General features: G+C 38.6%; 1 protein-coding gene and 1 long non-coding RNA gene across 9 annotated transcripts; both read right to left on the bottom strand.

Moving 5' to 3' along the window:
* Positions 1 to 610: 610 nt before the first annotated feature.
* Positions 611 to 48,470, bottom strand: RESF1 (retroelement silencing factor 1). Of its 6 annotated transcripts, XR_006219870.1 has the most exons (7): positions 48,366 to 48,470; positions 46,975 to 47,070; positions 45,120 to 45,310; positions 27,420 to 32,487; positions 10,812 to 10,972; positions 2,344 to 2,454; positions 611 to 696 (listed from the first exon to the last, which is right to left on the bottom strand). XR_006219870.1 is itself a non-coding variant. In XM_042992069.1 (6 exons), exons 4-6 carry the CDS (start codon positions 32,428 to 32,430, stop codon positions 23,321 to 23,323), a joined length of 5,262 nt encoding a protein of 1,753 aa, XP_042848003.1. In that variant the 5' UTR covers positions 32,431 to 32,487; positions 45,120 to 45,310; positions 46,975 to 47,070; positions 48,366 to 48,470; the 3' UTR covers positions 22,764 to 23,320. The 6 variants fall into 6 exon arrangements, 5 of the variants coding, with proteins under 5 accessions (XP_042848006.1, XP_042848003.1, XP_042848004.1 ...); XM_042992069.1 differs by lacking the exons at positions 611 to 696; positions 2,344 to 2,454; positions 10,812 to 10,972 and adding exons at positions 22,764 to 23,487; positions 25,963 to 26,046; XM_042992070.1 differs by lacking the exons at positions 611 to 696; positions 2,344 to 2,454; positions 10,812 to 10,972; positions 48,366 to 48,470 and adding exons at positions 22,764 to 23,487; positions 25,963 to 26,046; positions 47,542 to 47,627.
* A 23,076-nt stretch (positions 48,471 to 71,546) lies between these two features.
* On the bottom strand, positions 71,547 to 119,033 carry LOC122240325. 3 transcript variants are annotated; one of them, XR_006219872.1, is made up of 4 exons: positions 118,831 to 119,033; positions 101,297 to 101,426; positions 82,869 to 83,015; positions 71,547 to 71,686 (listed from the first exon to the last, which is right to left on the bottom strand). It is a non-coding gene; the product is annotated as an uncharacterized LOC122240325 (long non-coding RNA). The 3 variants fall into 3 exon arrangements; XR_006219871.1 differs by having other exon boundaries at positions 71,547 to 71,639; XR_006219873.1 differs by lacking the exon at positions 71,547 to 71,686 and adding an exon at positions 78,932 to 79,154.
* Positions 119,034 to 119,780: the final 747 nt, after the last annotated feature.

The following is a 119,780-nucleotide window of genomic DNA, read 5'->3' as shown; positions in this document are numbered from 1 at the left end:
TCTGAATATGTGGGAACTCTGACCATCTAGAGGAGTTCCAGCAAAAGAGGTCAAGCTGGAAAGTAAATTATAAGAAAGGTTTCCATGAATGTCCACACCTCTTGATCTGGGAGTTTGTATTGAGGCCAGGAAACATTATATTAAAAGATGAGACATTTTTCCTTAAAACTTGGGGGTCAAATGTGTTCCCATTTTTAAGAATACAGCCCAAGGGCAGGTCCAAAGAATACACATACAGAATCTGAAATAGAGGGGGTGTGCTCATAGTGGGAAAGTCTGGCTGCTGGTTTCCAAAGGGGTGGCCCACCAAAGGGAACAGAGCTCCAACTTGTGGTCACGATTTCAGTCAGGGCATCCCACTGATCTGAAAAAGGACCAGACCTTATACAGGACAACTGACTCTACTAGGGTGTCCCAAGGAGAGGGTCAGAGCAAAGGGCAATTTTAATCCTTGCTGGGGCATCCCCTGCAACACAGAAAGCTGAACACCAGGTGGCCAAATTGGGTTGGAGAAAGGATGGGGAGGACTTACCATTCAGACACGTCAGAATGTGTTTTGCCTATAGATCAAGATGGCAGTTGGATCTCCAGGAAGGAAGGAAATGTGGGGGGCGTGGTGAAAGAAACACAGCAGTTGAGAGTCAGCCAGTGTCATGAAAGTGTCCCAACTGGGTCCGTAGAGTGTGCAGACTCACCCTAGACAATTTACAGATGGAGTGTCAGAGGAGGGGAAAGCAGTCCTTTGCCCTCACACGCCTGGGCAGTCTGACCTGTTGCCTCAGACTTTGGACCACATGAGGGAGATGACCCGGCCAGAACTTCAGAAGTCTGAGGAATACTAGGGTTACACTGTGGAAATGCCAAAGAAAGAAAGGAGAGGGAGGGAAGAATCCCTCTGAAGGGCAAAGAGGGAAATCCCTCACCCTTCTAGGAAAGAATGGTCTGGTGGGTTCCCCCTGGATCTTCGGATCCTTACTGAGGGGTAACCTCACTGGAGTTTGTCAGTTCCCCAAAGAGTACTAGAGTCGGTTCACTGAGGGAAAGTCCCAAGATATTCCTGGAGAATCTGGGGACAGTCCCAGGCTAACAAAGGGTCCCAATACGGGCCACCAAATGTGGGGCGCTCTGATTGGGTGGGGGCTGGCAGCACAGGTAGTGAAAGAATTCATCCAAGACAGAATGAAAGAGACACAAGTTTATTGAATACACTGCAAGAAAGTAGCGGGCAGGACAGCAAAGGAGAGATTGTCTGCCACAAGGCAGTGGCGAGGGTCCATAGTTAAAGAGCTGAGTAAGGGAGTATGGGGACATATGGAATCTTCCCTTTTTTGGTAATCTTAGGAACTGTGACTGGTTGTAAGCAGTCCATTGGTCATTTAGGGCCTGTGGCCATTTCAAGGTGGGTCACTTAATAAGCCTGTTTGTATTCAGCTTGGTGGTCACCATGGGCCCTTTGCCTTGCTCACCTCTCCTTTGTTCAAGCCTGTTGCCTACCAGTGGCCCTCACAGATAGACCTAGAGGGTATAGAGCTAAATGAAATAATTCATGTGGGACCCAAGGAATTTAACAAAAATCCCCTACCCCTGGACAAGCAGAGCAAGACTAACTCCATTTTGTGCTACACCCACCATCTCATATATAACCCCCACATGACCTACTTGTTGCTCAAGACACTCCCCCACCCTAGTTAAGCCACTGAGCACACCCTTACTGGAGACCGGCTCATATAGGAATACGGAACCACTAACCACCAAAGAATGTAAACCCCGCCTTTTGCCCGCCAAACTTGCGCGCCAATTCTGACCAGAGTGATAGGCTAGTTCAAACAGTTACTATAGGGTAAATTGTAATTCAATTGGCCACCTGTGTGTGGACTAACATGACTATGCAACTTTCTGTGTGTGTTACAATCTCATTGGCCACCGGCCCCTATAAAACTGCTACGCCTTTTAACGTAGGGGTCCAAGTCCCTGCTCTGCTGTGTCGGGTATACTTGGGCCCAAGCTCAAGCTTGCAAATAAACCCTAGTGCGTTTGCATCAGTATCGGCTCCTTGGTGGTCTCTTGGATTTGAAATCGGGGGCATTACAATTCAGAGAAAGACAAAGGCTGTATGATTTCATTCATATGTGGAATTTAAGAAGCAAATGAACAAAGACAAAAAAGAGACAAACAAAAAAATATACTCTTAAACACAGAGAACACACTTGTGGTTGCCAGAGCAGTGGTGGGTGGAAGGATGAACCTAACAGATAAAGAGGATTAAGCACAACAGATAAATAAACTGTGAATAACATTTTAAACAGCTTTATTGAAGTATAATTCACATATCATCCAATTTACCCTTTTAAAGTGTGCAATTCAGGGGTGCCGGGCCGGTTCAGTCAGTAGTAGAGCATGGGATTTGTAATCTCAGGGTCGTGAGTTCACAACCCACGTCAGATGTGGAGCCTACTTTAAAAAAAAAATTAAATTAAATTAAAAAGTAAAGTGTGCAATTCAATGGTTTTAGTGTATTCAATTATGCTCCCATCATCACAATCAATTTTAGAACATTTTCATCACCTCAAATAGAAACAACATAGTCTTTACCTATGACGCCCCCCTCCCCTGCCCCAATCCCTCCACACTTTATGGAGTACTTTGTGACTGGCTTCTTTCATTTAGCATAATCTTTTCAAGGTTCTTTCAGGTTATATAAGCACTTCATTACTTTTTACTGATGAATAACATTCCATAGTACAAATTTACCACAAGTTGTTTGTTTTGCTTTGTCTATTCACTAAATGAAGAACATTTGCGTTGTTCCTCCTGTTCTATTTAGCATATGAAAGCCTAGTCCTCTGAGATTACCTTTCAATTCCCAAGCAGTTTTTGAGCACAGGTATTTTTATCATTTTTATCACAGCTCCAAATTACTTCTTGGTTGGCTCATGAATGCAATCCTTGCTGAAATATATTCTGAAAACCCATAATAAAATTAAAGGATTTTGTTTTGTTTTAAAATCAGTTTATAAGACTTTTCAGAAATGTTTCTGGCAATATAGTTGCTCTTTTATTTTCTTTTGTAAAATTATATGAATAAAATATTTTTTAACATCAAGAGTAAACTGACTCACAAACACGGGGAAAAGAAATCAAAAGCCATATTCGGATGAAAAGGAACTTTTTTCCAGGAGACATAAAAATGCAGCTTATGGAATTAGAACATTCTTGCCTCTCTTTTGAATCCTTCCTCAGTATAAAATTGCTGAAGAATGGGGCATCCAACTTTAGCTCAGGTTCATGATCTCGTAGTTCATGAGTTCCAGCCCCATGTCCTGCTCTGTGCTGACAGCTGGGAGCCTGGAGCCCGCTTTGGATTCTGTCTTCCTCTCCCTGCCCATCTGCCACTTGCGTTCTGTTTCTTTCTCAAATATAAACGTTAAAAAAAAGAAGAAGAAGAAGAAGTAGAAGAGTAAAAAGAAGAAGAGTAAAAAAGAGTAGAAGAGTAAAAAAGAGAAGAGTAAAAAAAAGAAGTAAAGAGTAAAAAGCTAATCAAGTTAGGAGGCATCTATCTTTACTCATGACTCGAAAATACAAAGCAGCAGTGTAGGACAGTGTTCATCTTGATGCCCGTGTTCATGTTCTGTTGCTGCCATTTGCCATCCATGTGTTTTCAGGACAAATTACACACCCCCTCGTTATCTCAAGAGTCCTCATCTGTAACTAAGGATTATAAGACAAGTTTTCTGTGGGAATCTTACTGCGCAGTGGAATGTTTCACAAAATATGGGTATAAATATGAGGGGAAAAAAAAGAAATCACACTGCGCGACAGTATCTTTCAATTTTCTTCAACTTCATGCAATTAACTCAAGAAGAGTCTTGGTTTGAGCCAGTAGGGCTCTTCCTTAACACCCGTCTAAAACATTTGCAAGACAGAGAGAGCAGGTAGTTACCTAACTAAAATTTTAAAATGTTGTTGGCTTTAGCATTTAGTAATTTGAGTATTTATTAATGCCACCCTCCTGAAGGCCCTTAACCCTGAAATTTGCTCCACTGTCTAGACTTCATGCCAGGCTCAAGGACAAGGAGTCACTTACATTTTCTTATCTTCTGCCTCTTTAAACAAATGGAATTGTCCTTGGCCCCAGGGTAAACAAAATCAAGCTATAAAGTGAGTACAGCTCACTAATAAAAGATTCCCAGTGATTTGGTAGAAAACTGAAAGAAGGGAATAGGGAAAGGACAGGGAATGTAAAAGCCACATATTTTTCATTTTCTGTAAGTGTGAAATCATCCAAAATGGGGCAACCGTTTGGTTGAGTGTTTACAATGTCCTCTCCATTGCCGCCACTGGGGAAGCAGAACAAGGTAAGACTCACACTGTGAACTGTAACAGCTCAAACTCTTGGTTTTGTGGCTCAGGTTATTTATTCTTTCTTGTTTTCTCCCTGGCTGTCCCCTGTGGGTCCTCCACCTTCCAGAATTCCCAGTGAAGTACCTTCTCCTTAGGGTCTTACTTCTAGGACAGTAAATGTGCTTCTCTTGACTGGCAGGAGCATTGCTAACGGGGAGCACCCCAGGCAAAATGTTGTTTTATATGTTCCAGTTTTACTTTAAATTTTTGTGTTGGTTTGCATTGTGTGCCAACATTCACTCCTGCTTGTTTTCATTTTATATTTATTTACCTTCAGAAGAGAAAACTTAAACTTTTTTTTCCAAATCTTTTGATCTGATTCATATGCTAGAATGATGCCCCCACCAATGGTCTGTGATCCCAGATTTAGTAGGAGTCAAAGAATACACTAGGATTTAGAATCAGAGAGCAGTGATTTCATCCTGACCTTCCAACTAGCTGATAGTCAGGTTGTGACTATCTGAGAGAGACAATGTCGGCCCTGAAATACAGAATTCAGAGATGCAGTTTTTGCCTTGAAACAAAATACTAGCCTGAACCTGTGCAAAGAAAAATCATAGGAAAGCATTTTTCATCCAACTAGCATTTATTGAATACCTACTATAATGCCTGGCACTGTTCTACATAGCATACAATCATGGTCAAAAGTACAGACTCTAGAATCAGACTTAATCAGTTCAAATCTCAGTTCTGCCACTTACTAGTCGTGTGACCTTGGACTATGTACTTTACTAATCTGTGCTTCCATTTCTCCATCTATAAAAGGAGAATAGTGAGAAGTACCTACCCCAGAACATTATTATGAGGACAAAATGAGTTCATATTTTTAAAGCACTCATGGTAGTGCATTTTAAAGCACTCATTTCCTAGCATATAGAAAATGGTATATAAGTTTTTGTTAAAGAAATAAAAATAGGCACCAAGAAACAAGGCAAAGCCCTGTTTGCAGAGATTTAAATTCTAGCAGGGAGAGAAACAATAAGCTAATAAACATATCATATAACAAAACACTGTGATAGACACTAGGAGGAAAAATGAATGAGCCCCAAGGATGAGGGTGTACTTTGGATAGTGTGGCCTAGGAAAGTGTCTCTGAAAAGTGACTGTAATAGTCAGGGTTTTCCAGAGAAACAGAAGCAGGATGGATGGATGGATGGATGGATGGATGGATGGATGGATAGGAAGAGAGAGAGAATGAGAGAGAGATTTATTATACGGTATTAATTAGCTCATATGATTGTGGAGGCCGAGAAGTCCCAAGATCTGATGTGTACAATCTGGAGATGCACAAAAGCTAATCGTACAGCTCTATAGCCTGACAGCCAACACATGATGGTAGATTCCAGTCCAAGTCTGAAGACCTGAGAACTAAGGAGCAGCAGAGGCAGGAGATCAATGTCCCGGCTCATGAAGTCAGGCAGAAAGCTAATTCAACTTTCCTTCTACTTTTTGTTTTAATAAGGCCCTTCACAGATTAGATAATACTCACCTACACTGAGAAGGGCAAACCACTTTACTCAGTTCTCCAATTCAAATGCTAATCTCTCCTGGAAACACCCTCACAGACATACCCAAAAATAGTTTAATCAGATATCTGAGCATCCCATGATCTAATCAAACTGACATAAATTTTAACTATCACAGTGACATCTGAGTGCCTATACAAAGAGGGTCGGGGAATGTACCATGTAGCTATCTGAGGAGATATTTTTCCAGGCAGAAAGAACAGTAAGTACAAAGGCCCTGGGGTAGAGTATTTCTAACATTCAAGGAGCTACAAAAAAGCCACTGAGACTGGAGTGAAGTAAACTTATAAGGATGTTCACTGAGCCCAAAACTGCATCTTAGAGCTCTGGAAGTAGCCCTACACACAAGCTATTTGAAATAACCCAAGAATTGATCATTGTCACCTATAGATAGTGGGATTTGAGGTCATTTTAAATTTCTTTTGAATTTTCCCAATTTGCCTCTATAGACTTACTCTCTTTAGAATCAGGGAATAAAAAAAAAAAACTTTAAAACTTATGGAGTTAAATCTGTCGTTTTGGTTTTGTTTTTTTTTTTTAATAGTTGAAGAAACTGAAGGAAGAGAACTTATATCTCCAGATGCTGCAGAAACTTAAATCTTGGTTGTTTTATTCCTACTTCTGGGAGTCTTGGCACCAGCATGCTCAAACTGATAAGCCTCCCTTACTTCATGAAGGTTCTAACTGGTGAAGTACTGGACTCTTACCATGAGCAGGCAGCCAGGAACTAGAGGACATTGGTTAGGGGAGCAAGTCACCAAAAGTGATAACCCAAGAAAACAGGAAGCCACTCAATCTTCTCACCCAGCGGGACTTCCAGACTTTGATCTTGTATGTAAGGTCCACAAAAGTGGAACTCCTTCAAGTCATTCTACCTAATATAGTCATAGCTAAGTTGTAACTGTAATTTGCCTAAAATTTAGCAAAAAAAAAAAAACTTAGCAAAAAAAAAAAATTATTTTACTTAGCATACTTTCCTATATTGAAAGAATAATTATGTAGAAAAGTGAGTTTTAAAAATTGATTCATCAGGGCGCCTGGGTGGCACAGTTAGTTGAGCATTCAACTCTTTTTTTTTTTTTAATATTGTATTTATTTTTGAGAGAGAAGACACCAGTGGGGGAGGGGCAGAGGGGGTAGGGGGGGATAGAGGATCTGAAGTGGGCTCCTCGCTGACAGCAGAGAACCCGATGCGGGGCTTGAACCCACAAACCATGAGATCATGACCTGAGCTGAAGTCGGATGCTCAACCAACTGAGCCACCCAGGCACCCAAGCATTCAACTCTTGATTTCAGCTCGGGTCATGATCTCATGGTCATGAGATCAAGCTCTGAGAGTTTATTGTTTCTCTCCCATGCCCAGTGTGGAGCCTGCTTAAGATTCTCTCTCCCTCTCTTCTTTCTGCCCCTCTCTTGCTTGCGCTCTCTCTCTAAAAAACATAGAAATAAAAATTGATTCATCTGTTCCACAAGCATCTATGGAGGGACTCCTAGGAGAAAGGCACTGTGCTGTACAGTAAACAAAGTGTCTCAGAGAACTTAGAGCCCAGTGGGAGACACAACATGGAATAAGCATGCAAATGGTTATATCCTTACAGCTGAGGTTTGCGCTAGGAAGGAAAAGGTGGAGTGCAAAGAAGACTATGACTAAGACTATCCCATCTAGACTGGGATGCCTTGGGATGCATCCCAGGAAGTGCTATTTAAGTTGACATCTAAAAGATGAGACCTAGAGGAGCAGAAAGAAATGTTGAAGACAAGGGGAATGTTCCAGGAAATAGAACTGCAAATGTGATGGCCTTGAATGTCAGAGGAATTGGGGGTGTTCAAAGAAAGGAGGGAACCTTGGGTGTTGGGAAACAGTGAGAGAGATGGGGAGTGTTGAGACCTGAAAATTGACACTACAGCAAGAGCCAATGCAGTGCCTTTCACTTGGATGAAGAACATTGAAATTACCTTCGGAGCAATGCCAAGTCAATGAAGACCTTATGCAGAGGGCTGATAATATTTTTACTCTAATATTTTATCTAAAGATATCACTCTGTGGCACCTGAGTGGCTCCGTTGGTTAAGCACCCAACTTTGGCTCAGGTCATGATCTCGAGGTTTGTTAGTTTGAGCCCCACATCAACCTATCTGATGTCAGCGTGGAGCCCACTTTGGATCCTCTGTCCCCCTCTTTCTCTGCCCCTCCCCTGTTCACTTATTCTTTCTCCCTCAAAAATAAATCAATATTGGGGTGCCTGGGTGGCTCAGTTGGTTAAACGTCTGACTTTGGCTCAGATCATGATCTCTAGTTTGTGAGTTCGAGCCCCACATTGGGCTCCGTGCTGACAGCTTGGAAACTGAAGCCTGCTTTGGATTCTGTCTGTCTGTCTGTCTGTCTCTCTCTCTTCCCTTCCCCCACTCACATACTCTCTCTCTCAAAAATAAACATTAAAAAAATATTTTAAAACACCACTCTGAAGATTCAAAGTGTAACAAACACAACCACATTTTATTTCCCATAAATTACCACATTAAGCTAAAGGAACTAGATATACTGTAGATGCAAAATCAGAGGTAACTGTGTAGCTTCTGTACTTAGAAGATACAAGTCTTAATATTGATTAAAAATATTTACGCTGTATTGACAGCCTACTAATAATTATGTGGGAAAATAAAAATCTGATTTTAACAACGTCCACAGATCTTTATTATTTTGGTTGGCTCAAAACAAGTATTGTCATTTTAATCTGGTTTAAATAAGTGAGCAGTTAGGGGTACCTAGCTGGCTTGGTAGAGTATGAGACTCCTGATCTCGGGGTTGTGAGTTCAAGCCCCATGTTGAGTGTAGAGATTATAAATAAATAAACTTAAAAAAAAATAGGTAAGTGAACTAAGAAAAAAATGAAAGTAAGATATGAAACTAAGATTAGATCATAGAGTCTGTTTGACAAGAGAATTTTGTTTACCTACAAATTGTAAAAAATGCCCAGTCATTGTCATTTTTGTCAAATTTTGTCAACTTTGCATAAGACCACCAGAGAAAACTACTCAAAGTTGAGAGTTGAGTTTATTAAATTTACTGCAGGAGAGGACAGTGCCACCTTGACTCAATTGTGACTGGGAAGGAGGGGAGGAGGGTGGATTAAGGAAGGGTTAAGGATTAAGGCTTTGAAGGTCTAGACTTTAGTGGTTTAAAGAAGATCCTTCTAGACAGAGACCTGGTTGGAACTGGCAAAGTTTATGACAGCAAAGTGAGGATTTAAAGTAATTTTCGATAAGTAAACTGTTGTCAGAGAAGCAAGCTTTTTTCCAGGTGAGCAAGCTGTTATCTTAATAGCAAATGTTCCTACAGATGATCTTCCCAGATACACTGACTGGCAAGCACATCCTAAAGCAAATAGTGAAGTTATGTAGTCTTTATTTTCCTGGGCAAGATTATCCTGGAACAAAGAATTAAAGCAAATAGCCTCAATTTCCACTTTTCCTTTAAAGAATTCTCCTTTTAAAATCCACTAATGCAAGAGATCAATGAGCTATAGTTCAGAAAAATAATTGCTTAGTTGGTGGAGAATGCAACTTTTGATCTCAGAGTTGTGAGTTTAAGCCCCGTGAGCATAGAGCTTACTTAAAAAAAAAAACAAAAAACAGATAAAAGTGAAAGGCCATACAATGGAATATCATTTAGCCATAAAAAGGAATAAAGTACTGATACATTCTACATGAATGAACCTTTAAAACATCATACCAAATGAAAGGAGCTAGCTACAAAGGCCACATATTATATATCATTTCATTCATAAGAAATATGCAGGATAGGCAAACCCAGAGGCAGAAAGTAGATGAGTGATTACCTAGGGCTCGGAGGAAGGGAAATGGAGGGACACCACTAAGGGTACAGGCTTTCTTTTAAGGATAATGACAATGTTCTGGAATCAGATAGTGGTGATGGTTGCACAACTTTGTGAATATATTTTAAAGAAAATCACTTCATGGTGTCGTACCTGGGTGCCTCAGTCAGTTGAATGTCAGTTGAGTGACTCTTGTGGGATCGAGTCCCATGTTGGACTCTGCACTGGGCATGAAGCCTGCTTGGGATTCTCTCTCTCTCTCCCTCTGACCCTTTCCCCTGCTTGTTCTCTCTCTCTCTCTCTCAAAAATATAATTAATTAATTGTACACTATGTAAATGTGCATTACACCTCAATTTTTATTTACTTACATTTAAATATTTATTTATGTTTGAGAGAGAGAGCACAAGTAGGTGAGAGACAGAGACAGAAGGGAACAGAGGATCTGAAGCAGGCTCCATGCTGACAGCAGAGAGCCCAATGCAGGGCTCGAAAGTGAGATCATGACCTGAGCAGAAGTTGGATACTTAACAAACTGAGGCACCCAGGTGCCCCACATCTCAATTTTTAAAAGACAAGGAAAAGACTGAATAGGACCATCCCTGACCTCCACCCCTTGGTTCCTGGGCTCATATATTTAGCTACGAGGGAAAGGTATAGTTGCTGTCTACTGATTTAAGTCAATTATTCATCCTGTAAAACAGCATCTCAATCCTGTAAGGTAATTTTCTTTCCGCTAATGTAGTAACTGGATTTTTAGCAGGCCAATCTACCATTTTGTCAAGCCAGATGCTTTTGGGTTGTTGGAGCTTGTGATAATGTTGGTGTATCCTGAGTGTAATTCCATTCTATTATGTCCTTCCATATAAACAAGTTCCTTGGTCTGAAGTGATTTGTATGGAACATAAATGGCAATGAGTATGGTCTTCTGTTTAGTGCTGGTGGAGCGCTTGGGGCAGGAAAAGATTAATTCATTTCTGAAATATGTTTCTATGCCCAGGAGAACAAACTGCTGCTCCTTCCATGATGCAAAGTGTCCAATGTACTCACCTGCCTCCAAGTAGCTCATCAGTTCCTTGGAGAATGGCGTGCTCTGTCTGGAACTCAGCATGGCTTTGACTCACAGCACACGGGTACCCAGCAGAGGCAGAAGTGAGGGGAGGTCCACGCAGAGCCTACTTCCCTGCTGCCATCTCACTTTATAGATAGGCCTAGTAAGCAAACACCAGGGTGGCTGGTGAAAGAGGTTGACTGACACCCACAGTACTGGATATACTGTTTCTGACCAGCAAGTCAACCCATTAGCCCCTGTCCATGAATCAATGTTAATTCATACATCAGGATACCTATCCATCAAAGTCCAAAGTTGATAACCAGATGCAATGGCTCGTCAGTCACTCTCATACTTGCTTAATAGGTTTATCAAACCAGATAGGGAATTCTGTTCTGATAGTTATTTATTGTTGTTTTTGTTGCCTGTTTAGACTAGTCAGTTTGTAGATGCTATAAAGGTAAATGAACCAGTACTTTATCTCTGCTTCACTTTAATCACATCCAAGAATCTGCTCATATAAAGGCCGTGGGGTATTTCAGTATAAGTAACTCAAAAGTCATTTAAAAGAACTACTCTCATCTGTTCCTGGTGGCAGGCTATAACAAGGTTGGCTTTATCACTGTCATTTAGTATCATTTCTAAGTAGGGCTATAAAATAGTTCTGGCTGGAGTCAGCATACTAAACAAACCCAGTTCATAAACCAGGACCCTACTTTCTTTCTTTTCATTCACTCCTCATGCAGCCATATGTGTGGACTGAGGTATGACAGAACACTGAGGTGACTTGCTTATATATTCTAATTATGCCTTAAGAGCTGCTTGGGGCGCCTGAGGGGCTCAGTCGGTTGGGTGTCCGACTTCGGCTCAGGTCATGATCTCATGGTTTGTGAGTTCGAGCCCCACATCGGGCTCTGTGCTGACAGCTCAGAGCCTGGAGCCTGCTTCGGATTCTGTCTCCTCCTCTCTCTGCGTCTCCCAAACTTGTGCTCTCTCTCTGTCTCTCAAAAATAAATAAATGTAAAAAAGCATTAAAAAAAAAAAAAAGAGCTGCTTGGACTGGCCATGTATATACTGTTTCCTGTAACAATGAAATGCTGCTGCACCAACCCAATTATATAGTTTTGTGAATCAGAGAATACCCCATTCAAGATGGACAGTTCAGCATAGTCAATTTATGTCCTAAGAACAGGGCCTGGTAGCAATCTAGGAACTCTTTTTCCAAATGGAGAATACTTGTCAACAAAAGAGGGCATGATGCTAGGGGTTTTTGCTAGAATTCCCCTTTAAAATAAAGGCGGGGGGGGGGGCGGTTTGGAGAGGATTCATACAGCACCAAAACTCCCTGTACCATTGGACTCCCTGGGCCATTAGGCCAGAGGGGAAGATGGCTTGCACCATAGCCTGAGCATGGTATAGAGCCTTCTCTTGCTTGTGGCCTCATATAAAGGTGGAGTTGTGTGAATTACTTTATAAATTACTTAGGGCAACACATCCATTTACGGTGTATGTTACCCACGACCCCAAAGAGGTTCATCAAACACTGTGCCTCTTTGTGGTGAGTGGTACAACTTGTGCGCCAGACTATAGTCAGACCCCCAAAATCTCACTAATGTGGCAGTCCTTGAATTTTTTTACATTTATTTCCCATCCTCTGGCATGTGTGTGTTTTATTAAGTCTTACAGAATGCTTACTTTTTTTCCTATTTGTCAGGTCTATCTCGTTAGCATAATATCATCAAAGAAATGGACCAAAGTTCTACAGGATATCAAGATGACAAATCTTACTCTATAAAAGAAAGGAAATTGTTCAAAGGCAGATGTCTAAGCTACACGTAGATATACTCATTGTTATATGTCCATGTCCTAGAGGTAGAAAGAATTATCGTCAGGAGGCAAGAGGGCAACTAGGTGCTGAATCAGCCCACAGGGGAACTCAGATAAGGCCTCAGACAGGCTCTACCAGGGTGCCACTGATAACTCCCACAAGCCTATGGGGATCCCAGTGACAGAGATACATCTGTGGAAATCTTCCACCCACCCTGTAACACTGTATTATCCAAGAAGAAACATGTGGTCAAATAGTCACATGTAGCTATTTAACTTTAAATTCATTAAAATTAAGTAAAATTAAAAATTCAGTTCCTCAATAGACACAGGTGGCCAGCAGCTGCAGTTAGACCATGTAGATACAGAACTATTGGCCAGTGCTGCTATACAAAGCCAGAGTAGGGGTAGCTGGTGATATTTCCCTGACTAACCAATAAACAAGGTTCCTAAAAGCCTATAGAACCAAATAGGGCAATCCCTACACAGATTCTGCTAGTCATTTAGTATTGGTTTGGACCTGTCTGGACTATGCCAGTTTGTAGCTGCTACACAGGTGAATGAACAGTCCCTCTCTATCTGCTTCAAATTTAATCATATCCAAGAATTTGCTCATGAAAGGAAAGTCTGTGGGATATTGAAGTATACTAATTCAAAGGCTATTTAAAGAGTTATTCTCTGGGAAAAGACAGTCTCTTCAATAAATGATGCTAGGGAAACTGGAAGCTACCTACAAAAGAATGAAACTGGGCCACTCTCTTATACCACACACATAAATAAACTCAAAATTGATAAAAGATCCAAATGTGAAATCTGACACCATAAAACATCTGGAAGAAAACCATAGGCAGTAATCTGACACTGGCCTTAGCAACATTTTTCTAGATATGTCTCCTCAGGCAAGTGAAATGAAAGCAAAAATAAACTATTGGGACTACACCAAAATACAATGCTTTTGCATAGCAAAGGAAACCATCAACAAAACTAAAGGGCAACCTATTGAATGGGAGATGACACTTGTAAATGATATACCCAATAAGGGATTAATATCCAAAATATATAAAGAACTTATGCAACTCAACACACACACACACACACACACACACACACACACACACACACACACACACACATACACATTAGATTAAAAAATGGACAGAGGACCTGAATAGACGTTTTTCCAAAGAAGTCACACAGATGGCCAAGAGACACATGAAAAGATGCTTAACATCACTCATCATCACGGAAATGTAAATGAAAACCTTCAGAGGATACCACCTCACATTTGTTAGAATGGCTAAAATAAAAAACACAAGAAACAACTAGTGTTGGTGAGGACATAGAAAAAAGGGAACCCTTGTGTACTATTGTCAGAAATGCAAATTGGTATAGCCACTGTGGAAGACAATATGGAGGTTCCTAAAAAATTAAAAATAGGGGCACCTGGGTGGCTCAGTTGGTTGAGTGTCTGACTCTTGATTTTGGTTTAGGTCATGCTCCCAGGGTTGTGGGATCAAGCCTCATGGAAGGCTCGGTGTTGGGCATGGAGCCTAAGATTCTCTCTCTGTCTCTTTGTCTCTCTCTCTCTCCCTCTGCCCCCTTTCCTCCACTTGTGCACTCTAAGAAATAAACAAATTTAAAAATAAATAAATAAATAAATAAAAATAGAATTACCATATGATCCATTTCCATTATTATTTACCCAAAGAAAAAGTAAAAAAGATATATGTGTTCCTATGGTTATTGCAGCATTATTTACAATAATCAAAATATGGAAGCAGCAGTGTCCATCAATAAATGAATAAAGATGTCATACACACACACACACACACACACACACACACACACAGAGCCCAATATTACTCAGCCATAAAAAAGAATAAGATCTTGCCATTTGTGACATGTATGGACCTAGAAGGTGAAATAAATGAAATAAAATGAAATAAGAAAAATAAAGACAAATACTGTATTATTTCACTTATATGTGGAATCTAAAAACCAAAACAAAGGAACAAACAGACTCATAAATATAGAGAACTAATGGTTGCCAGAGGGGCAGTGGTTGGGGGGAATGGGTGAAGGGGAGTGGGAGGTACAGGCTTTCCAGTCATGGGATGAATAAGTCATGGGGATAAAAGGTACAGCATAGGGAATATAGTCAGTGGTATTTATAATAGAGTTGTATGGTGATACACTTACAACCATACACAAGATGGGAGCTACACTTTTGATTGTAACGTAATGTATGCACTTGTCAAATCACTATGTTGTACACCTGAAACTAATTTAACATTGTGTGTCAACTATACTTCAACTAAAAAATAGATAAAAATAAGAGTTATTCTCATCTGTTTCTAGTGGCATGATATACACAATAAGGTTGGCTGCAATAAGAATTCATTTTTTATTAGTCATTGACATAACACAAGTGTCTTTTAACATATTTTTCCTAATAACCACACTTTTAAACAGTTTCTGACAGATAATTTAGTTATTCAACAAGTGCTTCACATAAGTGATACATGCTGGATTCTTGTATTTTGGGTAGAGTTCCAGGTTCTTATTAATTTGCTCCTTATTAATTAACGTATCAGTTCTTTCACCTGTCCATAGAGGAAGTATAGCAGGAGAGTGAAGAGCCCATGGATGAAGTCAGAGAGCTGGGTTTGAGACTGTCACTCACTTTTGAACATTTAAGCCCAAATGTTCACTCATCAATAGTCATTCATTTATTCATAAAATAAATATCTTAAAAATAAGCCAGGAATTGGGTATACAATGGTGGAAAAAAACCAGTTTTCTGTTTAACACTGAGAATAATGATACCTGTGTCTCAAGGTTGTATGTGTATTGAGATAATATATGCTAAGTGTCAAGGAATAAGCTGGCATAGCAATTGGTAAATTCTAAAAAAATAAGTACCTCTTATGTACCTAGAGATACTTGAACACCTTTTATGTGCTAACATGTCCTGACTGTCCCATTCAGTGGTGACAGGCTACACATGACTATTGAGAATCTGAAATGCTAATCTGATTAGGATGTACTATAAATATGAAATAAACACTAAAATTCAAAATCTCAATATCAAAAGAAAAGAAATATCTCAGTAATTTTCATATTACATGTTGATAATATAGTTTAAATATATTGGTTAGATGAAACACATTATTAAAATTAATTTTACCAATTTTTTTACCCTTAAAAATTTTTACTTATTTTGAGACAGAAAGAGAGAGAACAGGGGAGGGGCAGAGAGAGAGAGGAGGAGAGAGCATCCCAAGCAGGCTCCATACTGTCAATGCAGTGACGTTTTTTTACACTTTTTAATTGGACTACTAGAAAACTTAAAATTACATATGTGGCCCATATTTCATTGCTATTGCACAGCATTGTGCTAGACAATAGGCAATGTGAATATAAATAAAATTAAGCCAGAGTCCCTGCATTCAAGCTCCTAATCTGTCTAGGGATTGAGATTAATTGTAATATAACATGATAAGCATTCCTACAGCAACATAAAAATTCAGCAAGCTGGTTTTATATAAAGAAACAATAGGGAACAGTGGCATGGGCAGCAGGATAGAAAGAGGTCTTCCCCTCACAGAAAAACTGACCTTAGGGAAAGGCATTTGAGGAGGTTCTTCATAGCCCCATGGGTTATTTGACTAATGCTGGGAGTTTCCACAGCCACCTGGATGCTGTTGGGATTCAGACACAGTGGCTATATCTGAAGTGCACAGTGTGGGGACAGACCAGCCTAACTGCAATGATCACATGGGACTGGATCACTCAAAGGGATGATGTGACTCCAGGGGATATGCTTATATAAGGCTTTAGTAAAATTAAAGGATACAGTACAGGAAGGAAAGCACAGGCAGATAGAGATCGCAGGCTTCAGGGCATAGCTCCCAGGGCCCTTGGTTAATCACACCGAACATACTTTGTCTTTGCAGTATGAACTACCAAGATAGGAGCAAGATATTATAATCTCAGGGATGCTGAGGCATGAGTTTACTGAGGGGTTTTATACTATATACCAGGGAGTTAAAACCAGGTTAGGTAACCATTTAACTATATGCATCATCGTCTATTCTTATTTTGGCCAAGAAGCCAGACTTCCATTCCAGGCTTCCCTGGAATAAACACAGAGCTACCTAAATCTAACAGAAAGGTCATGCTTCCATTCCCATACAACAAAAGAATTTAGGGCTTAATGTAGTAAAGACTGTGGTAGGGAGCCTCTAGGATGGTCCCTAGTGACCTCTAAACCCCTTTTCCTTGAATGTGGGCTGGAAATTTGTGACTCACTTCTAAAAAATGAATATAACAAAACAACAGGATGTCATTTCTGAAATTAAGTAACAAAAAGACCGTGACTTTCCTCTTGCCTGCTCTTTCTCACACTCATGTTCTATTGCTTTGAGGAAAGTCAGCTGCCATGTTGTAGGTTGCCTTATCGAGAAACCAGCATGGCAAAGAATTGAAGGAAGCTGCAGGCCAATGCTGGCAAGGAACAGAAGCACTCAGTCTAAAAGCCTGAAACACCTGAACCCTGACAACAATCACATGCATGAGTTTGGAAGTGGATCCTTCCTCAGTCAAGCCTTCAGATGAAACTACAGTCCCAACCAACAACCATGATTCAGCCTGTGAGAGACCTGAAGGAGGCACTCAGCCCAGCACACCCAGATCTCTGAAACTTATGAACTGTGACATAATGTTTTAAGCCTTACATAGTGTCAGTACCTGATGGAGGAATCTAACAATGAGTTTCAGTCTGCAAAAGGATAAACACATGATAGTATGTTCCAAATCTATGAAGTTGGTATATAGTACTAAATCACAAATGAAGGGAAGAGTAAGGGAAGTTAAGGTCACACTGACACAAGGTGAAGCGGGGGGGGGGGGGGGGGGGGGGAGCACAAGGCCTCTAGTAATTATAAGTGCAAAGCCAAACAGAGGTGGAAACTGAAGGGCCGTCTGTGGGAGTAGTATATTGGGATTACATAGCAGACATATTCAAGCAAATTAATCCAGCACTTCTAATAATGGAGAAAGGGCAAATGTTCGTAACTATCATGTAATGAAACGTTCCTTGGTAAGGAATGTATTGTAATCACCGACTTTGGTGTTTTGGACCAAATTAGAAGTTCTTTGATGACTACATTAATTCTTAGGTGCTCCTTTATTACTTTAAAGCTGTTTGACCTTATTTCTCTGTAACTCAGTTTTCTTATATGTATAACAAGGACAATATAACTTCCTGGTTTACTATGCATACTAAATAATCATTCATGACAGGCAGTGAGTAAAGGTCTAAAGGGCATACTTGAGTATGAGCACAAAACTTAACTATCCACACATTTTGTTTCCTACAAGATTCTTTGAAGCATCCAAAAGGAACGGAGTTAATTCTCCCCATGCATAGGAAGTTAATATTTTGCTCAGCCCATTCAGTCATGAGTAAGTATACGTTTTACATTTGATATGAGGTCTTAAAAATAATTAAAAGTGTTTGGGGTCCAGAAAATAATAACAACGTAGGAGCCACATTTTGGATATGCAATCAAAGCAATCAGAGCAGGCAAATTCCCAATGACCAATGGAATTTAACACATCTAAAATGTTCCCAAAGTGACAGGAACAGTTCTGATCATCAAATCCCCACAATTACAACAGCCTAGACTCTCAAACATTATCAACATGTAGTTACAGAGAGATCAGATAATAGAAGACAGGAAGGAAGTGACTGAAAAGGACTTAGAAAAGAAAATGCTCAATTTCCTTTCCTGCTCCTTCCAACTCTTTCAATTCAGGTCAATGGTCTGTTTCTTGCTATTAAAAACAACATTTATCTCATAGACAAATCCATTCTACTTAGGCAAAGCAAAAGTTGGGAGAAACTACAAAGATTTCAAATTAAACCTCAATTTGTTTTATGAAATTTATCCTGAAATATCAGCTATGAAAATAATCATGTCTGTGAAAATGGTGTTCAGAGTACAAGTCCATTCCTTTCTAAAAGTTATGCTGAGTTGACTCAACCACTAAGAGGTGTGGGTTAATTTATTCAAGACTGTTGCCTTGCAGGCTGGCCTCCAAGTAAAAGCTCTATGGAAACTGGACACAGGCTTAACGTAATCAATTCCTGGTCAGCCTAAAGACTTCAACTCCCTAGTTACACAGGCAAGGCAGGCCTCTCTACCTACTCAGTGGCACAATCTAGAAAAAACATTACTCCCTCTTGTTCTCCCTTACCCAATCTACCATCAAGTTCCACTGGCTCTTCCTTTGGAACATAGGTTCAAACTGTCTAGTGCATTTTATATTCTAGTGCTCAATACAGACACATATGGCTAATGGCTACCATTTTGAACAATTAAGCTCATTGATTACCTTCTGGTTACCTGTATCTACAGCAGGTTTACTAGGATTACTAGGTTTACTAGGACTATCGAAATGCTATCAGCTTGTATCACTTAACCTTCCTCAGCAAAGCTTTCTTCAAGGTGTATTCACACCCTTTTCAGGGCACCTTCCCAATCTTGATGTAAAATAATCTGACATTCAGTCTCAAGCTTTGCTTTCTTGACTATTTCAGAAGCCTTTCGAGTCCTGATGGCTGTTTGATGTGATAAGTCTTCATTTAACTATAGTTTCGCTGCAGTCCTGATTCATACTCCATAATCTCTGCTCTGTAGTCTAAACTTGATATAGGAGAGTTTTGAACACTTCTGGGTTCTATTTTTAACCATCTAGAGTTGGAAGAAAATGAACCTTGAATGCACTCCTTTAAACCTGGAAATAGTAACAAACCAACATTATTTATGCTTCTACTGTAATAACAACATATTATTTGTGCTCTTTTCTCTGGACCTTTATCTTGAAAAGAAACTCAGATAAAAATTAATTGGGAAGACTAGTAGTTTTGGCCACTTCCATCTAGATAAAGGCAAGAGAAGGTACTAACCTGGCTGTGGTAAGGTAATATAAGGCATTCCAAAGTAAGAAAATTTCTGTAATTGTATTTCATCTTTTGTTAACATTTATGCCCCTCATAAATATCAACTGACATTTGGACACTTGCTTTTTCTCATCTTCCAGATTGGAAATTCCTTAGAAAAACTTGTTTTACTCCTCTTTGCAGCTTCTGTTGTAGTACCATACTTTCCACAGAGCTTCATACATTATAGGTATTTAACACTTGCAAATTTCCATTTCCAGGAACTAAGGTATATGTAACATGCTGCCCAATGTTACCAGTCAGATGGATTTTTTGTTTTTTCCTTTAAAATCAGTTTTATTAATGCTTTCTTTCTTTAGTCATTCTTTAGATGAATATCTGATTTCTTTGACCTTTCACTCTTGCATCTCACTTCTATTTTCAGTTCCCTTCTTCCTGAAGAAATTTCATGGTCTTTCTTTCATTGAGGGTTTGTCTTTTGCTGTATCATGCATAAAGAATATTTTAGACACACTGCTCAGAGCTTCAAACACCTAAGACTGAATTTATCTTTTTACTAATTTTAGTGGTTTATGCAGGCTACTCTCTCCTGTCCTTTGAAAATTCATTGTCATAGAATGTTCATTGGTACCTATAATAAGGTTCTAGCCTTAACATTGTAAAAGGCACTCCTAATATGAAAAGTATTAAAGAATAACAAAAGCAGCCATTCAACATTGTTACATGCAACCTTATATACAACCCTGTTTTACACTATACTAGTTTTTTGAAATATTTGAAAGTTAGTGTTGACTTTTGGGAATGATGCAAGTCTGAATACATTCAGGGTGCCTGGGGGTCTCAGTGGTTAAGCGTCCTACTTTTGGTTTCGGCTCAGGTCATGATCTAAGGTTCATGGGTTCGAGCAGCACATCAGGCTCTGTGCTGACAGCATGGAACCTGCTTGGGGTTCTGTCTCCCTCTCTCTCTGCCCCTACCCCACTCATGCTCAAAAAAAATAAAAAATGTAAAAAAAGACTAACCATATCCATCTGTGCTTGCTCCTTAATCACCACTGTAATCACTGATTTTTTAAACCATCTTAAAAAACTGAGGAATTGAGATATGTCAATATTTATTCCATGAAAAATTCAAACATTTAACAAGTGTTTTTGTTTAAAAGTAAACCTATTACATGGTTACATAAATAGCATTTTTATGGAAAATATATATCCAAACAAAATTATGAAAAGTCTGGCCTTGTTTTACATTTCTGCCAATCTCTTTAATGTCTGACTTGATAGAAGACCCTTGAATTTCCTACCTACTTGTGCATTCAGCTTGTTGTTGAGCCATGCCATGGTTTAAGTGTATTAGGAAATCCCATCTCACACACATAGATGGCTTATGTGCACAAGAGCTTTCTTCCAGCTTTTTCAGATAATCGCATTATATTCTTCTTGGACACTGCACCAAAAGCTGACAGTGTTCCCTAAAGGTTAGTTGCAACATGGAAGCTTGACATGATAGGTATCTTTTTGCATTCTTCTATCGAAATCCATTTGGTCTACCTGGCATTTTCAATAATCTCTTATCAACATGCATCGGTCATCAGAAAACATTGGTTCACTAAGTTATGCAGATCTTCCAAATATTGACATACATCAAAAATTACATTCAGGGGTGCCTGGCTGGATGAGTCAGTTCAGCATATGACTCTTGATCTCAGGGTTGAGTTCAAGCCCCCCTTTGGGCATGGAGCCTACTGTAACCATTTTTTTTAAATGATCAAACTCATTTTCACTGAGCTGACCAGAGGTCTATTAGTAAGATGCTATGAAACTCCGTCTGATAGAAGTTTTCCAAAATCTGAATTTTTTTAGAAAGCTCATTTTATCATTGGTAATAAATATTTTTTCATGGAAATGTGAGGAGGGCAGTTTTCAGAAAAATGTCAATGATTCCTTCAAGTAAAAATGACATCCTAAGGTTGAGTTAGTTCCCAAGTCAAAATGTTACATTTTTCCTCAATGACCAATGTATCATTATTGCTTATAATCTCTGCTTCAGATTGTTCTGAAATGCAGTTTCTGTACTTGCTATTTCACCACTTAGAATATTTAAAAGACGTGTACTCAAGGGTTGAGATTTAATTATATTAGCAATTTTCACTACTTTTTCAAAGACATTAAGACTTAAAAAAAAATATGGTGCCAGCAGTTTTCCCAACCACTGCTTTTCTAACTGAATCTTATCATTGACATGAAACCATCAAATAGTCAAAATGAGCACAGCTGCTTAGTATTTTATGAAAAGCCCAGTCTTCTGTAGTCTTCAGAACATAGTTTTTAAACTTGTAATAAAATACACATAAAAGTTACTATCTTAAGGACTTTTTTTTTTAGTAAAAAAGATTTTTTTTAATGTTTATCTTTCAGAGAGACAGAGATAGAGTATGAGTGAGTTAGGGGCAGAGAGAGAGGGAGACACAGAATCTGAAGCAGGCTCCAGGCTGTCAGCACAGAGCCCAATGTGGGGCTCGACCTCACAAGCTGTGAGAACATGACCTGAGCTGAAGTCAGATGCTCAATCAACTGAGCCACCCAAGTGCCCCTCTTAAGGATTTTTAAGTGTGCAGTTCAGTGATGTTAAGGATATTCACAATAGCAAAACTGAAACTATACTCCCCTTAAACTCCCCATTTCTCCCTACTCCCAGAAATGTGGTTAAGTATGAACCATATATATATATATATATATATATATATATATATATATATATATAAAATTTGTTATTTTATGTATTATATATAATTTATACATAATATATAATTTATTATATTTTCATAAAATCTCAGTGCCATATATATTATATATAACATATATAATATATACAATTTATAAATATATATAAATATAATATATATGGCATTGAGATTTTATGAAACTAACCAACACATTTCTAGGAGTCATAAAGTAAAACCCAGAAACATTATTTTGCCTTCTTTCTTCCAATTTCCTGACCCCAGTAAAATGTTTGCTCTTCTTCTGAATGCAACCTAAAAATATTTACTTCTGACAGCTTAATTTAACATTTCTCCTTTTAAAAACACCCTTCTAAAATGTGTCCTGTTGTGAGGGTAGAAAACGAAACACAATCCATTATGACTTCACATATATATTTTTAAAAAATAAATGTTTATTTCAAGTATGAAAAGTAATGTTTAAACATTATCCAAAAATTATGTTCAGCTTAACAAGTACAAAACAAGACTTCTGACAAAGTTTACAATTAGGTATAAAATACTTAAGAATATACTTTGACGTTCACAGTGAGCATTTTTGAAAAATAAGTTTTGCTAATAAGCTTTAGAAATAAAAATATATTTACAGTCCCAGCTAAAATAAACAAGTCCTTAACTGAGAACAACAGTCCTCCCTCAGGATCGATAGTTAGCATTTCAAAATAAACAATGGTAAACTTTGTTCAGTAATGTCAAAATTCAATACCTTATGGTTTTGCTGACAAATACCATCTATCTCTTATGTCTGGTACCCACAAGCAAGGTTCTCAAGCCACTTAATTGATTTCATAGATGTATAAAACTTATGTAGTATCCAAACTCTCTTGACATTTTTTACAATTCTGAGCATTTTCAGCAAAATATTCTAAAAAGAAACTGGCAGAAACTTCCTGGTGCCCATTACAGAACCATCAAAAAAATTAGCCTTGAAATTATTTTAAAGGACTACTACCAAGGCTTCTGCTTCTCTTTTCCATATACATCTTTTTGTAGGTTTGAAACATTGCTTTTGAATCTTTTGCTGGATTTTGTAGTGTTTCAAATCCATCTGCACTGAAGCTTCTCTTGGAGAGTCTTGCATTAGCCAAAACATTATCATCTAAGGAAACAGAAATTTTGTTTACTTTATTATTCAGTGTTTGTGACCAATATACAATCAATTAAAATGGAGAGGGTAACCCTGCACTCTTCTCTGGGATAAAATTAGGACAAGGAGTTGGACAAACTATGGCTTTTTACCTACAGAATTATAAATTACACACACAGGACATCTTGCCTCTTTTGGGGACTCTCTTCTACTCTCATCCCATCTTCACATCCCACAGCTATCCTGTTCTATCATTTGCACACTATTATAAATGTGACCTTTTTAACAGCTATCTAAACTAGCAATATAAAGAGCACAAACCAGCCAGTTTCAACCAGTGAATGGAAAAGTTCTTGTATTCTAAGACATGTCTATAGTTTTCTGTTGTCAGACCATTTCAGCGTTATATTAGCCTATCTTTTTGATGGGTCCAGCTTTTCCTACCTCCTGCATTTCTAGATGTGGCTGTACTTCTCAGTAGCCAATTCCCCTAGTCTAGAATAGAATTCCCTTGGTTTTCATTCCTGCTATAGCCATTCCTTTCTGCATAATAGTCTTGTTTTACTTTTTTTTTTTTTTTTTTTTTTGCCTAGGAACTCACGCATTCTATCCTCTTAGTTTCAAATTCTTGTACATCCTCATTAGCTTTCTTCTATGACACTGATATCTGAGATGGGTTCCTAAGTCATTTTTCACTGGATTCTGTTACTCCCTCTTCTCTGTACCTTACCTTGACTTGATAGTTTCACAACTTGCTCCATCTACACTCAAACCTTTGCTACCAAATGTAGATGTATAATTATCTAAACTGTTTCTTTGATCTGTTTGGGAGTTTGCAGCATTTGTTTTTTGTCTCATTTCCTGCTGGTTCATGTTCTCCACCTCTTCATCTTGGTATTTGTTCTTTCACGCTTTTCCTTCATCTCCAGACCTTTTTTTTTTTTTGGATTGTAAGTATTATTTGCTTTTATTTTTTAATTGAAGTATAGCTGACCTACAATATTACGTGAGTTTCGGGTACAACATAGTGATTCATCTCACACTTCGCATCTTGGCTATTCCTTACCCTGCTGCAGATCTCCTTGAGCTTGTGCCCCAGTCTGTGTTTTTTTTATCACGATTCTCAGCACTGATGTTTACTCAACTTCAGTTTATTGCTCATCTTATTCGTGGCTGTCTTTATGTCTCTCATTTAGCTCATGCTTATATCTGGTCAATTTGCGCAGGCATCTATGAGTATTTTCAGATTCAGATTTCAATTATGTCTCTTACCTTCTCTATGGAGTAACATCTCTCCTATTTCCAAGGACCTTTCTTATCCAATCTCAATGCCCATTTCCATTTTTCTCACTTTTGAATTCCTGTGTTCCAACTTTAAAAGTATGCTTTCCACTCTTACGACTTTTAAAATTCATTTTGCCCTGTTTCAGCTGTTTTCTTGTTCTGACGAAGAGTGCAGTTCTTCTTTAAGACTTTAAATCAATTTAGTTTTTTCCTATGTGTACCTTTACTGTGCAGGACTCGATTTCTGCAAGCCTGCTTACGTATATTTGTTTTAAACTCTCTTTTCCACTTCATCACTTCCTCTCTTTTAAGAAATGTGCTTCTTTATTTTTCATGGTGAAATTCTGCTTCTACCCATTTTCAATGAGTTCTAAACACTTGTCTTTTCATAGTCAATTAACCAAAACTAAGATAAAATTCCTGAACCCTAGCTTCTAGTTCTCAATGCAAAACCCTAAAAACAAAGTGCATTCATTCCACTAAGTAAGATACTGAAAGCTCTGGTTTTTCTGGTTGGCACTCAGCCTAAATCCCTCCCATACAAAGAGAAATAAATTTTAACTAGGAGACTCAGTCTCTTATCAAAATAACTCAAATTCCACACTGAATTAACTTTGAAAAGAGGGGACAAAGTTCAAGTCCCTATTTGGTTATTAGTCATGGAATTTCTAATGACCTTACCTCCCACTGATAAAATGGGGACATGCTCATCTACCTGGTTTTGAGAATTAAATGAATTAAACTTGCTAATCACCCCACCTAGGAGCTAGCAAACAGGGTATGGCTAACCGTCTAGCCCAATGTGGTAAATAAAGTTTAACTGAAGTATAGCCTATACTCAAGTATAGCCTATACTCATTCATTTATTATTCTACTGCCATTTTCTCACTATAGTCTCGGAGTTGAGTATTCAGGAAACCTTACGATCTGCAAAACCTAGTATTTAATGCATAATCCTGTACAGAAAAGTTACCTAACTCATCAAGAGGAGAAATATTTTCTTGTTAACAGGAAACAGACCACTGCTCCCCTCTCCACAGTATGACAGAAAATATCAGAAATTATCTTCCTACCATACACTGAATCATTCAAAAAATATGGATAAAAATCAAACTTCACAATAGTTTCATAACTATAATCCAGTTTCTGTGTGACCAAGTGCCCAATACGTAGAGTAAAAATTTAAATACATGAGGATTTTACCTATTTTTTGGTTGGCTTCTGGCATCCTTTTCTCCTCAGTTACACCTCTTAACCAGTCTTCTTTTGTACTTTTTATTCCTGAAACTAAATATTCATTTTCAGATCTCTAGAAATTGCTATTCATCTTTTAGTACTTTAATGAAGGAAAGTCATATAAACATAAAATAAATCTTAGAAGGCATTAAATATATTCACATATACTGCAAGTCTAAAAGAAGCCTCAAAAATCCTTCCATTTCAAGTGTCTGATTATCTTATAAATGAAAAATGGGTTGCATTTAAAGTTTATCTTCACTATGGAATTGTTTCTCCCACTTAGGCTGAACACCAACAAATTCCAAGGTATTTAAGGGTACATGAGACAAAGAAAGTCCCTCCCATTGCCCCCACCTACTTCCAATGTTCTTGTTACACCCATGCCTCAGATACATTTATATGGCCAAGTGAAATCACCAATACTTTACAACATAAATTTTATAGTCTATTTTTACCATACATCCCTATATCCTTCCAAGAAAATGTACCTTATATTTACATTGTAACTTTCTGTGCCCAGATACCATCTGAAGAACACAGGAGAAAAGAAGATTGCCATTCAAATCCTTTACTTTTCCAATCTGAATTTCTCAACACAATGTTTTATAAGTAATATTCACAACACTTAAATGTTTCCTGACTACCAAATAATTAGTCCTCTATTTTCTCCTTCCCTCCTGGCACTACACTGAGAATTCTATCATTCAGCCAAATGACAGTCATGCTTCCTTCTGGCCTTGGTAACTTAACACTGGACAAGACTGCTTCCGTTGCCCTCCCATTTCAAGAGCAGACTACAGGACAGTGCTTTAACTTTCGTGATAACACAGTTAACAACTACTTCAAAGATAATAATAAATCAAACCATTTCCATATGTATAAAAAGTTTTCACAAATATGTAATGATTATTTCCTCATATTTAGACCAAAGCTTCAAATTCACAGAGCTTTGAAATCACAAGTACAAATGAGAATCAACAAAAGACTGAGGGGCGCCTGGGTGGCTCAGTCGGTTAAGCGGCCGACTTCGGCTCAGGTCATGATTTCACGGTCCGTGAGTTCGAGCCCCACGTCGGGCTCTGTGCCGACAGCTCAGAGCCTGGAGCCTGTTTCAGATTCTCTGTCTCCCTCTCTCTGACCCTCCCCTGTTCATGCTCTGTCTCAAAAATAAATAAACATTAAAAAATTTTTTTTTAAAAGATTGAAATAATGTATAACTAACACTCTTCTAACTTAGCACAAAAACATTTTTCATAATATCGGCTTCTTGGTGCAAAACGAAATCTTTGTATTTGGCAAACCTTACAATTCCATACACCTGTCATCAAGTACAAATTGAGTACAATTTACAGTAAGGGGAAGATAAAGTTAAAACCATGCCCTACAATGTTGTAGACATCATCAAAAAAATCATACCAGACCTTGCACAGGTGCTTGCTCCTTGCTAGGACAAGGCTGCAGATCCTTCCGGTTGTCATCAGAATTTGTATTCTTAATCAGTCCATCTGGACATAATTTAAACTCCAGCATGTTTGGTCTTTCTGTGGCATCTTTCACAGGTAAGAAGCTCTGAGGTTTATTTTCTGGTCTCCTCTCTTTAATAAGCTTCATGGGCGAACTGTCTAATTTTGTGAGACAAATGCTCTCACGTTCTGTGCATTTAAATGCAACTCTGTTCAGATATAGTTTCCTTTGATCCTTTGATTGGGGAGACATTTGGCCGAGTTCAACTTCATTGTCTGTACTGTTCAAATTTTTGTCTAATCTGGTTTTATCAATCCACATTTTATCAAGTTGCTTTCCACCAACTATCCCTTTAACATTCCTTGAAATACACATTTTAGATTCCTCAGAATGGTGAAATTTGAGGTTTTTAGCATGGCTTAAAGAAGTATTTAATGATTCTTTAGAAGCCTGTACACTATTGTGTCTCTCATTTGATTTCCCACAACTCCCTGCTTGCATGGAAAGTTTACTGGACTTCATGTACTGAGAATCACACGTTACATTTCTCACATGGCTTTTCTTTGATGTGTTGCTACCCATCGCTTCTTTGTGCTTCTGCCTTTGTAAATACTCCTTAGGTGTCAGAACTCTACTCATTTTGGATGAAACATCCTTGGAGCCTGAGGACTTAGCATTTGATACTGTCTTTTCTTTAACTCTGGCTCTTTCATTTGCGAGTGACAAAAAATTACACAACTTAAATGTACCATCTCCCATATTTTTATTATGCTCTCGTTTATCATATTTCTTCCTCTTTATCTTTGAATCAAGTATGCCCCCATCATCTAACTTCCTTTTTTCCAAAACTTTTTGTCTCAAGCCACCTGCTTTCAATTTTATTTTCTCTGGGGATACTGACTGTACCAAAGAACCATTCTTCATACACAGATCTTTATTTTTATTTGTCAAAAAACCCACCTTTGGTTTTAGTGGACGTAAGTTTTGTGCCATGAGCTTCTGGTGCAGGCTCTCTTGAGAAAATTTTGTCATTTTATTACTGCTATGAAAAGTTATCTCATGAAACTTCAGTTTTCCTTTCCTTTTGTGACTTTGCAAGGAATCTAGTTTTTTATCACCTTTAGATAAAAACTGACCTGATAATTCTTGTTCTGTCCTCAGTGATTTGTGATGTTTTGTTTTGGGCTTATTTATACTTTTGCTTTCTTCTATTTCAGGAAGATGATTTTTTGTATCTGGACAAGTCAAAGGAATCTCCGGATTGTTATTTAGAGGACTATTACATTCAACAGGGGCATTTCTATCAGTTTTCTCTCCTTGTTTACAACTGTTGATCTTCAAAGGAGAACATTTATCTTCCCCTTCTTTCTCTGAAGCTGACTTCTTGATGGAATTGCACGGGCACTGGGGTACTCCTTCATAAACCATAGATAGCCATCCCAGTGCACAGCAACGGACATCATCTTTCTCTGAATCCATTACAGAATCATGACTCTTTTCATCTGTATCTGTTTGTGGGTCACACTGGCCCCCTTCTTTGTTTACAGGTTCTTCTTTCTGATGTTCTCCCAACTTGTCTACCTCACAGAGTTGATCTTCATGTTCAGGAAATAATTCTTTCATTTGCTCTGAGTTTAATATTGTAATTTGTATTTGGTCTGTTGAGTCTTTGGAGTCACAACCAGTTTTATCACAAGTTTGACCTTTTGGGATTTGGTTTGTTATTTGTTGGGCCACAGAACCTTCATGTGTGTTCACAGCTTCAATGCCATAGGGAAATTCTTTTAAAAGTTCTGACAGCTGATCATGTAGGTATAAGATGGATGCCTTATCATATAGAATCTCATTTCTTGTAGGATCTTGGGCAGTGTAATTGCAAACTGCATCAGCTTCCTGAGGGCAACTGCCCTGTTGGATAGCTGCCGATGAACACATATCATTAGCCATGCTTTCTTTTTTAGTGATATGTTCCAAATCACTTTCCTCTAAAATTCCACTATTAGCTTTAACATGCTTCAAAGATGATTCTGGAGGTTGAGGTGATTCTGCCTGGTCAGTTATTTTATGTGAAGCATCTGTGCACTTTAAAAAATCATCACTTTGTAAACCAAAGTCTTTATTTTCAGTGACATTGTCTGTATGTTCTTTTTGTTGTCCACTACTAATCACCTGTTGCTTAGGGAGAGAAGATTTCTGTGGCTCAACTCTTTTCAAAGGCGGCAAGTTGAATATCTCCGCTATTTGGGAATTATAAGACATATCACCTTCAACAAGAGAACAAATATTCTCAATATGTAACATATCACCGCTAGCAATATCACTTTTCCTTGGCTTGTATGAAGCTTGCTGTTCACTCACAGTATAATGGGTATCTGGTTCTGATTTGATATGCTTTCCTTGATTGCCATGAGGTGTGTCTGCTGCATTAGCTGACTCATTTTGCTCTTCCTTCTGAATTGGTAAGAACATCTTGGTGTCTGTCGTAGCACCTGCTACTGGTTCATCAACATTAGCTTTCAAAGCAGCAGTAATACTTGTATTTTCTGCCAACTGATTCTGTAAGCTACAAACACTGCCTTCTTTAATAACTGGATACATTGTTTCAGATAAAGCTTCAGGTGTTATTCCTTTGACAGACAAGGTTTTGACATCTGAAAGAATTAGTGGTGACACTACAGCAACCTGAAGTTCTGTTCCTTTTGTGTTGGTTGTGCCTGAAGACTCCGAATTCTGTACTACCATTGACAAAGTTGTTTCTTGTGAGCTGTTTAACACCTTATTCTGAGAATTTCCCACAACTGAAAATGGACTCTTATCACAGGTTTCCACAGGCTTGGAAACTCCAACTGCTGTTCTATTTTTTCTTGACTCATTACACGGTTTTTCTTCGGTAGGTTCTGAAGGTTGCTTTTTCCACAGAGAAAGACATGTTGCTAGCAATTCCATGGAAAAGTGACTGTCACTTTTAGAAGGCATTCCACTTGTTGAGGATTTATGCTCAAGGCAAAAAGAGTTATCTAAAATCTTGGCATTTGTGTTACAAGTACTTGGAGCTTCCACTGTTTTCAAATTTAGCTGGTTACCAGTGATTTGGGTACTTGGATTAACTTCATAACTATGTGGTTTAGAACCCTGAATAGTTTCACAAGCATTTTTAAACAACTTCTCCTGAGGTTTATCTCTACACGTAAGTAAACTGAGAATTAGCGTATTTTTATTTGGATATTTTGAAACATATTCCTCAAAGGACGCAGACTGAGGAACGTAAGTTGTTTCAGAATTTGTCGGCACATTTAGTTCAACATTGACATTTCCTGATGAAATCTGGGTGTTATTTAAGGTTGCCTGGGTAATCTCAACAGTCGATGCCTTTAAAGAAGTCCTAACTTTCAAATCTTGTAACTGGTCTGGCATTGGAAACTTTTCTGAACAGACAGAATTTAGTAAAACAGAATTCACTTGGTTAAAATCTCCACAATTGGGGTCCTGAATGTTGGAATTCATTGTACTGTATGCTCTATTTGTTTCTTTTGCAGATTCCATTACTGTTGGTGGTTTATTCTCTGGAGTCACTAGGGTTACCTGTGGTCCAGACCGGATTTGGGCAGTTTGTTTCAGAGACAATCCAGAATTTGGAGCTAATTCACTATAAGAGGTATCCGTTGTTTTAATACAACCTGCTGCCATCAAAAGATTTTTATTAATCTTGATTTTCCTTGCAAGTTCCGAAAACTTCTTTTTTATTTCTACTAATGTTTTAATATCCCTCACTAACTTTTCTTTTGTGACACTTGTGTCCAATACTTGATTTGAAGTTAGATCACAAGAGTCTGTTCTCCTCTCTTGATTATTTTGAGCAAGAGTCTGAACACCATCCACAGAAGATCTAACAGGTTCATTAAAAGGCTGAATGACACTGCTATTTACTTTCAAGTTACAGGAATTTCCAACTGTGCTGACATTTTCATTAAGGTTTTGCCAATGCTGTTGAAAACTTCTAGAAAAGTCTTTCCTCATTTCAGGTAAGTGCATTTCTTGACTCTGAGGAACTTCCAAAGAAGCCTGTTTAATAACATGCTGAGTACTTTGCAAAGGCTGGCTTGCGTATCTACAGTCATAAGGAGGAGGAGGCCTTTTGTCAGTTTGAGGAACTGCATATCGATAGGAATGTACAGTTGCAGTCTGCTTTGACTGTAAAGTCTGTGGAGGATCTGGAGGGTAACTATTTTTAATTTGCAATGATGCAGATGGCATAGGGTTTTGTTTCTGAAGGGAAGGATCTTGCAAAGAGCTTCGTGATGTGTAACTATATTGCTTTGGAAGAGGTCTGTAATCTGGATAAGTCAGTCCACTGGATGTATACTGTTGCGCCCAGTCAACCTGTCGTTCTGATACAGATGGGTTAAGTCTTGGGGTCCACTGATAAGTTACAGGAACTCTTGGAGAATTGGAGGGGATCATTTGTAGTTGCACAGAACAGGTATCTGAAGTTACAAATTGATTCTGTAGTGCATGTACATTAGGTGTATTAGTTCCAAAACTAGTTTGATGAGATACAGTTGCCCCTGTATGAGAATGCACAGAATTCTTCATTGGTGAGTTCAACCATACATTTTGGGTAACGCCTGAAGACATCTGCAAATTGTGATTTAGTTGTTTGGATCCTTTAACATTTGCATATGTTATTCTTTCTACTGACGTTTGTGAGGCCACAACTGTCCCGGTATGTATATCAGAAATAGGGATTTGCTGAGGAGCTATATAATTTCTCATGTTTAGCAGTGGCTGTGAAACTGGATTTGAATTTCCAAGAAACATACATGCTTCTTGGTTACTTCCAGGATAGCTTAAAGAACTTTGAGATGTTGTGTTAAATGTATTTATTAAAGCCTGCTCCAAAAAAGATGACGGCTTTTTAGAATAATGTGGTGGTAAGGTGACATTCTCTGGTTTTGCATTCCAATTCATTGTTGATTTGATGTAGTAGCAGAGTGTTAAAAGTCAGTTGTTTTGAATGTCAGGAATCTGTAGGAAATAAAGATCTTTCATTAAAAATTTGTTTTGTCTGCATAAAACTTCAAGAAAATTAGTTTACCTTAACACCAATGCTATGGTCTATTAGAATTCCAGAAACCTCTGACCAGTCAAAACTTCATCTTTAATTTGGGGAAGAGATACAAAGAAAAGAGCAAAGAAGGATGTAACAATAAATATGGCAAGCACCAATAAAATCTCTGGGGTGTTTTATAGGAATTCTACACAATATAGTATTTTGCTTGCTCCATTTAAGTGGCAATTACTTTGATCTTACCAGGCTCTTTATTCTAAGTAACCCATGTTCATTGAAACAAAACAAACAAAAAACTTCAAACACATGGCAAATAGTCCTTATTGTCTATCCCCATTGTCTAATTCCCCAGAGGTATCTATTGTTACCTCCTCTTACAGAAAATTTTATAGGTAAAAAACAAATACATAAAGGAAACCTCATCTTTTTGCCTCATTTTCATTACTATACCTAGGATACCTTATTATTTCACTACAAATATATTATCCTCATTGCCTGCAGAACATACACTTTCTGAGTATATATTACCATTTAACCAGTCCTTTATTGGCAGACAAAGTTTTTGCACTTGTAAACTATCCTAAGGATTCTTATATTTATACTTTACATTTTTGGCTAAATGTTTCTGGAAATTCCTAGAAGTGAAATCAATGTGTCAAAGAACATTAAAATTATCTTCACAAACAATGACAAACTGCCCTCCAAAAAGGTTAAAATAACTTACACTCTCACCCACAGCTACTGGCAAATCTAAAAATGGTCAATTCTACAACCATAGTAAATGAGGAAAGACCAATTAAAATAAAATAAAACCAACTTCACTTAAACATATTAATACTACACCCTAAATGCAGAATATACATTCTTCCCAAGTGCACATGGAATTTTTACCAACATGACCATCTAGCTGAGCCATAAGCACATCTCAATTTTCAAAGTATTCAATTATTCAGATTAATTTACGGCGGAATCAATCTAGAAATTATAGAAAACAAAGTAAATAGAAAATTGCCAAATAATTGAGAAATAAAGAATACACTTTACACTTACAGACAGAGAGAGAGAGAGCGCGCGCAGGCTCTCTGGTGCCTCTTTCCTCTACTTATGACATCAGTCCTATTGGATTAGAGCCCCACCCTTATGACCTTATTTAACCTTAATTACCTATAAAGGTCTCACCTCCAAATACAGTTACATTAGGCGTTAGGGCTTCAACATACAAATGGGAGAAGAGAAGACACACAATTCAGTCCATAACATGTTCCTATCCCCATGTTCACGTAACACATAACACTAATTTAGAGCATAAATAAATATGTTAAAGAGACTGGGAGGGGTGCCTAGTTGGCTCTGTCGGTAGAGCTTGTGACTCTTAATCTCAGGTAGTTTGAGCCCCACCCTGGGCATAGAGATTACTTAAAAACATTCATTCACTCATGCATTCATTCATAAATAAATGAATGAATAAATAACCAAGAAACAATCTTTGTATTTATCACAAGACTAATAAGTTAACCCAAGGAAAGAAATGATGACAGACTGAAATAAAATGAATAAAAATGTAGAAATTCAGCTAGTCACAAGTTGATTCTTTCAAAAGAATAAAAATCATTAAGCCTCTGACAATACCGATCATGAAACTTTAAAAGCACAATATTGGGAATAGAGGCTACCACTAGACCCTATAGACACTAAAATAAGTATTTATTCCAATACATTTCAAATTCAGGAGTAATAGACAAATTCTTTGAAAAATACATATAACCAGGACTAACACAGTAAGAATACCCTATCTCTTTAAAGAACTTACATTGATAATTAAGTATCTTTTCACAAAGAAAATGCCAGGCCTATATGGCTTTGCTGGAGTATTCCAACAATCATTCATGAAAGAAAACAATCCCCATACAGCTTCTTTAAAAGGATAAAGAGAGAACACTTCAGAGCTCATTCACTGAGGCTGTCCTCCAAATGCTGAAAAGAAGGAAAATTAATAATTTCTTTCAGAAATGTAAGTGAAAAAATCCTAAACAAAATGTCAGCAAACCAAATGGGGTGACCTATGGAAAGGATAACCCATCATGATCAAACTGGCTTTACTTCAAAAATAAAAAGTTTGTCATTTGAAAATTAACCAAAGTAATCACAGGACAATAATTTATTTATCTAACAGAGAAAGCAAGCAAGCACAAGCAGGGGAGGGGTAGAGAGGGAGAGAGAGAATCCCAAGCAGGCTCCACAATGTCAATGCAGAGCCCAACACGGGATTTGAACTCACAAACCATGAGATCATGGCCTGAGCCAAAATCAAGAGTAGGACATTCAACTAAATGAGTCACTCAGGTGCCCCAGATGATAAATTTTCAACAGATACAAAAGCTCTTGATAAAATTCAATATCCATTTATTAGAAGAACAATCATATCAAACCAACAATAGAAATTTCCTTAATTTTGATAAATATCAGCTTCAAACATTTATATTGACAATAAAATGAAAACGCCACTATTACCCCTTCTTTTCGCCATGGTACTAGAGATCTGGAAAGCATAAGAATTGGGAAGGAAAACATAAACTGACTGTTCACAGAGTTTATGTAGACAGTCTAAATCAGGGGCACCTGGGTGGCTCAGTTGATTAAACGTCCGACTTCACTCAGGTCATGCTCTCATGGTTCGAGAGTTCAAGCCCTGTGTAAGGCTCTGTGCTGACAGCTCAGAGCCTGAAGCCTGTTTAGGATGCTGTCTCTCTGCCTCTCTGTGCCCCTCCCCTGCTCAGGATGTCTGTCTGTCTGTCTGTCTGTCTGTCTCTCTCTCTCTCTCAAAAATAAATATTTAAAAAAAAATTTTAAATCCAAAACAATCTACAGATCTTTTACATCTATCAAGTCTTGGGTCATAGTGTTTTCACTAAAAAGAAAAACAAGATTGAAGAAGGTATGTATGCTTTTGAATTAAAAACGAATCCCCAAAAGAGAGAGATCTGTATATTCCTTACATGCCTTCTCTCAGGAAAGCTCCTTAATAATACAACTGACTAGGGATACCTGGCTGGCTCAGTTGCTAAAGCATGCAACTCCTGGTCTTAGGGCTGTGAGTTCAAATCCCATGTTAAGAGAAGTTTACTTAAAAAAGAAAAAAAATAAATAAAGGCCGAAGCATAATACAAACTAGCTTTTCTACTAGAGTTAATGATGCCTAATAAATTCCCCTTACTTCTTGTATGTACTTGGGGGTGGGATGCTGTTATGAACTAAACTGTATTATTCCCCCTACCAATTTCAAATGTTGAGGTCCTAATCCCCAGTGTGACTATATTTGAAAACAGGCCTTTAAGGGAGGTAATTAAGTCTAAATGAGGTGAGAAGGATAGGACCACAATCCAACAGGACAACAATGCACACAGTGCATATGCACACGGTGGGGGGGAGAGAGACCATGTGACATCACATAGGAGGAGGCTGACCACAAGCCAAGAAAGGAGAGGCCTCAGGAGAAACCATAACCCTGATCTTGGACTTCCAGCCTCTAAAACTGTGAGAAATAGGGCACCTGGGTGGCTCTGTAATTAAACATCTGACTTCAGCTCAGGTCATGATCCCACTGTTAGTGAGTTCAAGCCCCACATTGGGCTCTACGCTGACAGTGCAGAGCCTGCTTGGGATTCTCTCTCTCCCTCCCTCTCTCTCTCTCTGCCCCCATCCCCTGCTCGCTCACTTTCAAAACATAAACTTAAAAAAAGAAAAATTTTCAACCCAGCAACTTTATTTGTAGTTTACCCTTATTACAGAAATTTCAAAGTAAAAAAATAACCTAAAAATCACAGCTTGTGGAAGAATAGTAATATTAGTATCTATTTTAAACATAATCACACACACCCATGAACAGAACTCTACGAAAACGGACTGGTAACATTATGATCTGCCTACTACAGGTCAGATGAAATTATAAGAAATAGAACAGGACAAACAGAGCCACATCAAGAACTGTTTTATATACAAGGGTGACTGTTAATTTGTCAAAGAAACTGGAACATTATTAAAATGAAAGATAATGCTATTAATAGACAAGATGATAGGCATAAAAAAAGACTGTCTCAGAGCAGCCCAAAAGATGCAAACCTAGACAATGTCCAGCAGGCTTCAATAAATGTTTGTTAAATGAATAAACATAATCTGTAAGTACTGAACACCAAGTTAAAAAGAAGTCCCTATTTAAACTTCCAGATGGGAAAAAGTCCCCACTTCTCCTTTCAGATTCGTGTCAGCCATAAACATCACATGATTTCAATACTTCAAAAATATAGAACTTCTTAAAAAATATATTAAATACTCTTCTTATACCTGAAAAAAACATAAAACCCTTCTGGTATTTTTTTTTTTATTTTTTAACATTTATTCATTTTTGAGAGGTAAGAATGAGACAGAGCACAAGCAGGGGCGGGGCAGAGAGAGAAGGAAACACAGAATCTGAAGCAGGCTCCAGGCTCTGAGCAACTGTTCAGCACAGAACCTGACACGGAGCCTGACCCACAAACCACAAGATCGTGACCTGAGCCAAAGTCGGTCACCTAACCAATTGGGCCACCCATGCACCCCCCCATTCTGGTATTTTATTTTATTTTATTAATTTAATTTTTTTTTTTTTAATTTTTTAATGTTGTTTATTCTTGAGAGAGAGAGAGAGAGAGAGAGAGAGCGAGCATAAGCAGGGGAGGGGCAGAGAGAGAGGGAGACACAGAATCCGAAGCAGGCTCCAGGCTCTGAGCTGTCAGCACAGAGTGCGATGCGGGGCTCGAACTCACGGACCGTGAGATCATGACCTGAGCCACTCAGGCGCCCCTCCCCCCCATTCTGGTATTTTAAAGTGAAACTTTCCCTTATGGCTTAAGTTTGACATCTAATGTGTTCCACAAACCAAAGTTTATTTGGAGTGTCAGCTGATGTGGTAAAAATGAGGAAAGCCACTATTTTCCACTGAAAAACTGATTTACGTTAGCAAAAGCTATAGATGCTTCTGTAACATCAACAAAACCATCAATACCAACACTTCAATGTAAAATGCACTTTTCAGAAATTCGAAAAGTATCATGATTTTCTCAACCTATTATTCTAGCTCTGGCTGTTCGTATCCTTAGTCATAGAAGAAATTAGGCTATCAATCCTTGAATTAGGCTTTCAAGAATATTCTAAATTTTGCATTATTTATAATACAATTCTATAAATAACAGCTAACATTTGAGAGTTTACCATATGTTAAGAACTGCACTGAATGCTTTAAATACATGATCACAGGTAACTGTCACAACAAATGAATGAAGCCAGGCAATAGTGCAAGGCTAGCAAGTCTAGAAATCCCACTATCACAGCTGTCCACATTGTCAGAGACAGAAAGGAGACAAGAATATAACTTCACATACAAATTTATTACTTACCCACACAGAAAAAAATAACATCAGTGTCCCTATTCCCAGAGGGTGATCCCAAGGTGTTTGAGAACACAGGTTGCCAAAAAGCCAACTCTAAACTGCAGCCATTTTATAGCTGGCGACTATATAATCCAAGGATAAGGGAGGTGGTAAAGTCCTGTGCTCAACAGGAAAAAAAAAACATCCCTGTGGCTATTTCTCACAAGGGTTCTTATCAACTTTTGTTCCAGAAGGGCCTACTGGGTGTCCTGCCAAGGTAGGAGTCAGACAGAGATTAGGCTTTGCCTATTTGGCCCATGAATAGACAAAGGTCATCAGAGTACAATGGAGAAGTTGCCCCCTACATCTCTACCCTCCACCCTACATGTGTCCTGCTACAAATTCTATTCAGAAGCACAGGACACTCAAATACCCTAACGAACTGTACTTCTTCTTAGGCAACACTGGAAAAGAGTGACTTGACCCTGACCCCTGGCAGAATGATCAGGCCGTTTGTGGAGGTCAGGCCACAAGCTCCCCATACGGAGCCATGTAACGTCCCAGGTATCATCAAGGGTCACCAATAAGAGTCACATGGCTTTCTCTTTGGAAGAACAAGGGAGTGGGAAATAAATTGCTCTAATTTTGCTCACTGATTAATCTAAGCAGAGCGTAGGATGCTGGCAATCACACATACCCATCATGACTGGCCAGTAGGAAGTTCAGAGCAATGCGTCTATCATTCAGGCTAGAAAGTTTACGCTTATGTCTTCAGAGCAGAGGTCAGAGACAAATTTCAAACTAACTTTAGAGTTGTACTATTCCCTAAAATGGGAATTAAATATCAGAGAGCACACATGAAAAAGTCAGTTATCCCTCCTGGGAGTTCTGCCTAGCAAGTCATTTTAGAACCCTCCAGGTACCCACCACCTTAAGCAAACAAGATTCATTAGAAGGGTGGTGGTCTCAAATATCTAGAAATTCCTGACAAGTGCCTCAAATACAGAGGAGTAGTTTGCCAGTATAAGCTACCTAAGATGCAATATGCTGTTGGAGTATAAAGTGTATTAGGAGGATAAATACCACTATTACAACAGGAATGAGCCAATTCTGTGCCTCTTGAGATGGATAAACTCTTTGAACAGAACCAAACAGTTGCCATAAAAGCAGGCTCAACTGCCTTGAAGAGAAATCTGAAAACTGTTACATCCAGTTAGTTACCTTTGTCATTATAGACCATACTCTAGTGTTTACTCTGGTTGTACCAGGTTTTGTTTGGAGGACTGCAAGAACACAGGCATTTTGTTGGCATTCCATTAAGATCCAGGTTTTATAAAACTAAAGGTTAAGACTAATGACGCAAGGGGACCTGAAGTACCAGAAGAGACCTATAGGATAGAATCTACTTTCTTATTATCAGGGTCAGGTAGGGGATGACAGATCCAGTTAAATTCAGAACCATAACTGTAGTCTAGAAGATACAGACAAGAGAATTCTGCTTTCCCTCAATCAGGAAACCAATGGAAATCATGACTAACAGCATAAATTACACAAGTCTTGGCCCAAAGGACACCACTCCCAAGAGCATTCATTCCCCAAAAATTAGCAACTGCTGAGGGTTTCTAAGAGTCCTTAAGATTAAGATCTTCCACTGGCCAGCAGTATGTTGACGAAGAGTAGTAGGCAGCCACAAGCCTGAGGTAAATTAGATTACTAGTTTCTGCCTACTCCTCCAACCCTTATCCCCTGGGTCTATGGTCTTCCTTCTCCAACTAGCATAGAGGACCTCTGCAAGTTATGGTGGGTGAGAAGGAATGGCAATCACTCAACTGTGAACTCATCACTTCCATGCTCTAAGCCACCTTACCCACAACACCTTGTATAGTAGCATGGTCATGTGGAAGGAAAATGTAAAAACCAACAGAAGTTGTGGCAGTGAATCTTTATGGCCATAATGAAAGTGACCTACTTGAGATAAATTTCTGACCTCCAATAAACACCCTCAACTACTTCAACTAAAATAACACATGGCAAGAAACTAAATGCAGAAGAAGATTTGATATAACCTACATAAATATTCTTCAGGGTCCTAAAGAATTTCTAACGTATGAGAGGCAGGGCGCCTGAGTGGCTCAGCCGGTTAAATGTGACTGGTTACATGTAACTCTAGGTTTCCGCTCAGGTCTCCTGATTAGTGAGACCAATGTCAGGCTCTATGATATCAACTTGGGATCCTGTCTCCCTCTCTCTGCCCCTCCTCGACTCACACTAGTGTGCTCAAAAATAAACATTAAAAAAAAAAAGATTTCTGGGGCGCTGGGGTGGCTCAGGTCATGATCTGGCTGTTCATGTTCAAGCCCTACGTCGAGCTCTGTGCTGACAGCTCAGAGCCTGGAGCCTGTTTCCGATTCTGTGTTTCCCTCTCTCTCTCTCTCTCTCTGCCCCTCCCCCACTCACACTCTCTCAAAAGTAAATTTAAAAAAAAATTTTTTTTAAGAATTTCTAATGTATATAAATGCTTCCTGACTTGATCTGTCCCTGCTGACTGTAGCTAGAGATGGCACGCCCATTCAGTACTCATGGAAGAACCTGGAAGCATGTACCTCACATCCACAGACTTTGCCTATGCATCTCTTTTCTGTTAGTCCTATATTGTATCCTTTGCTGTCATAAACTTTAGCCATGAGAATATAGAGAAAAGGAACAAAACCACAACTTGGGTCCTTGAAAAGATCAACGAAACTAATAAACCTTTACCTAAACTGACCAAAAAAAAGTCTCAAATTACTGAAATAAGGAAATAGAGACACTACTACCAACCTTTCATTGAAAACAAAAAAAGAATACTATGAACAACCACATGCCAATATATTCGATAATCTGAAAGAAAAGAACAAGCTCCCTGTGATATTGTAATTTATACAAAGAAATATATATTTGATCTTTGTCCCTATTTCTCACACAGAATTCCTAAAATCCTGAGGTTTTCCCAAGTGTTGAGTGAAAAAGGTGCCTTTTGTTAGGTTAATGAGGTGACTTTTAGACTGCACCAAAAGGTGGGGGCGGGCAGGAGAACCCCATGTGAAAAGGGGGTTGGATCTTTTAGCCCTCCCCCACCTCCAGGGAGGGATGGAGAGTTGGAGGTTAAATCAATGGCTAATGTTTTTAATCAGTCATGACTGTGTAATAAAGCCTCTATAAAAACTCAAAAGGACAGGATTCAGAGGGCTTCTGGGTTTGTGAACACATGAAGATTTGGGGACTTTGGCATACCCAGAGGGAGCACAGAAGTTCCACACAACTTCCCACATACCTCATTCTATCAGCTCTTCTAGACTGTTGATTCATATTCTTTAAATTCCTTTGCAATAAACCAGTAACCTAGTAAGTAAAATGATTCTTCGAGTTTCATTGGCCTTTCTACCAAATTAAGATTCCAACGAAGGGGTTGGGGAAACCTCCAATCAACAGCCAGTTAGACACAAGTACAGGCAACAAACAATCTAGACTTGCGACTCATATCTCAAGTCCAAGGAGGGGAGTTATAAAAACCTCCAATCCGTAACCTGTTCGTCAGAAGCACAGGGAATAACCTGGGTTTGTGATTGGTGTCTCAAGTATGGATGAAGGCAGTCTTGTGGGACTAAGCCCTCAACCTGTAGAATCTGATGCTACCCCCCAGGTATATAGTGTCAGAATTGTAGGAGACCCAGCTGGTGTCCCCAGAGAACTGCTTGCTGTTGGTGTGAGGGGAACCTCCCCACACACATACAGTGGAATTCAGTGAAGAACCCCAAAAAACTCCAAAAGACACTGACTGAAACTGACTCGAGATACAGAAAATCTAACTAGGCCTATGAAGAGATTGAATTAGTAACCAGAAGATTACCCAAAAAGAAATGGTTAGGCCCAAATGGCACTCTGGACAATCATATCAAAAACAGTATTATAATATTATAAACCAATATTATAAACCAATTCTACAAACGTTTTTAAAACACAAAAGAGGGAATACTTCCCAAGTTAATTCTAAGAGGCCAAGATTACTCCATAGCAAAACCAGAAAAGAAATCACAATACAACTACAGACCAATCTGTTATGAATATGGATGCAAAAATCCTCAAAAAAGAACTAGCAAACCAAATACAGCAGCATATAAAAATAATTATATACCACAACAAAGTGGGACTTATCCCTGAAATGCAAGGTTGATTTAAAAAAATCAATGTTATATAAAATATCAATACAATAAAGGACAAAAACCACATGATCATCTCAGTAGATTCAGAAGAAGGACCGTTAACAGGATGGAAATTCAATGCATCTTCAAATCCAACTCTTTTTCATGGTAAAAACACTCAAACTAGAAAAAGAAGGGAACTTCTTTGATTTGATAAAAGGCATCTGCAAAAAACCCACAGCTTACATCATAATAGTTAAAGACTGAATGTTTATCCTCTAAGAAACCAGGGAAAAAACAGAGATGCCTGTTCTTGCTACTTCTAATCCATATTGTACTAGAGGTTCTAGCCATGGCAGTTCAGAAAAAAGAAAGAAAAGAAAGAAATAAAAGACATCCAGATTGGAAAAGAAGAAGTAAAACTATCTCTACTTGCAGATGACGTGATCTTGTATATAGAAAACTTTTAAGGAATCCACTAAAAAACTAACATAATTAATTAACTAGTTTAGCTCAGTTGCCTACTACAAGCTCAGTATACAGAAGCCAAATGTATTTCTAAACAACACTTACTCTGGAAATCAATCTCAATACAGTAACATTAAAAAGAATCAAACACTTTGAATAAGTTTAACAAAAGTGAAAAATTTATAAAACATTGCTGTAAGAAATTAAAGACCAAGGGCACCTGGCTGGCTCAGGTGGAAGAGCATGCAACTCTTGACCTCAGGGTTTCGAGTTAGAGCGAGCCCCACGCTGAATGCAGAGATAGAAAAGAAAAGGGGAGGGGAGGGGAGAAGAGAAAATTAAAGACCTAAAAAAAAGGGATAACATCCCACATTCGATGGATTAAAGGATTTAATACTGTTAAAGTAGAAACACCACCCAAATTCATCTACAGAGTCAGTACAACCCTTACCAAAATCCCAGATGTCTTCTTTCTAGAAATCGAGAACCTGATCCTGAAATTCATTTTGAAAAGAGTAAAGTTGGAGGACTTACACTTTCCAACTTCAAGACTTACTACAAAACTATAACAAAACCATGTGGCACTGACACAGGATAGACACTGATCAGTGGAACAGAATCCAAAAATAAACCCTCACATTTACCATAAGGAACTAGAATTCAAAAAAGGACTCTTGCAACTCAACAATACAAAGACAACTCAAATTGAAAGTTTTTCCAAAGATATATAGTCAATATGCACATGAAAAGATGTTTAACATCATTAACCATCAGGAGAATGCAATCAAAAATATGGTGTGGCAGGGGCATCTGTATGGCTCAGTGGGTGGAGCATTTGACTTCAGCTCAGGTCATGATCTCCGGGTTCGTGGGTTCAAGCCCTGCGTTGACAGCTCGGAGCCAGGAGCCTGCTTTGGATTCTGTGTCTGTCTGTCTGTCTCTCTGCCCCTCCCCAACTCATGCTCTCTCTCAAAAATGAGTATTTTTAAAATCTTTAAAAAATAAATATACATTTAAAAAAGCAAAAAAAAAAAAAAGTCTACAGTAGCATACCACAAAAAGACAAGTGTTTGCCCTGGATGTGGACATACTGGAACTCTTATGCTTTGCTGTTGAGAATCTAAATCTAAATCTAAATATATATAAATACTCTGAATAACACTCTGGCAGTTTCTCAAAAGACCAAGTAGTTATATGATGGAGCAATTCTATTCCTAGGTACATACCCAAAGGAATTAAAAATGTATGTCTACACAAACACTTGCACATGAACGCTCACAGGGGCATTATTCATAGTAGCTAAAAAGTGGTAACAATCCAAATGTCTGCTAACTGATTAAAGGATAAACAAAATGTGGCATATCCATGCAATGGACTATTACTTGACAATAAAAAGCAGTGAAGGACACGGATAAACCTTGAAAACAAAATGCTAGGTGAGAGACGTCATAAAAGATCACATATTATTAATCCATCTGTACGAAATGTACACACACATCTAGAGACAGAAACTAGATTAATAGTTGCCTGGGAATGTTTGGGTTGGGGAAAAGGGGGAGTGATCTGTGAAAGAAGATTCCGAAACAGAGTAAGCATTGCTAAGAGAGTCACTCTAAATAGAGTCAGATGAATATCGAAAGTAGGGTCGAGGCTTGTCTCCAGTTTTAATTTTTTTTTCCCAGTTTTAATTTTCAAAACATCACAAAATTCTGACTTTTGTCAGTTACAACTGGACCACCTCCTGGAATGCATCGTCCTACTTTGGCTAAATAGCCAAAGCCTACAAATAGCCAAACACGTATTACAGTTAGTTTCAACTCTGCTAGCACCCATCAACCAATCATTATTCATCCAAAACAAGTTATGTAACCTTGTGCCTTCTGCTTATGTAAGCTTGCACTCCCCACTTGTCGCAGCACTTTACTTTGGATTTTGTCAACTCTGTGTGTCTCAGATTGCAATCCCTAAGGGTCTAAATAAACCTTTTTGGTTGCTGTGCAGATTCAACACCTTCAGGATCAACACCATTAATGAGCATGGAGATTGTTTTGGGAGTAAAGAAACTGTTCTAATTGACTGCAGTGATGGTTGCACACCACGTGAACATAACTTAAAACCACTGTACACTGTAGTGGGTGCCTGAGTGGCTCAGTTGGTTACGTGTCTTGACTCCTGATTGGTTAAGTTACCAGGGTCTTAGGATCAAGCCCCATACATCTGGCTCCAAGCAAGTAGTGGAGCCTGCTAAAGATTCTCTCTCCCTCTCCCTCTGCCCCACTCACGCAGACACACAAGGGCACACTCTCTCCACAATTAAAAAAAAAAAACCACTGTACACTGTAAATGGACAAACTGAATTTTATAAATACGGCATATGAATTATATCCCTAAACTGTGGTTTAAAAACTAAACATAGTTATTTCCCTGTCAATAGCACCGACATGGGTACATGACCCAAAGAAAGCCAATGAAATTATAGACTTTTGGTAGAGCAACCATACAAAAGGCCTAAGTTCAAGCTGATTGGATACATACCTGGAGATGCTAGAGCCACTCAAGGAAGAAAGGTGTGCCTGCGAATGGAGTCAATGCTGAAGAACAGAGCTCAAAGATGGAGGGTCTTAAAGTTTTTCTTTCTTTATATTCAGATACTGGATCCAGCCAAACATGAAGGTTGAACTATTTGAACTTCTTAATGATGTGATCCAGTAAATTATCTTTTAGGGCTTAAAAAAAATAATTTGCTTATGATTTGTTTCTTAAAACATAGGGTAGACAATATAATTTCTTATAATACTTTGCAATCTTAACCATAAATTAAAGATTTAATTTACAGTGAAGTCATATAATTTAATACATCTCAGGAGAATCTTAGTGATTGTCATTAAATCTTTGCAGTCATTAGAACTATGAGCAAATGTCTCACGACATTTACCTCAAGAGGCCAGCCTCTAACACTGCCCTTCAATTTACAAGTACACTTAGGATCTCAAGAATATACACACTACAATGCTGCCTCCCAACAAAGCATTTAGAATTTCTCAAAGTTCCCAGTTAGTTCTTTCTTTACAAGACTTATTACAAAGTAAATTTTAACTTGCATTCTAGAGACAGAGTTGGTAAACGTTATCTCTTTATCTCAAATTGAATGCTTTCCATGTCTGTTTCAATGGGAGGGATGGGGCAGGAGGGTAGAGAAGGCCTGCTTACACACACACAAAACCCTTGAAATTCACCTTTATAAATACCTTTTCAAACAACAAGATCAATTCCCTAAACATTTAGGTTCCTATTTATACAAGACATCGATAACCTAAATGGTAAGGGAGTCCTGTATATCACACAGTAATATGGAAAAACGAGGCTCTGGGGCAAATATGCCCTGAATTAAGAATTTAACAGAGGGGCGCCTGGGTGGCTCAGTCGGTTGAGCGGCCGACCTCAGCCCAGGTCATGATCTCGCGGTCTGTGAGTTCAAGCCCTGCGTTGGGCTCTGTGCTGACAGGTCAGAGCCTGGAGCCTACTTCGGATTCTGTGTCTCTCTCTCTCTGCCCCTCCCCGGCTCATGCTCTGTCTCTGTCTCTGTCAAAAATAAAACATTAAAAAAAAAATTTTTTTTTTAAAGGAGAATTTAATGGAGATATTCTTGATTTCAAATTAAGCCTAGAGGTAAAAACCAGAGTTGTGTCTAGTACTTCCCTACAGAAACATAACCTACAACAGGATCTATAGTAAAGGGTTTAACCAACACAAAACTGATTAACGTAGAGCTGATAAACTTAGACCTTAAAGGAGCAAACTGAATTTCCTATTAGATACAATGTTGTCTGAGGCCATAAAATATCTTTCCTCTAACAGGACAACAACTAAAATTTACTGAGCTCTTATCACTCACAGACAGGGGCTGTCCCACGTGTGTTGTATGACTAAAATTCATATAATTTGGGGCACCTGGGTGGCTCAGCCGGTTAAGCTTCCAACTCTTGATTTTGGCTCAGGTCATGATCTCATGGTTTGTGAGATCAAGCCCCACGTCGGGCTCTGCACTGACAGCAAGGAGCCTGCTTGGGATCTCGGTCTCCCTCTCTTTCTCTCTCTCAAAAACAAATAAATAAAATAAAATAAACTTACAAAAATTCTAAAAAATAGAGCAATCCTAAGTAGACCTCTGCCTCAGTAACCTGAACCAGTCACCTCCCATAATCTACTCTTTCTTGCAAAGACTAACAACTAAATTCTCTATGCTATGTCAACCATATATTTCTCCTCAAGCTCTGTCATCAAATCCATTGTGCCCTACTGTTTAATATTTAACCAACGCCCATTCGTTTAATTAACAATTTAATTCCATAATAAATTAGAGCAGGCTACTTGGAGGTAACATACTTACTTTTAAGTACAATGTTAGTCTTTTACTACTATGTTCCCATTTCCCTCCAAGCATGTCAGTCCCCCTTCACACAGTGTTTATTATACTTCTTTGGTCCTAGGAAGAGCAAGAAACATTTTATAATTAGTAATAATTTAATATCAACTGCATTTTTTTTTTATTCATAGGAAACTTACTTTACGATAAAAGCACATGCTATTCTGTTTGCTAGATAGGACATTGCTGTGCCAAACTGTGTTCCTTTAAGGTTGCACCAAAAACATACTAAATTTACAGAATTCTCATTAGGTGTGGAAAGTAACAAATAGAAACTAGGTGTGGCCTAAAATACCATTCACTGTTTAAGTTAGAATTCAAGTTGGTCCTCCAGGATCACTACTGCCCTACCATTCCAAAACAGAACTACTTTATCTTAGCAGCTTTCCTCACTGGAACAGTAAGAGAATCCGACTGTACAGGGGGAAAGTAACTAAAACCTTAACATTCGTGAATCCTAACAATGACTAAAACATACAATTTACAAGCACCGTTAAGCAGAAAAGTCTCCAAACAAGCTCTGCGACCCACCTATTCAATTGCACCCCAAGCTGAATCGTATCATGGGCTGTTCTCTTTATTTTGAAGGTAGGCTCCTTAAAGTATTACAAATAAATTGTTTTCACTGAAACGATTCTCCTCAAAAGGTTGCTGCTGAACTCAAGACCCTAAGGACATTTGCTTAGAGCATTCGCCTCCCTCGAAAACACCTAAAATCGGTATGCATTTGTGCATTTAAAAATGCCTCGAGGAACTAACTACTGCTGAGGAACAGAAAGCATCTGCGGAACAGAGGCGTTCGCGGGCCACTTGGAGATACAAGCCGAGCAATTCTGTTTCGGGAGGGTCAGCATAATGGAGGTGGGGAGGAAGGCAATGCTCGAGAAACCGTAAATGCAAAACAAAGATTTTTTTTTTTTCCACGCCACCGACAGGAAATAATTAAAAACATAAGGTACTCTCACACCCACCACCTCGTAGTTCAACAAAATGCGTACTCGCTCTCTCCACCCCGACCTCCACCGCAAGGAGTGAGGCAATTTAAAGAAAACACCCATGAGGCGCCGCCCTCCGGCTCGGGCTCGGCGTCCGCGGCTGGCCCCGGCCAACCCCGCGCGGCAGGCAGGGCCACGAGCGAAGGGGCCGGCACGCGGTGGGGCGCGCGAGTCGCGGGGCCGAGGCCCGGAGACGCCCGAGCTCCCGCGACCCCGAGACTCCGTCCTCGCCTCAGAACAAAAGCGCCCGCCGCCTCGCGCGCGGCGCCTGCCCGCGGGCGCCTGGGCTCCTGACGGCCAGCGCCGCGCCTGGGACCTGAGGAGAGCGAGGGGCAGCGGGCTCCCCGGCCCCACACTTACCGACGGGCGCCGAGCCCAGCGCGGGTAAGCGGGGAGGACGCTCGGGGCCTCCCGGGCCCCTGAGTTTAAGTCAACTCGGTCCGCCTTCAGGGGCGGGTCGATCAGCGAGGCCCAGGCTCCCCGAACAGCTAAGCCCCGCCCCCGGCCGTGAGCGGCAGCGGTGAGCCCTGCGCCACCCGGGTCCTAGTGCCACACGTATACAAAGGCTGTGGCCAGCCCCGCCCTCCAGTCCCTGGCGGCGAGATTTGCAAAGGCAGGTTTACTTGTCCTATGGAGAAAACGTCTCCATCAGTGGTACTTTACGTTTCACTTGCGTCGGAATCGTCCAAAGGATTGAAGAGCACCACCTGCAAAACCAATTCAGTAGGGCTAAAGTGGACTGAAAATGTAGATTTCTAACAAGTTCCCAGGATAGGCTGTTGCAGCTGGTCTCAGAACCAATGATGTAGAGAATGGGGTTGGCAAACTTTCCAGAAAGCATGTGAAAGAAAGCACACAAAGTGAAGCTAAGGAGATGTTTTTTTCCCCCCAGCCAATGGAATAGGGAGAACGTCCATTAATGCAGAGGAAGCTTCTCCAAATAAATAAATAAATAAATAAATAAATAAAATCAATGTTTTCTATTTTTATATAGATTTATATATATATTTTATATATAAGGATTTTTATAATATGAAGTAAATAAGGGAGTCCCATCTGAGTGGTTAAGAATAAGAAAGGGCAGAGGTGGTTAGTTTTTGCCAAAGGGTGGGCAGGGAATTCCTTTGACCTAAGATTTGGATCTTGGCTCTGCCACTCCCACTCACTAGATCTACAACCTTGGGAAAATCATTTAACCTGTCTCTGCTCAGTTTTCTCACCTATAAAAGGAGAATAACAGGAATGCAGGTTTCTCCTGCTATCCAAAAGTAGAGAATTTCGATGAAAACTTTGCTAATCCAAAATAGTGTAGTGATGCAGCAATTACCATTACTTTATATGGGAACATTTTTTAATATTCCCAGACCCCCAAAACTGAAAAGAACAGCCCTGCCTTAGTTTAAAGCTAAGTTCTCTTTTCTGCTTATTATGGATCTTTGATAAGAAATACAATTGCTGAGAAGTCTGTTTTGCTTGCTGTTTGCTACGAGCATTGTGAAACCTTTCCTGAATGTAACTCACTATGTAATAGAGTAAGTTGTGAAACTTCTTAAATGTAGTCTGGTGTGTAATAGAATAAGTGACTGTACATGAACTAACCGGCATTTCTCGCTTCTGTAAACCTGCTTGCTTAACACATCCCTTCCCTCTTCCCCCTTTTTCCTCCCGCCACGAGTAACGGACAAAGCCTTCCCGCCAAAGGACAGACAAAGGACGCCCAATCAGAGAACAACAAATGTCCTGACTTTAAAACCAACTAATCAGGCCCCTCATAATTTGAAACCTCCCCTGTGCTATTTGTCTCTGTCTATAAAAACGCTGTACCAACCCTGATCGGGGCCTCTTAGCGTCACCGGCAACGAGTGCGCGGAGGTCCAGGTTCGAACCTGCAATAAACGACCCTTGCCGCTTGGCTTTGACTTACGACTCTGGTGGTCTCTTGTGGGTTCCACGACTTTGGGCATTACAAAAACAACTCCTTTTAGGCTTTCCTTAGGACACATATTGCTAATATCTGTTAAATAAATGGGGATAAAGCACAGATGCTCACAGACATAGTTAAAAGCTATATAGCAGCTTGATGCTGAGACACTCAGTGTAGTTCCCAAGGAAGGAACTCAATGGTGCCACTCTCACTACTCAGGGTGCACGTGCAAAACAAATGCTGAATGCTATAGTCACTTTTCACCTTCTTTTCATGAAAGCAAAAATCCTCTTCAGATTTTTTTGGGGTTAGCAAAAACAGGTAACTAATGTAGGTCTTTTGTAAAAGCAAAGTGGCATAAGGAGAACTTTCAAAAAGTGAAAAGCAGGGGATAACTGTACTTACTTCATAGGATTATTGAGGTCATTCCATAAATTAATACATAACTTAGAACATCTCCTGGAACGTGGAGTGGTGCACTTGGCTCAGAAAAGGGATTTTCCAGAGCCTAAGCTGCACAGATCAGCAATAAGGAATCAACCCAAGGAAAAGGGAGTTTTATTGCCAGAAAGTCTGATACAGACCCCACTCCTATAGAGCCTGAGGGAGCCTTAATGCCCAGCAAGATTTAATGCCCAGGAAACTACAACTGTATTTGGGATGAAGTTGCTGATCTCTCTGCCATGTATCCTTGTCTGTGTTTATGCTGACTTTCTCCTTTCTCCTTGAGATAAGTAAAGCTTGTCTGATTTCCCAAAAGTATTTCTTTCCACAAATCCTAAAGTACAACTGGCATTCATCATTATAGCAGCCCTGAAGGGTCATCAGCAAAGAGACTTGCAAAGAGAAGACATAATCTCTAGGACTTGAAAGTATGTTTAATCCAGTGCTCGACTTTACATTGCCTTCTTTTTAAGGTACTTGTAACACCGAGTGCCAAACGAGGAACCTTGTTACCCAGCTGGCCAGGCTGAGGAAAGATTCCCCCAAAAGATTAGATTGTTCTATGCTATGTCCCTTATCATAAATTACACATCCTCCCACTATGTTTCCCGACATTCAAAAGCAAAAATTCAAACTTAATTCTACTATAGATACTATCTCAATCTTCCAAGAGCATAATACTTAGCCTCAAGGATGGTTAACTCCTAAACTTATAAAACAAGTTTTAGAAAAGTACATGACATCATTAGCATGTCTATAATAAAACAAAATTATAGTGGCATACTAAAGATGACTATTACTCATTTCAGTTGTAAATTGGGTCATTGGTTTTCTTTTTCTTTTCTTGAATGTCCCCTATATTCTGTTTCCCCTTCCTGTTAGTAGTTTTTAGCTGAGTACAGGGACATGTAACTGAAGACTACATTCCCCAAGCCTCCCTTGCAGCTAAGTATTTCCACATTTCAGCTCTCACAAAGACTTATGAGCAGAAATGTTGTACACAACTTCCGCCTAAGGGAATGTTTTTGCCCAAAAGTTCTCTATCTTTCTTATTTGTTTGGGTTGGAATGTAGAAAAGGCAGTAACCAAGTTTCAACCATACAAAAGAAGATTAATTTCTGAGGACAGGAATTGTTTTCTTTTTTGGGGCCATAAATCTCTTTAGCAGCTCGGTAGAACCCATAGACCCCTACTTAGAATAATGCTTGGGAATGCTTAAAATAAGATACATAAGACTACGAAGGAAATTAATTCAATTTGAAAGTTCTCAAAATATTTTTAAAAACAAATTGTAACATGGTTATATGTATTTCTTTGTTAACAGATAAGATCTAACAACTGTGATTTTGTTTTTAACCAATGGACTTAAATATTTCAAGATCATCTGCATTAACTCTAATAATATGAAAATACCTGTGATTTTTAAAAAACTTTTTGTTTATTTATTTATGGGGGGGTACAGAGAGAGGGAGAGAGAATTCCAAGCAGGCTTCACATTGCCAGCACAGATAATGACACAGGGCTCAATCTCACTAACCCAAGATCATGACCAAAATTAAGAGTCAGATGCTTAATCAACTGAGCCATCCAGGTGCCCTGAAAATACTGAAAATACCAGGTGCCCTGAAAATGGTGACAAATTTACTGTTACTACTGTTATGTTACTGTGGAATTTTTTTTTTTTTGCCAACATTCATAATTGAAGGTATGAAAGAAGATTCAAAATGAAATAACCATTGCTAAGATAGTCATTCAAAATAGAGTTGGAAGGATATTTAAGAAGTAAGGCCTATGCGCATCTCCTGTTTCAATTCTTAGAACACTATGAACTTTTGACTTTTGTCAATTGCAGCTTGTCAGTTGCAACTGGATCATCTCCTGGAACATATCCTTCTGCTATGGACTGAAATAGAGATAATCTAGTTCTTGTTAGCTAAATAGCCAATCATGTGTTAGATAGTCAGTTTAAATTCTGCCAGTACTGATTATAATTCTTTCAAAACAAATTATGTTACCTTGTGGTTTTTGCCTTTATAAGCCTGCACTTCCCACTCATAATTTACAAATTCCCAATTCAAAGCATACTTTGGATGTTGGTGGACACTTGTGTCTTCCTGATTGCAATCCCTAAGATCCTAAATAAATGTTTTGGTTGATTTACAGCCTCTTCTTGATAGATCAACAAAGGATATGGTACATTTCAGTAAAATGTTAGTGAAAATAGAGTTAATTGTTTTGCCATTATGGGGGACCAACTATTCCTATCCTTTTCAAAGGTCCTTCTAGCTGGATTAAGAATCAAACTGACAGGGTGCCAGCCTGGTTCAGTTGGTACAGCATGAACCGACTGTTCTTGATCTTGTGGTTCTGAGTTTGAGCCCCATGTTGGGTGTAGAGATTACTTAAAAATAAAATCTTAAAAAAAAAAAAAGAATCAAATTCACATGAGACAGATTAACTAGAGAAAACCAAATTTAATAACATACACATAAGGACTCCACACAGACATGAAATTTCAAAGACAGGCAAAATGAGTATTTATGTCATTCTGAACTAAGGAGAAGCAGGTAGGGGTCTGGGACTTCAGAGGAAAGGAATGTAATTCACAGGGCAGTAAGAAAAGAGCAGATGTTTGGTAATTAGATGTTTGCCCTGCCATACAGATGGGTTACTCAGGTAAAATTTATCTTTGCTAATAACCCTTATTCTGGAAAGACCCTCCTATTTAGATTAGATGTAGTAAAGGGAGGGGCAAAAGTTTCTCCTAAACCCACAGGGTCTTGATTGCCTTCAGTTCAAAATAGTCCACATACCAAAGGGGCACATAGGGGGCAGGCTGTCCCAAACCCTTTCACCATCCAATTTCATGGTATTACTTAATCCTATCCATGAATGTAGTAGTTAGGATTTTGGCCTTTATAATCTTCACCTCCCGATGCTACTCCAAGGTTATGTTACTTACATACAAAAGGGATTTTGCAGATAACTAAGGTTACTAATCAGTTGACCTTAAAATAAGCAAATGAGTCTGGATTATCTGGGTGGATCCAGACATGAGCCCTTAAAAATCAGAAGAGGAAGATGGGGCAGGAGACCAGAGAGATGTGGCAGAAGTGGAAATCAGATTGAAAGCATAAGAGAGGCTCACTTCACTGTTGCTGGTTTGAATGGAGGGGGCCGCATGGAAAACATAAAAAGGAAGTAATTTCTGCCAACAACATGAATGGGCTTGGAAGTGAAGTCTGTGAGATAGTAAGTAGGTGTTGTTTAAGCAACTCCGTTTATGGTAACTTATGATGGCAGTAATAGAGAAGTATGTAATGGACTCCAGGTTATAACCCCTACCCAAGGCAATGTTTAAGGAATAAAGTGGAAGGAAAATAGATACTGAAATCTCTGTAAAGAAGAAATATCTGTAAAGAAGCCTGGACCAACTAGACCGTTACTAATAAAGAAGTAAATTTCTGACTTTTAAAAGTTCATCAAAACTCTGGATATGAAGGAGTATTACCTTATGTGAAATGTAAAATGAGAAAAGAGGTTAGGACCAAGCCTCAAAAAACTCTAATGTTTAATGGCAAGAGAGGAGGATAAACCTTAAAGACCCAAAGGAATAGCCAGAAAGAAAGATGGAAAACAAGGAGAATGTTGTTACAGAGGCAAAGAAAGAGACTGGTTCAGGTGAGTAAAAAATGTTCAGTTTGTTAAATATCACAGAAAAGTAAATAGGAAAATATCCTTTGGATTTAACAAGAAAGGATAATTGGAGACCTGAGCCTGGAAATAGAAAGGAACAAGAATGGCAAAAACAATCCTGAAGAACAATCGAAGGACTTTCACAACCTGATTTCAAGACTTACTAAATAATAATAAATGTAGTTTTGGTTTAGGGATAAACCATCAATTCCCCCTAATGCATGTGTACTTTCGTACTTTTCTTCATGCTCATTCAACCATGTATTAATAAATATACATCTAGAGACATTTTGGTCATCATTTTATTACATAGCACAGTACACATTTCTCTGATTCTTGCTTTATTCAACAAGCCATAGCAATCCTCCAGGTCATGGAAGTAGCTCTAAGTCATTTTTAATAATTAGTTAAAATGCATCATTACCCAATTGAAACTCCCATTTTTGCCACTGGTGAACAATCCCAAGTATTGGAAGGATTCCCAGGAGGAGGATTGTTGGATTAAAATGTGATTTTAATATAACAGGTATTGCCAGATTATTTCCTTTTAAGGCTATAAGAATTTGCATTAACACCCAGAAACTTATCCTTTCCCCATCATTAACAATGGCTATTAACTTCTCAATTTATGTAAAGTGATCTCCTTGTTGTGTTTATTTGAACAGTCAAAAAGATTTAGAGTTGAACTACAAACTGGAAAACAAAATTCAAGGTCAATTTGGAAAACAAAGAGCAAAAGGGTTGGAGGTGGCCATAGGGTTCAGTAGTCAAAAAAGAAAATAGACCAGCTATTCAGATGCTAAGAGCTTTGAGTTTGAGACTGAATGTAAAATGCTACTAACTGATCAACTCATTCTTTTTTGAAAAATAACTATTCTGTTCACATTTGTGGCCAAGGGGCCATCAATTCTACCACCACAGGAAACTAGTTTTTAAAGACTGAATTTCAGCCCAGTTTTGTTAGGCCAGTTAATTCTCAGTGATGGTATCCCACATGACATTGAATGTTGTTAAAGACACTGAAGGTCTGAGAATTTTCCAAAGCTGTTACTGCCCTTGTCCCCCCGACAGGTGTTCCCCCCATACCTCCTTGCACATGACCATAGCCCCTACCTATTATGCCCTCTACTCCTCTTTTTTACCCTCCTCCACTCCTCTTGACCAAACAATGATTACCAATCTACAAAAATTATTCCTCTCTTTATTAAGGACCTACCTTTGATTATCCGTTCCCCAAATTAGCCAAACTTCAATTTACCCCTTCTGCTAAGATGCCATCCTTTTACAAATGAGACTGATCATTTGGAGCCTTCTCACACCTGGCATTCTCCAATAGATGATACTGTAAGGGCAGGAAAATGTAATCCTGGTCATGACATTATTGTACAAAATGGAAAGTTTCCTTCCCATCACACACTAGAAGTTCTTCATGACTTGACCTTGCTAATCACCAAAGCATAATTTAGAAGAGTTCTTGGACTCATAGGATCTTGTAGACATTGGATTTCTAACTTTTTATGTTCGTTGCCCCTTTATATGATCTTTAGTTGACACGCGTCAGGGTGTTGCATCCACACGACTCCTGAAACAGAATGCTACGGGCACCAGTGACAGTCACAGCAAAGTTTATTGCAAGGAGAGGCTAGGCCGACCGATTGGGACCAACACTCTTGATCAGAGTGTGGCCTCGAGCAGCCAGGGTACAGAGTTTTTATAGCCGACCACGTTGTCTTATCATCACTTGGGAACAGAACAAAGAAATAGTTCCCAGATGGGGGTGGAAACAATTCAGACCTTCTGCCGTTAAGCCCAACCAGTTGACCTCCTTGACCCTGCCTCTGGCGCCACTTTTTCAAAGTTCTCAACATGCCCTTGCCCCAATCCAATCAATCACCAATCCAGTTGATTTTCCTTGAACTTTTGTTCCCTTGATTGATAGGACAAGGCTGTTATCTCTTAACCTACAGTGTCAAAACAAAGCTGTTATTTCTCAAGGCTACAGGTTAGCCCTACACTACAATTTAACCCTTACAAGGGAGCAGGGATTTCCTGTCCCCATCAGTGTCCTTCTAGGCAGACTAAAAATCAAATAAATCAACATGAGACAGATTAAAAGGAAAACATCAATTTAATTTTGTACATACAGGGAATCCACATGGACATGGAAATTCCAAAGATAGTCAGGCAAAAATGAAGGGTGTATGTCATTCTGAACTAAGGAAAAGGGGGTAGAGGTCTGGGACTTCAGAGGGAAAGAATGCAATTCACAGGAAGATCAAAAAGAGTAAATGTTTAGTAAACAAATGTTTGCTAGGTCACTCAGAAATAATGAGACATAGAGGACTTTACTGAAACAGGGCTTTCTAGGTTCCCCCCTGTCTACCATAATTAGTTCCTGTCAAAATGTAGTGATAATACCTCTCTTCCTGGAGCAGGTTGCCTATCTAAATTCTTTTTATGCAGTTGAGAGGGAGGTAAAGAGCTTTTCCTGAATCCTTCAGGTTTTGATTGCTTTTTAACTTGAAGTGATGTTCATGCCAAAATGACCCATTTTAGGGCAGCCTGCCTTTGCCCCTCACACCTGAGTCTTTGCCCTGAGTAGACCCATCACCCCTGGGTTCCCTAATCGTCACAACCCTTTCTTTCTATTTGTATATAAAAAATCAGGACAAACTCTAGGGGTCTTAACAACAGCATGATGGACATCAGAGGCCCATTGATTATGTCCCCTCATTTGAGCCCATTGCAAATGCCCACCCACCTTGTTTGGGTGCAGTGACAGCAAGTGCTTATTATTACCTGCACATAACCTCATAGTCCCTGATGCTGCTCAGATTTCATTCTTAAATGAAAATAGCTAGCATTTCTCTGCCTCTGGATTGACTTTCTAAAAAATCATCTCCTCTTCCCTGTACCTCTACCCTGTATTTATCCATTGCAGGGATACTCTAGAACCCACCAATGTTCTATCTCATTCAAAGGAAGGCAAACCTCATAACTGTTACGGGCTTATTTGGGAATTACACCTACCTCACTCTCATTTCTTTGAAACTCCTTTACTTAATGCATATTTAAAGCCCTTTGTAGATGGGCACTATTTGAGGAGGAAACAAGTAGGGTACCCACACGCTGTTACAACTCATTCAGATTTCTTTGGACCCAACCCTCTCCCAGAGGCCAAATGTGCACAAGAGTTTGACAGTCCTTTGTTTAACAAATTTCTGTATGGTGGGATACACGATTCACTTGAAATTACATGTTCTGAAGTAAATGATATTTGTTTTCTTAACTACAAATTCACCAAATAGAATAGAGAAGGTGAATTTTTGTTATTAGTAATCCCCTGATTTCAAAATAAAACAGCTAGGTTTAAAATATCTGAATGGTATGGTGTGTTTTTTCCTCTAAGTGTTCTGTTTTGGACTGAAGTAGGCAGGATTATACGTAAAACAGGAGTATGATGACTTTGTAGTAAATCAACCTAGCTAACTTCAAACCAACTTCCCCAGAACTTCTTTCCCTGCATGATTTTGAGTTACAGATGGCCACAGGAGAAATATGAGCATGTTTTAGAAGGCCTAAGTGAAGCAGCAGTCATGTTTTTCATGCCAAAAGTCAGTATAGGGTGCCAGGTATTGTGGTAGTGAGCACATGTTGTTGCTAATGTGCTAGCTCACCTACTAGTGAACGGTAATACTCAGCTCATAGTTCTTCAAGCACACACCATATCCCTTTCCTTCAGTTTTTCCTAATCTTGGGCCAGGGGTATGGGTAGTTCCGTGAGGAAGGACACCAGGTTCTACCACAGGTCACCCCAAATCATGGTTTGTCCTTGTGGTTTCTAGTCTCTCCATATGGACTCCAGTTCTTTCTCTTCCATACCTCACATCCAACTTCCCTGATTGCCAGCCAGAATGACATCAGGCTCTATCCAACAGCTTTGCATCAACTTCTCAACCAGCTACCATAATCATCTAAGTTCTAATGCCTACAATGAAACTCTTATTCTATTATTGATATTGTTTCTGCTTCTCAAATCTAACTCTGCCTGCTACAAGGACTCAGGGCACTTACGAAATGAGCATCCTCTAAGAGAAACATAAAATTATATTTGTAGCATTTATGATTTTCTATGTGCCAGACATTTTGGTAACTGTGCCTTATCTTGCTTGATCTTTACCACAATATTATTTTACAGGTGAAGAAATTGAGCTTAAAGAGATTAATAATTTGCCCAAAGGCACACTGCTAGAATATGAGAAGCCAGGCAATCAAGAGTTTCTAGGTACCTGGCTGGCTCAGTCAGAAGAGCCTGCAACTCTTGATCTCCGGGTCATGAGTTTGAGCCCCATGTTGGGTGTAGAGATTTTTTAAATAAATAAATAAATAAATACACTTAAAAAAAAAAAGAGTTTCTGCTTATAACCTTTGTGGCATCCTGCTTCCTCAAAAAGGATCAATTCTGTACAGTAATGAATTCTCTACATAGAATGGTGAATTTTTACCCTAAAGGTATTTCGACTTCATTTGTTCAAGGGATCAGAATACACCAACACAAAATATGCCACTTTGACATAGGGATTATTTTGTGCTGAGGACTTTAAGAATCACACCTCTACCCCTAACCACCACCACCACCACCGGGGAGACAAAAATGATTCATATTATCCTAGCCAAGGAGCCATCACTAGGATGAGTTTGCCTAAACAAAACCTTATTAAAATAGCCCTTATCTTCTATTAGTTTTACTTCCCCACCACTCACTGTCCTTTGAAGCCCAAACTCCCTTTCTTTTGTTAAAAGAGTATATAAGCTCTGATTCTCTGAGTTCCACTTCTCTTCTGTGAACTCCTACACACATAAAAAATAAAAAACGAGTGCCTTTTCTCCTATTGTTATTTAATTTGCATACTCCTAGGTATTAAACCTAACAGGGTAAAGCTTTTTTTTCTCCTTATGTCTATTAAAAAAGTATTTTCCAAATAGATAAACATCTGAAGTAGTCCCTTTGATTAATAATACAGTACAGAAATGATGTCTTCTTAGTCAAAACTTACAAGATTTTAATTCAATCACAGATTTTTAAAAAATGTTTATTTATTCTTAAGAGAGAGAGAGACAGAGCATGAGCCAGGGAGGGGCAGAGTAAGAAAGGGAGACACAGAATCCAAAGCAGGCTCCAGGCTCTGAGCTGTCAGCACAGAGACCAATGCAGGGCTCAAACCCACCAACCGAGAGATCATGACCTGAGCCAAAGGTGGATGTTTAACCAACTAAACCACCCAAGTGCCCCTAATCACAGATTAAAGTGTTAACTTGCACTCCTTGAAAAAAAAAAGTCAACTATCAAATATCCATTATGTGAGGTAAAATTCAAAATTGTGGGAAGGAATACAAACTACAAGTCTTTGTAAAAGTCACAATAGGCCAAAGTATTGCCTCACACATCCTCAAAGACAAGAGTCAGGGCATGCTGAAACATGCTGTGTTTTGTTTGTATCACCATTTTCCTCATTATTAAAATAATATATGCTCATTAGGCAATGAAGAAAATAGTGAAAAATAAAATTTTTTCTTGTTACCCAAAGACAACTATCATTAATATAGATTCTTTTCTTCTATTATTTCTTTTTTATGCATAGATTTTTTTAATAGTTTTATATGTTAAAATATAATCTTTGGAGATGTGGTTTATATACGCATGGAATATTACTCAGTGATCAAAAAGAATGAAATCTTGCCATTTGCAACAACGTGGATAGAGCTAGAGTGTATTATGCTAAGTGAAATAAGGCAGTAAGAGAAAGATAAATACCATATGATTTCAGTCATATGTAGGATTTAAGAAACAAAACATATGGAGGCATCTGGATGGCTCAGTTGGTTAAGCACCTGACTTAGGCTCAGGTCATGATTTCATGATTCGTGAGTTCAAGTCCCAGATTGGGCTCTGTGCTGACAGTGCAGAGCGTGCTTGGGATTCTCTCTCTCTCTCTCTCTCTCTCTCTCTCTCTCTCTCTCTCCCTCTTGCTTGCGTGCTCTCTCTCTCTGTCTCCCTCAAAAATAAATAAATAAACAAAAAAATAAGAAACAAAACAAATGAACATATGGGAGGGTGAAAAAAAAGAGAGGGAAATTAGCCAGGAGAGACTCTTATTGATAGAGAACAAACTGAGGGCTGATGGAGGGAGGTGGTTGGGACATGGGCTAGATGGGTGATGGGTACTAAGGAGGGCACTTGTTACAATGAGCATTAGGTGTTGTATGTGAGTGATGAATCACTGAATTCCACTCCTGAAACCAATATTATACTGTATGTTAACTAACTAGAATTTAAATAAAATTTTGAAAGAAAAAAAAATACCACCAAAACAACAATAAAAAATTAAGCAATTAAAATATAATCTTTGGGGTGCCTGACGGGCTGTCAGTAGAGCATCTGACTCTTACTCTTAGGATTGTGAGTATAAGCCCCATGTTGGGTGTAGAGATTACTTGCCAATAAAATCTTTAAAAAATTAAAATAAAATGAAATATAATCTTCACAAACATAATTTAATGATTGAATATTTTTCTAAGAAAAGGTATAGTTTACTAAATCATTTTTCTAGTGAACACAGAGTTCATGGAAACATTGTTTTCTTTGCTTTTACTCAGACACAATAACATTTTATTTTATTTTATTTTATTTTATTTTATTTTATTTTATAAGTTTATTTATTTTGAGAGAGTGAGAGCACGCACACGTGAGCAAAGGAGGGGCAGAGAGAGAGGAAGAGAAACAGAATCCCAAGCAGGCTCTGCACTGTCAGGGCAGAGCCCAACATGGGGCTTAAACTCAAGAACCATGAGATCAAAACCTGAGCTGAAATCAAGAGTCAAATGCTGTCTCCCCTAACATTTTTTTTTAATTGGGATGTTTAAAATATAAAAGTAATACAGAAATGTAAAAATTCAATTTCCCACTTGTATGCCCAGAAATAAAATCACTGTCCAATTTTCCTTTGTGCATTCCTTCCAGAGCCTTGACTGTGAATACACAATTATATCGACAGGGAAAATTCTTAGATAAATTTGTTAGTACATGCAAAGGTTTTATTGAATTATGAAGGAAACAGGAGGTAAAAAAAGAGTTGGCTTGGGAAGATTTGAGAATAGAGTCTTATTTATATGCTCAGAGGAGAAAGAAATGCCAAATAAGATTGCTTAATTAGCAATAAAAGTGGTTAACTTTTTCAGAGCAATAAAGGCTTATCACATTTGGAGCTAAGCATCTAATAATTTATTAGGTTTACATGTTAACTTCTAATCTTATAGAGCAGTTGTCTTTCTGTACCCTCATCGATGTTGATTGTTGTCAAATATATAGTGTCATTTCCCAAGAGTGTCACATTAGTGTAGGCAGAGTTAGAGGGGTCCCCAGAAAAAGAAAGACGAGACATAGCTTTCTTGACATAAGAAAAGCAATTTTTGAGCCTGCCATCTTGTGATCTATGCCTGATCAGAACTGCTGGTCCACAGCACATTTCTTGCAGAATTTCCTGGGATATGTTGAAATAGCAGAATAGACCTCAGAAGTTAATGATTTTAAGAGAACAAAAGAATGTAAGAACAAACAGCCGCTATCAGGTCAGGAGATAGCCTAATCATATCAGGGACAATAAATCAGTAGTAAAACTCCCAGTGCTGGTTCAAAAGTAAAGATTGACCTTATGCACATTCTTGAGTTATCTTTGCAGGATTTAAACCCCTTTGAGCACTCAAATACCAGACCAACTGGAGCCACAGAATTGACGATTCTGACCCTTGCTGCCGCTCATAACTTCTATCAACTAAGACCTAAACTCTGTCACCTTAAGATGACTTTTGCCCCAATTCCATGCTGAAATCTCCATTGCACAAACCCTTTCACGAATATGTATGCACCTTAGCTTAAAAGCTCCCCAGGTTTGTTCATATGGGAGATATCCCCCGTGTTCTCCTTTACTTACTGCTAGTTAAGACCCTTCCTTTTCCTATTCTTTGGCTTGCTTGTGTCTTTTTGGCTGGACACCCATCAAGAGGTAAACCCATTTTCAGGTAACACCAGGGTAAGTGGACTTAGTAAATGCTCTAGTGTGTATTAAAACAAGCAAACAAACAACTAATTGTCACATATACAATGTATATTTAAGGTATATACACACACACATATACCCTTTATCACTTCAAAATTATAAAGGTATTCTCCTAAAAAGTTTTTTGTAACCTTATACCTTTGTTTATCTTTAGATTTTTAAGTCTCCCCCTCCCCAAATATTTATTATTATTATTTTTAAATTTTTATTTATTTAAGTAATCTACATCCAACGTGGGGCTCAAACTTGCAACCCCGAGATCAAGAGTTACATGCTCTTCCGAGTAAGCCTGCCAGGTGCCCCTCAAAATACTTATTATTTTTGATGTGATGTATGAATCTTTTTTTCATCAGAACAGACAAAACACCACTTATTGAATAGTTCATATTTCCCCGCTAACTTGAGATGAAACTTTAGGTAACTACACAGTAGAAATATGTCCTTAAGGTAACTACACAATATAAATATATATTTTTAACTGTATTTCTGAACATTTTTCCCGTTCAGTGACCAATTTGTTTATAACTGCTTTAATATGACAATATTTTAAAAACTTTATATTTTGATGGGAATGCAAGCTGGTGCAGCCACTCTGGAAAACAGTATGGAGGTTCCTCAAAAAACTAAAAATAGAACTACCCTACGACCCAGCAATTGTACTACTAGGTATTTATCCAAGGGATACGGGGATGCTGTTTTGAAGGGACACATGCACCCCCATGTTTATAGCAGCACTATCAACAATAGACAAAGTATGGAAAGAGCCCAATGCCCATGGGTGGATGAATGGATAAAGAAGATGTATATATATACAAAGGAGTATTACTCGGCAATCAAAAAGAATGAAATATTGCCATTTGCAACTACGTGGATGGAACTGGAGGGTATTATGCTAAGTGAAATGAGTCAGTCAGAGAAAGACAAAAGTCATATGACTTCACTCATATGAGGACTTTAAGAGACAAAACAGATTAACATAAGGGAAGGGAAGCAAAAATAATATAAAAACAGGGAGGGGGACAAAGCATAAGAGACTCATAAATATGGAGAACAAACTGAGGGTTACTGGAGGGGGTGTGGGAGGGGGGGATGGGCTAAATGGGTAAGGGGCACTAAGGAATCTACTCCTGAAATCATTGTTGCACTATATGATAACTAATTTGGATGTAAATTAAAAAAATAATAAAATTAAGTATTATGTTGAAAAAATTAAAATTAAAATAAAATAAAATTTGGTGAATTGAAAAAAATAATTTTATATTTTGATATCTAGGAGAGCATGTCCCATATGTTTATTCTTCTATTCAAAATATTTATGTCAATCTGTTCTTCAAGACGTTCTTTAATTTTGTTGTTGTTGTTGTTTGTTTATTTTTGAGAGAGAGAGAGAGAGACAGAGCATGAGCAGGGGAGGGGCAGAGAGAGGGAGACACAGAATGTGAAGCAGGCTCCAGGCTCTGAGCTATCAGCACAGAGCCTGATGCAGGGCTTGAGCCCACAAACTATGAGATCATGACCTGAGCCTAAGTTGGATGCTTAACCAACTGAGCCATCCAGGCTCACAAGATGTTCTTTTTTTTTTTTTATTAATTATATTCTTTGGAATTGTTAGAGGTGGAATTTTGGAGTTGTTGGATATGTTTAATTTCAAACTGTTTCTCATACATGTTATACCAGTTTATACTCCCAACAGCAGGGCACAAAGGTTCCCATTACTCACTTTCTCACCAATATGTTATTTTATTAATTTTTTGAAACCCAGTCATTTTGGTGGGTATATAGACATAACTTATTGTGGATATAGACACAACTTATGCTTTTACTGATTATTGCGGGATTAGCACATTTACCCATCTACTTGCCATTTGTAATTTCTGTTTTATGTAATGCTTGTTCAAGACTTTAGCATATTTGGGGAGAAGAGATCTATCTTCTCTTTGTTTTCATTATGGCTTTAAGTTTACATTTTTGATCCACGTACAATTAATTTTGGTGTAATGTAGGTTGTAGGAGTTTAAGTATCACTTTGAATTGGCTAGTTACTTGTCATAATACTACTTACTGAATAATCCATCCCAGATCATTGATAACTATAGAATCAATTTTGCACATGTGTATGTGTGTCTGTGTATAGCATATGTGTATATATATTCTATGAAGATTTCCTTTGTATTGCATAGAATGCATAGATAAATTAGAGAACTTCCTTGTGTTTTGTTTGTTTTTTACATTGAGTCCTCCAATCCAGGAACACTGAATGTTTCTCCATTTATCCGGGTGTTCTTTCACGCCTTTTTATTCAGTCTTATACTTTTCTTTCTAGATAGTCTAGTTTCTCTTACTGTTACAAAGATTTCTGCATCATTTGTTTTCTAATTTCTTCACTTATTCTACACACTTTATTATTTAAAATTTTTTTTTTACCATTTATTTATTTTTGAGAGAGTGACCAAGTGCAAGCAGGGGTGGGGCAGAGAGAGAGGGAGACAGAATATGAAGCAGGCTTCAGGCTCTAAGCTGTCAGCACAGAGCCCGATGTGGGGCTCAAACCCATGAACCGTGAGATCATGATCTGAGCCAAAGTCAGACGCTTAACTGACTGAGCCACCCAGGGGCTCCATCTTCTACACACTTTAAAAAATTGTGGCAAATATATATATAACATAAAATGTACCATTTTAACCATTTTTAAGTATATAATTCAGTGGCATTAACTACATTCACAAAGTTATACAACCATCACCACTATCCTCCAATTTATTTCTATCTTTTTCTTATTTCTGGCTACTTACTGAAGTATAGCCATTCTGAGAGCTCCTGGTGGACAACCTTAATTGCAAAAACTTTCAACTAAAAGTTTGAAAGCATTCACAACAAACTGTTATATTTTCTATAAATTACTTTTATAACGGAGAGCTTTCTACCAAGCCTAGACCAAGGCAATGGAAGATCTGATGACTTCAGGGACCTACTAGTTTAATCAAGAAATAACAAGTGGTTCAATAATTGTTGACTGGGAAAGGCTGTGACAAGGCCAGATACACAACTCTTCTCCTTTGCCTGAACCCGCTTTCTACCTAGCCAACTTCTCTTTCCTTGTCTCCTTATTTTCAGCTAAGATTAGAAGTATTTGTCTCTTTGAAACTAGCTAACTAGAGACAAAAGCATTTGTTACAATAACTGGCTGATACTGCCCCTGCTTATAAAACAACCTCGACTGTAAAACGCCCCAGCTATAGCTGGTTTACCCTTGCCTATGAAAGTCTAAGCCAATATTACCCTGCTGAGATACTCTGATCTGAATAAAATCAATCTCCTTACTTGTGTGGTTTTTGTTTTTGACCACTGCAAAGGAAGACTGCGTGCTAACAGGAAGTTACACTTAATCAAGATAAAGCCATCTTTTCTTTTTTGTTTTTTAACTTAAAAAAAAAAGTTTATTTTGAGAGGGAGAGAGAGAACAGGAGAGGGAAGAGAAAGAGAGGGGAGGGAGAGAGAATCTCAAGCAGGCTCTGCACTATCAGTGCAGAGCCTGATGCAGGGCTTGAACTCACAAACTGTCAGATCGTGACCTGAGTCTAAGAGTCGGCCACTTAACCAATAGAGCCACCTAGGCACCCCAAACCATCTTTTCTTAAAAACTTTATTTTACACACCCAGTCATTACTTTGCAAGATGTAGGAAGCAAAGAATATATTTATCAGAGCCACCATAAATGGTTTATCTTCTTCATAGGGCCTAACAAACCTAAATCATATGAGGTGCATAAGGAATTGAAAACTTGACTTTAGTACTCCTGGGAAATATTAATTAAATCCTCAGGAATTCATCCAGAGAGATCATCTTATCCAGAATCATTAAAAGAAAGCTAAACTCTTTGTTTAGCTGTCTAAATTGCTCTCTCACCTCTTAGCTATTGACCTATGAGACAGAGGTTGGGGCGTGTAATGAGGCATCTTGTAAAATACATACCATTAGTTTATGAATCAGAAAATCTGAATTATAGTTCCAACTCTGGTGCTAACTAACTTTAGCAAGTAAGTTAACCTTTAAGCATTTGATTTTTTTCTTTAATATTTATTTATTTATTTATTTATTTATTTTATTTATTTTTTTTTTTTGAGAGAGAGAGAGAAAGAGCACAAGCCAGGGAGGTGCAAAGAAAGAGGGAGACACAGAATCTGAAGCAGGCTCTAGGCTCTGAGCTTTCAGCACAGAGTCAGATGTGGGGCTCAAACTCATAGACTGTGAGATCATGACCTGACCTGAAGTCAGACACTCAACTGATTGAGTCACCTAAGCACCCCTTTTCTTTAAAAAGTCAAGGAGTTGTACTAGATTGCTTCCAGATCTCTTTGCATCCCCAAACTATAGCATTGTACAATTAGCCTATAATTAGCAAAGCACTTTTTTCAAGGAAACCTAGACTCTAGGCTTTATTCTTTCACATTTATCAGGTCACTGAGCACGACTTTTCATTTCTAGTCTAGTCACTTGCTTTCTCCTTTTTTGTTCTGTTTTCTTCCTTCCCTTCTTCCTCTTCTCTCCTTCCTTCCCTCAATCCCTTCCTTCCCTTTCTTTTCTTTTCTTCTCTTTTCCTTTCCTCTCTTTGCTTTCATCATCATAAGGAAATTCATTATTTCACATAATGGAAGTCCAGATGTAAAGTATTCTATCTTTTAGTTTAATGCAACAAATACAAAAATGTTTGAGATTCCTTGGGGAAAAGGAAAACTTGATCTTCATTACCCATAGGATGGCCTAGGTATGGCTTGGGGATGTAGGTGCCTTTAGGGACCACCCTAGGTAAGCACACTAATAATGGTTACTTTTTGCCCACTAGGTTTAGAAATAGCCATTTAAATAAAGCTGCCACCTGAGTCCTCAGTCTTCTAATCCTCCCCCGGGGTTTATTAAGTTCAGTTGTTAAGGGCTCTTTTTACAAGGCAAATCTTTATGCTTCCCCATCTCACCTTACTAAGATCCCACAAGAGGACTCCACTATTTCCAATCCAGTGAATTAAGACAGAGAAAAAAAGAGCAGAATTATTCAAAAAAAATATGACAGAAATTTGTGTTTCCCAAGAGAATTAATTTTGTCAACAAGTTAAGTTCAATCAAATTTGGATCCTCATTTACCTCTTCTTAAATCTTTTCCCATATCCAACTTGTCCTTGGTTTACTAATTCTTACCTCAATAGATAGCCTATTATATCTCAGTCTTTATTCCTGTTTCAATCCAGGCTTCTCACTGCCAACTCACATACCTCACATATGCCATAATATGGGCTGTGGGAGGAAAAACATGATATAATCTTGACCTTATGAAGCTTGGAATTTTAGAGGAAGCGAGACATATAGATAGGAAGCTATTATAAATCAGTACAAAGAATTGTTTTGAAAATGAGAATTAATAATAAAAAAAATGGAAGCTCCCATCACACACCATGAGCATTGAAAGTTTTTAAACTGAAAAGACAGGAAGCATAAAGAAGACAAGGAAATTTGAAACTATAGATATTTACATTTGAAGAATCTCCAAATTAAAAGACAAACTAAAAAACAAAAATTTAAACAACATGACAAAACTAAATATCCCTACATAGAAAACTGAGTATTAGAAAGTTTTTAGGCTCCTCGAAGAAAGATTGACAGTTCTACAGCCATGAAAACAGGATAACCCTCTTAAATCAATTTGCTTTTGTGAACATGAAAACCAACCAATCAGAGACAGCCCAATATTCCTGAAAGCCATCTAGTCAGCAAGGTGTTGGGGAGGAAAATTTTTTCTCTATCATTCAAGATTCATCTGGCTGGTCTAAGAATTAAATTGTCATGAGAGACATTAACAGAATTAAAAAGAAAAACCCACAAAGTTTAATTAGGTGCACACGGAGGTCCAATGATAAAATTGAGACACAAAGAAATGACCAAGACAGGCAGTTTTTGAGGAATTGATAAGATGAGAAAAACTGGGAGCTTCAATTAATAAGGAATTCTAAACAGAATTTGGGCTGAGATAGTAAATTAGTAGAAGTAACAAGGTTTGTCTATATAGGCTTCTTCAACACTGAATTCCCATCTCTGCTGATAAGGATACTTCTTTCAGTCTTCAGGTAAAGGGTTGGGGAAGTATCCTTCACATGGGAGATTTATTTCCTGCATTCAGGGAGAAAAGGGGTCAAGATGCCTTTCTTGCACTGGCTGCTTTTCAAATAATTCAAAATAATCATTATGCCCTTGTGCCATATTTTGGGGTGGTTTGCCCTGGGGCCCCACAAAGGCTTGCCAGAATAACCCACTCTCTTCTTTGTAACTAGGACAAGCCACATATCTAGGGGCTGATGTAAACTTACTCTTGCCTCTATAATCAAGACAACCACTAGACAAGTGCTTCCCATGAACCTCATAAGACAATTTGCTTTCTTCAAGGATACTGTGCCTGAATAAGTACAATATTCCCCTATTTAAGTAAGTCATAAATTTCTCTACAGATATTAAGTAGTAATCCCCACCTTTGATGGAGGGAGGTATAACTATGCAAAAATGCCATTAAATGTGCAAATGATATGAGACAGTAATTCATAAAGGAGGAAACCCAAGTGCCATCTCCCAGTTCAAACTTACAGGTAATCACAGAAATTCTAAATAAAACATTATACTTTTTTCTCCCAAAAGATTAATGTTGGTAAGGGTTTACTGAAATAAACACATTTTTTAAAGTAATTTCTACACCCAATATGGGGCTCAAACTCACAACCTCGAGATCAAGAGTCAGATGCTCCACTGACTGAGCCAGCCATGCACCCCCACAATAAATTTAAAGCCTTGAAAATCTTTATTTTACTCTAACTCAGGAGTCTTATTTTTATCCCATCTTCCTCCAGAGAAAGAAAGAGAAAGGGAAAGAGAAGGGGAGAGGAAGAGGATGGGGGGGGGAGGGTAGGGAGGAGAGAAGGATAAAGGAGGAAAAATGGGAGGATGGGGAGAAGGACAGAAAGGAGAAGAAGAAAGTTGATGAAGAAAAAACATGATTTATGAACAAATCTTTGCTGAGATAATAGACATATGAAAGATGTCTTTCATGGTCATTTGACCATGTTTTGATGGTCAAATTTATATAGTTACATGGATGAATAAGCCAAGAATAGTCTTATATTCTTTTCTTTTTTTGTTGTTGTTTTGTTTTGTTTTGAGAGAGAGAAAGAGAGAGATCTCATACAAGTGTGAGCAGGGGAGGGGCAGACTGTGAGGGAGAGAGAGAATCTCAAGCAGGCTCTACACTGACAGCATGGAGCCCAAAGTGGGGCTCAATTTAACAAAGGAACCATAAGATCATGACCTGAGCCAAAATCAAGACTCAGACACTTAACCAACTGAGTAACCCAGGTGCCCCTAAACCTTTCTTAATTCTTCCATGCAGTCTATAAATGAATTTTTAAAATCCAATCTTCTTTTAACAACTAAGGCATCAAATCATCTACCTTTACTTTATGAAATTAGTTACGTAAAAATCTGTGGGAAATCAATCAGCCATTCACTGGGTTAGGAGATCATAGGGAACCCATTGCAAAGCAGAACACTGCTTTCTGGCTGTGCTGAAAACAGCACACCAGGCTTCACTTACCTAGTTAATGTATACATAGGGGGAACACCACTCTTCGCTTATATAGTTAATGTATGTATATCTAGGGGTTAGGTCCCGTCAGTGCTCATATATTTCTTAGATCATGTTATCACATGGAATATCTTACTCTGTTTTCTACAACTGCTCTTTTGAATTCTTGGGAAAGCCTTAACGTATTTTTCTGCATGTTTTCAATATGTTCCTACTGACATGTAGCACACTGATGTATTGCATATTGTTTACCTAAACATATGCTTAATAAATACAGGAGCTTGAGAGCAATTCAGGGAGACTTCCCTTGGCCTCCCTCTCATCTCTCTTGACTTGCATAGAGTCTTGAGTAATTCTTTCTGCAGCCATGGACTTTAAAGAACAAAGCCAAAAGCCGAACCCACAAAAATCTACCATCCTAGTTTAGGCTGTATTTACTTCCTACTCTTTTTTTTGTCTTCTTTTGGATTAATTTTATTATTTTTCCTACTAGTGTGGGAGTTATATATTCTATTTGTTTTGGGGATGTGGTTTTTGTTTTCGTTTTTTGTTATTGATTACCCTATACATTGCAACGTGATCATTTAAATTACAATGTCTGGGAGCACCTGGGTGGCTCAGTCGGTTAAGCGTCCGACTTCAGCTCGGGTCACGATCTCGCGGTCCGTGAGTTCGAGCCCCGCCGTTGGGCTCTGGGCTGATGGCTCAGAGCCTGGAGCCTGCTTCGGATTCTGTGTCTCCCTCTCTCTCTGCCCCTCCCCCGTTCATGCTCTGTCTCTCTCTGTCTCAAAAATAAATAAAACATTAAAAAAAAATTTTTTTTAAATTACAATGTCTGAAGTTAATAAATATCTTTATCTCCTCCAGAAGATGGACCTGACATATATTACTTTGGATTTTTTTATTTTAAATATACATATCATTAAATGTCATCATTGTTTTATAGTTGATATTTGTTTAGATTTATTCAAACATTGGGGCACCTGGGTGGCTCAGTCAGTTGAGCACCCGACTTCAGCTCAGGTCATGATCTCGTGGTTCATGAGTTCAAGCCCCGCTTCGGGCTCTGTGCTGATAGCTCACAGCCTGGCGCCTGCTTCGGATTCTGTGTCTCCCTCTCTCTCTGCGCCTCCCCCACTTGTGCTCTGTCTCTGTCTCTCTCAAAAGATAAGCATTAAAAATATTTTTTTAAAAATGTATTCAAACATTTACTACTTTTTTTTTTTTTTTTACCTTTGTTTCTTCTTGAACTTAAACTTTTCATCTGGGATCAATTTCCTCCTACCTAACTTTTTCCTATTTTAGAGACTCAGTTTTGTCTGAAAATTATTTTATTATGCTTGCATTGTCTCTTTTTTTTAAATTTTTTTAATACTTATTTTTTTTGAGAGAGAGACAGAGTACAAGCAGGGGAGGGGCAGAGAAGAGAGGGAGACACAGAATCTGAAGGGGGCTGCAAGCTCTGAGCTGTCAGCACCGAGCCCAATGTGGGGCTCAAACTCACAAATTGGGAGATCATGACCTGAACCGAAGTCTGACCTTAACCAACTGAGCCACCCAGGCACCCCTAAAAAAAAAAGATTTCTGAATGGAAATGATAATATGTTGAGCCAAATGATTATAAAAATATCACAGATGGTAAACGCAGAATGCAGCTAAATAATAGAAATTTATAAATTTAAAAAGCTTGTATTAGGAAGTAAATACAGTAAACTGGGAGAAACATAGCAAGACCTGTTTGTTTGGATTCTTCTTCTTGTCTCTTTGTCCTTGGAGTAAGGGCACTCCTTTCCTTCAGCATAGGGAAAGCTCCTCTCATATGATGGTTTTATGACCTTTGTAGGGGAAGAGGACAGAGGAAAGGTCAAAGTGACCTTTGGACCTAAAGGAGTTTGAGAAAACAGAAACAGAAAGGTCACTTTGACCTTTCTGTTTCTGTTTTCTCAAACTCCTTTAGTTCAAAATATTCAATATGCCAGCATGTCATATTTATAGGTAGCATGTCCTAAACCCCAAAATGAGAAAAACACAAAAATAAATCCAACTTAAAAGGAAGTTATTTTAAAAGAATACACAAGTCTGGCAAGAATAAGAGAGAAATGTGAACAGACACTTTACCAAAGAAGTTATATGAATGGCAAATAAGAACATCACTTAATCATTGGGAAATGCAAAATAAAACCATGAAATACCACTTCACACCCGTTAGAGTGATTCAAATTAAAAAGACTAATAATATCAGGTGTTGGTGACAATGTGGAGCATTTGGAACTTTAATTCATTGCTGGTATGAATCTCAAAAGTATTATGCTGGATGGAAAGAGTCCAACACAAGTGATTATACTGTATGATTCCATTTACATAAAATCCCAGGAAAGCAAGCTATATAGTGACAGAAAGCAGATCCACAGTTGCCAGAGACCAGAGTAGGACAGATTGATTGAATGAGCACCTGGCTGGCTGTCAGTAGAGCATGCAAGTCTTGACTCAGGGTTGTGAGTTCAAGCCGCAAACTGGGTGTAGAGATTACTAAAAGAGAGAGAGAGAAACTAGAAATAAGAGCTTAAGGAAACATGTGGAACAAACATAGGTGAGTATAAGTTGGTGTGCAGTAAAGCTTAGGTCTTAGTGTTACAGGAGGGTGGGAGAGACGCTGGTCCTTGTCTCATGGAGTTGAAGAATGAGTCTCTCAGACAGGAGAGAGTGAGCAAAGCGATAGAGTTTGTTGAGCGAAAGTACAAAGCTCTGAAGAGTGAGAAGGGTCCCCGACTGGGTTGCTGCCAAATGTTTTTCTCTCTTTTTATTGGTACCTTATCAGGAACTGGACAACAGTTTGTGAGACTATTCATGGCACCTAGCATGGTCAGGTCTGGAATGCATTTATCCTTTTTTTCCAAAACCCGCCCACAGCTATAGCCTCCCACCAGCATGGTAGACACTGTGAGGAGTAGGAGGGCTGAGGGCCCCTAAGGTGAGCCTTGAACTCTAGGGCGTGGCCCAGGTGGAGCCACTGCAGCTGCAATCAGCCTCAGGGAGGGTCCCTTATATATCCCTGCCTACTGCTAACCCTTTCCCTACTTATTGAGGTCTTGCTGGTGACACAATGATGGGATAATCTACTGCAGTTGTTTTCAATTTTCTTTATTTTAAAGCTTATTTTTATTTATTTTGAGAGAGTGAGAGAGCGAGCAGAGAGAGGCAGAGAGAGAGGGAGATAGAATCCCAAACAGGACCCAAGCTGTCAGCACAGAGCCTGATTTGAGGCTCGAACTCACAAACCATGAGATCATGACCTGTGCCCATGTAAAGAGTCCTTCACTCAACCCCAAGTGAGCCACCCAGGCTCCCCAGTAGTTTTCAATTTTCAAGTTACAACCCATTGGTCAATTCATAAAACCATAACCATATGGTGGTGGGTTTTGACCAGAATTTTTAAAAAACGAAGTGGAATCAAATGGACTAGAATATAACAGAAAAGAGTAGACTATGAAATACCAGAATTCATTGCAAGATTGTCTTGCCATTACCTTGTGAAACTTTTCTTTCAATTATATATGCACCTATGTCTATATTGGGTGGTGATACAAAATTGAACTTTAACTATGCGTTTCCAACAAAGTTGAAAAAATGTTGAAACATACACACATATACACACACACACACACACACACACACACACCCCACATTGACTTAGGAATTAATGTAGGAAGGGGTCTTGACAACACTGATCCTAAAAAGAACAAAAACATACTGAGGATATGATCAATCTGTATATTTCACAAAGGAAACAATAACAGAGGTAAAGTCATGCAGACAATGAGAGGAAAAGCTGAGATGAAACATTAAACTGCAAAACCATTAGCAATTATTGGTGTCCTATGTAGGGGTTGCTTAAATAATAGGGAGACTTCATAAATGATCACCCACATGAGGTCACCACTGAGAGTGAAAGCAGGAACCAAGACAACAGGTCAAACGGGGATCCTGCCAGGCAATTGAGGATATACTTAAAAACACATACTCACCAATTAACAGTTATTTTTTAAGTATGAAGAATGAATGAGTGTTAAGATTGACCGTCTAACTACAATGTTTCATCACCACCACTGAGTTATTAAGGGCTTTTTCAGTGTCTGCCTTCATTACCACAGCTTTGCCTGACTCTGTCTGCCTCCACTAAACCTATCCTTGTCACAATTAGGATGACTCATCTAGTTTAAAGTTTAAACTACTAATCTGATTGTGCCACTGTGATATTGCGATTTATTAAAGAAATATCTATTTCTTTCTGTCTACTGTTCCTGCAAAACCCTTGCAATTTTCAGTATTAAGAGTTTTAGGGGCATCTTTTGTTTACAGTATTGATTTGGGTTCCCAGTTCCTGAAATAGCTCCAGGGTAAGGAAGAAGAAATGGGTGCCATTTGTTATTCATGTAACAATCCCCTTTCAGCCACACCTGAGTTCACGTTAATGAGACTTTTGGAGTGCATCTAAGAAGGGGGCTGATTGCCAGTGGAACAAACTCTGTGATTAGAGGGTTGGCACTTTCAGTCTCTCCTCACTAACCCCCATCTCCGGGGAGGAGAGAGGGGTTGAAGGTCAAATCAGTCCCCAACGACCAAGGATTTAAGCAGTCCTGTCTGTGTGATGAAGCCCGGGCCGCAGGGGTATGTGAGGGTGCTGAGAGTGGTCCTCCTAGAGAAGACACAGAAGCTAGGTGTACTTCCCCACCTTCCCCACATGCCCCGCCCCATGTAGCCCTTCATCTGGCTGTTCATCCGTATCCTTTAATGCCCTCTGCAATAAACTGAGCAAATTTGAAGATCTAATTGGCTTTATTCAATACGTAAATTGGACAGCATCCTTCCTAGCAAATAGATAGGCTTTCTGAGGAATTGTACCAAACACAAGGTTTTTCTAGGCAAAAAGCAGGGGAGCAGGGAAGTTATTAGCAAAAGAAAAGGAAGGTTGTTTTAGGGCTTCTGTGTTTTGGGGGGAAGGTAATACAGGGACTTATGGAGATTATCTCACAGGTGCTGATCAGGACATTTCAGATCAACTGCTTAAAGGTCACATTTATTTCTGGGAGAGGTTCAAACTGCAGTTAAGTTTTGCTGTGCTGGGGGCAAGTGACTACATTTGGGGCTCACTGTTTCTTTCTTCTTTTTTTATGAAATTTTCTTTCTTTCTTCTTTCTTTCTTTCTTTCTTTCTTTCTTTCTTTCTTTCTTTCTTTCTTTCTTTCTTTCTTTCTTTCTTTCTTTCTTTCTTTCAAGAGAGAGAGAGAGAGAGCAAGCAGGGGAGAGTGGCAGAGGGCTTAAGCAGACTCTATTCTGAGTGGAGCCTGCTGCTGGGCTCCATCCCATGACCTGAGCTGAAATCAAGAGCCGGATGCTCAACTGACTGAGCCACCCAGGTGCCCCAGGGACTGTTGTTAACTCTTTTCCTAAGTTCTATGAGCTGCTCTAGCAAATTAATTAGAGGAGGGGGTGAACCTCTACGTTATAGGCTGTTGGTCAGAAGCACAAGTGACAACCTAGGTTTGTGATTGGAGTCTGAGGTAGAAATGAGGGGACAGTCTAATGGAACTGAGCCCTTAACCTGTGGGACCTGGTGCTATCTCCAGGTAGAAAGTGTCAGAATTGAGTTAAATTGCAGGACACCCAGTGGGTGTCATAGAATTCCATGATGTGTAGAAAACCCATATATGGCATCGTGAGTGTTGTGGAGTGTTCTTGGTGTGGGACACAAAGGCAGAAAGAAATGACAGATAAAATAAATTTCCTGAAAACCTGCAGCCCACTGACAAATACTTGAGGCTGGCAGAGTAAAACATTTCTCCAGGAATTCCCCAAAGCTTATGCTTTGCTAGAGGGAAAAACAACCTTAGCTTGACAATAGCTAGGCCTCCAGTATCCTGTGAGTCTTCTTTAGCATATGAAAATCTGATTGGAAGCTTGCCTTGAACTTTACATCCCCCAACTCCCAAGTTTATAACCAGTGTCTCTTCATGGTCCCAGGGCAGCTCTTTCTGCCCACGGGTCCTGTCCCCATGCTTTAATAAAATCACCTTTTTGCACCAAAGATGTCTTCAAGAATTCCTTGACTGTTGGCTCTGGATCCCCCCAATCACTCCAAAACCTCATAATTCTGAGTACTGGAGTGGTCTGAATATTCGGAGGTTAGTGTGTATAATATAAATGAAGACATTAGTTTTCCTTTACAATCAGACACAGCTTTAAACTTTTTCATCACAAACTGGAAAAAAAGATTTGAAGCTCCATAGCATCATATACAATGGAAGGCTCTTCATAAACTCTCCAGCCTCTCAGGTAGCTGATACTCTTTTGGAACACTCTTCCAACTTTTTCTTACCCATCCTTCAAAATTCATTCTAGCTTATCTTTTCCTAGAAGCCTTCCTCAGAGTCCCAAGATAGACTAAGAGCAGAGGTGCCTGAAATTCTGGGTAAGGGAGCTTTAGCATGGCAGTCTGTTTGGATGGGTTGAATACCTAAGGGATTTATTTTGAAATACCATTTGTAAAAGACGGACACTTTGGGAAGAGGGAAAATATCCTCCCAAGACTGTTCGGTTCTTGTGACTGGTCAAATAATTAAACTGACACAAGACAGGTTAACGGTGAAAAAAGCAAATTTAGCTAATTCATGCAAAGGTCTCATAGATATGGGACTTAAGAAATGACGAAGGCAGGCAGCATTTATACTTTTTATACACAAAAACAAATATGTGAGGAATCGATAAGACAAAGAAACATAGGTTTGAATCTTTGAATCTATCCAGAGGCTTTTTTTTTTTTTTTTTTTTTTTTTTTTTTTTTTTTATGTCCTTGGTCCTGAATTCCTGTCTCTGATAAGGATGCACATTTCTACCTCTTGGTTCAGTGAGTATACCCTTCACATTGGAGGTTTATTTCTTGCTTTCTGGAGACAAAGGAGGGTGTTCTTGCATTGGCTGTTTTTATTCTTTTATTTTTATTTTTATTAATTCATTTTGAGAGAGAGAGAAAGGGGGAGCAGGGGAGGTTGAGAGGGAGAGGGAGACAGAGAATCTTAAGAAGGCTCCACACCTCATGTGTCTTGATCTCACGATCCTGGAATCATGACCTGAGCCAAAATCACAAATAACCAATATGCCAATGTGCCTGCCCCAAGACCCAACAACATACTTTTTGCCTTAGGAGGAATAGTATACTTTTCAAAAAAATAAGCATTAAAAAGAAAATCACAGGCCCAAAATGGCATCATTGAGGTTAAGGCCCCAAGTCAGTAGAGCAAGATTTAATACCTAACCTACCTACAGTTCCAACTCTCCAGGAATGTAATCTTTAGCCAGTCAATGTGGAATTTACCGGTCAATACTAGAAAATTTATTTATTTAAGTTTATTTATTTATTTTGAGAGAGAGAGAGAGCATGAGCAGGGGAAGGACAGAGAGGACAGAGAGAATCCCAAGCAGGCTCTGCACTGTCAGTGTGGAGCCTGACATGGGGCTTGATCTCACGAACCATAAGATCATGATCTGAGCCGAAATCAAGAGTCAGACGCTTAACTGACTGAGCCACCCAGGTGCCCTAATACTAGGAAACTTATTGATATATCCCTTCTACACTGTCACGAGTATACTATTGTCACCGGCTAGATCCCAAGACCTGACTTTTACTGTACAGCTAGCTATTTGTGTACTCACTGACCTTTGTCCCACATTTTTCCTTAAGCTCTTCCTTCCAGTTTATTTCTTAACTAAGGCAAATGGAAAGCAAACGCACCCCTTCAGCAATGGTGACAGCCCTGGCAAGACTTCCAGAGGCCCAGAACACCCAGATCAGTTTGAGCATAACCCTGACTCACAACTGTGCTGATGGACTATGCAGTGACCTCTAGAATGACCGACAATTACCTTTACCTCATTATAATACTAAAATCTCTGCCCAAAGAGGAGCACAAGCCTCATTTACATAACATACAATGTATGTGTAGGCATGTTTCCTTAAAGCACATGCACAACCTTATGCCCCTTGATATATATAAGAACCCCCTTTTTAAATATTTATCCTAACCCTAAATAAAAGGAACCCATCCACCGTCGCTTGGAGAGTCACAGTTTTAGAAGTTATTCTCTGTGATCTCCTTATTTGCTGCAAATAAACTTTACTTTGTGCAACAACTCAGCCTGGTGTAGTTTCTATCTGTGACTCACCAAGGAATGAACTCATGTTGGTTTGGTCACTCTAGGAAGACGAACACACACAAGATGTGTCTCTCCACAATGTCAGCTTTATTTAATTGCCGGAGTCCAGCTCCAGCAAGTCCAGGGGTTCCCGAAGGATGAACAGTGTCGGCGAAAAAGTGAAAATAAAACAAAACTAAAATAAAACAACTAAAATAAAAAATAAAAATGGACACAGACAACAGCAGTGTGTTGAACTGGCCGATTATTGCAGCAAACGTGGCATTATATTTGCTAGTGATTTCCTTGTAGCATACGTCATCTATGTTTTCTGGCATTACCCAATTGTAAAATTGTTCCTTTGTGTAATCACCCAATAAGGAATAACGTGGTTGTTTTTTTGTAACGTTCCCTCCTGCCCTTTGCTTATTGATTAATTTCTTTCATTGTTTTTATTATGTATCTACGTTTATCTATAAGCTAAGAAGTATTTGCTTTGCTGTTTTCATGAAAGGTCATCTATCTCTCAACACCTCAAGTGGAACAGTTACAGGGACGTGACCTCTTAGTTGTTTCCCTGAACCATTCATGGTTTTGAAGAACAAAAGTGTTTGCCTGGGTCCAAGGTGCGAGGAGGGGGCCAAAAGGGCCTTAGGAACCCACACCTTATGCATTCTCAGAGAGACAATGCACCTAGGAACTAATGGACCATTCTGTACCTTAACCCATTAGGTTCAGTCATCATCTGGAATGCCTCCTGGGGGCCAAGTGGGCCTACGGGTTAGAGTGACCTGTGTCCATAGATGCACTCCTTAGTTGCCGGAGTGGGGCTTTCAAATCCATATGTCTCTCCTTTACAGGCCCTCTTTGCTGGCAAATGTATGAGGCTATCCTTCCTGTGAGTAGAGGAGTCTCCATAGGGGATGGCAAGGGCTAAACGTAAGGCCGCACAATTTCTTGCGGAACCTTATTTTCTTCCCTAATGGTTCTTTTCCCAGAGGGCCTGCAGAGGGCAATTCCCCAAAAGACAATACCCCAGGTAGTTTTAAAGCCAAATTACCTAAAAGCGGGAGTACAAGAAGCTTCACTGTCGGAGGGCCACCCTGTAGTCACCAGTCCGTCCACAGCCCGGGCCTTGCCACTCAGGCTGGGATAGCTCGGCTTCCAGCATTTAATCATAAAACAAGGTTAACATTAATTGTGAAGCAGGTTCAGGATTCCAAACTCAATGGCATTTCACCACGCATTTAACTTGGCTTCATGTATATCAACAAAGCAAAGCACAAAGTCACACAACAAACAAGATACATCAGGAGGTAAGAAGTTAATGAGCCAGAGTAAAGTCAGTCTGTAAGTACACAGTTGAGATGAAGCCTGTCTAGTCCAGGTCAGCTTTTGGCATGTACTGCTTATTATATTCTGGCATTGGAGGCTCCCTATAAGGTTCAGAGATGAACTGAGAGGCAGGTGTCTTTCAAATTCGGTCAGAGGTGAAAGGGTCTGTGTCTGGAGAGTCTGATATTTAGATGCAGAAGTTCTCCCTTTCCAATGGAGTTTAATCAGTGTTAGGCCTTTGTAGGCCCTTTCTGGTTCTAGTGATTATCAGCTCCTGGTTCTTCCAGGTTCCAGTGGTCGTAGAGATTATCAGTCCTTGGAACTGCTAGTCTGTGCTGGTTTTGGTGCTATCTGGCCTTAGTTGCAACACCATTGGCTGCTTACATCACTGCTTGACATGAGTCATTGCTTGACATGAGTAAGTCCATCTTATTCTCTACACACTCCCCTTAAGAGGGCAACCTTGCCTAAACAATGCATTTCATGCTAATAAATTCTTTTCTTCTAGTTTTATGCACCTTCTCTGCCTTTAAAAACCTTTCTTTTGTTTAGTTCAAAGAAATTCCCTTCTACTTGCTAGATTGGATACTACCAGATTCACGAATCATTTAATAAAGCCAATTAGATCTTCAAATTTTCTCAGTTGAATTTTGTTTTTAATTTTTATTTTTAAATATTTATTTGTTTGTTTAAGTAATCTATAGACCCAATGTGGGGCTCAAACTTATGACCCCAAGATCAAGAGTCATATATTCTTCTGACTAAGCCAGTCAGGTGCCCTGAATTGTGTTTTTTAGTAGAAGGAACAGTGAATGTGAGATTTATTTATTTATTTATTTTAATATTTATTTATTTTTGAGAGAGAGACCACAAGCAGGGGAGGGGTAGAGAGAGAGAGGAAGACACAGAATCCAAACAGTCTCCAGGCTCCGAGCTGCCAGCACAGAGCCCGACGGGGGGCTCAAACCCACAAACTGTGAGATCATAACCTGAGCCAAAGTTGGACACTTAACCAACTGAGCCACCCAGGATCCCTGAATGTGAGATTTCTGAAATGGGAGCAATCTTGACATTAGGCAACAAATTTGAATTCTGTAAGAAAATGGAAGACATCTAAATGTCATTTTCTATTTGATACTGCCTTGGAATGCAGAATGAAATGAAACAGATGTAAAATGAAATCATAGAATGCTGATGTATTTATACTGCATGAAGTTTTAACTCATCACCAGGCATCCATGATCCTCTTCTTCACACACACCCCAGCTTTACTACTTAGCTGGAAGGCACCACTCTGACATTCCCAATACAGTGGGAATGGTGGGAATGATGTTCCCACTCCCCACCCACAACCCCACGCATTTATTCACCCCTCAACTTCAAAATCAATTTATTAAAATCTCACTCTAAAATAATAATAATTTGGGGCACCTGCGTGGGTCAGTTGTTTAAGTGTCTGACTTTGGCTCAGGTCATGATCTCATGGTCTGTGAGTTTGAGCCCTGCATCGGGCTCTGTGCTGACAGGTCAGAGCCTAGAGCCTGCTTCAGATTCTGTGTCTCCCTCTGTCTCTGCCCCTCCCCTGCTTGCACTCTTTCTCTCTCTCTCACTCTCAAAAATAAACATTAAAAAAAAATCTAAATACTAATTCAATAACAGTTGCTAAAAATAAAATAGAAATGACTCTCATTACTCTATTTTAGGATATTAAAGTTAAGTCGACTAAAATACAAAGTAATCCACCATGAAAGAACATTGATGGAACCAATGAGGTAAGTATTCATATAAGGCACACACAGTGACCCAAGCATATAAGTATGGAAATATGAAATGACTGTCAGTTTAATATTGTAAAACCTCTCTATATTAATATGAAATATTTTGTTAATCATCTACTTGATTTATGTCCTGAAGGGTCACATAATGCAATGGCAATAATATAAATTAAGCTAAACAAAAGACAGTGTGTATAAATAAAGATAGCTCCCAAGGAAGCTTCCGTTGATATTAACATAGATTTTCTGTGTCAGAGAAATTTTAGTTGAGGTGGCTTTTTGGAGAGGCCAGTAAAGATTAGGACTGCAAAATTAGCCGTTTACACAGCTAATTGGCAATCACGTTGTTATATGAAGAAAATCTGCCTTCTGATGAGGCTGGAAATTCTTTAAGGGCAGGGACATTTTCTGTCTTACTCTTTGTTTCTCCAGCTGATATCCAATAAATATTGATGATAACTAACTCTTTGTTGGGGAGTAGCAGTAGAGTAGGACAGTGTCTAGGCATAGGGAAAATGATCAATGTTGTGTTCTAAAGGACGCTGGAGTCAAAGCTTAGAGAACGAATCACCTGCTGTAGAAATACTGAGGAGAGGGGCTAAAATGGGGGGGGTCTAAAGCAGTGAGAGTTTTAGCAATCTGCCTCCCAAGAAAACTACGAATAAGTAGGCATCCTAGATTTGTGTAGGGGCTCTATTATGAGATTACCCAACTCTGTAATGAGATTAACCTGTCACTGCTGAGATAACTTTAAGGAATAATTTAGGGAACTGCCTTTCAAAACTCCCTTATTTCTTTATTAATATTAGGCCACACCTCCTAGCCTGATTCTTTTTTATTGACTAGATAATGGGTCAATAAATTACCTGCAGCCTATTTTTGTATCACCTGTGGGTTGAGTGGCTTTTTAAGTGGTTGGGAAAAAAAAATCAAAAGAATAATAATACTTAATGACCCATGAAAATTATATGAAGGTCACATTTTAGTGTCCATAAATGGTCTTATTTGAACATAGCCATGCTCATTCATTTATGTATTACCTGTGGCTACTTTTATGCTGTGATGGCATAGTTGAGTACTTGTAACAGACACTATATGGACCACAAAGCTGAAAATATTTATTATCTGACTCTTTAAGAAAAAAAAAAATTGTCAACCAGATTCACCCATCCATAGAAAAGTTAGTGTGAAGGTGGTAGGTTAGCCAGATAAATGGTGTAATAACTAAATTCACAAGTTTTCTTTGGTGTTTTTGCAGTGAGAAGGCTTTAACCCACAGACTACTAGTGTTCAGTTCCCTTTCACAAATCTCATTTCAGCCTGATACCATTAAATATTTGATCATCTAGCTTCCTTTATTCTAATGATTTGGCTTCAAAGGTCAGACTGTAGAGTACATCTTATGTACTTATAAGTTGTATGAGAACAACTTATGTACATCATAAGGTTCTTGAGTATAGTATTTACCCTCCCTGTCATAGTAACTTTTACCTTGTAAATTAATAATTGAGCCCTTGGTTGGGATTGGCTTCCTGGATGGCTTGAGTGCTGGAAGAGAATGTGCTCTTCATACAGAATTGAGCAGTCTGTGCTCAATGTAATTGTAAATTGATACATTGACTCTCTAGTTTTTCAAGGCCATCTCAATAGCCTACTTAACACTAGTTCATTTTTCAGAGATGGACTCACTCCTGGTGAACTCAGGGCATTACCTGGAATATACTGAGCTCCTCAGAAATTATACTGATTATTACTATAGACTTACCTCTAGGGGAGACAATGCATTGATAGGAGTTCTTTTTCAATAAATTGCATTCTGGTTTATACACTACTTTGAGAGTTTATTTAGTATGATTTAGTTCCGTTAAGCTTGCTTCTTCCTGAATGTTTAAACAAACTTGAGGTCCTAGAACTGCAAAACAAAGGATTAGAACCTGGAATTAGTTTGTCTGAGCATAATTTAGTCATTCATTATTCACTTATCTAACGTTCACTGAATATCTCCCATGTACAAATCACTGCACTGGCCTCTGGGGTTCACAATATGAATAATACATAATCTCTGCTCTCAGAGAATTTACAGCAGTGAAACAAAGTTATAAATGCAAAGATATAGATAGATATGAACAGAAGTTATCCCAAGGACACACGAGGAGCACCTTAACATAATCAATGGAGACTTTAGAGAAGTAATGCCAGGGCTGAGCCTTAAGAAATGGATAGTGAGGGGCACCTGGGTGGCTCAGTCGGTGAAGCATCCGACCAGCTCTGGTCATGATCTTGCGGTTCATGAGTTGGAGCCCTGTGTCAGGCTCTGTGCTGACAGTTCAGACCCTAGAGCCTGCTTTGGATTCTGTGTCTCCCCTTCTCTCTGCCCCTCTTCCCATCATGCTCTGTCTCTCTCTAGCTTTCTCAAAAATAGTCAATCTGAGAAGATAAAGACTCCTGGGAATAGAGGAGGTGAAGGCATGAACAAGGCAGAGACCCAAAGAACATCATAGTTTGTGGAAGAATGTATATTCCATTTGGCACACTGGGGTAATGAGCATGAGCCAGATTAAGACTTTGCCATCTTAAAGAGTTTCACCTTTAATATTTTTAGGATAATGGTGGGGAGTCACTGAAACTGCCACTAATATTTATTGAGCATGGTACTGTTTTACGTTTTTTAAAGTCATTTAATGTTTTCAGTGACACAGTAAATAGACACCATTATTATCCCCATTTGTCAGATGCAAAAACTAAGGCTCAGAGTAGTTAAGTAATTGTTCCAAGACTAGGTAGCAACACATGGCAGAACAAGGATTTGAAACAGTCTTTCTTTTTTTTTTTTTCCTTTAAATTTATTATTTCTTTTTGAGAGAGAGAGAGAGAGAGAAAATGAGAACATGAGAAGGGGAGGGGAAGAGAGAGAGGGAGAGAGAAGGAGAGAGGAATTCTAAGAAGGTTTCATGCTGTCAATGCAGAGCCCGACATGGGGCTCAAACCTATGAACTGTAAGATTATAACTTGAGCTGAAATCAAGAGTCAGATACTTAACTGACTGAGCCACCCGGGTACCCTGAACCGAAGTCTTTTTAACCCCAGAGGTCATGTTCAATAGAAGCACTGTGGAATAATGTCAAGCCCATGTATTTTGAAGGAAGTCATCCAAATACTGTCATCCATTCTTTCTGCCTTGATTTTCAAGTTAGACTTTGAAGAGTCATCCTCAACCTTCCCTCCCCTTGAAAACAGGACACAAAACCCTTTTCATATGATGTGAATCTACTTGAGGAAACATATGTGGAAATAACACAAATGCCAAGTATGGGTAAATCATGTTTTACAAAATTTTTTCTATCCTGCCCTTTGAAGATAATTTCAAAGATGGTAAATATCCAAACTGTCTTTTGCTTTTCACTTACTCCTTCATCAAGCCCTATCCAAAAGGGCTCCACTCTTAAACAGTCAACATTTGAAGATTTCAAAATAGAAAAGAATAAAAAATTAGTGTTTTAAGTGACTTCAAGGGATCAATTTTCAATGTAAAGGAGTAACTCTGAATTTACTAGCTCATAAATTTCTTTTAGGATTTTGTCTGGGAGAATATTTAATTAAAGTACAGTAGACACTTGAAATTTTTAGATTAACATTCATGATGTGAAAAAATCATCAGAAATATCCTTTAAGCAATTTGCAATTTTTCTGAGTCATAATTTCAGGTTTTAAGAGAGTAGGCTGGTCTCAAAGTCCAGAGTTAAGTCTTAGATCAAAAGCTAAACTTCAGGAAATTAATGTCCACATCTTTTTCTAGTATCAAATCGGGATGAACAATGCAGGAATCTTGCATGTCCTAGGATGTCCTAATGGACACTCAGAAGCTTGACTCTCTGTGGAAGACCACAAAATATATTTTTTTCTACAATTCTTGCTGTTCTGTAAGTTGTGTTAAAATCTCTTATAGACTTTATATAATAGAATTGCAGGCCTCAAGTTAAAGCACTCCTTTTTCTAGGTAGAATGGAAACCAAAGCTCCAGACTAGCTTAAATTGTAAGTTTCTTGCTAAACTTGAACGTAACTAACTCTCAAGCCATCTACCTTAGGTAACTAGAAATAAACTTTTGCCTTGCGTCACACATTATATTTTTGTTCCTTATAACATAAGGTTTCTGCTAACTACCAGAAAAGGGAGGAAGGTGAGTCATCTCAATTTCTGACTGACCTTTATAGGGGATGGAAAAATTTTCCTCTACCTTTCCAGATTCTTTTGGCTGGTCTATTAATTAAATTAACATAAGACAGATTAACAAGAAATAAACACATTTAATGATGTAGTATAGGGCACCATAAGAATGTGAGACTCATGGGGTGCCTGGTGGCTCAGTCAGTTAAGTGTCTGACTTTAGCTTAGGTCATGATCTCATGGTCCATGAGTTAGAGCCCTGTGTGAGGCTCTGTGCTGACAGCTCAAAGCCTGGAGCCTGCTTCAGATTCTGTGTCTCCCACTCTCTCTGGCCCTCTCCTGCTCATGCTCTGTCTCTCTCTCTCTCAAAAAAAAAATAAATAAACGTTAAAAAAAAAAATTAAGAATGAGAGACCCACAGGCAGTCAGGCAATTGAGGCCTCTATGTCATCTTGAGCTAAGAAGAAGGCAGTCAGGGTCTGAGACCTCAAAAGGAAAGAAGACAATTCACAGGAAGATGGTAAGAACAAATGTTTGGTAAACAAACATGGAGAGACAATGGACACAGAGAGTAATCTGATCCACAGGCCCTGACAAACTTCCCCCGCACCCCCCCCCCCCCCCCCCCCCCCCCCCCCCGGTTTACCACACCTAGCCCATATTCTTTAGAGTTATCTCAGGTGATAGTTCTCTTCCTAGACCATGCTCTCTATCTAAATTCTTGTAGACAGTTAAGAGGGGAGATAAAAACCTGAGTCTTTTGGACCTTGATTGATTTCAACTCAAAGTAATCCATCCAAAATGGCACGTTTTGGAGAGGCTTATTCTGAACCTCTCCACCTTTCAGCTGGCAGCAAACACTGTGTTCCCTTTTCTCACCTATTTTCTTGGGTCTTACTGTAAGACCCTGGACAAAGTGTTTAATCATCTTATGATGGCTATTAAGATCAAGAAGAGGTTTTGTTGAATTGAGGTTATTGCAGAAGATAATGTACTAAGAGATTCATCTAGAAAAATATTTGTAAATGTCTCCAACTCTTAGTCAGACTTGAGATTGGTACACACCCCTCCCATGATGCCAGTGGGGCTTACACTTTCAATAAGAATATTCCATTATTCTCTAGTTTCTATCTTATTTGGATCTTGGTAATTATGATAACTGAAACCAACATATTTCTCTGTTTCTATGTTAAATAATTCTGGAAGAAAGCATTCTTTCCTGCTTTTGTGCTATCAATATTAGGATCTAGCAAAAATAACTTAGCTACTCTCTCCAAGAAATACTTCCCCTTAGAAAATAAAACTATGAAACAACTAAAATAGCCTATTCATCTAGCTGACTGGTTAGTACTTACTCAAGAACATCATCTGGCTCTCTTAAACAATTCAAAACTATAATGGGATACATGTTATCTAATCCCACTCAACTCCTTGTTTTGCCAGACCCACCATAAAATCACCCTGCCCTGGCCTAAAACCTTATAAATATTGTCTCCTGACTTTTGCCTTTTGAGATGCTGTTAGGACTCTGTCAATGTGATGATTTCCTTATTGTAATAAGGCTAATAAACTTAATTTTGTTTGATTAATGGGGCTTTTAGCTGGTCTTTTAGGAAGTATATTACAAATTAAGGAGCAAAGTCCTGATTTTACCAAGGTAATTTGCTTATATCTCCATTGTTTCCTCTTAAATAAAACACTCTCCTGGTCCTTCTCTCCTGATTTTCATGTTAATCATGCCCTTGCCTTTCTTTATAGCTTTCACAAATTCCTTTTTCTCTTAACAAACAGAGAAGGAAAAAAGCTTTTAATGAGAATTATGCCATAAAGTACCTGGCAATTGTTTCTCTGCTCCCCAGCATTCTCAGCAAGCTAACTGCAGATTCACCTGGTCACTTCATTATTCTGGCAGTAGTAAGGCCCCAAATCCTATGCAATTCAATCTTGGGGTTCCATTTGCATTACACTAAGAAAGAATTTACTGATAGTTTTCAGTTGTGAAATACTGAGTGCAGCAAGAACAAAACTATCTAGATAAGAAAAATGCAATGTTGTCACTATTTAGCAAATGCTCACAAGACAGAAAAGAGTGTCTTCTGAGAGTTTTTAAGAACTTCATCTGGGGCAATTTGGAGACATGGTCCTGAAAAACATACACAGGGTTGTAGTGTGCAAGCCTAGGACTGGATATCCAGCAGGAATACGGTCAAGGAGTGGGGAATGTTCTGTATTTTCTATTTCTGCTAACTGTGGTCTACATCTTAAGTCTCAGGAGTAGAGCAAAGCATAAATCTTTTGTAAGGTAAAATGAAGATTCTCAGATGATCCAGGGTGCAAGGGAGAAGGGGTAAGAAATACAAAAATGCCATGCATAGACAAGATTCTCACCTCAGGTTAAACATGGCAGTAGGCATCTTGGGGGTGACATTCTCAGCATGTCTGTGTCTCTCCCAATCTGAACCAGTTGCCTTCTACCCTTGGCTCTTGATATTTATTTGTGATTTCCTTTCACTGCCATGTCAGGCATTCCCTTTGCCTCTGTCCCATTTCCTATGTTTCATACCTTGTTCTTTCTTAGTTTTCTCATTTTGGTGGCACATATCCTCCAGTGGTTACTTTTTCTTTTTTGTAATGTTTATTTTTGAGAGAGAGGGATAGAGTGCAAGAGGGGAGGGGCAGAGAGAGGGAGACAGGATCCAAAGTGGGCTCTGCACTAACAGCCCAGAATCTGATATGGGGCTTGAACTAATGAACTGTGAGATCATGACCTGAGCTGAAGCTGGACACTTAACCAACTGAGCCACCCAGGCACCCTTCCTCTAGTAGTTTCTTAAGGAAGGGTATATGGAGATTATTTTTATAGTCTTTGCAAAGTTTTCTTTTTTTTTTTTAAGTCTTTGCAAGTTTTTATATACACCAGCACTTGTTTGATAATTTGGCTAAATAGAGAGCTCTCTGTTTGGGATAAATTTTCCTTCAGAATTTTTAAAGTACTACTCTAATGTCTTCTAGCATCTCAATGATGGGGTTCCAGACACACAACCCCAACATATGGCACCTTGGCATACTGAATATATTAATTTGGAGTTTGAAAAAACAGTAGAAGCAGGAAGGTCACTCTGACCTCTGTGCTGTCCCCCCCTTGTTTCCTCAAAGGAAGAGATAATTCCTTCATGTGAAAGATACCATCCCTCCACTAGGAGAAAGAGAGGTGTTCTTATAACCAAAGACAGGACATTTAGGGCCCAGAAGCCTGCATAAATAAGCCTTGTCGCCTATTTACCATTTACTATCCATAACCCAAATTCCTTTGTCTTGTCGTCTCCTCACAAATTTATTGTCCCTTTGTCTAAAAGGTATCAAAACTTCCTGCTCTGGTCACTTCTTCTCATCTTCGTTCTCTTATGAAGGCTCTTGTATACATGTAAGAATTCTACAAAATTTGTATAATTTTCATCCATTAATCTATGTCACTTTAATTTTTAGACATAACCAAGAACCCGAACAGGGTTAAAGAAAACTTTTTCCTCCCCTATATCACATTGCTGCTGAAAAGCCCAAAGCAATTCTGATTCCTGTTGATCTGCTTTTTATCTCCTATCTCCTCCTGTCCCTTTTCTGGAAGCTTGAGAATCTCCTCTTTTACCTTAAATGTTTTAGATTTCACAATTATATGCTTTGGTGTAGGGCAATTTTTATCTGTTAAAATGGGCTCTTTTGATTTGGAAATTTGTGTCCTTCAGCTCTGGAAATTTTCCTTGAATTATTTCATCATTGATTTCTTCCCTTCTGTTTTTTCTTTCCTGGAAATCCTATTATTTGTCTGCTGAACTTCATAGACTGATTTAATTTTCTTACCTTTTTTCTCCTATTTCATATCTCCTTGTCTTTTTTGTTCTGTGTCTGATTTCAACTTTATCTCTTCAAATTTATTAAATTTTGACTTATTTTTAAAAATAATGTCTTGTTCTAGTTTTAAAAATAAAATATATTCTCTTACCTCTCTCAGGACTGAGAAATGGAAAACTACTGAAACCACAACTTGAAAAACAAAAACAAAAAGCACCAAGACCACATTTTGCAAGACAGACAATTTCAGCAACAGCTCATGGGTTCAGGAAAGATAAAACCACAGACTCTTTCACAAACAGCCTTGCCTAACCTATCAAAGCAGTCAGAGGCTTAACTCACTTGCAAATTCTGACCAATTCTTTCCTGTCATAGCCCTACCCTTCCATCCTGCCCCTCCCCCATTCTTACTAACTTCCGCCTAAAACCATCCTTTGACTAACTCCTCCCCAACAAAACTTTATAAAACTTAAGTGCCAAAGCTTCTCAGAGTCCATTTGACTGATTTCATTAGGCCATTTCCCTTGTCTGGCACATTTCTAATAAATTATGTTTGGTATGTATTGTTGTAATCATAATAGACTTCTTAGGTGGTCTCTTCTGGGAAGTTTTGAACAGAAATTATGTAACATTTTCTTTCGCCAGCATATTGTTTCCTCAACACGTGCTTCTTCTGCCTATTTGGTCTTTACCTTTCATGATAGAGACTTTCTTTAGAGTTCTGGTAATCTTTAGTTTTCTGCTCATGATTGAGGGCAAAAGACAGAAAAGCTGATTGGAAGTTCTGAGTACATGGAGAGCTTTTGTATACTTTGAGTTTACTCTAGGGCCATTTATTTGTTGGGCAATCCTAAATGTCAGTTTCTCTATTTCTTCTCTCTTAGGTTGCACATATTCCCTCAGAGAAAGGTGTGCAATATCCTGCCTAGAGGGTAAAGATACAGCTGCCATGGTTTGGGGGCTGAGTAGTTGATAAAGACTGTGGAGTGGAAGATAGAGTATTAGCACACACAATGCATGTGATTATGTTGCCAGAGAGGAAGACCTCCTTCTGCCCTATGGTCCTTCTAGCTGGACTTAGAATCAAATTGACATGAGACAGATTAACAGGAGAAACTCAAATTTAACAGTTGTAAGTATGGGGAACCCACAGACACGAAATTCCAAAAAACAATGTGGCGACATGAAGCCTACATGAACTAAGGTGAGGGGTAGGGTCAGAGGATACAAAGTGGGGGAAGGCCATTAGCAGGAAGGTGAAAGAAGATGTTTGTGCAGATAAGTTCCTTAGGTAAAGTGAAGTCTCTGTTAACAGTTCTCTTGCTGGTATAGGCTCTTCTTCACAATGTAAATTTAGGCAGTTGATGAGGAAGCAGAGAGCTTTTCCTGCATCTGTTGGGTTTTGATTACTTTTAACTCGAAATAATCTTTATTCCAAAGTGGCCCATCTTGGGGCACTCTGCCCCTCAATGTAAACCTCCATTTTGCATGGTACTAATGACCTCAATTGTGCCTACTATTCCCCAGTTCACAGACTCATTTTTATCCTCTCCAGATACTTCCAGCTTCTACTAGAGTCAGGGAGAAATAGTCACCCAATAGCATGGATTTAGGGAGAGGATTTTTTCCACTGTTGCCAGAGAATTCAGTTTTCTCAGTTCTTCTAAGTTAGTTTGCAATCAGCTTGCTTTCCAGTTTCCAAAGGTTTATTTTTGTTGTTATTCTCCCTATCTTTGTGCTTTCATGCCTTTTTTTTTTTTTTTAAGATACCACTATTGTAGTTTTAGAGGAGAAATAAAATTAGATTGGTATATTGTATGTATCACTTTAACCTACAGTGCTTCCAATGTTTTTTTTCTTCATTAGCCATGTCGTCTTCCTTTGGCATTTCACCAGAAAAACATTTGTAGAGTCAACCATTTTGTAAAGGCTCATTCACTAATAGCCAAACTGTTTGAGGAAACATGTAGACAGATCATAAGATTAAGCAATGAAATGCTTTGACTACTTATCACTGAAATCTTTTTCATATTCAAAATTAAATCAGTGAATAGTTTAGGGAATGGATGCAGCAGACTTCTCTTTCAAAATCCCCCTTTTTTGCATTTTCTGAATCACAAGTCAAAGTGGTGTTATTTAAGAATGTACTGGGTATGAGGTGGGGGAAGATAAGAAGAAAGAGGAAGGAGAGAGAGAAAAAAGGAAAAAGACGAGAGGAAGAGAAAGGTAATTGTCTGTCTGTAGAGGGTATAGAGGAGGAAAGATATTCCCTCTGCCTTTCTAGGTTCTATAGTTGGATCTATGAAGTAAACTGATAAGAGGAAGACTACCAGGAGAAAGGATATATAAATTTATTGACTTTTAAAGTTACATGCACAGGGAAATTATAGGGAAAAAGGAGTGAATACCCAAAAAAGCAGTGAGATTTAAGAGCTTATATATAGTCTTTTTAAAAAATATATACAGTCTTAATAGGGGAAGGGAAAGGAGGATTAGGCTGCTGAGGGGAGAATAAGTGATTTTTAGGAAATAGAAATGGGTCCTCAGAAGACTATATGGGAGACATGATAGTTTGTGATAGTTTTCTAGTCTCTCCTGTGGTAAGAGCCAATTTTCCCTAGTTGATGAAACTCTAGAGGAAGAGATCTGTGACAACCGAGTTACTTTTGGAGGATCTGTCTATAGGCAGAGAAAGGGAATTTTAAAAAGTTTTGTCCTGCATTTTCTATTTTTCAAGTACCTTCAGCTCAAAATAACACTTATGTCAAAAATGCATATTTTAGGGTTGTATATTCTACCACCCTTCAAGGGCAAACTGGCCTGTCCATAGCCTTCTCATGCTATCTGGGCAGGGTCATCCATTCTAAAGCCTGGTCTTTAGAAATTAAAATGATGGAAGAGGAGTTAAGATGGCAGATTAATAGGGGGACCTTATGCTTGCCTTGTCCCTCGAACATGGCTAGATAAATATCAAATCATTCTGAACACCCAAGAAATGTATCTGAGGACTGAGAGAACAAACTGCACAACTAAAGAGGGAAAAGAGGCTATATAATGGAGGGTAGGAGGTACAGAGACCTGATTGGGGGAGAAAAGAATCATGGGTGTTGAGGAGGGGAGGGAGCCCTGATCACAGAGAGCGGAAAGAAAGAGAGAGAGAATGAGAGAGAACAGTGCACAGGGTATTATGCAAGAAAAGCACTTCCCCAAAACCATTGATTAGGAAAATGAGAGGGACTGTTTATCACGGGTTTTTAAAAGCAGCAGAGCTTGAAGACAGAAATTTTAGACATCCACACTGTGACAGGTGTGGAAGCTGGCAGGCTAAATGGTACTCCTGTGGAGTAGAAGGGCAGTGGGAGTGGACAGTGTGTTTTATGCACCACTTGGGTTTCACTAGGAGAGATAGTTCTCTTTGTTGGAGTGCACTTGGGAGAGCTGGCAATGGCGCTTAGGGTACAAAAGAGCTGGCAGGCACCACTGCACTGCCCTATTACTTAGCATAGGGAACCTGCTAAGGGCAACTAACCTGGACACTGGCTTTTTGTTGTACATTCCTATAAACTCCAAGCCTCTGTGCATTTGTGCAACTGCCCTTCTGGGACAAACTGGCAGCAGCCATAGCGTGGTGAGTCCCTCCCCCAGAGGATCATCATGGGTCCATGCTGTGCAGGGTCCCTAAAATTTTTTTGAAACTCAGCCAATATGCATGAGATAAAACACAGGGGCACTGTACCATTGAGGGGGCAGATGACCCAGACACAGGGTGAAAGCAGCAATCTGAGAGATGCCAGGGATAAAAGAGGGGAGATAGTTCACTCCTCTCTGAGGGATTCCTGGACTACAGCAGGTAAGAACTTCCCTCTGCAGAGATAAGACAGCAGGTTGACACCAGTTTTTATCACCTGCCCATCAGCACAGATGGATTTCAGTGAACAGCACAGTGTCCACAGTGGAGGCTTGAGCTGCTTATACCGAGCCCCACTCCTGTGCTCTTCAGGTGATTTTTTTACTAGAGAGCCTGAGAGCCAGAACAGCAGTGTGCCCCTCTCCCAGAAGACCAGCACAAACCCCCTGCATGCACCAAGCCTACCAACTATAGGGTGCTTCAAAGCTTCAGGTCTAGTGGAAATAGGATCAGGCTAGTTTTAACAAGCAGACCAAGTACACCTAATTAAAATTCATCACACACTGGAGAAGGTCCAAACACTACCCAATGAGGGAAAAACTTTGCAGGGAAAGAGCAGCCAAAACACAACAGCAGATTGCACACACCATACACCAGAGACACTTCCTAAAGCACCAGACACTGGACAGTATATAACCTCTTCTTAATAAAGCCATTACTTTCAAGAGAAGGAAACATAATAGACTTTTCTAACACACAGAAGAAGTCAAATACCTAAAAAAATGCCAAAATGGAGGAATTCATCCCAAAAGAAAGAACAAGAAAAGATCATGGCCAGGGATCTACTCAAAATTGATACAAGTAATATCCTTGATCCAGAATCTAAAGCAACAATCATAAGAATACTAGCTGTGCTTGAGAAAAGCATAAAAGACACTGGGGAGTCACTTACTGCAGAGATAAAAGACCTAAAATTAGTTAGGCTGAAATAAAAAATGCTATAACTGAGATGCAAAACTGACAGCATGTAATGAACACAAGGATGGAAGGAGCAGAGGAACGAATAATTAACATAGAAGATAAAAATTATGGAAAATAATGAAGCTGAAAAGAAGAGGGAAACAAAAATATTGGATTTTTATCCAATGTATCCATATCCAATGTAGACTTAGGGAAGTCAATTATTCCATAAAGTGTAATAACACTCATATCATTGGAGTCCCAGAATAAGAGAGGGAAAAATGGGCAGAAGGTTTTTTTGAACAAATTGTATCTGAAAACTTCACTAATCTGGGGAGTAAAATGGACATTCAAATCCTGGAGGCACAGAAAGGTCTCATCAAAATCAATAAAGCAGGCTAGCACCAAGATATATTCCTAGTAAAACTGATAAAATACAGAAATAAAAAATCCTGAGAGCAGTAAGGGAAAAGAAATCCCTAACTTACAAGGGAGGACAAATAAGGTCATCAGCAGACTTATTCACAGAAGCATGGCAGGCAGGCCAGAAGGGAGTTGCATGATATATTCAACATTCTAAATGGGAAAAATATGCAGCCAAGAATACTCTATATACAACAAGGCTGTCATTCAGAATAGAAGGAAAGATAAAGAGTTTCCCAGACAAACAAAAACTACAGGAGTTCGTGAGCACTAAACCAGCCCTGCAAGACATATTAAAGGAGACTCTTTGAATGGGAAAAAAAGACCAAAAGCAACAAACATAAAAAGGAACAGAGAAAATATCCAGAAACGATGACTTTACAGGTAATACAATGGCACTAAATTCATATCTATCAATAATTACTCTGAATATAAATGGATTAAATGCTGCAATCAAAAGACATAGAGTGTCAGAATGGATTAATAAAAACAAGTTATGTGGTGACTGTAAGAGATGTACTTTAAACCTAAAACACTTACAGACTGAAAGTGAGGACATGAAGAAACATTTATCATGCAAAAAGACATCAAAAGAAAGCTGGAATAGCCATACTTATATCTGACAAACTAGATTTTAAACCAAAGATTGTAACAAGAAATGAAGAAAGGCACTATATCATAATAAAGGGAACCATCCAACAAGATCTACCAATTACAAATATTTATGCCCCTCAACTTGAAACACCCAAATGTATAAATCAATTAATAACAAACATGAAGGAACTTATTGATAATAATACAATAACAGCAGAGGACTTTAACAACCCATTTACAACAATGGATAGATCATTTAAGCGGAAAATCAATAAGGAAACAATGGCTTTGAATGACACACCGTGCCAGATAGACTTAATAGATATATTCAGAACAATTCATCTTAAAGGAGCAGAATACTCATTCTTTTAGAGTGCACATGGAATATTCTCTAGAATAGATCGCATACTAAGTCACAAATCAGGCCTCAACAAACACAAAAAGATTGAGATCATACCATGCATATTTTCCAACCATGACACTATGATACTTCAAGTCAACCACAAGAAATAATTTAGAAAGACAACAAATACATGGAGGTTAAACAACATCCTACTAAAGAATGAAAGGGTTAACCAGAATACTAAAGAAGAAATAAAAAAATACATGGAAACAAATGAAAATGAAAACACAACCACCCAAAACCTTTGAGATACAGCAAAAGTGGTTATAAGAAGGAAGTATATAGCAATTCAGGCTTACATCAAGAAGCAAGAAAAGTCTCGGGTGCCTGGGTGGCTCAGTCTGTTATGTGTCCAACTGTGGCTCAGGTCATGATCCCATGGTTCATGAGGTTGAGGCCCACATTGGCCTCTCTGTTGTCAGCATGGAGCCTGCTTTGGATCCTCTGTCTCCCTCTCTCTCTGCCTCTTCCCCATGCGTTCTCTCTCTCAAAAATAAATAAATATTAAAAAAGAAAAGAAGAAGCAAGAAAAGTTTCAAACATACAACCTAATCTTACACCTATAGAAGGTAGGAAAGGAAGAGCAAATGAAGGCTAAAACCAGCAGAAGAAGGGAAATAATAAAGATTAGAGCAGAAATAAATGATACAGAAACAAACAAAAAAACAGTAGAACAGATCAACAAAACTAAGAGCCGGGTCTTTGAAACAATGAGTAATATTGATAAACCCCTTGCCAGGCTTATCAAAAAGAAAAGAGAAAGGAGATAAATAAATAAAATCACAAATGAAAAAGGAGAGATCACAACCAACACCAGAGAAAGACAAAAAACTATAAGAGATTATTATTAAAAATTATATGCCAACAAACTGAGAAATCTGGAAGAAATGGATAAATTTTTAGAAATATATAAACTACTAAAACTAAAACGGGAAGAATAGAAAACTTGAACAGACTGATAATCAGCAAAGAAATTGAATGAGTAATCAAAAATCTCCCAATAAGCAAAAGTCCAGGGACTGATGGCTGTCGTAGACTCTAGGTCTAAAGTTCTTTCTTGTCTACCAAGAAAGCAGGACACAGGATTAAAATGTGAGAGATGGCTAATGTCCGGGAAAAGACAAGAGCCCTGAATAAGGGTCCTTGCCCTGTATTTATTAAGATCAGAAGGCTTACAAACGTGATGGGCTTGTACAAAGAGACAATGAATCAGTGAACATTAACTCATGAGCATGAGGGAAAAGGGGGTTTTGAAGATATATGGTATTTGGTGTTTGGGTCAATATAAAACAAAATCCTGGCGCTGGGCAGATGGGCAGATGGTTGTTAACAGCAGACAGGAGGTGCCATGTCTGTTTATCTTAGCTAGCCTAGGGGATAAGACAGATAGGGGAAATAACCTCAGGGTTAACAGGGCACCTTTTCTTCTGCTAATCAGGTCCGCTCTGGGCAGCATGGCGGTCTATAGCCCTATATACCTGTTCATCTAATTTGGTCCTTCCATCCTGTGAGAGCAGCTTTCTGCTATAGTACTAACTTGGGGGCACTTTTGCCCTGAATGCCTAATCTTGCTTACCTCATAAACTGTTGTATTGGGGCCTTTGCCCCTCTGTATTCTGGGGCCTTTGCCCCTCCCTCTCTATTCTGGGGGCCCTGGCCCCTCCCTACTTTACTCTGGGGGTCTTGTGTTGTTTACACAAGCTTGGGTGAGAGCATCCTATGGCTTTGTAATTCTTTATGACTTGTTAACCCATTGGTGTAAACCCAGGGAATTTCTAAGCTTATTCCCCACAATGGCTTTCCAGAGAAATTCTATCAGACATTTGTAGAGGAGTTAATACCTATTTTTCTAAACTGTTCCAAAAAATAGAAATGGAAAGTGCCAGGAGCCAATCCATCCAGCCTTCCTGATGGCACAGCCCGGTGGTTGGCGGAAGGGCAATGCATAGTGACCCTCTGAATGGGAAGCTACTGGTATCCCCCCTGTTACTCATCTTGGCCATCCCCATGGTCCAGTTGGCACTGATGATTCAAAATAAACCCATGGGGGCAAACTTGGGGATATTTTCTGGGGAAGACCCCCAGGAAAAACTCCCTCTGGGAAAAAACCATGAGAATCCGAAGATGGATAATGAAACCTCATATCCAGCTGGTGCCATCCCCACCTGTCCATCCCCTACCTAAAGGAAGGATAGCCCCCTATATTTCCCAGCCAAGGAGGGGGACAAATGGTTTCAAAATCCCCACTCTGGCAACAAAGGAATGTATCTATGATTACAAGTTACTCCAACCCCTAGGCCCACTTAGCCCCCAGGAGGCATTCCAGATGCTAATTGGACCTGGTGGGTTAAGGTACAGGATGGTTCATTAGTTCCTAGGTATACATTGTCTCTGGGAAAGCATAAGTCGTGGGTTCCCAGGGCCCTCTTGGCTCCCTCCTGGCACCCCAGACCAAAGTGAATACTTTTGTTCCTTGTACTGCAAATGGTTCAAAGGAACAATTAAGAAGTCATGTCCCTGTAAATGTTCCACTTGAGGTGTTGAGAGCTAGATGACCTTTCATGAAAATAGCAAAGCAAACGCTTTATAGACTATAAATAAACGTAGATACATAGTGAAAGTAGTATGAAGAAATTAATCAATAAGCAAAGGGCAGAAGGGAATGTTACAAAGAAATAACCATGAAGTTCCTTAATGGGTGGTTACACAAAGGAACATTTTTAGAATTAGGTAATGCCAAGAAACATAGATGATGCACACTACAAGGAAATTGCTAACAAATATAATGCCACGTTTGCCACAATAAAGCGGCCAGTCTAACACATTGCTGTTATCTGTGTCCATTTGTCAATTTGCCGACACCGTTCATCCTTCGGGAATTCCTGGACCTGCTGGGGCCGGACTCTGGCAGGAAAGAAAACTTTCAAACTCATTCTATGAGGCCAGCATTCTCTTGATTCCAAAACCAAAGTTTCCATTAAAAAACAGAACTAGAAGCCAATATCCCTGATGAATGTGGATGCAAAAATTCTCAAGGCAAACAAACAAACAAACAAAAAAACACCTGGCAAATCAAATGCAACTGTACATTAAAACAAGTATTCACCACTATCAAGTGGGATTTATTCCTGGGCTACAGGGATGGTTCAATATTCACAAATCAATCAACGTGATATACCATATTAATAAAAGAAAGAATAAGAACCATATGATCCTCTCAATAGGTACAGAAAAGTCATTTGACGAAGTACAGCATCCATTCTTGATAAAAACCCTCAACAAAGTAGGAATAGAGGGAACATAGCTCAACATAATAAAGGCCATATATGAAAGACCCACAGCTAATATCATCCTCAATGGGGAAAACGGAGAGCTTTTCCACTATGGCCAGGAACAAGACAGGGATGTCCACTCTTATCATCATTATCTAACATTGTACTGGAAGTCCTAGCCTCAGCAATCAGACAACAAAAAGAAATAAAAAGCATCCAAATTGGCAAGGAAGAAGTCAAGCTTTCACTATTTGCAGACATGATAGTTTATGTAGAAAACCCAAGAGACGCCATTAAAAATTGCTGGAACTTATAGATGAGTTCAACAAAATTTCAGGTACAAAATCAATGTACAGAAATTGGAGCACCTGGGTGGCTCAGTTGGTTAAGTGTCCATCTTTGGCTCAGGTCATGATCTCACTGCTCGTGTGTTGAAGCCCTGCATCGGGCTCTGTGCTGACAGCTCAGAGCCTGGAGCCTGCTTCAGATTCTGTGTCTCCCTCTCTTTGTCCCTCCCCCGCTCATGCTCTGTTTCTCTCTTTCTCAAAAATAAATAAACATAAAAAAATCAATGTACAGAAATCTGTTGCATTTCTATATACCAAAATGAAGCAGCAGAAAGAGAAATCAAGGAACCAGTCCCAGTTACAATTTCACCAAAAGCTATAACATACCTAGGAATAAAGCTAACCAAAGAGGAGAAGATCTGTACTTTGAAAACAGTCATGGATTGGAAGAACAAATATTATTAAAATGTCTGTACTACCCAAAGCAAACCCCACATGTAATGCAATCCCTATCAAAATATCACCAGCACTTTTCAGAGCTTGAACAAACAATTCTAAAATTTGTATGGAACCACAAAATTCCCCAAATAGCTAAAGCAATCTTGAAAAAGAAAAGCAAAGCTAGAGGCAACATAATTCCAGACTTCAAGCTATTATTACAAAGCTGTAGTGATCAAGACAGTATAATAGTGGCACAAAAACAGACATTCAGATCAATGGATCAGAGTGGAAAACCCAGAAATGGACCCGCAACTATACGGTCAACTAATCTTTAACAAAGCATGAAAGAAATCGACTGGCAAAAAAAGACAATCTTTTCAACAAATGGTGTTGGGAAAACTATACAGCAATATGCAGAATGATACTGAACCACTTTCTTACACCATACACCAAAATATATTCAAAATGTATGAAAGACCTAAATGTGAGACAGGAATCCATCAAAATCCTAAAGGACACAATTGGCAGAAAACCTCTTTGATCTTGGCCATACCAACTTTTTACTACATACGTCGCTGGAGGCAAGGGACACAAAGGCAAAAATGAACTATTGGGAACTCATCAAGATAAAAAACCTCTACACAGGGGGTGCCTGGGTGGCTCAGTTGGTTAAGCGTCTGACTTAGGCTCAGGTCATAATCTCACAGTTTGTGAGTTTGAGCCTTGCATTAGGCTTGTGCTGACAGCTCAGAGCCTGAAGCCTGCTTCAAATTCTGTGTCTCCCTCTCTCTCTGCCCCTGCCCCACTCCCACTCTGTCTCTCTAAATAAATAAATAAATAAATAAATAAATAAATAAATAAACAAACAAACAAACAGTTTTTAAAAATTAAAAAAAAGACTTTTCAAAGCAAAGGAAACAATTTGCAATATATTTGCAAATGATATATTGGATAATGGGTTAGTGTTGAAATCTATAAAGAACTTACCGAACTCAACACCCAAAAAACAAATAATCCAGTTAAGAATCGGGCAGAAGCCATGAAGAGACATTTTTCCAAAGAAGACATACAGATCGCTAACAGACACATGAAAAGATGCCCAACATCATTCATCATCAGGGAAATACAAATCAAAACTACAATGAGACATCACTTCATACCAGTCAGAATGGTTAAAATTACCAACAGTGGGATGAGAAATAGGTCCTGGCGAGGATACAGAGAAAGGGGAACCCTCTTAGACTATTGGTGGTAATGCAACCTGGTGCAGCCAGTCTGGAAAACAGTATGGAGGTTCCTCAAAAAGTCTGAAATACAATTACCCAAGACTCAGCAATTGCACTATTAGGTATTTACTCAAAGGATATAAAAATACGGATTTGAAGTGGCACAACCACCCTGATGTTTATAGTAGCATTATGAATAATAGCCAAATTATGGAAAGAGCCCAAATGCCCATCAACTGATGCATGAATACAGAAGATGTAGTGTACATATACAATGGTATATTACTCAGTCATCAAAAGAATGAAATCTTCCCATTTGCAATGGCATGGATGGATCTAGAGTATTACGCTAAGTGAAATAAGTCAGAGAAAGACGACACCATTTCACTCATATGTGGAATTTAAGAAACAAAACAGATGAACCTAGGGGAGGAAGAAAAAAAAAGAGGAAGGCAGACTATAAGAGTCTTCACTAGGGAGTACAAACTGAAGGTTTATGGAGAGAAGGTAGGCAGGGGATGGGCTGGCTAAATATATGATGGGTGTTAAGGAGGGCACTTGTGATGAGTACTGGGTATTACACATAAGTGATGAATCACTAAATTCTACTCCTGAAACCAATATTACAGTATATTTTAACTAACTAGAACTTAAATAAAAACTTGAAAAAAAAGAAATTAAAATGGTAAATATACATTTACCGCACATTTACATCACAACCTCAAGAAGTTCATTTATCCATTCTTTCATAAAGGAATTAATGTTGATTATGTGTCATCCTCTATGCTGTGTGCTAAGGATACAAAGGTGAAAAAAAAAAGACATAATCCTAGCTTTATGGTGCATATGATCTATATGTAGAGATACCTGCTTTTATATTTATTTTATAGTGATAATAATACCATCAATGAGTATATCAGATGTTACTCTGAAAGCACATTACCTGGTTCTCAATCAAGTCAAACAGGTATAAAATCCTCTCTTGCATGCCTTCCAGATTCAATGAGAATTTCATGTGCTTCAGCTTCTTTTTTATAGATGCCTCACAGCTCAAGATGGTCAAAAATATGTCTCTGCAGAGAGAATGAAATAACATTCATTAGATGTCTGCTTTCTTTTCCAATCATGTCCTTCTGAGATTACCTCTTGCTGATTTTTTTTTTTTTTTTTCTAAAGAGAGCATGCATGTGAAGGCAGAGAGAAGGAAAGAGAGAATCCCAAGCAGGCTCCACACTGTCAGCCCAGATTCCTACTTGGGGCTCAATCTCACGAAGCTTGAGATCACACCCTGAGTGAAAATCAAGATTCCAGCACTTAACCGACTAAGCCACCCAGGCGCCCTACCTCTTGCTGATCTTGGAGTTGGGGCATTCCTAATTTTTTTTCAATATTTACGACACGCAAAAATGTATAAAGAATAACTCAGCAGGCACAGGACTACCACTATCTAGCTGCTGAAATAAATAACTGCCAATGCATTTAAGTCCCTGGTTCATATACCTCCCCACTTTTCCCCCCAGAATGAAGCACTACCTTGAAGGTAGTGGGTTATCATTTCATTAAGTACATGTTTAATTTCACAGTTTATATACGTATCTTTAAGCAAAACATAGAATTGTTTTGTGTGTTTTTTACTGTATGTACTGGTATCATATTATACTTATTACATCACAGCTTATTATTTTGAATGAACATTATATATATATATATATATATATATATATATGTATATATATATATATATATACCTAAAGATGAAACTTCATATAAACTCTAAGAACATCTTCAAATTTACTATATAGTATCAATATATCTTTCAATATTGCTTTAGCAATTAGCAATCCTCATTACCCCAACAATATATAAATTCCTGTTGCTTCACAATGTACTCCACATTTGGTATTGTCCAACTTCAAATTTTTTGTGACAGTGGGTTTAAAAGTGAATCTGGGGGCGCCTGGGTGGCTCAGTCGGTTGGGCATCCGACTTCAGCTCAGGTCATGACCTCACGGTTCATGAGTTCGAGCCCTGCTTCCAGCTCTGTGCTGACAGCTCAGAGCCTGGAGCCTGCTTTGGATTCTGTGTCTCCTTCTCTCTCTGTCCCTCTCCTGCTTGTGTTCTGTCTCTCTCTGTCTCTCAAATATAAATAAATGTAAAAAAGAAAAAAAAGTGAATCTGATTGCTGCTTTGATTGATATCTCCTTGCTAATCAATGAAAACCTTTTCATATATTTATTGGCTATTTACATTCTCTATTTTTGTGAGTTGCATATGCGTAAGAGTGTAAGTTTCGTGAGGAGAACTTTGTATCCTCAGTGAGCAATGTCTAATACACTGTAGATATTAAATATATATATTTAAAAATATTTTGCTTACAAGTATATATAAATTTATTGCATACTGTAGGGAAGAAAAATTTTCCTTGAACCTCTTACTATTCCTGACTGGGTCTTAAATTTAAACTAAGAAAAAAAGATCAACAGGAGAAAAAGCATACAAATTTAGTTAATAAAAGTTTTATATGACATGGGAGTCTTCATAAGAAAATGAAGACCTGCAGAAGTAGTTAGACCTGAGTACTTTTATGCTAGGTTTGATTGAAGAATGGGCAATGGAGGAATATGATAAATTGTGGAGGTTATATGATAGGTTAAGGAGTATGAAGTAACTGCAATAAACTGGGGGACACTTAGCAATCCCTGTTTGTTGACATTCTTCTTGGTGTCCCTTTGTCTTTGGAGATAAGGATGCTCCTTTCCTCTAGGTATAGGGAGGGCACCTCTCACATGAGGACTTTATGATCTGTTTCAGGAAAGAAAGGGAAGGGAAGGAAAAGGTCAGAGTAACTTTCTTGCTTCTGCTGTTTTTTCAAACTCCTTCAGCTTAAAATAGTCAATATGCCAAATTGCCATATTTGGGGATAGTATGTCCTAAACCTTATCAATATGTTTATAGCATACCTTTTTAAAAATTATCTTTTTCTTAATAATTTGTTAGATATTTTAATATATTTTGAATGCTAATCTTTTATGGGTTACATATGTAGCACATATCTTCTTTCAATTTGTGGCTTGCCTTTTCCTTTTTTTTTTTTTTTTTAAGTGACTCAGTGCACAATTTTTCATATTAATACAGGTTTCTATTTAACATGTAAAAGTCAAGGATGGATATTCCAACTTGCCAGGTAGCTCTAGTCCTTGTAGTCATTCAGGAGTCCAGGTTTCTTCCAATTTTAGTCTAAGCCACTTCCTAGGACTTTGATTCAGTTTTTGGTTCAAGCAAGGTTGCAGCTATAGTCCTATTTCAGCTAGGAGGAAAAGGTAAGACGAAAGTGGAGTGGGCACACGTGCCCTGCTAAGGAAGGACATTGTATTTATACTGTCTGCTCTTCAGTTGGGGAGAACTTATTCACATAATCATATCTAACAACAAAAGAGGGAGAAACATAGTATCTAGCTAGACAGCTACATGCCTCTTCCCCTTAGAAAAGGTGGAGTAAGATTGTACATATGTACATATGTATGTATGTATGTATGTATTTGTAAGTAGGTTCCATACCCAACACAGGGTTCAAGTTCATGATCCTGAGACCAAGAGTTGCATGCTCTACTGAGCCAGCCAGGTGCCTCCTTTTTTTGTTTTTGTCTTTGTTTTTGTTTTAGGGGGAACAGATTTTAATGTACATTTGACAGTTTTACTTTCCCTCTTTTTCTTTTACTTGGAAGAGCTTGTATGGTTACAATGATCTCTCCCTTAAAGGTCTAATATAACTGACACAGAAAATCTTAAGGGTCTAATTTTTTTTCATGGGAATGTTTTAAATTCATTATTGGAAGTACTTTACTGGTGATAGAACTATTTAGGCTTTTTATTCTTCTTGAGTAAGTCTTGGTATGTTATATTTTTCTTAAAAATCTGAAATTTTGATCTAAATTCTCAAATTTATTAGTATAAATTTATTTGTATAATTACTATTTATGCATTATATTAACATTTGCTAAATCTGCTATTACATTTCCCTTTTTTCAGATCCTAATATTATGTGCGGCCTTTTTTTTTTTTTTTTTTAATCTCAGGAGAAGTTTGTTTTATTGGTATTTTCAAATAACCAACTTTTGGCTTTGTAGATTCTTATTGTGTCTTTGCTTTCTAGCTTCTTATTTTCTGCTCTTTTTTATTTTCTTGTTCTTCTTCTTCTTCTTTTTTTTTTTTTACACTTATTTACTTTTTGAGAGACTTAGAGAGACAGAGCACAAGTTGGGGAGGGGCAGAGAGAGAGAAGGAGACACAGAATCCAAAGCAGGCTCCAGGCTCCGAGCTGTCAGCACAGAGCCTGATGTGGCTCGAACTCACAAACCCTGAGATCATGACCTAAACCCAAGTCAGACGCTTAACCAACTGAGCCACCCAGGCGCCCCTACTTTCTTCTTTTGTTTATTAAATTGTTCTTTTGTTTGCATCTTAAGCTTGTTAATTTCCAGCCTTTCTTATTTCCTAATATAAACATTTAAAACTAAAAAATTTTCTGTATGTGCTGCTTCAGATTACAGTCCAGAGGTACTGTTATTTGGTATTTACATTATCACTCAGTTTAGGATTTCTTCATCTCTATCAAGATTTCTGCTTGGTTCCATGGGTTATTTAATGTTACACTTTTATTTATTTAAGGTGTTTATTTTATTTTATTTATTTATTTATTTAGAGTGTGTGTGTGAGTGGGCGAGAGGGGCAGAAGGGGAGGGAGGGAGAGAGAGAGAGAGAGAGAGAGAGAGAGAGAGAGAGAGAGAGAGAGAGAAAATCTTAAGCAGGCTCCACACTCAGTGTGGAGTCCAATCTGGGGCTCCATCCCACAATCCCAGGATTATGACCTGAGCCTAAATCAAGAGTCAGACGCTCAAGCGACTAAGCCACCCAGACGCCCCTAATGTTACACTTTTAAATTACCAAATAAAATTTATGTTACCTTTTTAAAAATTAATTAATTACATTACAGTCAGAGGTGGTGCCCAGTAGACTATTCTGAGTACAAGGCATTGTTACCTTCCTTTCTTACTCTAGCACCTTTTCCTTGAACTAAACTGTCCTTCTTAACTTTCTCTTCCTTTAGGATAAATTTCAGAAATTTGTCTTCTCCTTACACCTGGTCATTAGCCCAAATGACATACAACACTTGCTTGAATCCTAGAGTGCGTGGAGCATAGGCTCAAACTCCAACTCATGCCACATACGTAATTTTAGCCTGCTATATCGTGCATTACTTGTAATACTAGTAGATAGTGTTTACTGAAGCGTCACTATATGCTCGGTATAGGACTAAAAATCTTACACACATTATCTTATTTAATTATCCCAACAACACCATTATTAACTCCCATTTTGCAAACAAGACAATTGAGAAACCAAAAAATTGAATAACTTTTCTCAGATCACACAGGTTCAAGTGGTAACATCAAGAGAAGAACCCAGTGTTGTTGGACCCCAGAGCCTATGTTATATAAGCACTCAAATGAGGTTTGTTGAACAAAGAATTCCCCCTTTAAGTAGTTTATGGCTAAAACGAAGTTTATTGCCACTGAGTCATGCATTCACATAATTCTTTATTATCACTATACATAAAACACTCAATGCTTGTTGAAAACACTTAGAAATTTAGGATTACTTCTTTTTGGACTATTTCAAGTCATCTATGAAGCAACAATATGAAGAAGTAAAAGAGTTGTTACCTATCTTTTAATATCAGCTGTTTGGGAGTTACTTGTTTTTCTGAAAAACCAGTAGACATCCTCTGACCACATCCTTCTTCAAAATGTCCGCTGTTAATGCTGTTACAGCTCAGGCACTTGTAAATTTTCTAAATTGTTTACGATAATTTACAATCTTCCTTAAAAGTTATTTTCTTTTTTGTCATTTCTTGTCACATAATGTGTCTTTTTCTTCATTATATATATTTCCACAATTAATTACATATTTATTTTAAAATTTTTATTGCATATATATGTTCATATGTATAAAATTAAAAAACAAGAAAAAATTAAATACATGTTATGGAGTTTATTACTCATTTTTAAAAGTTTGTGAGATTTTTCTTTTTTGTTGCTTCCTTCTTGAACTTAATGACAACAAGCAATATTTGAAATTACCTTTTGATTTTAATTATCCACTATTTCTGCCATAAAATGAAAGAAAAACTTATGTATTAGTTAAAATCAAAGTGCTATAATGATTATCTACATTTTTTATTGTGATAAAAATACATAACACAAAATTGATCACTTCAGCCATTTTTTTTACCATTTATTTATTTATTTATTTATTTATCTTAAATCCAAGTTAGTTAACATATAGTATAATAATAATTTCAGGAATAGAATTTAGTGATTCATCACTTACATATAACACCCAGTGCTCATCTGAGGTGTCCTCCCCAATGCCCTCACTCCTCTAGCCCCTCCCCACATCCAACACCCTGCCAGCAACTGCCGCCTTCCAGCAGCAAACGGAAGAAGAATGAGGCACAAACAAGTCAGCTGCAAGAGAAAGGGAGCAGGGGTCGACAGTTGGAAGGACTGTAGCCCCGAACAACTCCTCATTCCCATATTTATTGGGGAAATGATATCAATCATCAAAAGACATCAAGATTCATTACATTGTTCAAAGAGTGTTCTCAAGAGAAAAACAGAACTTGCTTAAGCATGTAGTGGGAGTAACTTATGGTTGAGCAAGCACAATCAATGAATCTTATCAGATCCATTGCAGGTGGTCATGGTCTCTGGGGAAGCAGAGAAGTACAAACAAAAGAAGCAGGCAGCCTTCCACCCTGAGCGGGCCAGGCGTTCCCAGCTGCTCCGCTTCCGTGAGGTACATAAGCCGCCTCTCCAGAGAGACCTTTCAATATTACATTTTCTCAAGGCTATATTATTTATGACATAGCTCTGCATAATGTTTTTCTTCAATCATCACATTGTTGTCAGGGGCCATCACAAGCAACCCTCAGTTTGTTCTCTGAATTTGAGAGTGTCTTATGGTTTGTTTCCCTCTCTGTTTTCATGTTATTTTTTGCTTCCCTTTCCTTTTGTTCATCTGTTTTGTATCTTAAATTCCACATGAGTGAAATCATATGATATTTGTCTTTCTCTGACTGACTTATTTAACTTAGCATAATACACTCTAGTTCCATCCATGTTGTTGCAAATGACAAGATTTCATTCTTTTTAATCACCGAGTAATTTTCCATATATATATAATTTCCATGTAAATATATTTATATATGGAAATATATATATATATATATATATATATATATATATATACCACATCTTCTTTACCATCAGTCAATGGACTGATGGACATTTGGACTCTTTCCATATTTTGGCTGTTGTCGATAGTGCGGCTATAAATATTGGGGTGCATGTTCCAATTCAAATCAGCACTCCTTTGGAGAAATACCTAGTAGTGCAATTGCTGGGTATAGGGTAATTCTATTTTTAATTTTTTGAGGAACCTCCATACTGTTTTCCAGAGTGGCAACACAAGTTTGTATTCCTACCAGCAGTGCAAAAGGGTTCCTCTTTCTCTGTATCCTCGTCAACATCTGTTGATGCCTGAGTTGTTAATTTTAGCCCTTCTAACAGGTGTAAGGTGGTATCTCATTATGGTTTTAATTTGTATTTCCCTGATGATGAGTGATATTGAGCATTTTTCATGTGTCTGTTAGCCATATGGATGTCTCTTTGGAAAAGTGTCTATTCATGTCTTTTGCCCATTTCTTCACTGGATTATCACTTTAGCCATTTTTAAGTGCAAAATTCAGTAGCATTAAGTGCCTTCTTAGTGCTGTACAACCATCACCACTATCCATCTCCAGAACTTTTTCATCATCATAAACAGAAACTGTACCCATTAAATAATAGTTCCCCATTATCCCCTTCCCCAGCTGTTGGTAACCTCTATTCTACTTGCTATCTCTACAAATGTACCTATTCTAAGTGCCTCATATAAGTGGAATCAGACAGGGCACCAGGGTGGCTCAATTGGTAAAGCGTCCTACTTCAGCTCAGGTCATGATCTCATGGTTTGTGAGTTTAAGCCCTGCATTGGGCTCTGTGTGAACAACTCAGAGCCTGGGGCCTGCTTCAGATTCTGTGTCTCTCTCTCTCTCTGTCTACTCCTCCCCCACTCACATTCTGTCTGTCTCTCTCTCTCAAAAATCAACACAAAAAAATTTTTAAAAAATAAGTGAAATCAGACAATAATTGTCTCTCTGTGTCCCGTTTATTTCACTTAGCACAATGTTTTCACGGTTTATCTGCATTGCAGCACAGATCAGAATTCCATACTTTTTTAAGGCCAAATAATATTCCCAGGATATATATCACATTTTGTTTATCCATTCATTTATTGATGGATTTTTAGGTTGCTTCCACCCTTTGGTTAATGTGAATAATGCTTCTGTGAAAACTGATATACAAGTATCTGTTGGAGTACTTGCTTTCAATTCTCTTGATTGTATACCTAGGAGTAGAATTGCTAGATCATGTGGCAATTCTACGTTTAACTCTTTGAGGAACCACCAAACTGTTTCCACAGCATTAAATCATTTTATAGTCCCACCAGCAATGCACAAGAGTTTCAATTTCTCTCTATCCTTGCCAATATGTGTTATTTTCACTTTTGTTTTGTATGGTAATAGCTATCTTAGTGCGTGTGAAGTGGTTTCTCAATCCAGTTTAACTGTCTACATGTAAAGTCTCATTTAAGAGGTAAGGGAATTGAAATTAGGAGCAACAAATAGAATGGCCCAAATACAGTTAGTAGATGGTAAAGGAGAAACTAAAGTCAGGGTTTCCTAACCCGAACAAGGGCTTTTCCTTCTTCCACAATCTTGCCTTATCATTTTCTATCTGTTTGGCTCTTTCTATATTTTGTCTGACTTACATTTAGAGATGAAACAGGGTAGTGTCCATGTAGTATTTTGTCTAAGTTTATGAGAGTGTTGTTTTTGCAGGCCAACACAATAAAGTACCAAGAATTTTCTATGGCTCAACTTACTATTGAAACATGTTCCTTTTATCATAAAGGGGATGTTAGGGGGTGAAGAGTAACATTTCAGAAGATATCTACAAATACATTGAAAGAAAAGTTGTTTGATGGACTTTGGAGGGTGAAGAAATTGAAGACTTTCTGGATATATGGAGTAGTCCATAGTTCTTTTAAATTTGGATTGCATTAGAACTCTATCCATGTATACTTTAAAATATGTTCAACGTATTTCCTTCTAATTCTAAAGACCCTTAAACTTGATCATATCCTAAGACACATAAATGTCTATTTTGTTGAATTTTAAAGACCTTTAGGCTTAATGTAAGCCAGCATCATTTTTATATTCTCAGAACCACCCAATTTTTATTCATATTTAAATGATATATGAGAAAAAAAGGGTTTTTGTGTAGCAGGTCAGCAATTAATTCTCTTTTGTTACTGGGAGGCACTTCTGGGAAAGAAGGAGAGGAGGAGATCTGATACAGTTTTATTGTGAATATTCTAATAAATAGACTTCCTGGCAAAGAAGCTAATGGTACTTGCTAGCTGAAGAGTCCTTATGTATGAAATGCTTTTAGCAGAATGCATCTAGTTGACGAGGACTGTTATGGTAACTAACCTGGAGTCTATGAACTTATAAGTCTTCCTGTAAAATGTCATGTAAACTATGCAACTATCTGAGTATAAAATGGATATTTTGTGACTAAAATGTTGTGGGTTTGTTTTTGTTTTTGTTTTTTGTTTTTTTTTTCATGTCACCTGAACACATTGCTTAGAAACCTCACATGCTAATCTTGGCCAGAGCTATATTGATCTGAGGGATGGGTCTCAGATCTGTCCCTACCTCACCAGTGCTTTATGACTACTTATATCCTTGAAATTAGAGGAAAGCTTAATATTAGAGAAGCCTCTTGTTTGATGAGTTTGATTTGTAGTCTGATCCTTTGTGCTATCCCAATATGTGAATTTTGGATGTCATCCATAGCTTTTCTGATTCATAGCCACATCATATATAAGATACATCCAAATGAATACATACAATAGGTCTTGACTCTTTTTAACACCTGCATAGGATTCCATTGTGTGTAGGTCATAATTTAGATCAACTTATCTACCCAGTCTCCTAATGAAGCATATGTAGATTGTTTCATGCTAGAGTAAAGATTTTTGTTAACAGATCAACTGGCACAGTTGGGAACAGATCAATAGGGTAGATTCTCAGAAGTAGAATTTCTTTTTTTATTTTTAAAAGATTAAAAAAAATTTTTAATGTTTATTTTTGAGAGACAGAGAGAGACAGAGCATGAGCAGGGGAGGGGCAGAGAGAGAGAGGGAGACAGAGAATCTGAAGCAGGTTCCAGGCACAGAGCTGTCAGCACAGAGCCCAATGCAGGGCTTGAACTCACAAGCTGTGAGATCATGACCTGGGCCGAAGTTGGATGCTTAACTGACTGGGCCACCCAGGTGCCCCTTAGAAGTAGAATTTCTGAGTCAAAAGACATATATATTTTCAATTTCAGGAGCTATTGTCAATTTGTTTCCTATAGAAGTTATACTCGCATAAACTATATGAGGAAGTGCCTATTTCTCTATACTCTCGCCTCACCTCTTCCAAACCAATAGGCAAAAGTTTGAATTGCTTTTCTCTTACAGGTATAATTAAACATTACATAAATACATCTTTTTAAAAATTTAATATCTCATTTTAGGTCTGGGACCTGGATTGGTAATTTGGGCATAGGCTGAAACCCAGGTATTGCTTCATTAAAGATGTCCTTTTTCACAGATGTTTTGTGTCTATAATTTTCCACAAACCCCCCCATTTTGGGTTCAGGTATGAATTTCTTGTTAAAATAAGCTCTCTGTAGAACAATGGTAACTATCAACCTTTGGATCTTAGTAGGAAAGAAAACTCCAAGCCTGGGGTTAGCTAGAAAGAAAAAGATATAGGAAATAATGAGAGGAAGTTTTGGAAGTGGTAGAGAATCATTCCATATTAGTGAAGAAGAAAATGACACCCTACAGTTTGCAAAGAGACAGTGGATGGATTGAAAGATTTAAATACAAGATGACTTTTGAAGTTAGTAGAGTTGACTACAGCTGTAGGAGAAAGCCAAACTAGATATTTTATAGGAAGACATGAAGAATCTAGACTAAAGATTATGTACAGGGAGAGAACAGGTTGCTTATTTGTTTGCTTTTATCTAAATGTAGGTAATCAACATCGTCATCATCATCATCATCATCATCATCATCATCATTTTCACATAGATAGTTGTTTCACCATTGCTCTGCTGTTGTCAGCCAAGGTCCATCCAAAACAACAGGGAAATTGAGAAACAAAAAGGCACTCTATAATGGTGTGGGAACAGTGAAGAGAAACCAAAAAGGATGATGAAGCTTCTCAGGACTAGAAAGAGCATGGAACATTTATCACCCTTGGACTCAAAAAGCCAAGGGACAGAGTAATTATAAGAACTCAAAGAACATACTTCAAGCTGGAAGAGAGGGCCACTTGATAGAAGCCATGGCCTTCAGAAAGGGATGCGGCAAGGAGCAGGGAGAGATCCAGAGAATAAATACTTCAAACTTACTTTCTTCATACTCTCTCTCTCTTTTTTAAATTTTCTTAATGTTTATTTATTTTTGAGAGAAAGAGAGAGAGAGTTCAAGCAGGGGAGGGGCAGAGAGAGAGGGAGACACAAAATCTGAAGCAGGCTCCAGGTTCTGAGCTGTCAACACAGAGCCCGACGCGAGGCTCGAACCCACAAACCGTGAGATCATGACGTGAGCTGAAGTCTGGCACTTAACCGACTGAGCCACCCAGGCGCCCCTATACTCTCTAATCTTGTCACCACCACCTCCTCACTCCCAAGGACTGAATCCAAATGGTAATTATGTTAGACAGAATAATGACTCTCCAAGATGTCCATGTTCTAATACCTGGAAAATGTGAATATTTTTCTTAACATAGCAAGGGACTTTAGAGATGTGATGAAGAATCTCGAGACGGGGGATAATGGGGTGGGCCCAATGCAGTTGTAAAGGTCCTTATAAGTGAAAGAGGGAGAAGTGAAAGTGAAAGAAGAGTCAGAGAGAGGGATTTGAAGATGCTGTGTTACTGACTGTGAAGATGGAGGAGGGAGCCATAAACGAAGGAATGCAGATGGTCTCTAGAAGCTGGAAAAGGTAAAGAAACAGATTGTCCTCTAGAGCCTCTAGAAGGAATGCAGCCATGCTACCACCTTGATTTTAGCCCAGTGACATTCATTTCAGGCTTCTTATTTCCAGAACTGTAAGATAACAAATATGTGTTGTTTTAATCCACTAAGTTTGTGGTAATTTTTTATAGCAGCAATAGAAGACTAATACAAAAACCAAGGACAAGGCAACCTGTTGATGCAGTCCATAATGATCCAATCCCATGGACACAGAATAGGGTGGAAAGGGACAGGGCAAATATAAATTTGCCATGGTCAAATATAAATCACACAGCACTACTCTTTTTTAATCCTCACCATGCATTCTGTTCTTAGACAAAATGAGAAATTTTTTCCTCAAAATAAGAGACATACAAAGTACCACCAGTCACCATATTATCATGGGATGATGTCAATTCAGTCATACTTTCAACATGAAACCAAAAATATTAGCAATTTCCAGAACTCTTTATATAAATGTTCTGGGGAAAACAAAGAAGGGAGGAAACTCATTAATATAAAAATGTGTCTACTAATTTCTCAACTGCTGGATTTAGTTGCACAGTTAAGTTGATAATTGTATCTTCTTTCTTCTACCCACCCCCCCCCATTCCATAATCTCCTTACCTCTGCTAGCTTCTTGTTTTAGACAGAGTCCTTTACCTGGTGGGGTGACCCAACCATTGATGATTCTATCTTTGTTAAGTTCCCAGTTTTCCATTGACCATTATTATGAGTCATGGCAGTACTGAAATGTACCCAGGTGAATCTCCTTGGTTCTAGATGTAGTCTTCCTTGATTTCATTTCCAGTTTTCCCCTGGTAATCATGATCAATCAATTTGGCCAATAGAATGACCAACTTCTCTATCTGGTGGTTCAGTGACATGAAGAACTCCAAGTGTCAGGGGGAGCCTCAGTTTCCAGTTTACCAAAAACTTGACTCTTTTCCCAGGAAGACACACACCCCTCCTGGGTGCTAGAACCTGTAACCACACTAAGCCCAAGAATTGCAGATAGGAAGCAAAAAATCATTCACCAGGTGTTTATGTGTAATAGTGAAAAAGCTACTCCCACTTTATCCCTTTTGCTCCCAGAATTATGTATCACAGCAGTAGAAGAGATGGACCTGAATTGCCACAAATAGTTAGATCATCAAAACGGACTCACATGAGTCTCACCAAAGATCTTACCAAAATCAAACTTTGCCAATTGGCTCAATTGATACATATAGGATATAGATACAAATGTAACATTTATCCCTGGAGGGGTACATCTTCCCAATCTCCCCTTTATTCCACCCTGGGATGTATTTTGGTTTTGGAGCAACAGATGAGCACTTAGTGCATTTTCAGAGAAAGTCATTTGATAGATAAAAAGGTTTGCAGGAGAAATTCTCATTATGTACACCAATCCATAAATTCCAGATTTATTTACAATAAGAAATCTAGACAGACAAGGTATAGCCATTTTTAGGTAATGAATTCCTTATCTATTTCCACTAGTAAATACCTTTAGCATGTTTACAAGGCAGGATGGTTAATGTCAACCGTGTCCCTGGTAGGGAGGAAATGAGTCACAGGCCTGGCATTAACTCTTTTCTTCACAGAAACATTTATTAGTTACTGGCTTAAGGCATACACAGCATACTGTAGGATGGTGTGCCAACTTCACAAGGCATCCTCTCCTGGCAGGCATCTTCAGCAGCTCTGGGTGATGGGATACATGTTGAGACAAGTGAATATTACAGGCATGAGCACACTGTCACAATGTTTTTGCTGTAGAATGAATGCCCTGGTCTGAGTCTGTGTGTGGATACCGCACACACAAGCTGGTGGAAGCATTTTTGGCAGGGCAGGTAAAATTATACCTGAAATGTATGTCTATCCCTATGACAACAAGCTGCTCCATCTCCATGATGGAAGGGATTCAGTGTAATCCATCTGCCAAAGGTTTGCCTGGTTTCTTGGGGAATGATGCCATATTCAGGCTCATCACTGGCCTTTATTGTTGTTGGTAGTCACAACCTCAATCTGATGATGAGAAGATGTAGTTAAACCCATGTGTATTACTTTGACAGAGCTGCCATAACAAAATACCACAGACTAGGTGGCTTGGACAAGAGAAATATTTTCTCACAGTTCTAGAGGCTTAGATGTCCGAGATCAAGGTGTTGGCAAATTTGGTTTCTCCTGAGGGCTCTCTTCTTGGCTTACAGATGGCTGCCTTCTCATTGTGTCCTCATAGGGCTCTTTGTGTGCACTCATCCCTAGTATCTCTGTCTGTATGTCCTGATCTCCCCTTCTTATAAGAACACCAGTCAGATACGATTAGGGCCCACCCTCACGGATTCACTTTAACTTAATTAGTTTTTTAATGGCCCTATCTCCAAATACCATCATATTCTGAGGTTATGGAGGTTAGAGCTTCAACATATAAATTTTGGTGGAATACCATTCAGTCCATAACATTCTGCTCTCTGGATCCTCAAAATTTATATCTTTCTTATAGGCAAAATACAGTCACCCCTATAACAACAGCTCAAAAGTCTTGGGGCACTGGGGTGACTCAGTTAAGCATCAGACTCTTGGTTTCAGCTCAGGTCATGATCTCATGACTTCATGGGTTTAGCTGATTTTCAGGTGTAGTTGATCTTCGTGGGTGTAGAGCCTTCTTGAGATTCTCTCTCTCCCTCTCTTACTGCCCCTCCCTCAGTCACACACATGTTATCACTCACTCTCTCTCAAAATAAATAAATAAACTAAAAAAAAAAAAGTCAACCCATTTCAGCATCACCCCGCACATCTCAGATCTCATCTACTAAATATTAGCTAAATTGGAGTACCCTGGTGGCTCAGTTGGTTAAGTATCCAACTCTTGATTTTGGTTTAGGTCACTATCTCACGGTTTGTGGGTTTGAGCCCTGAGTCGGGTTCTGCGCTGATAGCACAAAGCCTTATTGGGATTCTCTCTCTCCATCTGTCTCTGCCCGTCTCCTGATTATGCTCTCTCACCTTCTCAAAATAAATAAATAAACATATAAAGAATAAAAATAAATATTATCTAAATCAAGTATAGGTGAGACTCAAGGTATGATTCATCTTGAGGCAAAAATTCCTCTCTATTGTCTGAAGATGTGAAATCAGACAAGTTATCCACTTCTGATATACAATGATGGGATAAGCAGGAAGCAGAAATTCCCAGTTCAAAAGGGTGAAGTCAGAAAGAACAAAGGAGTCACAAGTCCCAAGCAAGTTCATAAGTGCAGCAGAGTAAATTCCATTAGATTTTAAGGCTCAAGAATAAAATTCCTTGGTTTGATTCTCTGTCTTCTGGTCCCACCTGGGTGGTGGTCCTGCCTTTTTGGTCCACTGGGGCAGCAGCATCACCTAGAGGCCCTGGACAGTAGCTGTGCCCTGAAGGCCTTATCTGTAAATACCAGACACATTCTGAGGTACTGGGTTTAGGCTTCAGCATTTGAGTTTTTCACAGAAGGGTACAATTCAATCCATGACGCCAGGCATAGCTTCTTTTCTTGCCACCATGGACACTTGTACATGGGTCCATTAAGCAAATGCTGGAGTAACTGGGGAAAGAAGGTTACTCATATGCAGAGGATAGGCCATCTTGTCTACCTGATTACTGACTCTTCCTCCAGAGTGGATGCCCGCTCGTGGCACTTACATGGGAAAAAAATATCTTCACATTCTATACCCTTTATGATAAGTCCATCCCCACACCTTTTTCTTGTCCTCTTTTTGTCAATCTTCCAATCCTCTTGTTATCAAGTTTCTGTGTAACTGATCTACCATTAGTCATGAATTAGTGTAGATACAGATCTCAGGTCACCTCTCTTTTATGAAGTGCACAACCATTATATGATCCAGATTTCTGCCCCAGGGAGGGTTTCTCAACCACCTCAGAATTACCCTTCAGTGGAGCTATAGTGAAGTGGCCTTCCATTTTTGGCTTATGTCAGCATATCATGAGTCTCATTCACAAATCAGGTCTGCATTTTTTCTTATTCTGCTTTCTGGGCATAGAAAACTCCATATAAAACCTTAAATGTGAGGTGAAGACAAGACAGCAAATAGTATATGTAGTTACTACCAAGCAGCTCTGTCTCACCCACTCGTACAGTTTAACTGTACCTCTTCAATCTACTTGGGCCTTGTCTTATATATAATATTGCCATTATAAATAATGAAATGCTACAGCAATTAAATGTTGTTGTACCCATGTAATGTTCTGATTTGATCATCATGTCATTCTTAGTTTATGACTGGCAGTTTGAGTGAACTAAATACTTGGATGTTCCACATTTAAGGACCCAGTCTCTACCAGGTCCTAGGAGCAAGTGAAGAGCTACTTTTCAAGAGAAAAGTTGGGAGAAGAAGAGGGTGTGTACTTCTTCCAAAACTCTAGGGCTCTCTAACATGACTCTTCTATTAAGGTTTCCTGGAGGCTGAACGCATCATTTCTGCCTCCCAAAGACACTTCCAATACCATTGGGACTTCTGTCACCTGCACAAGTAACAGGGAATCTTGCACTGTACCCTAGACTTGCTACAATAACTTCTAACTCTGGGCTTTACTCAAAACTAGAAACCTTATGGGTTATGTGGTAAATGAGAGGGAGCAACACGTCAGACAGAATGTAGGTTGTCAGTTTAAAGAGGTCCTCCAAGTATGATGCTTCTTTCTCCCTTTGGTGCAATGCCACATTCAGCAACTTCTTTCATTTCAGAGGGAAATCCCAACATAGCCTCAAGCCACTGGACCCCTAGAAATCCACCACAGAGGTAGGTCTTGAATTGTGTGGGATTTATCTACTGTTCTCTGGCAGACTGTGTCCATAACGGTCAATCTTCTAGGAAAGGATAAGATAGAGAAGAATAAACACTATATATGGAGGAGAAAAAGATATAGTCCAGAGGTAAGATGGTAAAGGCTTATTGCTATCCCTGAAACATGATGGCAAGCTGCTTTTGATTATCATTGCTAAAAGGAATTGGAAAGGATTATTTACTAGGTCATTAGCTCATACCAAGTGCCAGAGGCTATGTTGATTTGCTCCATAAGTACACCACACCCAGGATCACAGCTGTGATTGGCATCACTTTCTGGTTAAATTTCGGGTAATCTACAGGGGCACCTGGGTGGCTCGGTCAGTTAAGCTTAAGTGTCCAACTTCAGCTTAGGTCATGATCTCACGGATGGTGATTTCGAGCCCCGTGTTGGGCTCTGTGCTGACAGCTCAGAGCCTGGGGCCTGCTTCAGATTCTGTGTCTCCCTCTCTCTCTGCCCCTCTCCCACTCATGCTCTATCTCTCCCTCTCTTAAAAAATAAATAAACATTTAAAAAAAATTTTTAATTAAAAAAAAAAGAAATTTCCAGTAATCTACAGCCATTTTCTAAAACACATGTGGCTTTTGCACCAACAGAGAATTAAGTGGGATTGTGGTAGAAATCACCACTCTGCATCTTTAAAGTGTATGTTGGTAATACAAATCTTTAGAATTTTCCCACTGAAGCATAATAACTTTTGGAACACTATCTTAGTAGGCTTCTACTTGAACCTTCTTACTGTAATGGCCTTCACCCTATCAATCAAAGGACAGTTAATAAATATTCCTTTTTCATCATGTATTCTGAGAGGTAGGGAAGTAACTATAGGATGGCTCCATCACGACATTGGACCCACTGTGAAATTGATTCTGGTCAAGATTTGTCACCTGACCTCCTAAGATCTAATACTGAATAGTGGACTTGGTGGATTTTGTTTGCTTTTGTTTTGTTTTATTTTATTTTGCTTATTTTGTGTCTCTGAGGATTAGATATTAGCTTCAATTCGAAACCAATATTAAATAACCCCAAAAGACATTTATCTTTTTTCAGTTTACAGTCATACTGGGCCCACTTGTCATTGGGGAAAACTTTACTAAAGATTCACAACTGTGATCATATTGCAGAATACTTTGGGGCTCCAAGTCTGTGAATTAGTTTAGTTCTACAAACTGGATAAGAGGTTGTGAATCCCCATTATAGTGACTTAAGTTAGGTTTTTGCCTATTAGACCTAGAATCACCATCTGAATATGCCAAATGGCATGTTGGTAGGCTGCCCTTGTATTTATTTCCTAAGGTCTTATGACCAATTATACATTGTCACATATCCCTATAGGTCATACACTCTGATTATTGCTTCATCTCTGTGGGTTATTCTGGTAATTGTACTCACCTTGTTACTGAAGCCTAAGGATTGCTATGCTTCTTCCACTTCTGTACCTCTTCATTCATTACATTTGAGATGAGAGTACTCTATTCCTTGGCGATATCCTTCACTGACATCTCCAGCTGGCAAAATACAGCCACCAGAGAGCTTTATATGGATGTTGGTGTCCCCCTTACTAAAGCATTCTGTAATGCATTGATATAAGGATTATCTTCCAGGTTTGCCCAGGGAGGCATGTGGTTCACAGTGGGAAAGCAAATAAATCATAATAGATTCATGTCATCATTCTTGAAAATAAACAAATTACTATTATGACACCTAACCATGCCATCTCATAATAGCAGAAACACCTTTCCTAACACCCTTGTAGTCATGACACCTTAAGGCCCAGATATATTGGAGAAGCAGGAGATCCTTCTGACTTAAAGAATCTTCAAGTCAGTAAATGTTTGTTGAGGATCCTTGCTGTATTATGTACCATGCCAAATGCTAGGGAAAACTGGTTAAACACAAAACTCACATAGTTCTTGCTTTTGAGAAGCATGTTTTTGTTAACTTCATAGGACCAGTTAGAACCATGGGGTCAATATGGGCACCATCTCTAGACTTTTGCTGAGAAAACTTTTGCATGTATTGGAAAAATGACCCTCTACTCATATTCCAATACTATCTCCAACTCCTTTTTAATTCAAGGCCTTCTCCATTACAATCCATATCCCAAAATCAAAACATAGACTTAAGAGTAGACAAGGCACAGTATAGGCCTAGATATAAAATGGGAGGCCAATCAGAGATTCCAATTTAATCACATTTCATATCTCAGATAGGAGGAAAAGGGCTTCTCTCATTAATTAAGAAATTCCTTTGGGGGCACCTGGGTGGCTCAGTTGGGTAGGTGTCCAACTTTGGCTAAGGTCATGATCTCACAGTTTGTGAGTTCAAGCCCCATGTCAGGC

The sequence above is a fragment of the Panthera tigris genome, chromosome B4, assembly GCF_018350195.1.
Source record: "Panthera tigris isolate Pti1 chromosome B4, P.tigris_Pti1_mat1.1, whole genome shotgun sequence".
NCBI classification, from domain to species: domain Eukaryota; kingdom Metazoa; phylum Chordata; class Mammalia; order Carnivora; family Felidae; genus Panthera; species Panthera tigris.
This window is presented reverse-complemented; position numbering and strand designations above follow the sequence as displayed.

What these genes read in the sequence shown, in the direction of transcription:
- RESF1 (XM_042992069.1), bottom strand. Translation starts at nt 32,430, where the DNA reads ATGAATTGGAATGCAAAACCAGAGAATGTCACCTTACCACCACATTAT. An exon ending in GGAGCAAGCACCTGTGCAAG is followed by an intron (nt 26,047 to 27,419) that starts GTCTGGTATGAT and finishes ATGAATATTTAG; the next exon opens with TTTCAGGAATAAAAAGTACA. An exon ending in AGAAGCCAACCAAAAAATAG is followed by an intron (nt 23,488 to 25,962) that starts GTAAAATCCTCA and finishes CTGTTTCCTTAG; the next exon opens with ATGATAATGTTTTGGCTAAT.